Below are 136,981 nucleotides of genomic sequence, written 5' to 3'. Positions count from 1 at the left end.
GGCAGGCCTGGGGGATTAGCAGAGCCTGGGAGCATCCGAGCATCATCGTCTGGGCCTCCACTTCTACCCAGTGGCCGCCCACGGTGGCAGCCACGGCCGGGCACAGTGGGCAGACGGGGTGGCCTCCGCACCCTCCCTGGACTGGGCTGGACTCGGGCCCCAAGTGCTGTGCCGGGGGGGTGGGGTGTGGGGGGTGGGGAGGGGCGGGCGCTGTGGGGGGAGGCTCCGGCCTGAGCTGAGCAGACAGGGGAGGAGCATTTGATGAGGAGCAGCAAAGCCCCCCCCCACACACACACCCAGAGGCTGTCCCAGGCCACGCCGCCCCTGCTCAAACTTCCCACTGCAGTGATGGAGCAGTTTTAGCTTCTTTCACCAGTCCCGCAGATGCAGCCCTCCCCTTCCCCTTCCCCCACCTCCCACTCCCCCTCACCCCCAGCCCACCCTGGACTCTCCCTGTGGCCCACCCGTGCCCTCTGCCTGAGCCCTCCTCCCCCAGCTTCCTGGAGACCGTTCTTTCTCATCGTCGCTCAAGGCTCTGTTCAGTGCCACCTCCTCAGGGAAACCTTCCTTCCCAGCTGCACACAGGGCCCGCCCGCTCCCACCCCCTTTCCCTCTTGTCCAGCTGCATTTCCTCCCACTGCACGGCTTGCAGTGAGGTAGAGCCCCGGGTTGCCTCCCTGCACAGCTGGGCAGGTGGGAGAGACGCAGAGGCCAGTCATCTCAGGGGGAGGCTAGAGGGAACCCCAGCCTGGCTCGGGGTGGAAGATTTTATTTCATGGACTCGTGGGAGCCGTGGGAGGTTGTAGGAGCAAGGGAGTGACGTGTCCTCCCCTAGAAAAGGCCCCGAGCGTCCCTGCCCTAGCCCAGATGGTGACGGCGATGGTGGTGTGAGCAGCCACCCGCTCTCCTGAGCGCTCACGGCGTGGAGCGGGGCCTCGTGGAGCCTCTCCTGCAGGATCTGGGGTACCCTCACCACAGCACGGGGGGCGTACCATTAACGCTCCATTTTGCAGATGACGACACTGAGGCACCAGGTCCCTGGAGTGAACCGTGCTCCCCACCCCTAGCCCTATGCAGGCCCTCCCTGGGTAGGAGGGACAGGGGGACTCAGGCCCCCCAGATCCCTGGGGCCCGCACCCCACCCTCGGCAAGATGCCTCCAGGCCCCTTCCTGCAGCTGCCGTGGAGATTTTTAATAACGGGAGTGATTTTTGCATGATGAATGAGGGGCTGCCATTGTGTACATAATGAAGCCCTAATGTTTTCAAATCCCCATTTAAGGAGTTGATCTCACCCCATAATGAATTTCACGTCACATTGTGGAGCTGCTGTCCATCTATCTTCTCCCTGGGGTGCCCACCCACCTTGGCACCGCGAGGGTGGGGTCTGGCAAAAGTGGGCTCTGTCCCACCAATAGGCCAAGGCTCACAAGAGCTGGGGCTAGCACGGGCTTGCTGATCCAGCGAGTGAGGGTGTGGGCGGAGGCCGGAGATGGTTCTGGCAATGGGCATCCCATGGGGTTGTGGCTCCCGAGGCTCAGCCGAGGCCTGGGAGGAGGCCGGGGACCCGAGATGGAGAGCGTAGGGTGGGCAGAGGGAGGAGGGGACACTAGGCCCCCAGGGTGGGTCATTTCTCTAGGCTTTATGGCTGGGCTTGTCATCCTCAGGGTCTGGGGCTTGGAGGCATCCCAGCAGCTTAGGCATCTGCCCCTGACCCCGCTGGTACCCTCTCGGGGACTCAGTTTCCCCAGCCACCCAGGGGGGCCTGGCCCCTCTCAGCCCTGGCATTTGGGATCTCTGTGCAGGTGGCTGGGGCCCGGGCAGCAGTTGCAGGCTGCACCTAGGCGGCTGGAGTGGGGGGCCTCTCCTCAGGTTGGGCTCCCAGCCCTGGGACCTGCGGGGGCGGGGGGGATGTCTGGGTGGGGAGGGGTCCGTCCGTAGGGCCCAGACCCAGGTGCCTTCCTGTGCTCAAGAGGGGTGCCCCTCCCCCAGCCCCCTTGGGCCTCAAGCTCGCCCCCGCCACCCCAGCCCTCTCTGCCCAGGGCTTTCTCAGTGACCCCTGTCCCTCGGGCGAAGGAGGCCCCCAAGAGCCTGACGGGCACAGCAGCCTTCTGCCTACAGGGTCGGTGACTGGGCCTTGGTCTCATCATGGAAAACGGGTGACACGGGGGACTGTGTGATAAAGTGCAGGGCCCCTTGGTGCAGTCTCTGAATGCTCACGCTAAATGGGGCAGAGGTGCTGTTACCCTGTAGAGGGGGAAACAGAGGCACAGGGAGAGGAAGTGACTGCCCCAAAGCCACCAGCAGGCTTGTAGGCGGGATTTCTGGGAAAAGAAATCCCAGAAGGGGACACACAGCGGGCCAGACCCACAGGGCAGCGGAGAGGAATGGGGGGGGGGGGCCAGCCCAGGGCCCATCGGGGTCTCTTGCCCCCTGGCAGGGACACAGCTGCCCCCCTCTTCCCCAGGCCACAGACATCCTCATGTTCCTGTAAATAATTAATTAGCCCCTGCTTGCTTGTTTGTTTAGCATGAGGAATGCTCCCCCACTGAGACGCATTTATTGCTGAATAAATTTAAATATCTAATCTTCCCTTCATGAATATTACAGCACCCTAATAGCGGCCAACATCTCCTAAGCGCCTTGGCAAATGGCCCCCACAGGAGCCTGCCTGCCGTCGGCCTCTGCGGGCTCTGGGGGCTCTGGGAGGCCCTGGCTCCAGCCCCTGCTGCTCCCGAGGGCCTCCCGACCCCCCCAAACCTCCTAGGAAGGGGTGGGGTGTGAGCTGAGGCCCCCCCAGGCCCCTTGCAGGTGTGGAGGCCACACCAGGGCCGGGGCGGGGGGGACACAGGAGGGCTGCAGGGCTGCTGTGGCTGAGCTCATTTAGGGGAAGAGCCTGGGAGCAGGGGCGAAGCTGGTGGGGGACCCACAGGGCCCCCAGGCAGGAGCAGCATCTGACGAGCTCAGGCCGGGACAGAAGAGGGCCGGGAGGCAGGCGGACCGTCTCCGAGGCAGCCTTGCTGGACAGCGGTGCCTAGTGGTTCGCAGCATGGGGGCGGCTGAACAGTCACATGGGATGAGGGACCCCAGACCACGGGGCAACCAGAGTCCCCAAAGTCCCTCTGTCGGGAGGGCGATGTATTGACATGGAGAGGGGGCCAGGAACCCTGCTGCAGGGAAGAGGGGTGTGCAGACAGCAGGCCGAGTTTGCGCGAGGAGGAGGGGGGAGCCAGCCAGCCAGGATGGGAGGGAGGTTGGGGGGGCCCGAAGAGAAAGCCTTCTATGGTCCTAGAAGAAGTAGAACAGTCCAGCTGTGTGACCCTGGGCAAGTCTTTCATCTTCTCTGTGCCTCAGTGTCGTCTACTATAAAGCAGGGAAAATAGTAGCACCTCCTAGGGTGGCTGGGAGGACCGACAAGGAGATGCGACCTGCTCAGCGCCCGGCAGGTGACCCAGAAGTCTGTGCGGGCTGGGACTCAGGAGCCAGAGCCCGGAGCCTGAAGGGGGAGCAGGCCGGGACTGAGGGAGGAGGCAGAGCGGCCCTTAGGGCAGGCTAGTGGGGAAGGGTGCGTTCTGGACCCGGCAGAGAGTCATCTGAGGAAGGCGCCACCCCTGACACGTGGGTCAGGGTCCGTCTCCACGGGAGGGACCCCAGGTTTTCTGCTGACTTGGGATGGAACAAGGGTTGAGTTGGAGGCTTGAGGTTTGTTCGGATGTGGCTAAAGGTCCCGGGAAAGGGATCAAGGGTGAACTGGTATGAATTGGGGTCACCACCCTCCCACCCGGCAGCCCCCAGGTCAGGTGGAAAGGGGGGAGGAGGGACATCTCCCTTGGGTGAGACCCCAGGAAGCCGCGTCCTGCGGGCTCTAGGGTTCAGCTTCCCCCCACGGGAGAGGCAGGACAGGGCCGAGGAAGCAGAGCCCGGGAAGCTGCAGTTCACACGGGGAGACAGGCCAGGGGCGGCCCTCTGGGCGTGTGGCTAAGGACAGCAGGCTGTGGGTCCCCTCTGGCCCTCGGAGACGGTAGAGTGACCAGGCTGGTGTGGACAGGGAGGGGGCCAGGCAGGAGGGGCGAGTCTGTGCTCCGGCTTGTTGGGGAGAGGGTGGGGCAGGGGTGGGGCCCAGGGCCTGTCCCTCATCTCTGCCTGGGGCTGGGCACAGATCCCCTAGGCACTTGCAGGGCAGTCACCCTGGCCTGGATGATGCGGGGGGGGGGGGGGGGGGGGCACAAGGCTTCTGCAAGCTCGGATTCCCTCCTCCCCCTCATGCCCCCAGGTCAGTCCCAAGGGCCTGGCTGCCGGCCTGGACACCTCTGCAGGAAACATTAAGTCCCTGAAACACAGATCTCACTGAGCTCCACTTCCGCACAGCGTGCACAGCAGGCCAAGGTCGCCTGCGGGGTGCACGGCACCAGGAGATGGCAGGCAGCCGGGTGCCCAGAGGCTGACGCCATCGGGGCAGGGCCGGGAGGCCCCGGGGAGCGCCGGCTCAGACCCGTTCCTGTGCATACCCCCGTATGCCCCGGACGCTCCAGCACCCGCCCGGACACCCGCCTCCCCTCACACTCTCAGGTATACACACGTGGAGCACATTCTTCTGCTGTCACACTGTCCTAAGAGCCAACACGCACGTCACCTTCACCCATGCCGGGCACTGGCTTAAGCACCTTACAGAAATGAACTCACTTAATCCTTCCAAAAGCCCTGTGAGATGGAGGTCTGCTATTACCCCAGTTTACAGATGGGGCAGTTGAGGCCCAGGGAGGTTAAGTGATATGCTCTAGGCCACACATCTGTGACTGGCAGAGCCGGGACTAGAACCCAGGCTGCCCAGCTCCCCAGCCCCCGCTGTTGCAGGAGGCGCAGGGTGGTCACCCGGCACCTCACCCAGAACGGACCCACTGCTCGGGGACACTGTGTCATGCAGGCTGCACACCCACTGAGCGCCACCTGGACCCGTAGCTCGGGGGCCCTGCCTTGGGTGCCACTCTCCACCCCCTCCCGTGGCCCCCCCACCCTTACCCCTCCCTGCACAGGAGAGGAGGGGGCGGGACCCAACCCCAGAGGCCCTCCCAGGGTTCCCCCAACTCCTCCACCCCATCCATCCCACCCCCGGGATGCTCTGGGAAATCGCCTGGTGCCCGCTCCAAGTGAAGTCACGAAATTAGGTTTAATTGGGCCCCACAGGGCACAAAAGAAAAAAGAAGAAAGAGGGGGGTGGTCCAGCTGGTGTCCCTGGACCTGTGCCAAGACACTGGGGGTGGGGCTGTGATGGAGGAGGAAGGGCCTCTGTTTGCGCGTCTGCAGAATGGAGAAATGGGGGCTCTTTCCTGCCGCTGGTGCCCAAGGAGCTCCTGGCACGGGCCCCGGGGTGCCATCGGAGCTAGGGAGCGGCCAGCAGTGGGTCACGTTCTCCTGGCCACGGTGCCAACCCCTCCCCTGAGGAGGGGTCACTGTGGCTATTTTCCAGATGAGGCCGTGGACTCCTAGGGGAACGGGGTGTCCCCACTGGCACAGGGGACGAGAGCCGAGCCCCGCCTTTCCCGCCGGGCCCCTCGGGCTGTGGCGCCTGGGTGAGATGGGGCTGGAGGAGCGTCTCGGGCGCGTTTATCTGGGCCCGCGTCCCCAGGGTCGCTGCCGAGGCCCCGGAGCCGCCCTCAGAGAAACAAGCCCAGGCCCGCCCCAATTAAGCGGGATGCAGCGCGCTAACGAGCAGGGGCGCGCGCCCGGATCCACCTGCGCGGCCCGGATCCGCGGCCCCGTCCACCTCCCCGCGTGGCGCACGGAAGGGGCTGGAAGACCCAGGCTCCAGGCCCAGAGCGCACCTGCCACTTGTAATGGGGTGACCCCAGTTTCTTCATCTGTAAAGTGGGTCCTAGAGTTTGCCGCGGCCGCGAGCGGCCTCGCCTTGGGATGGGATGCGCGGTGCCTGTCGGCGCCCCCGGGCTCCTCGGGCGGAGGCGGCCACTGGTCGCGACCCCCGCGGTGCTTCCGGGCCAGAGCCGGGAGGGCGACCTTCCCCTGGGCCAGGCTAGGGTGGCGGTTCCTGCCGCCGCGGACCCCGCCTAACGGAGCCACCCCGGCAGCGGGAGGCCCCCGCCCGGCGGGGAACGAGCAGGGCGGGCCGGGCGCGCCCCCTGCCGGCCGCCCCGCGCCGCTTCCCGCCGGGGCCCGCTGCGGCCTGCCCGGGCGCCTGGGCCTGTCTAGATGTGGAACAAGTGGGGGCGGCGGGCATTGCGAGCGGCTGGAGGCCGCGGGAGGAGGCGCGGCGCCGGGTGAGCCCTGGCACAGCCGAGGGGGCTGCGAGTAGTCTGTGCTCGGGCCTCCGCCTTCTCCTCTGTAAAACGGGCTCAGGCGTGAGGCGGGGAGCCCCACGGCTCACCCCACGGCTCACTGCCTCCTGCCCTGCAGTGGACGGCTGCATCCACCGCGCTGCCGGACCCCTGCTCACCGACGAGTGCCGGACCCTGCAGAGCTGCGACACCGGCAAGGCCAAGATCACCGGCGGCTACCGGCTGCCGGCCAAGTGTGAGTCCCGACCCCCCGCCCCCACTCCTGTGGGGCGCAGACAGGGCACCTTGTGTAATTGCGGGGCTAGAGGAGCAGCCCCCACAGAATTGCTGGAGGCCTCCTCAGGGGTCCCTTCTTCACCTTTAGTGCCGGGAGCCGGCCCCTCCTCGCACGCGCCGGGACGCGGGTGGCGGGAGGGGAATGCGTGGAGCCGGGGAGGGGACGAGCTGAGGGGGCAGTGCCTTGGCTCACCCCCTCCGCCCCACGTCTCGGCCGGGTCCATACAGATGTGCGGAGGCGGCCCGGCGCGGACCTGCCTGTCTCTATGGAGGAGCGCATTTGAGCTCGAGGGCACACATGGGTGGGGCACTCTTAGAACTTGGGGAGAGGGCCTGTTTCCTGTCCCCTCCAGGGCCCAGGCCAGCAGGGGGAGAAAGCCTCTGACCTCTTGGGGACCCCGGCTGGTCTGACGCCGTCGCCTCCCGTAGATGTCATCCACACGGTGGGACCCATCGCCCACGGAGAGCCCAGCGCCAGCCAGGCGGCCGAGCTCCGCAGCTGCTACCTGAGCAGCCTCGACCTGCTGCTGGAGCATCGGCTCCGCTCCGCGGTGAGGGGGGGCCGGGCGCCAGGCGGGGGTGGGGGCGGCGGGCGGGAGGCGGGCGGAGAGTGACCCTGTCCCCAATTCCCTCTCACCTCCCGCGCCCGCCACAGGCATTCCCCTGCATCTCCACCGGCGTGTTTGGTGAGTTGGGGGCGGGGGGGGCGGGGCGCGGAGGAGGGGGCATCTAAAAGGGGGCGGGGCCGGGCTAGGAAGGGGGTGGGCCCAGACGCAGGGAGGGGCCTGGGCGGGCGGGGGGAAGGGGTGGGGCAGAGCCGGGTGGGTGGGGTTGGGCGGGTCCCAGGCGGCGAGGGGGCGGGCCAGAGCCCCGGACTCACTCCGGCCCCGCCGGGTCCCCAGGCTACCCCAGTGAGGCGGCGGCGGAGGTGGTGTTGGCCGCGCTGCGCGAGTGGCTGGAGCAACACAAGGACAAGGTGAGTCGTGGGCCCAGTCAAGGGGATCAGACGGGGGCGGGGCGGGGAGGGGGCGCCGCACCCCGGCTCCGCTGACCAGCCCTCGATGCATCCCCTGCCCTTCCCTCGGGACCGGTTTACTCTCCTGAGCCCAGGGCGGTGGGGTGCACACCGTGAAGCCCTTTTGTGAGGGTCTGTGGGCCCCTCCAGAGCAAGGCAGGTGAAAACCTGCAGCGGGGGGGGGGGGGGGGGGGGGGGGGAAAAAACCACACAGCCAGCGGGGGGGCGGCCCCCCGCCCAGGCTGAGCAGACCCTGGCGCAGGTGGACCGGCTCATCATCTGTGTGTTCCTGGAGAAGGATGAAAGCATCTACCTGCAGCGACTCCCCCACTACTTCCCAGTGGGTGAGCACCCCCCCACCACACCCCCCGCGCCCGCGCTGGGTCGGCCCCTGCCCCTCCCCCACCCGCCCCAGGGCAGGCTCTCACTGTCCTCTGCCTTCCAGCCTGACGGCACCCGCCGCCCACCCTGCCCAGGACTGGTAAGCAGGGCCTGGCCCGCCATGTGGCTGCCCACTAACCCGCCCACTAACACACGGGCTCACCTCCCCGCCCCCGCTCACCCCCACGCAGGAAACCCAAGAGGGCAGCCTGGGCGGCTGGGGGAAGCCCAGGGCCCACACTCCCTGACCGTTCTGCTCTGCCCACAGACTCGCCTGGGCCTACTGGACCTCGCTCCCAGCTCTAAGAGGTCCCCGAAGCCTGCAGCTGGGCCTGGGCCCCCAGTTCTTTCCCTCAGCCCCCCAGGAGCCTCCTAATAAAGACCACCCTTGCTGCAGCAGCTAGTCCGAGTGCTGGCTGGGGAAGGAGGCGCAGCCCTGAGGCGCGGACGAGTGCCTTTGGCTTCGAGGGGCCGGCGAGCGCACTTGGTGGCCGGGCGGGCGGAGGCATGGGCCAGACGGCAGAGGTGGGCAGCAGCACGTCACATTTATTGAGGGCCTGCCCCCAAGGAGCTCACAGCCTGGGGGCCAAGACCCCACATGTGCTGGGGGAGGGGGAAGAGGTAAAGGCAAAAAGGAAGGCAATGCAGAGACAGTGTGGCCCGAGCAAAGGGGGTGCAAAGCAGGCAGGGGGAGGGCTGGGGGAGGAACGGCAGCCTGGCAAAGCCCTGCCTAGACCTGGGGGACCATGGACCAAGCACCGGCTTGAAGGCTGCCCCTCCCCAGCCAGGTTGGTGCCACCCCAGCTCCTCCCCCTGCCCTGAGCCAGGTCCCCCAATGTCAGCCCTCTCCACCCAGGACTGGACCATGCAGAGCCCTGATGGGAGGGCAGGCAGCTCAGGTCTGGGGGCCCTGACCAGGACAGCAAGGTGGAGTCAGGGCCTAGGGGGGAGCGGCCTGCAGCCTGGGCAGTCCTAGGTCCCTGGGCAAGTCCCCCAAGGAACCGCCAAGATTCTCGTGGAAGCCCCTGGACCAGCTAAGGAGGGAAGGGAGATGGGTGCCTGAAGGGAAGGGAGCAGCTCACCAAGGGGGGTCCCCAAGAGGCCAAGCCCCCTCAAAACTGCTCCTGGTGGGGAGGCTTGGGTGTGGACAGGTGGAAGGCCAAGAGGAACCCACCTGGGGGAGGGCGGGAGGGGGGGGACAGCCGGACACACAGCAGCCGGGCAGGCGGCAGAGCAGGGACACGCACACACGCGGCTCACCACCAGCATCCCCTTTAATAAAACGTGGAAGGTTGCGTGACGGGGAGGGGGGTGAAATATGACCATTTACAACCACAAAAAACCTCTGTACATGTGTAGCGCCTGGCAGAGGGGAGGGCAGGCGGGGCAGCGGCGGGCGGGCCGGCCCTATTTGTAGAGGATGTCGTAGTGTCCGGGCCGGTAGAGCAGGTACACCTTGGGCTCGGAGCCCTCGGGGAAGATGTGCGGGTTGGTGGTGCCGCCCTCGCCGCGGTCCATGTACTCCACCTGGATGGACACGCTCAGGGCCTGCGCCAGCGCGATGATGTGGATGTGGTCGCTCTCCTTGCACATGGGCTCCACCTCCTGCGGCACAGGGGGGGGGGTGAGGGCCCAGGGGTCGGCGCTCCCCCCACCCCGAGGCGAGAGAGAAAGGGGGGCAGCACCTGCTGACAGAACTCCTTGACCGTCCGCCCCCCCTCGATGAAGTGCTCGAAGAACTTGCTCTCCCGCTGCAGGTAGCCCGACGTGAGCAGCCGCAGGTACACCACCAGGTAGTCCGAGGTGCTCTGGTCGTTGAAGGAGGCCAGCAGGTCGGCTACGGAGGTCTGCTTCTCCACCTGCTCGATCAGGTCCATGAACTGCCACCCACAGGGCACAGAGGGTACAGCGAAGGAGGAGACGGGTCAGCCCCGCCGCCACCAGGCCACCCCACCACCCCACCTCCACCCCGGCTGGGGGGGGGGGGGGAGCCAGGCTCACCGTGTTGTGGAAATCCTCGATTGTGAACTCGGTGAAGCCCTGGGACACCAGGTCCTCTTTGCTCTTGGCAGACACGGCCTTAAACCTGTGGGTGGGTGGGCAAGGGAGGTGGGCATGGGCTGGCCGGGCAGTGGGGAGGCGGGCCCAGAACTGGGGAACCGGCCAACACGGCGGCGGGAGGGGGGCATCCCCAGCTCAGAACGGAACACCAGAGCAGGAGCCCGGCCGGCGTCGGGCCTTAGTCGGGGGCTGCACCCCCTAGTCCCTGAGAGCGGGAGGGAGCCCTGAGCGAGGAAGCCCCGTGTGGCGCTCCTGGAAGCCCCGCTGCGCCCACCAGCCTCACCGCTGCAATTCCTTGCTGTCGTCCAGCAGCGCCTCCAAGTGCGAGAATCCGAAAGCTCGGTAGAAGCAGTTTCCGTCGGGCCTGGTCTTGCGGATGTATGAGTACTTTTTGTGGAGATCCTGCAAAGAGACGGCCCCCACCCGCACCACCCCCATGCCTGTCAACATCAGGCCAGAACCAGGGTGGGCCAGGGAAACCCCCCCGCCCCCCAACAGAGGTCATACCACAGCAGGGACAACGGAGCTCCCAGCAGCCACCTGCCATCTTTGGCCGCGGACTCCGGGGATGGGAGTCACTTCGTGACCCACTGGCCGGAGCCCCAGCAGCCTCAGGACCCTGGGACTTAGGCGCACACGGGCTGCTGGGGGCACCGGTGTCCTCACCAGCCCCGGGGCATGCCAGGCTGCTGGGCCCACGGGGCTATTTCTTCCTAAAAATGGGCAAACGGATCCGTGCTGGTCCGACACGGCTTTTCCAGAGAGCAGTCTTTCAAACCATGTGAGTCCAGGGAAACGAGTCAGGATGGGGCTGCAGGGCTGGGCTCCACAGGGCAGTCCCCGCCGGGGACACAGCCTCCCCGGTCCCCTACACCCGGCCCCGCCCGCTCACAGGCCCCTGCTCTGGCCCAGCTCTGCTTCCCTCCCCACACGCAGTGCCATTTCCTCCGTCTGGCCAACCTCCCCCACGCATGCACCGAGCAGACCTCCCGCATTCTCCTTAACCCCCTACCCACCTTCCCAGTGACCTCGCTTCCTTCCTGAGGACTTTCACGGAGAACCTGAGCCCCGGCCAGCACACCCGCTGCAGCCTTCTCTCCTGCTCCCCGGAGGGGCTGAGGCTCCACTGGGCCCCCCTCTGGTCCGCCTCAGAGCCGGTCCCCTCCCTTGGACTCAAGGACATTGTTCCAGGAAGCCTCCCCCTCCCTCCTGCATCATCAATTTTTCTCTCCCTACTGGTTTAGACTCATCAGCATACAAACACAAGGCTAGTTCTTGCTTAAAAAAAATCCTCTGCTTCACATGAATTCCTTTCCAGCTACCACCCCATTTCTCTCCTTTATAGCGAAACTGCTCTGGCCGTTGTCTGTGCTCACAGTCTCCGTTTCTCTTCCACTAACTCGACCCAAGCGGGCTTTCACTCTAGTCAAGGCCACGCCTGCCTTTCCTCAATCCAAGGGCCAAGCCCACTCCTCCCCAGACTGGCCGCTCCGCACAGCATTCACCATGAGGAGAGGGGATGCCTCCCACCACATGACCCCCCCACCCCCACACACCCTCCTCGTCCACACTGTCCTTCACACAGCTTGTAGGCCCCAGCCTCGCCGTGTCCTCCTCGTCCTTTCAACCTGTGAGGGTCAGGGCCGCCTCCAAACCACCCAGCACCCTTCCTCAAGACACCACGTGCCACCTGCACACCACACCCCCATCCACGGCACCTGCCATGGGAAGGGCACCACCCCGCTCAGGCCTGGGACAGCTTCCGCGGGTCAACCGCACTCACTCCCTTACCACCGCTGCTCTTGGGATTCCAACAGCCCCAAATGTACCTCTTCACCTGCCCCATCTCCACCCTCAACTCCCACTGACTCCCATCCAAGTGTCTCCACTGCTTGTCCTGTCTGAGCTGCCCAGCCCGACAGGGCGCGTCCTGACCCCCACAGGCCCCCTCTCCTCACAGCCCACCCCTGGGGCAACTGCAAGGCGCGGCCCCTCAGCTGTTCAAGCCAAAACCTGTCACCACCGCCCGCAACCCCTGCCCACCCTCCGCCCCCCGCCCCAGCCAATCCAAGGCAGATCCAAAGGCTTCAATCCACCAAGTCTCTTCTCCATGGCTTCTCACTACCCTCTGGCACTCCGGTCCCAGTCACCCCCTCCTCCAGGCCTCCTCCCAGGTCCCTGCTCCAGCAGCCAGAGGAACCAGAGAAACCTGCTAATACTCCTCTCGCTGGCCACGTGCCCGTCTCCCAGCCCTCCTGCTCCCCCGCTCCAGCCACAAACCCCCAGCGCACCTCACCCCACCTCACCCCGGCCTCAGCCTGCCCTGCTCCACCCACCCCCACAGACTGCTCCCCTGCTGCTTTCAGTCTGTCACTCCAACGCCACCCTCTCGGCGAGGCCTTCCACCCGCCCTCCCACTCCCTCTCCTTTCCCTGCTTTACTTCTCTCCAGAGCACTTACCGCCTTCTGACATCTACGCCCCAGCTACCTCTGCCTGAGTCTCCGTCTTCCCACTAGGACCCGGGCTTTGTGGGGGCAGGAGCGTGTCGGCTGCACTCCTCACTCGGCCTCCGGTACCTAGAACGGTGCCTGGCCCACACCATGTGCTCACAAATGGCCATCACATCACACGATGCACACGAAGAGCCCAAATCGTTGTAGCTACCGGAAAAGCTACTAGCATCATTCTGAGCACTTACCCTGTGCCAGGCCCTTTGCTGACAGCCAGTGCTCACTAACCTAAAGCCTTCCAGAGGAGCAGATCACCCAAGTCTGCTTGGGCTCTGCTGTCCAGGCTTAGGATCCAGGCAGAGGTGGGCTGAGGCCCAGCACAGAGTAGGGCTGTGGGGGCACTAAGGCAGACTTCCCGCACAGACACAACACAGTGGACACTCGGACATTTGCTCAATGACTCAGCAGGAAGAACAACAGAGGCTCCAAGAAATTCAGTGTGTTGCCGAACATCACAGCCAGAAGTGAAGCGAGAACTTGAACCCAGGTCTGTCAGGCCCCAAAGCCAGGGCCTTCAGCTCTCCACAGTGCTCGTGGGTCAGTCACACACACTCTGCGCAAGGGCTCAGCGTAGAGACCAGGCCACCGGATCTGGCCCGCGGGTGTGCCGTTGGATCACACAACATCTTACTTTTGAACTAGCTGCCTACTGTCAGAAGTCAGGAGACTCACGTCAAAATCATTATTTCCGGCTTACGGTGGAAAAACAGATCCAGAAACAATGGAGCGACAGGCACGGACACTCCTTTTTGCCCCCCGGGCTTCCGCTCCCTGGTGCCGGCTGACGCCGAACTGCGGTGCCCTGTTCAGCACCTAACCCGGCCACCTTCCATCACCTACCTCCCTGGCCCCCAATATGGATAACCCCAAAGGCACCTCCTTTCAGGTGGAAGGCTCTAAGCATCTCCGATCTTGGGGGGGGGGGGCGGGGAGATAACATTTACTAAGCCCTCAGGCTGTGCCCACTGGACACTATTTACACATACCCACTGTCCCCGCTCCCAAAGAGAGTGAGTGGTTAAGGGTCTCACCTCAGGCTGAGAGAGAGCCCGGCCTTGCACAGGTCCGCAGGTCCCTCTGCCCCAGGGCCGCCTACCCCTCACAAAGATCCCGGAGGCAGGCACAGGACCAGCCTCTCCCAGCCGCTCAGCCCCTACCCAGCCTGCACCAGCCCCACAGGCATCATGTCCCTCCCTCCCCCCGCAGGGCAGATACATTCTTTACTCTGATTTCACAGCAGAGGACCCCACAGCTTAGAGACCCTGAAGGACCTGCACAGGATACAGCTGCCGTATGGCAGAGTCAGGACGTGAATCAAGGTCTTTTCGATGCCCGAGTCTGCACACTTGAGAACCAGCGACCAGAGGGCTACCCCAACATGCTACCCTCTCTGAGGCCCCGCCAGCAAGGAGTGGGTCTGAAGCAGGCACACTCCTGCCCCTACCCCCAGGGCTCTTCCTGCCCCCTCAGCCAGGCTCCCACCTTGATCTTCTGTTGATAGATGTTGTCATCCTCAGCATACTCCTTGTACAGGACCGAAAGCTCCAGCCGCTCCGAGACCAGGGGGTTCTGCACAGCAATCTGCAGGGAGGGAGGAAACCCATCACGCTCTGGCACGCAGATGGAGTGACCCACACCTAACAGCCAGAACACCTAAAGGCGGAGAGCTGGAGCAATCACCCAGGGGCACAGTGACACCCCCCCACGCGCCGCCCCTCCCCAAGACATCCAGTACCTAGCACAGCTTGGAGAGGAGGAGGCTTCCAAAGTAGAGATAAACAATAGGCCTCAGGCCCAGGCTATGCTTCCCCACAACAGGGCCACTGGCCACAGCCCCTCACCTCTTGCTGAATTCGGTCCTGCTGAGCCATGATGGCTTCATCATAAGCAAGACAGTTAACACCTGGAAGAAGGAAGCAAGCCAAGGATTACAGTGGGCCCTAGCTATCTCCACGCCAGGCAGCTGGGCCAACGACAAGAGCAGCCAGGACCAGGAGAGCAGGCATGGAATCTGCAAGTTTGCATTTAACACTCTGCTCTACCCCAACGGTCTTGGCAAAGTCCTTTCCCTCCCAGGCCCTAGTTTTCTCATCTTTAAAATGAGGGGGCAAAGGTGTGTCCTGCCCCAAGGTGTACTCATTCAGCTCTAACACCCCCCCGCCCCCCACTTTCTAACATCAATTCCCAGCAGCCTGAGAATGCTCTGGGGCCAGGCAGGGTCTCTTGGGGAAAGTAAGATGAGGCAGAGTTCCCAGCTGAAGGAGAGCTTCCCATAAGCCTGCACTTTACTCGATCACACCCTTCCTCCTTCTGCTGTGCTGGGTTTTCTTAATGCCCATTTTACAGATAACAAAACAAACGCAGACTGGTGAAGTAACCTGCCCAAGGTCGTAACTAACAAAGACCTGTGCTCAAACCCAGGTGTGCCTAATTCTAAAGTCTGAGCTCTTTACCACAATCTCTCTCCTCCACCACCTCACTGCAGAGGCCTTTCCTCAGCTGTAAAACGGGGCTAAGACCACCACCTTTCTCCTCCCCTCGCTGCAACGTCAAGAGGAAGACGGGTACCTTGAAGGCATACTGTTAAGTGTTCATCAGTGAACCTGTGGACCCCACCCTCAACAGCCACTGGTGAGGAGCCAGGAGACCTGAAATTCTGGTCCTTGCTCGCTCTTATGTGATCCTGAGCAAGTCTCTTCTGGGGGCCTGCGACTCCCAGCATTCAGTCTCTCAAGAGTGCCGTTAGAAGGGGGTGTGTGCTAAATGACTTTTAAGGTCAATCCTTTTGAGCCTGAGCATCCCAGTCCTCAGCTGGGCTCTGACCCATCCCTTACACTGCCCTGCAACAGAGGTGTCCCTCCCACTCAAGTGACCTACTCGGTCCCCGCGGCCTAACCACGGGTGAAAAGGGAGAGGGCGGCACCGTTTTGAAAGGTCCACCTCCAGAGGTCTCAGAAAACAATGCCCAAGCAGGAGGAAAGGGGCTGCAAAGCCAGAAGAGGGGGCTCTACCGGAAACGAGGGCTGCAGTCCTCAGAGGCACACAACGCGGCCGCTCACAACCCCCGGCCGCCCGCTGCATCCCGAGCGGCCCGCCCAGTCCTTTGTGCTCGGCGGCCCGGCGTAAGTCGACGCCCTGCCGGGCGTGGGCTGCTCTGGAGAAGGCGGGCGGCCAGGCCCTGGTCTATAGGCCCCGGCCTGACTGCAAGGACTGGGGCGGGAGGGCTGGGAACCCGGGAGCCGGGCGGCCGGCGCGGAGGGGCTGGGCGGGGGGCGGGGCGGCCCAGGCCCCGCCCCGGGCGCGCGCGAAGGGAAAGAGCCGCGGGCCTGCGCCCGCCTCGCTCGCTCGCTCGCCCGCCGGCCCAGCCAGCCGGGAGTCGCGGCGGCGGCGGCGGCGGCGGCGGCTCCTTCCATTGTGAGGGGGAGGGGAGGCGGCGGCGGCGGAAGAAGGGGCCGTCGGTGCGTTTCGACCCCGGCCGCCGGCGGCCCCACCCCTAGCCTCCTCGGGAACCGGCGACCCGGCATCGCCCCTGGTAGCCCGGGCCGAATGGCCCTCCCCGGGTCAGTACCTTCGGAGTCGCTGCCGAGCGGCTCCTGCTTCTGCTGCTGAGGTTCCTCCGCCGCCATCTTTAAACAGCGCCGCACTGCCGACCGCTTCCGGGTTAGCAGTTGCCCTCCTCCCGGAAGGGAGCCCCTCCTCGTGGCCCCTCCTTGGCAACGCCCCTAGCGACGGGATCCCCTCGGGCGTCGACACCTGTGGGGCTCGCAGTCATGTGTGGCTGCCGCCCCGCCTACCCTCCGCCCGCACTCTTGCTGGGCTCCATCTTCCCAATTCCCAAGTTCCCGGTGATAAGAGCCTTCCGGAGCCAATTCAGATTTCTTTTCACTGGAGTTTGAAGCGCGGATTGAGTTACTGAGATGAGTGGGAAGGTGCGGTTAAAATCACCGGAGGCAGCATTGCTGCTGCGGACCCCGGAACTCCTGGCAGCGATTGCAGTGGGGAGAACCTGGCGGTGGAGACGGAATCGTGCTAACAAGGGAGCCCCAGGACATCACCGCCCGGTTCCACGGGGCCTCGCTTCTGAGCGGACTTCGGTGTCCTGTTCCGGCGGGGAGAACATGTCCCTTACGGTCAGGGACAAAGTCTTGGGACCTAACTTTGGACTCCGTGCCTTTCTGGTTATTAGAAAAGCAGCCCTCCCCCCCTTTTTTTTTTGAGTTGATAAAAATGGAAAACATTTGCCAGAGGTTAACTGAGGGGCCGAAGGGAAGTGGATGTGATTGTAAAAAGGATGCGGGAGGGATCCTCGTGAAAATGGAGATGTTCTCGATTTTTTTTTTTAAAGATTTTATTTTATTTGACAGAGACACAGCAAGAGAGGGAACACAAGCGGGGGGAGTGGGAGAGGGAGAAGCAGGAGGAGTGGGAGAGGGAGAAGCAGGCTTCCCGCTGAGCAGGGAGCCCGATGCGGGCCTCGATCCCAGGACCCCGGGATCCTGACTGAGCCGAAGGCAGAGGCTTAACGACTGAGCCACCAGGCGCCCCAAGATTTTTTTTTTTAAGATTTTATTTTTAAGTAATCCCTACACCCAATGTGGGGCTCAAACTCACAATCCTGAGATCCAGAGTCTCCCGCTCCACCCACTGGATTAGCCAGGCGCCACACTTTTTTTAAGTAAACTCAACCCCCAAGTGGGATGGAACTCTCCACCTGGAGATGAAGAGTTGCATGCTCTACCTACTGAGCCAGCCAAGTGCCCCTGAAATGTTCTATATCTTGACTGTGTACGAATACTCTGGTATATGCTGTACTGTAGTTTTGCAGGATTTACCTACCAATGGGGAAAACTGGGCAAAGGGTACACAGGATCTCTCTGTGTAACCTATTAAAATTGCCTGTGAATTATCCAGAAATAAGTTTAAAAAGCGGCAAGGCCGGGGTGCCTGGCTGCATCAGTCTGTAGAACATGCAACTCGTGATTTTGGGGTTGTGAGTTCAAGCCCCACATTGGGGACAGAGTTTACGTTAAAAAAAAAAAGAAAGAAAGAAAGCAGCAAGCCTTAAATGCTAAAGATGCTGTTGTTTAGAGAAGTTATAGTCTGTGGCTCAGTTTCCCAACTTCTTCAGGAGGGGACAGCAGTGTTTGAGCCCCTGTAGGAGGCTGTGCCTGAGTCGCAGTCAGACCCCTCAGTTTGTGACAGTACAGGAGTGGAGTATGACTGAGTATCCTCCTGAGCTACATGCAGTCCTGGGGCAGGTGTAGTTGGTGCCTGGGCTCACCACCCAGCCCACAGTGGCCTCCTCACAGCAGCTCTACAGATGCCTCAGCTGTATTCCAGCGACACTGCAAATTACTATTTATTGGATCATTGAGCCTTGGGGTTGCTTCTAAGCTCAAGAAAGCAAAGGGTCCGCCCTGGTTGGACCCATGCTTACCAAACTGTTCATTCCTTCTCCTAATTTTAACACCGAAATCTGTAACTGCCGGTATCTTCAGTCAGTAGAACTGGTATTCCCAAACGCAGAGCTAATAGAGTTGATGACAGCAATATGATTTCTACTTGGCTTTTCAAAATCTTGAAAACTGGGGCGCCTGGGTGGCTCAGTCGTTAAGCGTCTGCCTTCGGCTCAGGTCATGATCCCAGGGTCCTAGGATCGAGTCCCACATCAGGCTTCTTGCTCCATGGGAAGCCTGCTTCTCCCTCTCCCACTCCCCCTGCTTGTGTTCCCTCTCTGGCTGTGTCTCTCTCTGTCAAATAAATGGATATAATCTTTAAAAAAAAAAAAAATCTTGAAAACTGCTATAAGACCACTCCACCTCTACTCCCCCGCACTTGGACTAGGGAGTCCATGGGGCAGACAGGGACACAGGGAAGCTGGGGTTGGGACTAACAGTCAGGGCAGGAAAACAGCTGCTCTGACCAGTGAGGAATCCCAGTTGTGACCCAGTGCTGGACCACAGTCAGGCTGCCAACACCAAGTAAATACCTCCCTCCCGGGGCTCTTGGACTTAAGAAACAGACCTCAGTGGCTCAGTCAGTTGGGCATCTACCTTTGGCTCAAGTCGTGATCCCGGGGTCCTGGGATCTAGTCCCACATGGAGCTCCCTGCTCAGCGGGGAGCCTGCTTCTCTCTCTGGGGCTCCCCTTGCTTGTGCTTTTTCTCTGACAAATGAATGGATAATATCTTAAGGAAAAAAAAAAACAAAACAGACCTGTCCCTTCAATGTACAAAAGGACCTGTAAACAAGGGTCCTCTCTCCTACCTGTTCCCCAGCCCTACCCCTCTTAGGCAGAATGGGAAGGAGGGGCAACTGGCTGGCTCAGTTGGTGGAGGGTACGATTCTTCATCTCGGAGTAGAGGGTTTGAACCCCATGTTGGGTGTAGAGATTACTTAAAAATAAAATCTTGGGGCGCCTGGGTGGCTCAGTCGTTAAGCATCTGGCTTCGGCTCAGGTCATGATCCCAGGGTCCTGGGATCGAGCCCCGCGTTGGGCTCCCTACTCAGTGGGGAGTCTGCTTCTCCCTCTGCCTCTGCCCCTCCCCTCTGCTCATGCTCTCTCTTTCTCAAAAATAAAATCTTAAAAAAAAAGCCAAAACTTTAAAATTTTTTTAAAAAAAAGGGAAGGAAATGGCCAGAGGGAGGCTTTGGCTCTTAATCCAGCCCAGGATGGCCAACTTTTGCCCTGATCTTCTGTATGCTCATTTATTTGGCAGTTAATAACTGTTCTCTTATCCTCATTCTATCGCTTCTATTACTTTTACCATTTTAGGGTTTTGATTCTCTATCCTGAAGCATCTAAAACCCCACACATTCGCCAGGGGTCACTGGCGGAGCTCCAGGCATCTATCTCCCAACCTGCACCCCAAAAATGGTGCGGCGCCGCTGGCCCCGACTGCGAGTCTTGCGGTGAAACAGGCAGTGCTGGCGCTTGGGTTCCGACTGCTGTTGAATACAGTCAAAGGTGACAAGCAGCAGAGGACTTTATTTTCCACTGACAACGACAGATGCCGCCTCACAGCCCCGCGGGCGCACACCACTTCCAGGTCTGAAGGATTCTGCCACGTGGAGGGAGAAGAGGCTCCATACCAGGACTCAGACTAAAAGCTCAGCCCCAGAGAGAGTTTACGAACAGCACAGAGGCTATAGGAGAGAGCTTTCCAGAAGAAAGCCTTCAAGGTGGGCCAAAGATGAGGGCTTGGCAGTCCTTCCCGGGGCAGGCTTGGGAGTCAGGCCTCTGCCCAGGCAGGAAGAGCTGGGGCATGCCAGCCAGCCCCCGTGTGAACCTCCAAAGCTCTTGCCAAGGAACCCACGATGGTCCACAGGCAGCCTGCTCCAAAGTCATGATCTAGAGAGGCTTTGTTGGTGCAGAGGCCAGGCTGGTGAGGCTGAGCAGGGGCTGTAGTTTGAGGCGGCTGGCTGGGTTGATACTCGCCTGCAGGATCCAGCCCACCTAAGGCAGAAGGAGGGGTGCAAGCAGAGGAGGGGTGGAGACGGCGAAGGGAAAGCCCCCCACCGCCCTCCACCCAGACCCACAATACCCTAACTCCTCACTGGGGCGCTGTCCTGTAAATGCCTCACATTCCAGTTCACCTCGGTCTGCTGAGGATCCAGTCCACCGGAGCCGGCCCCTCCCCTGAGAGCCTCAGAGCCCTGGGAGAAGGATGCATTAGTTCCTTGTTGCTGCCGTAACAAATCACCACCAATCTCGTGGCTTAAAACAACATGAATGTAGGGCGCCTGGGTGGCTCAGTCATTAAGTGTCTGCCTTCGGCTCGGGTCATGATCCCAGGGTCCTGGGATCGAGCCCCACATTGGGCTCCCTGCTCAGCGGGAAGCCTGCTTCTCCCTCTCCCACTCTCCCTGCTTGTGTTCCCTCTCTCGCTGTCTCTCTCTCTGTTGAAAAATAAATAAAATCTTAAAAAAAAAAAAACAACCATGAATGTATAATCTTACAGTTCTTGAGGTCAGAGTCCTGGTATGGGTTTCACTGGACTAAAATCAAGGTATCTGCAGGCTGTGTTCCCTTCGGGAAGCTCTCAGAACCTGCTTCTACTCAGACAGGTTGTTGGTAGATCCAGTCCCCTGCAGCTGTAGGACTGAGGTCCCCATGTTCTTGCTGGCTGTAAACCGAGAGCTGTCCCCAGCTTCCAGAGGCCACTGCATCTCTTCACTCATGACCCACTTTCACTATCTTCAAAGCCAACAACCATGGGCAGAGTCCTTCTCAGGGGGCATCTGCAAGATATTATTCATCATCTGCTCTTCTTGTCCAACTTAAGGACTCCTGTGATTACATTGGGCCTACTGGATCACCTCCCATTTCAACATGCTTATCATGAATTATATCTGTCAAGTCCAAGGATGAGGACATGGACATCTTTGAGGGGGCATTATTCTGCCTGCCACATCTCTGTTACTTTACAATCATGAAAACTGAGGCTCAGAGAGGCTAGATGACTTGCTCAAGGTCCTATAAGAAATGGTCAAGCTAGGCCTCAAACCCAGGCCTCCTCTCAGTACACTTTTCTTGACATTCTAGCATCTACCATGACTGCAGCCTCCCCCAGCCCAGTGGGCACTCCTGGGCAGATACCTACGCCTTCAGACTCGGGATCTAGCAGACATCCACAACACCGACTGATTAAATACTATTTGGGAGTACAAGGAGCCTTGTTTTCTCTGCAGGGAATGGACCCAGGGCCCCAATTTGGTTAGGAATGAGAGAGGGACACTGAAAGATGACCAGATGTCAGACCTAATGGCCACACTGAGGACCAAGGGGAGGATGGGGCTCAAGCTTGACAGGTGATTTGCACCTGCTTCTGTCTCGTCCAGGCCCACATATGCTGCAGGACCCAGCAAGTTGAGGGAGAGCCAAGAGCCAGAGTTGCTGATGGGCTCACTGAGGACTTTCTCAGACCAGGCCCCTGAAGGACTTGCCCCTGACCACTGGCTTCCCACCAACCTGAGCAGTGGCTCAAGATGCACAGCTTTGGGCTGGAGTTGTCCCTCTGGGTTCCAGGGGCACAAAAATGGGGGACACCCAATAAGAAGCGTTGGCGGGGCAGTGGAGTTACCATAGGAACGTTCTACCGGTGTCACAATCTTGTTCCATGGCAGCTCCATGGCCGCCTCTGTGTCCACAGGAAACCTGAGCCAACCAAGAGCCAGGTAGCTCGGAGCCCTCTGCTCAGAAAGTGTGAACAGAGAAGCCGCCCAGAGTGAGGCGCAAGACAAAAGCCCACGTTGTTTGGGAGGATAGAGCCATGAGGTCCTTCCCCCGCAGAGAAGGGCTCTTGAGGTACCTGCAGGTGACTGGTGGATGCCCCTTGCTCAGCTAACCCAGCCTGGCCCTTTAGATCCTACATGGACTGTCCCCCTCCCCTGGCCAGTGGCCCAACCTGCACAACCTCTGGGCACTCTAGGCCCAGACACAAAGGCTGGTTTGTGTGGAAGGAAAGCCTTTTAGGAGGAAGACAACCAACTCCCTACCCCTCAGGGAGGCAGCCATGGGCAGGAGTTGGATACTGGGTCCCACGAGCAATACTCGGGCTCATAAGCATCAGTAGACACCACACGAAAAGGCCAGGAAAGACCAGACCGAGGGAGGGAGGGCAGGATCCACCTTCAGCTTCTGTTACCAAAAGCCAGGAAATACAAGCCCTGTAAAAGAGGGGTTGGGGGATGTGTGTTAACACCCCAGGCCTAAAGCCAGCCACACCCTACCTCAGCTCCACAGGGGACACTGAACCTCTACCTGTTCAGAAATCGCTCATACCACCCCAGCGGAGCTGCGTCCTCCTCCAAAGGTGGGGCCGACAGGTCTGAGCATTCTTCCCAGACACATGCAGTCATTATTCCAGCTCGGTGTGGAACGCTTCCCGTGCCTCCTCCCAGCCAGGGAGACAGCCACAGCCACCCCAGCAACGCTGAGGAAGGGCCTTGGGAATGGAGGAGCAGCAAACGCCCCAAGCCAAGAAAGGGAGGAGACAGGGAAGCAGGCAGGGAGAACAAGGAAGCCAGTCAGTCCTTAGGCATTTGCGGATACAGTACTAAAAGGGGCCCTGGGGCTGACATGACAAAGCAAGATATGATGAAGTGCCTCCATCTGGGAAGGACAAGAAGCTCCTGAGAAATGGCTGGAGCTCACAACCGAGGAGCAAAAGGGAGGCTGGCCCCACAGAGGGGGCTTCCAGCTGCAGAGCTGGCCCCAGTGAGAAAGATAGACACACAGACATACGCACAGCACAGCCCTGAGCTTGGCACAACCAAGGGAGCTAGATGGGATGAGCGAGAGGCTGCCCAGTGACAACAGGATTTGTTTTCCGCAGGAGCCAGAAAACATTCAAACACAGGAAAGCATGCAAAGGAAGCACCACACCCAGGCAGCAAGAACAGCTGAGCGTGCATGACCTACCACAGGACAGCCAGCCAGCAGGGACACGCGGCTGGCCAGGTCCTCTTCTCCCCACCCCCGCCCAACCCCATCCTCAGCTGAAGTATGGAGGCAGGAGCCCAGGCCAAAGACACGATGAGTTTCTGAAGCAAGGTTTAAATAGACTTTATTGTTACAAGAAGGGCCCTACCGAGTAGGGCCTTATAAACCAATATATGTGGTCCCAGGATGTCACCATGGAGAAATGGAGAGGTCATGACTGCAGAAGAGGTCAGTGTAATTGAAGGACATGATCCCGGGAAGACCGGCCAGGGATGCAGCAGACATGATCAGGAGAGGCCAGGGGTGGTCAGGTCACAGGGTGAGGGACAGGACAGCCCCCTTCACTCCCGCTTCTTGTAGCTCTCCAGATGCGACAGGACCCAGCCCGATGGCAGGAGGAAACACAGGAAGCAGGAGGTGAGCCCAACGGCAACATCCTACAGAGCACAAGAAAGAAGGAACCCGCAGAATAAGGATTCCCCCAGGCTCCCCGAAGCCTGAGCAGTCTTCCCAGGCAGCAGAAAACCCCTTTCAGGGAGTCAGGATTCAGGCTCCAGAGGAGGGACACAGCAGATCCAAGGCCCACTCTAGGCCTTGAGGTAAAGGGTCAGATCGGGGGGGGGGGGGGGGGTGGACCAGCCTGGGTCAGGATCCAGAGAAATCCAAAAGCGAAGGGACAGAAACAATGATTTAAACCTGTTTGGTCTCTTGGGATCCAGGAACCTTGCATAGGCTGATAAGGTAAAATGCACCTCCCCTTCTTTGCCTTAAAAACTCTCTTCGGGGCGCCTGGCTGGCTCAGTTGGTGGAGCATGCAGCTCTTGAGCTCAGGGTTGTGAGTTCAAGCCCCACACTGGGTGTAGAGATTACTTAAAAATAAAATTTTAAACAAACAAAAAAACCAAAAGAACCCCTCTCTTCCCATCTCCTTTCCAGGACTCCTGTTCAACCTCTGGGGCTAGGGATAAGAGACTTTTCACAGCCACCTCCATATTCCCGATAGCAGTGAAGAACACAGCACAACTTGGGAGTTAGACTTGAGTTCAAATTCTTTGCTCCTGAAGGTTTGACTTTTGACAAGTGAATACAGTGCTCCTAAATTTCGGATCCCTTAACCACGAACTAGAGATGATGGCCCTTTGTCCTCAGGGTCCCAGGGACCAGCGCAGCAGTCTTGGTAGTGCCCAGGACGCAGCAGGCACTCAACAGATGCCAGCTACAATTAGGATCACTACCATTTCCGCAATCACAGCGCTCTTCAGGCTCTGATCCTAACTGGGGCCCGCTGACCTGGATTCTCAAGACAGGCCGAGTTCTGCCGCGGAGGCAATTGCATACAAAGCGCCAAACAGGTGAAAGTCATTAAGGGTTAAACTCTCCCACATTTCTGGAAATTACCAAGACCCACCTTCCCTAATAATGAACAGCGGCAACAACCATTATCGTCGCTGACAGGCGTCAGGCACCCCCAGTGAACCAATGAGTAAACAGGCTTAGAGAGAGAGCTAAGGGCTCGAGGCTGCACAGCGTATAAGCGACAGGAATGTGACTGGCAGGATCTGACCTGAGAGCCTGGGGTTGACTGAGCCCCGACTGCTGCCCGGGCACTGTCCCTTTCGTTCGCGCCCTCCTGACACGCCCAAGCCAGCACTGCCGCCCCCCGCTAGGCTGCGGGCCGCGAGGTGCAGGGCACTCTCAGTGCCGCCGAGGTCCAGCGCGCCAGACCCGCCAGCCCCGAACTCGCCGCAGGACCCCAGACTGGCGCGTTGCATATCCCGTGCCCTTCCCGCCCCACTCCTCACCATGGTCCCGAGCTCCTCCCGCGGAGGCTTGGAATGGATCTGGACACGCTGCACCGGGAGCCTCCGGGTGAGACCTGACAGGCCCCTGAGCAGCTGCGCCGTCAACAAAGACATGACCACACGGAATGACGACAGCTACCAGCAATAGCCCAAGGTCGGAAAGTCAAAATGGCGGTGCCGGCCGGAAATTCCGGCGCCGGGAAGGCCCGGAAAGGGCGGCCCGGAAGTCTCCCGGAAATGACGCAAGGGCACACCTCCCGCCCGCCCCTGTCAATTTTTGGCGCGTTCCTCGAAAGAGCCAATCGACGCCATCTCAGCCCCCCCCCCATAGGTGGGGTATGGGGGCGGTTCTTTCGGTTATGCCCCGCCTCCAATGCAGCCAATCTTCTTGAGTGACATCCAATCACATAAGCCAGAAACGAGGCGGCATTCCTGACTCCTCCCTCCATTCATAGTCTTAAATCTCTCTATTCAGAAATCCTTCTCCGCCAGGTCTCCGTTATTTCTGGCCGGCACGCCTGACACTAACCTTGTAACTGAACTCTCCTTAATGTTACCCTTTCCAATTCCAGTCTCCATGCAGTGGCAGCCAGCCTCTCATCCCCTTCCTTTCTTCTTTCCTTCCTGGCTCCCTCCCTTCTTCCCTTTTTTTTTTTTTTTGATTTTATTTATTTATTTGACAGAGAGAGACACAATGAGAGCAGGATCACAAGCAGGGGGAGAGGGAGAGGGAGAAACAGGCTTCCCGCGGAGCAGGGAGCCCGATGCAGGGCTCGATCCCAGGACCCTGGGATCCTGACCTGACCTGAGCCGAAGGCAGACGCTTAACAACTGAGCCACCCAGGCGCCCCCTTCCCTTCTTTTTTAAACATAAACCAAGTCATACACCTACTTAAAAAACCTCCAGTGGCTCCCCACTGCTTACTAGACAAAATCCCAATTCCTGGATGTCAATCTCCAGCCTCATCTCTACTTACTGCACACCTTCCTCCTTGCTCTTTGATCCTCCCCACTCCCTTGCCTTTTGCTTCTTTGTATCTTATGTTCTACCTAGAACACTTTCACTTACCTAGCCTTCCTCTTTGACATCGACTCCTACTTCCAGGCCTCTGCTTACTGATACAGTCTACTTTATCCGACAAATATTTACTAGCCCCTACTGTATGCCAGGAACTGCTCCAGACAAGGTGGACAAGGACTCCTTTATCACAGAACTGACATTCCAGAGGGGAGAGACGGACAATAAACAAGCACTTAATGAGAAGCTATCCAGAGTGCTATGATGTGATAGGAAGTGGCAGGGTAACACTGCGTCAGGAAGCCTGTGCCATCTTTGCGCCCAGCAGCCCCTGTTTAGCACTACCCACAGGGTCAGTCTCCATCCCTAGACTGGGGGCCACAAGGGCAGAGCATGTGTCTGGTTCACCACTGTCCCCAAAGAGCCTGGCACACATCACTCTGAAAACGTTTAGGAATTGCAGGAGACTGAACAGTATTCAAATGGAAGGGGGTGAGGGGCCAGCCACTGAGCCAGGTCTTACCTGCAACAATCTCATTCCATCTTCACAACAATGTCATGAGGCAATTGCTATCATTTCAATTTTTTTTTTCTTTTTTTTTTTTACAAATGAGGAAATAAGCTTAGAGAGCTTGATGATCTGCTCAAGGTAATGCAGCTACAAGGCTGATTAGCCAGGATTCCAGGGCAGGTCTATCTGCTCTAAAACTCATGCTTTTAACTGTCCCATAAGCTACTGCATAGGGAGTTTCCAGAAGTTCCAGTTTGGATATCGTGGTCAATAGCATCAAAGACTGTGGCAGAGGGTGGGGGTGGGGTGGGGTGAGATGGCAAGATGAGGTAGGGAAACTGAAGGGCCTCCATTTTATTTTTTAATTAATTATTTAATTAATTAATTTAATTTTTTGCAAGGGACTTTTATTTTTTTATTTTTTTATTTATTATTTATTTTATTTTTTTTAAAGATTTTTTATTTATTTGACAGAGAGAGACACAGCGAGAGAGGAAACACAAGCAGGGGGTAGTGGGAGAGGGAGAAGCAGGCTTCCCGCAGAGCAGGGAGTCTGCTTCTCCCTCTGACCCTCCTCCCTCTCATGCTGTCTCTCATTCTCTCTCTCGCAAATAAATTAAAAAAAAAAAATAGAATGGCTCTGTCTCTGCTGTTTTTTTTTTCTTCTAGGCCCCATTTCTGAATAAGCCAAAGAAGCTATGTTCCCACTTCAAGGGGAAGCAAGAAAGTTAATCATCTTCTGAGTTTTGTCCTAGATCCAAAACACCTGGTAACCCCTAAGAGCCAGATCCCAAACATGTTCCAGGCCATTAGCTTCCAACAAACCTTGGCTGACACTGGCATCAATACCCCTATCTTTTTTTTTTTTTTTAAAGATTTTATTTATTTATTTGACAGAGAGAGAGGGAACACAAGCAGGGGGAGTGGGAGAGGGAGAAGCAGGCTTCCCACTGAGCAGGGAGCCCGATGTGGGGCTCAATCCCAGGACCCTGAGATCATGACCTGAGCCGAAGGCAGACGCTTAACGACTGAGCCACCCAGGCGCCCCAATACCCCTCTTTAGTAAGTTATTGGAATAACACCTATTGTTTGCTTGACACTAGTCTTTGATCGGACCGTACCCTGGATTCCTGAAGGAATACGTACCCTAGACCCCTTTCCAATATAAATCCCTAGACCCCTTTCCAATATAAATCCCTACCCCCAGCAATGCCAAGACTTATTCTCCTTTCCTTTCCAAGTCTCCCAGACACTCCATCTGCTAGTCTCTACCTGTCACTTACACTATTCAATAAACTGTTTCCAATTTCTCTGGCTCATGTTTGATTTCTCTCCTGTGTGAAGCCAAAGACCCTCTTGGCTGGTTATGTGGGACCCCCGCCCTGGGTCTTTGGACCCATCTGCCTGCATCGAAGAGGCTGGGAAAAAGGAGCTGTAGAGGAAAAACCTCAGCCCCATGGGGGGTGGGGGGCTCACAGAAAGGGAGCAATGGACCCAGAGTGCCCCAAAGGGCAGACTGTGCCTGAACTGGAGGGATGGGCTCCCAGGCCCTGAGCTACCCCAGACCCTTCTCCACTCCTCCCCACCTCCTCCACCCCTTCATGTGACAATTGTTAGTCCAGCAGTCTCAGCCCAGCCCCACCCCCCAGCTCCCAGGCCCCTTTCCCTCACCCTGCCCCAGGCCTTGGCAAACAGCCCAGGACAGATGCTTCTAAACTTCCCCCCACCACCTCCATCCCAAGAGGCACAGCCTAGGGGCATCAGACACTAGTGACTGTCTGCCACTGAGAGTAGGAGGGGCAGGGACCTCCCTCCTGCCCTACTGGCTTTGTCAAGCCTTTGTCCCACGGACAAAGTAATAATGCCTAGATTAGAGCACAGCCAGCCAAGAGGCCCAAAGATACTTTAGGACGGGCCTTTCTGTGGTTCCCTGGGTTACTCCCTGGGGAACCACACGTTCACCTTCTTGACCACTGGCTGGAGGCAAAGGAGCGGAGGTTTGTGGAGCCGGTCCCTCTGTGCTCTGTTCCAGAGTGATCCGGCTTCTCCCAGAGCAGGGAAGAGGCAGGTGGGGCTTAAGTACTACAACCGAGTCTACAAATCCCGGGGCAGGGTTTGCACCTAGGTCTGCCTTTCGGATTCATACCAACATGTCTGCTTTGGCCCCAGCCCCCCAGGGACCCCTCCCCCAAATCAGGCATTGCAAAACTCCGAGGAACCTGCAGCCACAGACAGAGGGTGGTTGGCTCCCACAGACACAATGTGGAGCAGAAGCAGCAGCTCTGGAGCCACGCAGACTGTGTGGTCCTGTTCAAAGCCGCTGGGGAGGGGAACAGATGTCAGGTAGTGGGAACCCTGCGGGGAGGAGGGAGGGCAGAGGACCCGAGAGGCCTGCTGGGGCTTCTGGGTGCTCGTGACAAAATCATCTTTACTCTGATAAGACCATCACGAGTGGCTGTCTATTCATGACTTAGGCAAATTTCTGTATGTCTGCTACACTTCAGTTTAAAAAGTTCAAAACAGGGGCGCCTGGGTGGCTCAGTCGTTAAGCATCTGCCTTCGGCTCAGATCATGATCCCAGGGTCCTGGGATCGAGCCCCGCATCGGGCTCCCTGCTCCGCAGGAAGGCTGCTTCTCCCTCTCCCACTCCCCCTGCTTGTGTTCCCTCTCTAGCTGTGTCTCTCTCTCTGTCAGATAAATAAATAAAATCTTTAAAAAATAATAATAATAAAATAAAAAGTTCAAAACAGATAAGAAGAAAGCAAGGAAAACAGATGTGTGATATAATCTCGTTTTTGTAAAACAGAGAAGAAATATCTAGAGAGGTAGATACACCTAGATAAAAGCCTGGGAGGATACACACACACACACACACACACACACACACACTCAGATTGTTGGAAGTCTCTCTCTCTCTCTCTCTTTGGGGGTGAGGCCCGGAGGTCCCAACCCGGGTCCTAGTTCTGATCCCAGGGCCCAGACTGTTGCCCCCACTCCCCTCTCCCTGAATGGGGCAGTAGGAATAAATCCCAAGCCTCGGCGGTGGATGGGGGCACTGGTCCCTACTCCCGAGACCAGCTTCACAATCCAGGCCCCCACGGTCCTGATGGTCATATATGGGCTGAGAAGATACCAGGTGCCCCTTCTCAGAGCTGGCCCCCGGCCCCACTGGCCATACATGGGCAAGAGAAACACTGGGGATTCCCCACGTCAAGCCTGGCACCCTATTAAAGGTGCCAGCCCAACAGCTGCTCTGTCCAAATATGGAGCTTGTGAGGCCTGGGGAGGAGGCTGCACCCTAGGCCGGGGTGCCGTAAGGTGTAACTCCCTCAGATCCCCCCTCCCCCAACACACACACCTTCTGGAGTTCACCACCTCCCTGAGCACCTAACCCTATCCTGGAGCTGATAAGAACCTGGCCTAGACTCTCCTCCTGGCATGTGGAGTGGGTGTTGCGCACTGAACCCAGAGGCTGGCAGAGGCGAGGGCTACGGGTGAAGGAGCCCACCCCAGGGTTCTCACTGAGGGCAGCTGCGGCCTCTCCAGAGGCCTGGATGTACTGTCTCCCTGGGGCAGGGGTGGCAGCCTAGTAGAGTCTTAGGAAGGGTCCAACCTCCAAAGGAGGAGGGTTCAAGAAGGGGGTGTAGATCCGAAACTAATTTGCTGGGTTACCTAGAGAAAGGCTCTTTCCCTACCTGGGCCTTAGGGGTTCCCCCTCTGCAAAATGGGGGCTTTCCTGCAAAGTCCAGCAGGAGAAAGAGGCAGGAGGGGCTAGCCTCACCGGAAGGCAAAGGCTGCCTTGGGAAACCTAAGCTGGCACTGGTCCAGGCAGAGCGGGGAGTCCCTGGGGCGGGTGTAGGCAGAGTCCCAGGCGGGCATCTGGCTCTTCCTGGGGCACAGCTGTCAGCAGGCGCCAGACGCTGGCGGGGGAGGGGGGGGCAGACACAGCTTGGGGGGGGCAGGGAGGGAGGTGTAGAGCAACAAGGGGGTGCGGAGGCAGGGGTGCTGCTCTCCCCAGTGGAATGCAGCTGTCCAGCCCAGCACCCCCGGGGGGTGGCAGCTGGTTGCAAGGTTTCAGCCACCACCACCCCTCCCCCGCTCCAGGAGCCAAGCGGCGGTTAACCCCTTCCGGCCCGCAGCCCGCAGCCCGCAGCCTGCAGCCATGTGTGACGAGGATAAGATCGCGGCGCTCGTGTGCTGTGTGCTACAGCCGCTCAGGCTTGGTGAAGCCCAGCGGGCGCTGGCGTGGCGGGGGCTGCCTGCACCCCACAGCCGACAGCCCACAAGACTCTCCACAGGGCCAGGCCGTCAGGTCCGCAAGCCTGCCCCCCGCTCCACGATACAGAGGGGTACGCTGAGACCACAGGAGGGGTGGAGCTGCTAGGCTGGACCAACCCCGAAGCACACCCAAGGCCTCCCCGTCCCGTCTCCCCAGGGTGTGCTGGTGGGTCTGGGCCAAAAGGAGCATCCCGTGCTGCTCGTGGAGGCCCCAGTCAACCCCAAGGCCAAGAGGGAAAAGATGACCCAGGTCGTGGCAGAGACCTTGAACGTTCCTGCCAGGTACGTGACCACCTAAGCCGGGGTGCAGCTGCCACCTGCCTCTGGTTGTACCAGTGAGGACCAGCGTACCAGAGCCCCCAGCCTCACCCCTAGCCTGCTGAGACCCCCAGCCTGGACCCCCAACTCCCAACCTGAGTTCCTCTCTCAGCCACGAGATCCCTGACCTCTTCTGCATCCTGTAGCCCAGGCGAGTCCCCCATTCTTTCTCATTGTTCTCAACACCCCATCTCTCAGCCAGGCCCCCAGAGGGCCCTAAGGCCATGCACCTGACAGCCCCATCCCTGGACCCCCACACCCCTCCAGCCACTTTCCCTGTCCCTTCCCACTCCCTGGACCCACCATTCAGACACAGGCTGCCCCAGGCGTGCGGGCCACCTCTTTCGTCCCCCTCTCAATCCACTCCCCAGGCATCAGACTGGACTCCAGGGACGGCGGCACTCACTATGAGCCCCTCTGTGGGGGCTATACTCTGCCCCTCACCATCCAGCGCCCACATCTGGCTGGCCACGGCCCCACCAGCTCATGAGGATCCTGCTGAAGAAGTGGCATGGCTACTTGTCACAACTGGGGGAAGGGGAGGGGTGGATGAGGCCACCCCCCAGGCCTACTCTGAGCAACTCTCTACTCCTGTACCTACCGGGGCAAGACCACGCAGCGACGCGGGGCCTCCTTCGGTTGTTCCAGGGCCCTGGAGCGAACAGGCCATCATGGAGGACAGCTGGACCCAATCCCCCAGGACAGCCACCACCAGCTCCGGCTTTGCTACCTCTCCTTGGCTCCTGGCTATGGCGCCCCAGCCCATTCTCCGAGGCAAACAGCCCCACCCCTTCGGAGGCTCCAGGCCCTTGTCAGCCTGGCTGCTTTGCTTCAGGGCCCCAACCCTCTCAGCTTGGGTTGCTCTACACTGAGCACGGGGCAGTGTGGTCTGACCTCAGCGCCAGCATGGGCAGCCCTCCCGCTGCCGGCCCATAGCAAATGTTCACCTTCCTACAGTGAAGAGCTCACAGCAGGGGCTCCCAGTGCCACAGTGTGGGTTTACAGGCTCCCCTCGTCCACTTCCACACGCGCACCTCCAGGAAACGCAAAGCCATGAGCGCGCATGTGCAGCGGGGCGGCTCGCTCAGGGGCTGCTCTCCGCCCTGGCCGGGCGGTCAGGATGCGCAGGGCCGCAGTGCGAGGGGACGAAGCGGGCTGCGGGCTCTGAAGCCAGGGCATCCAGCCGAGCTCTGGCACAAACCTGCCTCTCCCTCAACCCATCACCCCTTCTTCCCCGTCCAGTGACGGGGAGACCGCACGGGACATCCAGGAAAAGCCGAGGTAGGGAGCCCTACTGTGAGGACCAGTCCTCCTCTCTGGAGAAGAGCGACGAAGCTGCCTGATGGACAAGTCATCCCTACGGGCCACAGGCACTGCTGCCCTCCCAACGCCCTCCTCCAGGCCTCCTTTGTGGGCAAGTCTGTGTCCCCGCAAGACGGTCACGCCTCCATCTTGGCCTTCTCAACTCCAGTCCCCATTTCTCTCAACAGCCCCCCGCATGGGACAGAAGGAGCCCCTCAGGTTGGCGAGAGGACCGGCCAGCTTTGTTTCTCTCGGCCAAGCCCTAAGAGGGAAGACGGGGCCTTGCGACCGACAGGTGCCTGGATCCACGAGGCGACCTAGAACTCCATCACCAAGTGTGACGCTGACATCCACAGAGCCCCGTGTGCCGACAACATCCCGCCCGGGTGCCACCATGTACCTGGGCATTGCAGGTTGAATGCGGAAAATCACAGTCCCGGGCACCATGAAGATCAAGGTTGTTGAACCCACCACCTGACCACCTTCAAAACCTGGTAGCGGAAATCGCGGGGCGACCAGCTTGCTTCCACTGGCAAAACACAGTCCCTTTCAAACCAGCTCACGCTCTGACTGAAACGGAAGGCTTGTCATGCGGGAATGGTGCCTATTGCTCCTTCTGCTCACGGAGGCATGTCAGCAAGCGCCACTTGAGTGAAGAAGCTTCCGTTACAGCTGCAGGGAGGGCTGGAGGCAGCCACTGGAGGACCAAAGAGGGGTCCGGGCCCCTCAAGAAGGTGGGCCCAGACCCCAGGCAGCAGGGACCAAGGAAGGGCCCCATACCCTTCCAACTCGCCATTTGCCCTGGGACAAGGGGATGGTCATTCCTTTTTTTTTTTTTTTAAAGATATTTATTTGTTTATTTGAGAGAGACAGAGCACAAGCAGGGAGAGCAGCAGGCAGAGGGAGAGGAAGAAGCGGTCTCCCTGTGCAGGGAGATGTGGGGGCTCCATCTCAGGACCCCGGGACCATGACCCGAGCAAAAGGCAGATGCCCAACTGACTGCGCCACCCAGGCGTCCCAAGGGGACGGTCATTCCAAGGAATTCCTGCCTGGGATTAAAACAGCCTGCAAGGAACAAAGAACTTGGGGGGTGGGGCAGTATTTTGTCACATGGGAAATCTGTTGTATGATTAGCCCAGGGAAATGCTCTCTCCCTTCGCAAGGATTGTGATGCCTTTCTTCGTGTCCCCAAGATAAGGCAACAGCACAAACCATCCCCAGGTGTCATCCCATCACCTGGGGATTGTTTGTCTCATGCATCCTGACACCCACTGGACAGCTATTAACCCTGCTCCCCCTTCCCCAGATCATTGCCCTGCCGGAGCACAAATACTCCCTGTGGCTTGGGGCTCCTCCTAGCCTCCTCCCTCTCCACCTCCCAGCAGATAGGATCACCAAGCAGAAGCACAGCGAGGCTGCCCCCTCCAGTGTCCACAGGAAGTGCTTCTGAACCCCAGCTCCTAGCCTACTTCCTGCCTCTCCTCCCACCTCACCCTGGGCCAGGGACTGGCAGGAGTCATGCCTGGGAGAAGCTGCATAGCTCCATCTGTCACATGCCAGAGGCCGAGCCTCTCCCAGCCCGTAACTTTCCTGTCCTGTCAGGCCTGACATGAGTTACCCTTCCTTTGAGCCTTTGTCTTTTGTGAGTGGAGGGAAGAGGGCTTTGGAATCTTTTTAAGACAAAGAATATTCTGAGTAACCCGATAAAGTAAAAGGGGGGAAAGAAACACCGACACTCTCAATCTATTCAACTCCCACACAAGTGCACTGGAATTTACGTTTAGCCAACGATGTCAAATGTCACAATGCCTGGCTTGGGACTCTAAGATGCAAAGCAGGCATCCCTTGCAAGACCTTTTACCTCTACCCAGGGCCAGTGGCAAGTGGCACAAACACACGCACTCTGTCTCAGGTCTCCCCCCTCTGGCTGTTCGCCCTAGACACCCTGAAGTTTCCTCAGGCCAAGGCTTCTTTCATAGCAAGGGGGGTGGGGCCTCACAGCTTCCTGCCTCCCAGGGTTTCAGCCCAGGCCCAACGCTGGGAGAGTGTGAAGGTGTCCCGAGACCACACTGCCCATGGCACCCCAGCATTAGGACACGATCCCAGCAGCTGAACAAAGTGTCTTTTATTTGTGACATACAAATACAACCAATGCAAAAAGAGATCACTTTTCCCTTTGATTCCAGTGATAACAAGTTGCTAAAGAAAAAAAAAACATCAAGAAGTTTATCTTCAGTTTCCTCTAAAAAAACCAGAAAGGGTTAAAAAGAACCATACACATGTCATATACACATTTGACATCAACAAAAAATAACCTGAAATAGAGTGGATACAACTAAAAAAAAAAAAAAAAAATCTTAGAAAATATTTTAACATGGCCCAAACAAAACACACAAAAAAGCTGGGGAACAAAAGGCCTGCTCTGTTTCTCAAAACCAAGACCTGGGGAAGTGGAGAGAGACTGATGTTTGAGAAGTGAACGGGCTCAACACCACAACGGAGGGAGCTGCTGGTCTCCTGCCCCAGCGCTGGCCCCCTGAGCCACCCTGCAGGAAACGGCCACTGCCCCAGCGCTGGCCCCCTGAGCCACCCTGCAGGAAACGGCCACTGCCCCAGCGCAAGCCCCCTGAGCCACCCTGCGGGAAACGGCCAGCAGAGGCTGCAGGAGCAGGTACCAAGCACCCCATCTACAAATGGGCTCAGTGGCAGGTGTCCAATGAGTGGAGAGAGACAACATACACTGAACTCACCTTATGAGGAATTTACAGTGGGGTTCCTTTTGATCCCCTTGAGTAGGAGGTATCAGAAATCCATGATCTAAGACAATAAATATCTGTTCTGCATTGACAGACAGGAATCAGAGGAAAAAATTCCTAAACATGCTTCTGTCATTCCATGATTCTTGGAAGGAGCCCGCCAACGCGCTCTCCTCCCAGCAATTTAAAATTCTCCCCGCCCCTCCCCCCACATAGAATGCCCTGGGAGCCGGAAGGTAGGGACAGAGATGGGCTTATTCCAGTGTAAAGCAGCAAGGCCCTCCCCCAAGGGAGGGCCACATCCGCTGCCTGTGGCGGGGTCAAGAGCAACACAGAGCACTCTGAGGGCGGGGCTGGGTGGAGGAGGCCGTGTGCACAGCCCCCCCCCCCCCCCTTGCAGGAGCAGGAAAGTGGGGAAGCGAGATCAGCTCTGGGGAGACCCGCCAGCAGAGACCACCTGAGTCAGGGCAGAGGGTGGGGGCTGAGCAGACTCTGAGGTCAGAACAGACAGACCTCCAAGAGAGCAACTCTGCAAAGGCTAGAACCTCTAAGACACTCCCTAAAGCAGAGCTCAAGGATGTCCAAGGGGAGGCGGCAGGTGCTTTTTCCTGGAAAAGGATTTGGTCATTTTCTTCCCTGGAAGGGGTGCAAGGCCCAGAGATCAGGGCAAGTGTAAGCTCTGACCCACAGCCTCTCTATCCTGTGAGAGAAGAGGAAGGCCGCCGGCCCTGCTCCAGTCCGCTGCCACAGGGTGACGCCGGAGAGAGAGAGAAGAGCAGCGGTTCTGGCCACCGAGAGGCATTCCTGCTGCAGCCTGAGCTGCCAGCCAGGGCAGTGGCACCAGGCCTCACTGAGGCAGCAAGGGGCGAGGCTGGGGAGTGCAGGCAGTGGGGCCTGCTGCTGGCTGGGGGCTCTCTGCAAAGGGAGGGCAGCGCCACCTTCAGAGAGCGATCAGCACCAAGATATGAGAGGCAAGAGCACTGAAGAGGCCAGGAACGAGGGGTCCTTCTGGGGGAAGATGGGGGGGCTCCCTAATGTAATCTCCCCCCCTTGAGAGTAAGAATAGAGGTATCGGGTGAGGTGAACTGGGGGAGGACAAGTGGTGGGGAGGCGATGGAGAGGAACTGGCAGGACCTCTGGCTTGTTTCTATGAAGGGAGAGCTCGAGTCGCTGCCAGATCAAGAGGTTCATCTAGAATGCAGCAAAGTCCGAAAACCCAGAGAAGCAACTCTCTTCCCGGGGGATGCCCCCCCCACCCCCATCCACACCTTATTCCGGGTCCTCTCATCCTCTTATCAACAACGAGGCAGAGAGGGATGGAGCCTTCCTCCTATCGGGCCGGTCCCCTGGGATGCCTCCACACTAACTGTGGGTCCATAAAAGCACAGCTAGAAAGAGCTCCCTTGCTTCCCAGTGTTGTGGCACAAAAGACCTCCCCACAGTCTCCATCAGAGCATTCAGCTCCAAAACAGGACTCTCTGCGAAGCCTATAGCTACGTTCAGATCTTGCACTCAGTCCGTTCCTCGTTGGGGACCAGCCAGACCCTGACCCAGGGCTCCGGGACTTTTATAAAGGTGGGCATAAAACTCCCCATTTGTCCAAGTGTGTGTGTGTGGCAGGGGGAGGGGGGGCTTGTCAGGAATCCATCTGCAGAGAAGCTGGGGAACCTCATGCTCAAGGGCACAAGGGCCGAGCGAGAAGGCAGCCGCCGTGAGAGGGTCCACGTCATGCCCGGCCTCCGTCAGCTCTTCCCCCAGCACCCTCTCCTCTCTGCTCCTTCAGGGCACTCTGTTCTTCTAGGGGAGCGGAGGACGGGCAGTTCGGACCACTCCACCCCAGGGTTCTGTGCTCTCAGGCTGCAGCCTGGCATGTGCAGGGCTGAGGAGGCCACAGCTCTGAGGGCACTTGGCCAGCAGCATGAGCCCAGGGAGAGGACAGGCCTTGGAGAGAACATTCTAGCTTGGGAGCTCAGTGGCAGCAGCCGCCACAGTGCCCGCCCGTATGGGAGTGCTGGCTGTCCCCAAACTTGGTCCTCCGGCTCAGGATCTCGTAGGAGCAGTCCTCTCCACAGCAACCAGACATGCTGGGGGAAGAGTCATCGATTTCAAATCTGCAAGGAAAGCAAGAAGAAAGGCTTGGCTGCAGGTAGCTGACTGCCTTCCTTCCTAGCCCGGGAACTTTTCCACCCGCCACACTCATGAGAGCCCTAGGAGTGAGGGCGCAGCCAGAGGCCATGCCCACGCCATCTCACCAATCCCCAGGTTACTCCCACGGACCACCGGACCGGGAGCTCAGCCTTCAGGATGAAGGAGCGCCAGGACCAGGAAAAAGGCCCTGGGGCAAGCACCCCCTACCCCCAGAGGGCCCCACACCAGGGTCCAGCTCCTTACTGCAGCGCTTCTCTGAAGAACTGGTAGGCGCCATGATTGTGCTTAAATACAGTTAACATAACTTTCTTCATCTGTGTGCTGAAAAGAAAGCAGAGAGAACACCTTCCAGAAAGAGAAACAGACACTACCTCATGCCTCTTCTTTCGTGTCTCTGCCTGCTATCTCCCATTTGCTCCCGAGAAGTGCTCCTCTGAGCCCCAACTGTAGCCTCCATGCTGGGCAACCACAGCACGCCATGCTTCCGTTACGGGGCTGACCGGACTGCACGGGCATCGGGCCCCCACCCGACTGACCACTTCTCCACCTCCTCTCTGCACCCCACTATTCAGGCACAACAAGGGCTCAGAAGCACTTACTGCATTGAGCCACACGTACAAAATCTGGAGTCACAGCAAGGCGGGGAGTATCTTTATTGAGAGGGTTCTAGATGCCTTTTTTTTTTTTTTTTTTTAAAGATTTTATTTATTTATTTGACAGAGAGAGACACAGCAAGAGCAGGAACACAAGCAGGGGGAGTGAGAGAGGGAGAAGCAGGCTTCCTGCTGAGCGGGGAGCCCCATGCGGGAGTCGATCCCAGGACCCTGGCATCATGACCTGAGCTGAAGGCAGACGCTTAACGACTGAGCCACCCAGGTGCCCCTCTAGATGCCTTTCTTCCAAAACATTCCTATGAGCCTTGTCCACGGAGGCTCAAAGAACAGTGGATGGCTCAGATGGAACAACACACGCCCTTACCTATTGGCCATGAGCTGCAGGATCTGTATGAGGAACTTCCCCAGGCCTTTCCGCCGCACCTTGCTTTCCAACTGCACTTCATAGCTGGATGAAGAAAGCAGCGAAGTGAGCACGGGGAGGCAGGGCCCATCAGAGGAGCCTGGGGCCCTGGCAGCCCACAGACCCACAGCGGCACAGTGGACTCTGCCACCCGGCTGAGTGCCTAGAGCAGCGCCGGTGTGTCCTCCCCACGGCCTACCCCAAGCTGGGGCTCCTACCAGTACAGGACTTCATCCCCGCACTCCACGTCAAACCGGAAGTGAGAAAAGGCAACAGGAACCGAACTGCTTTCCCAAGCAATGAGGTACCAGGCTCGGTCATCCGTCATTTCCTCGCGTTTCTCTCGGTCCTTCCAGCCCCATTCGCTTTGCTCATACCTGGGAAACGTCGGGGGAGTCAGGGCGGGGCAGCCCAGAAGGGGAGGAGTGAGGCTCCCCTCCCGCCGGGGTGTGCTTACATGGTCTGCATGTTGGTTTTGGTCAGGTCGAAGGCCCAAGCCACAGTGGCTGGCTCCAGTCCAGACACTCGCTTACACTCGATGGAGACGTTTAACCTGAAGAAGAGGGAAAGGCGGCGTCTGGAGGCGGCACAGGCCCGAGGGCGGCCTGCTGCCCTGATGGCCTCGTGGTGCAGCGGGCCTGGTCTCAGGTCGCCCACAGGGAAAAGCCGAGCCCGCACCCCACCCTCCAGGACGTGACTACAGAACGTGCTGCTGAACAAACAAAGCCTTTTGGGCCGAGATTAACAACTGTCATTGCTGGGCCACCACCCTGACCACAGTCCCATTTCCTGCCTGCCCTGCAAGGCCCTTATCAGCCTCGGCACTTTGTACACGTCCATCCCCCTCCGCTACCTCTTTGCTTTCTCCAGCCTCTCTCCTGCACTTTGCTATAAACACTAGGCTCTTCTCGGTTCCTCTAGCTCCTGCCCTTAGGCAGTTAGTCTCTGAACGGACTCCTCACCAGCAGCTCAGAAGTGGCTGGGTCACCTCAGGCTCTTTGAGAAGACCATGGTTCATAACCCCCCTGAGGGGTCCTGCCTGCAACTTCCTTTGAGGACACAGTGGGTCCTCTTGGCCGACCAAACAGGGTGGGGCAGGGTCCAACCCCACACTGTCTTCCTACACTAACACATGCTGTAGACATTAAGGTATCGTCATCTATTTACTTCCGAGGGAAACATTAGTAAATCACAGTTCAGCTCCTTGGCCAATCTCCGGGCAGTGCTGCATTCTGACAGGACCGAAGTCAGTGACACGAAGTCCTTAGAGAGGTCCCAGGTCAGGACCTTCCAATGGCCCTTGACATGACCCCTCAGAGGGCGTCCCCCTTGGAAATGACTGTCACCTCTGCTGTCTGCTCTGCCACAGGAGCTGCACGTGCCTTATACATTCGGAACTTCTTGGCTCTGAAGAGTCTTCCTTTCTTTGTAAGCACTGACCGTGTCATAGTCAGAAACGCCCCAATACGGCCTTCCGTCTGGCTCAGCCGTCTGTTTTCCAAAGGTCGGTCTGGAGGTATGGATCCTCCACTAATCTGAGTTCTCTCTCTCTCTCTTTTTATTTGAGTTCTTTAAGTACATGAAGGCAGGATCACAGCCACACAAATCACACAAAATTCCAGGCACCAAAGGAGCCTAGAGTCAGCTGGCAATGCCAGCTTTAGGACTGTCCCAGTATTTCTGAGAGTCAACAGGAGCGAGGAATATGGAACATTAGAAGACATCACAGGAAGGGATCCCTAAACTGTGTCGGAGGACTTCCCAGACACTGAATGGCAAGGCTACTGGAGGAACGGGACTACGTCTGAAGGATAAGTTAACGTGATACTATGCAATTCAGACAAAGCTACGAAAAGCAGATACAGTGTCACCTACTAAAGTGTTCGTTTCATAATTCATATATTTACATCTATCCATCTTGTTCACTAAAACACTCATACCAGCTGCTACTTACAGAACTGGATATAATGCTCTTTCCTCCTTAAAATGACCTTCCAAGTTTGGCATCATCACTCCATTTAACAAACCAAAAAATGAGGCTTAAGGAGTGTGGCTTGTTTGAATACAGTTAATCAGAGGTACAGTTTTGATCGAAACCCATAGCTGTGATTCTCTAAAACCATAACCCGTTTTTCCCTAAGCCAAAGTAGCTCTGGTAAGACTGATTATGCTTCCTATTCTATAAACCAAAAGGACAGAAAGGGGAAGGGGGCTTTAACCCAGATCCTACAGCAGTAAACTGGATTAGTAACAATAACAGTAGTAATAACAGCTAACACTGACCTAGGTTTTGGTAAGCTCCAGGCACAAGCACTTTATACCTAATCCTCCTGATGAAACCATTTATTATTAGACCCATTGCTGATTAGAAAATGGAGGCACAGAGAGGTTAAGTCCAGGGTCCAGGGTCATACAGCCAGTAAGTGGCTTTTAACAATTACACCATACACCACGGGAAAGAGCCCTAGATTGGGAATTAAAAGCCCCCTCAGCAGCCAGGGAGAAACTCCATGGCTCAGAAATCTTATTCAGCTTCTCTGAGTCTTGGGTCCCCCCTGCATATAAGGAGGAAGTCAGCCTAGATGATTTTTCAAGTTCATTTCAGCTCTACGATTCTTCACCCAGAGAGAATATCAAATCCTAAAGAAACATCAGTCTAAGATTAGGCAATCTTTGTTCATTTATGGATTCCTCTGTCACCCTAACCAGGGGCTTTTATATCAACAAGACACTCGCCATAGCCTCTCCTTTTTCCTAACAAAGAATGAGAAAATTTGGGTTGGAGGAAGCATACTCTGGGAAGGTGAATTCCTTCAGACACTCAACAGTTAGGAGTGCTAAACACTTACCCATTTCGATCATATTTCTTGAACACTGGGAAAGCCTCTAGAGGGTCTCCAAGCTGTGGAAGGAAAGAGAAGAGTAGCACAAACACACGCGTGGCGGTCACAGGCTCTTCCCTGAAGTGAGACAGTGTGCAGACCCACACTGGGAGGCTTAGCTCCCAGCCCAGGAGCAGCCCCCAGACAGCCTCTCCATCTGCCTCAGCTCTGAAATCACATGTAGGGAGGTTCTAGTAAGGAGGCCCAAGAGAGTTAAGTCAGCGTCATTTCACAAGGTTGGAAGAGACTCTACTAGCCTAATACTAATACTGGCCTATAGGTCACCTGACCCAAAAGACGGAGGCCACTTGATCCACCTGCATACTTTTTTTTTTTTTTAATTTTAAGTAGGCTCCATGCCCAATGTGGGGCTTGAACTCATGACCCTGAGATCAAAAGTCACCTGCTCTACCAACTAAACCAGCCAGGTGCCCCATCCACCTGCATACTTATTTTTTTTCTTAAACGTTTTTAAAAATTTTTATTTATTTTAGAAAGAGAGAGCACGCACGCGTGCACGTGCAAGGGGAGGGGCAGAGGTAGAGAGACTCTCAAGCTGACTCCACACTGAGGGCAGAGCCCAACACAGGGCTAGATCTCACGACCCCAAGATCACGACCTGAGCCGAAATCAAGAGTCGGACGCTTAAATGACTGAGCCATCCAGGCGCCCCTCAACTGCATACTTCTAAGAAGCCCCCGACTAACCTCACCGGGTCAATGGCACAATCATGTCTCTGAACCATCTCCTTATAAATGTGGACTGTTTACTGGGTGGGCTAAAAAAGTAACAGAAGGGGCGCCTGAGTGGCTCAGTTGGTTAGGTGTCTGCCTTCGGCTCAGGTCATGATCCCGGAGTCCTGGGATCGAGCCCTGCATGGGGCAGCCTGCTCAGCGGGGAGTCTGCTTCTCCCTCTCCCCCTGCTCATGCTCGCTCTCACTCTCTCTCAAATAAATAAAATCTTAAAAAAAAAAAAAGAGTAACAAAAAATTGGGGTGCCTCGGTGGATCAGTCAGTTAAGTGTCTGCCTTTGGCTCAGGTCATGATCCCAGGATCCTGGGATCGAGCCCCGAGTCAGGCTCCCAGGGAGCCTGCTTCTCCCTCTGCCTGCAGCTCCGCCCAACCCCCCCCCCCCCCCCCCTATGCCCCCTGTCAAAAAAAAAAAAACTTAAAAAAAAAAAAAAAAAAAGAGAGTAACAAAAAATGGGATATGAAATGGGAGCAGGAAGGATGACCAGAATCTCTTCAGGTCTGTTTGAAAGCCAAGCCTGTGGCCCCCTGAACCAGGCTGCTGCCCTCCCCCCACACCCCCTGGTGCCAGCACAGCCTTTGGTACTTCACAGTCAGTCAATAAATGTTTGAAGGAATGAATGAGAAAACTATACCACATTTTACCAGGGACGTTTCCTCTCCAAAATGCAAAATCCTAACAAAAATTTCTCCAGACCCTAGTCTTCTACTGATATGGAAGGAGACCCACAGAGGGGACCAGCCACTTCCATTTGTTTTTTTCTTTTTTAAAGTAGGCTGCGCGCCCAGTGTGGGCCTGAACTCACGATCCCGAGATGGAGGGTCACACGCTCCACCGACTGAGCCAGCCAGGCGCCCCCAGCCACTTCCATTTGAATCCACATTTCCCTGCACACCTAGGCCAATCTCTGGCCCTCCTGGCAACTCTCCTGCCGGGCTCATTTTCCTCAGCTGGCCAATAACAAAATGCTGCCACAGGGTGGCGCCAAAAGAAGTCGAATGCAAAACTGAGCTGAAGCTCCAGGAGAAGGGGACGTGGGAACGAGGGGAGTCACCCTGTTGGCAGCGTCCACTTTGGCACAGACTGCATCCATGGCTGCTCGTTCCTCCAACCGCTTCTGCTTCTTCTCCTTCGCTTTGCTTGACTTCCTCTGCAACAGGGAAAAGCAAAGTTGGCTGGAAGGGCTGTGGCTGACCAAAGACTTGGCTTTCCCTTTGAGGAACCTTAGAGTCAGTTCCTGAGCCCACAGGCCTGGCCCCAGCGGCAGCAACTTCCAATCCTGACTGCTGCACACTTGGCGGGGTGGGAAAGATGCAAGCGTTTTCTAGTCGCGAGAGCTCGGGAACATCACCAGACTCCTCAGCTTCCTTGTCGGGAAGAGTACTGACCCTGAGGACTGCTGGGTCACTGTGAGGACCCAGTGAGAGCACACGACAATGCATGCAGGACAGCCTGGCCCCCAGCAGGTGCCTAGTAAATATGCACTCATCCATTTCCTCCTAAGGAAGGAACAACTAATTTTAGACACATTCAGGGCAGGTTTCAAGGAGGAGACGGCATCTGAGGTAGCCGCTGAGAGCTGTTCTAAGGATAAGTTTATTCAAAGCCTTCTCAGTGTCTGGCAGCTTCCAGAGACAAAGATCTGGTCTGGGGGAGCCCCTCTGGGAGCTGGGTCCCCTTTCTAAGCTGAGACCAGGGCACTCTGGCTTAAGAAGACAGAACTGTGCCCCAGAAGCGCTACTCGGCCAAGGGCAGTGAGCGGCAGGCACACTGCACACCTAGTACCTACAAGGGCGGAGTGAAGGGCCTCAAGGGGTTCACCTGGGGACAGAGGCCATGCTGGCACACGGTGCGCAAGGCCACGGTGCAGGGCACACAGCGGCGGGGGGGAGCAAAGGGCCAGCGTCTGTGCACAGAGGCACGCACGGCAAAGCACCCACAACTGCATACGGAGCAAATCCTATTTTATGGCTCCCGTGGGGTTCTCTCAGGCCTACACGGGCCCTCTTGCCCTCCTGTAAAAAGCTAGGAGCACAGGAAAAAGAGCCACATGCTGGAATCTGACAGACCTTACCCAGAACCTCTTCCTGCTCTTCAGAGTGGTGTTCGGGCAACACCCAGTCCTCTGTGTGTCTCCTTCCCTCGTCTGATGAGTGAGGTGAGTGAGGCTCTCATCAAACCTCCTCTGAGGTGGGAGGCCGGGGACACTGACTCGGGCATGTGCTCACTCATTCTCACTCCCAAGGAGCACGGGAGCAGCACATGCATCCCGAGTTGCTCGCCGCCCCCCCACAAGCCAGCCCAAATCCCGAAGGCACCCAAGGGCACTGGCGGGATGGCTCTTTCTTACCCACCTCACTGCCTCTTCTGACTCCACCTCTGGGTTTCCTGAGCTCACCAGAGAGGGTGGCCTCCCCACAACTGCACCTTAGCCCCGACGCTGGCACCAGCAAAGGGGGAGTCGAAAAACCAGATGCTGGAAAAGTTTCTCGGGATAATTCTACCCTCAGCTCTCCAAGGAATAACACTGCCTAACTGTCATTGCAAGCGACCAGGAGGCGAGAGGGATTGCTCTTCTAGGTGTAAACTTGCCCAACACCAGCTATTTTATCCTGCTGAGCGCTGTGCTGGAAGTCCGGCTAGATCCCATTCCTTACCTCCCTCAAGGAAGGAGCAAACAGAAGAGAACAGACTGTTTTCGTAACGCTAGGACTGGAGGGGACAGAACCAGCCCCTCTCGACCACACACAGGTTTTAGAGCACCCATCTTTTTCTCTGGGGATTTGAGTTTCAAAATAACACTGAGAGATACACTCAGCTCGCAAAGTACTTTGCAAACATCTGCTTCAATCCTCGGGGCAAAAACCAGCACCTCTGTTCCCATGTGAGGAAACTGAGGGTCAAAGGGATGGTGTGACTTGTTTAGTGTTCCCCCACGAGTAAATGGCAGAAGGGGACTTAATCCCGGGGGTTGGGCCAGTTGTTCCACCAGCCCTGCTGTCGTCCCCCCATGGGAAGGCCGACATCAGTGTCAGAAGACCTTCCTTCTCAGTCCTGCCAAGATAAAGTCCAGAGCTCAGGAACCGTTAAGGTAGCAATTCATTTCTCACCACGCTTCTGGCTCGGTGACTGCCGACGCGCCAGCACAGTGCTGCCCCAGGCCCCACCTCTCCACTGAGGGAGGGCTAAGGAAACCCGAGACAGCCGGCCTCCAGGAAAGAACATGAGCCCTGGCATCACTCAGGCCAGGCCAGTGCTCCTCCCGCCGCCCCTGCATGACCTGTGAAAGCAAGGCCATCTCCGGGAAAATGGGGACACGAGTGAAAGGACAGGTCAGAGGTCACCTTTACAGTAGAGGCAAGCTCCCCTCCTCCACCCTGCACACTAGTTCTCTCTTCACACAATACAGAACTGAAAAGATCAAAAGTGCTGGAAGGAAAGTGTGACTCCCGGGACCCAGAAAGCACTGAAACGTGGGTTCCCGCCACAGCATCTCATTTCTAAGCCCACGAAGAAAGTAATTCCTAAGCACAGGCAGTAGGAGGGCCAACCCCAGGCCTCCAGGAGATTTATGGGCTCATTCATGCAAGGGAACAGGCCAGCCAGACAATCCTCAGAGTGAGGCGTGGGGCTGCCATGGCCCGAGACGGCAGATAATGAAAGAGACCCCTAAGTGCTTCGCTGCCTGCACATGGGGTATGTGGCAGGCTGCAGCAGGCCAGGGCAGACAGGCAGGGGCTCTCCCTCAAACCCAGCACACACTAGGAAAAGTGGTCTCCTACTGTTCCAATTAGCTTTGCCCTGCCTGGTGGAGGTAAGGCTATCCTGCAGGGACACAGGAAAATTCTCCTAATTAAAATGGGAAATAAGCACAGTGAACAGTAAAGCTCATTGTGGTTAAGTGTCTGTCCCAAGGGAGCTTTATATAATAAAAAGAGTGTAGGATTTTGAGTCAAGAGACTTGGATTTGATTCTCAGCTCTTCCACTTAGTAGCTGTGTGACTTTGGGCAAGTTACTTAATCTCTTTTCAGCGAGTTACTTAGTTTCTCTGGATCTCAATCTCCTCATCAGTAAAAGGGGGCTAACAGTGCTTATACCTCAAAGGACTGCTGTGAGGACAAAATGATACAATGTACTAGATATAAAAAATAAGGACTTCTGTTTACAAGGATCCACTAGCGTCACACACTCTGCTAATGCTTTAATAAAGAGGCTTTATTTTAGTGTTTATAATAACAAGTTATGTGTGCCCCCTTCTTTGATGAGAAAACTGAGGAACAGAGAGGTTAGAGAACTTTCAGGGTCATAGAGCCAGTGAACCGAATTCTCAAAGAGGTCTCTCCCTACCACCCTCTCCTTCCACTCTACACCAGACTGTGACACTCCATGAGGGAGAGGTCACATTGGCTTCATTTGTCAATGTACACCCAGTGCTCAGCAAACAGCAGGTACTAAGTCCATAACTGCTGAATGAATCATCCAAGATTCAAATCCAGGTCTGAACCCTAAAATCCACGCTTCTTCCACAACATCAACTACATGTATACAGCACTTTTTATAAAGTGTGACATAAGTGTTTTCACACGCAGCCGTGAAAGCCCTCCCCCTCCTATGCCTCTTGAAGTAGTATCTCCACATGCAGTTAGGACTGCCAGGTCACACAGAGAAATTCAAAAACAAAAAGCACACAGAGGGGGCAGGAGGTACCTTTCAGAAAAGAGATTTGGCATCTCTTAAATTTTCAGTGTCAATACCTTCACCCCACAAAGTATCCAGGATCCAGAAAAAAACCTCCATTTTTGGTGAAGGGAGCCAGAGATCTACACTCTAATTCCTAAAAGACAACACGTCTGTGGCAGCAAGGGTGAAAGAACTTTGGAGAGAAGGGTGTTCCATCTGATGCTACTCTCTCTTAGCCTGAGGTTATCTGTCAAATGGAGCAGGGCCCTCCCACAGATGGTGCTCACCACAAACACTGACCTTCCTGACACTGAGGTGGGGAGTCCACAGCCCCCATCCAGGAGGAATGAGGATAATGAGAGGGTTCCAGCATTGTTTCAGGGAGGAAGATTCAAGTTTCTCTTTTTTGCAGTGAGTTTTAGGCCAGAAGAGACTAGGCAGGGGCCGTTCTGAGAAACACATCTGTAGAGTATGAGTAATAACGTGGAGGCCCTAAAGGAAGCAAGGGTCGCAGTATCTCTGAGTCTTGCTCTTTCAACTCAACCAATGAGGAAGTGTTGAACAAGAATGGCATGTTATGCTTCTTGTTTGCTGCCCAGTCTCTAGTGGCTGATGCTGGGTAGACACTCACCGACTGATACCAGGGACACAGATTTTTACCTCATTTCAACAAGAGTTGAGGTTTGGGACCTTTCACCAAAACCTGGGTTAAATGTGCCTAAGGTCTCCAGGCTTGATTTTCTACATACGAAGTACATAATACCCCAAATTCTCTGCTGAAACAAGATGAAAGTGTTTTGCCGCAGATTACATAAAGTGCTTCGACATGGATTAGACGACTAGTTTTGTCCAACAAGTTGATTCGTTCAGTCAATAACCACTTGAGAGAAAATCTAGGTTAACAACAGGAGGGACAAACCAATGGGTTAAAAAATAGCACAAATCTATTTTAGATAACTACAATAAAAGTGAGAATACAAGCAAAAACAACAGCCACGATCTGCATCCACTACCTCATTTAATTCTCACATCTTTGGGGGGGGGGGGCAGGTATCATCACCCACATTACATAGAGGAAGAAATTCAAATTCAGAAAGGCCACCTCACTGGCACAATATCATGCTGCTAACCAGGAAGATGGGGCTGGAACTGAGGTATCTCTGGCTCCCAAATCAGGGCTTCGTAAAGGTGCTGAAAATTCCAGGTAAAAACTAATCTACACAGTACCAGGGAGGGCCAGTTCCATTTTCAGGAGAGTGACTGATACTACTCTAACTGGAACTTAGGAAGGTGAACTCACAGAAATATTTGAGTAACTTCTGCCCAGCCCTCACATGCCAGGGAAGGGCGCACCTCCGGTCTGCCTCACACAGAACAGGTGGTCACTATCCATCTGCGGCTGAAGCCATCAGACAGCCCCCCCCCAAATCAATCCCCTCCCTGCTCACCTTCTGCACCGCTCCCCCATGCACAGCCACCTGTAGCACTTAGACCACTAACGACCCAAGTAATAATCAAAACCACTCTGTTGCATCTGGGAGGCCTAGAGGGCAGGCCTCCGTTGGAAGGGAAGAGGGCGTTTTAGGAGAAGGAGGAACCTGGTGGAGAGGTTTGGAAAGAGTGTAGGGGAACCGGCTTCACTGAGAATCCGGGTAGCGGGAAAAGCAGCCAGTGGCCGAGGGCTGGGGAGGCCCGAGGCAGGGTCTGGCCCCTGCTCACTGCCTGTGTGACCTTGGCTGGGAGCCTCTTCTCTGGGCCTCAGTTCCCTGCAAGCCAGGGGAGGCCTAGGATATGGGAAGCCGTGAAGCAGGTGACAGCCAGGTGATGGGTGCCCCTGGGGGTGGGGGGTACCCCAGGGGCCGCGCGGGGCTTAAAGGGTGGCCAAGAGGATAACAGGTCAGCCAGGAAGGCGGGGGGGGCGCGACGCGAGGGGCGGGGGACACCCAAAGGGGTGGGGCCCGGAGAAGGGGGCTCCCCAAGGGATCCCCGGGCTGCGCCGGGTGTGGGGACGCTTAGAATGTGGGAGTCGGGTCATGTGGGGGTTGGGGGTCACGTGAGGCCGGAGGGGGTCGGGGGTCACGTGAGAGGGGGGTTCAAGGAACAATGGGGGCGCGGGGGGCGAGGGGAGTGGGGAGCGCTCCCGGCCCTCGCGTCTCCTCTCCCTGCCTCACTCACCCCCATGGCGGCAACGGCGGCGGCGGCCCTCAGCTCCTCCTTCCCACACTTGCCGGCAGGGAGGCGGCAACGGCAGCGGCGGCGCCGGCAGCGGCACCAGCGCGGCGGCGGGCCCCGCACCGCGCATGCGCCTCGCGGGCTCTCCTGCGCGCCCTGGCGGGCACCGCGCCGGCGCAGAGCGGGGGAGGGCGCGAGCGGGGGAAGCGCGCAGGTGGAGAGCCGGGGAGGCGGGCCGAGGGTCTCGCACCCGAAAGAGGCGGGAGGCGCGGAGCAGCGTCGCGCTAGGAATGACGTGCGCCCGGGCCCGCCCCCTCGTCTCCTGGCTGTGTCTGTAGCTATGGCAACGGCCGCGCCTGGCCGGGAGAAGCGCGCTGCCAGGCAGCAGGGTGTGTGGCGGCGGTAACCCCTGCGCACCTCCCCTCCGCGGCCGGCCCGGCCTGGGGCCGCCAGCAGAGCAGCCACCCTCGCTCAGGTCCAAACGCGTCGTGACCTCGGAAGCCCCAGCCCCTCCTGCAACCCTCGGGCACAGGGGGAACTCTGGAAACGTTCCCACCTTCGAGATCTTGAACTCTTGAAATTCCTTCTCTAACCGGAGTCCCGTTATTTATTCATCCGTCTTCTAACTATTCATTCACCCTCCATTCATTCGCTCTGAGTCTCAGTAAACATTTACCAGCGTCTACGCTGTGCTGAGCCCGGGGGCCACAGAGAGGAGCAGTCCAAAACTTCACTGTTCAGAGGGGAGACAGGCATGGAACAATTGTTTGATGGAGAGTGGGTGGTGCTGTGGAAATGAGGTCTCAGGCGTCCAGTCCGTCCGAGCAGACCAGTCCCCTGGGGAGCTGTGTGCCCCGTACACACCCCTGCGCCCTACCTCAGGGTCGATCTCCGGGGGTGGAGCCAGTCTCCTGAGAGCGCCCCAAGGAGAGCCATACTTGCGAAAATGAGACAACCACTGCCCAAGACTTAAGCTTCATAGACCTCGTCAGGTTTTGCTCATGATCCCATCTTCAGTGCTCAGTGCAGTAGTGGCCCCAAAACGGGTGCTCAAGCAAATAGCCACCATAGGCTAGGCAATGCCCCCCGCAGCGAAGAAAACAACCATAACAAACAGAAAAGGTTCTGCCCTCCCAGAACTTGTCTGCTAAAAGGAGGAGGTAGATAATAAACTAAATAAACAGGTAAAATCTATAATAAGGTAGATGATATCGGTTTTATGGAAGAAAATAAAGCAGGGAAGGAGGATAGGAAAGGTCAGGACTTAGTGCTTTAACTAGGATACTCAGGGAAGGCAAACATGAGGTAACATTTGTATCAAGATCTGAAGGAGGGACGGGAGCAAGTCATGGATACCTGAGGGCCTTCCAGGCTGGGGGTACAGCCAGTGCAAAACCCCCAAGCAGGAACATGATTGGGATGTTTGAGGAACTGCAAGAAGTGCAGTGCGGGCAGCGCAGAGTGAGCCAGTGGGAGATACTAGTAGGAGGTAAAATCAGACAGGTAGGGAGAGGATCATTTATCGGGCTTGTACATTTTGTTTTGTTTTTTAAGTAAGCTCTGCCTCTCCCCCCCCCCGCCCCCCACAACGTGGGGCTTGAACTCACAACCCTGAGATCAAGAGTCACATGCTCTACCAACTGAGCCAGCCAGGTGCCCTAGGGCTTAGAGGTTTTGAAAGACTTTGGGACTAGAGGGAGCTGGGACACCACTGGAGGGTCTGAGTGGAGGAGCCATGGAGTGGCTTTTGTGCTGATAGGACCACCTGACTGCTGGGTTGGGAAGAGAGTGTAGGGGCAAGGTCACAGGAGGGCCTTTGCAGAGGCCACTGCTCCAGTCAAGGCGAGAGCAATTAAGCTTGTAGCAGGTGGACAGCGCTGGAAGTGGGAGAAGCAGTCAGGGCCTGGTGTGTATCGAAGGTAGAACCAATAGGCCTTGCTGGTGGACTGGGTGTAGGATGTGAGGGAAAGAGAAGAGTAAGATACCTTTCAAGGTTTTTTGTTTGTTTTTTTAAGATTTTATTTATAGGGGCACCTGGGTGGCTCAGATGGTTGGGCGTCTGCCTTTGGCTCAGGTCGTGATCCCAGGGTCCTGGGATTGAGCCCCATATCGGGCTCCTGGCTCGGCGGGGAGCCTGCTTCTCCCTTTCCCTCTGCCTCTCCCCCTGCTCGTGCTCTCTCTCTCTCTCTCTCGGTGTCTCAAGTGAATAAATAAAATCTTAAAAAAAAAAGATTTTATTTATTTATTTGAGAGCAAGAGAGAGAGCATGAGGTGGGGGGGTAGGGTGGGCAGAGGAAGAGGGAGAAGCAGGCTTCCCACTGAGTAAGGAGCCCAACCTGGGGCTGGATCCCAGGACCCTGGGATCATGACCTGAGCCAAAGGCAGATGCTTAACCAACTGAGCCACCCAGGTGCCCCCCTTTCAAGGTTTTTAGCTTGTGCTACGGGAAGAGTGGAGAGTCTTCAACGGAGATGCAGGCAACTTTGGAAGGAGCAAGATGAGGGCGGGGCTGGGGAAGATCAGGAATTCGGTTTTGACTATGTCAGGTTTAAGATGTCTTTTGTACGTTCACATAGAGATGTGGAGTGATCAGAGTCTGGAACTCAGCAGGGAGAAGTCCAGGCAGGAGACACAAATTTCAGCGCAGCCAGCGTGTGATGGTATTTCAAGGTGGACGATACTGCAGAGGAATGTAGGTAGACTGGCATGAATGAATCTTTCAGCCGGCACCCTATTCCTCGATCAGAAAATCTGCTTGCTAGGGGCGCCTGGCTGAAAAGTCACATGAAAAGCATGTGACTCTTGATATCAAGGTCATGAGTTCCAGCCCCACATTGGGTGTAGAGATTACTAAAAACTAGAAAGAAAGAGAAAGGAAGAAAAAAAGAAAGAAAGAGAAAGGGAGAGAGGGAAGGAAGGAAAGGAAAGGAAAAGGAAAAGGAAAAGGAAAAGGAAAAACCTGCTTGCTAGTACTCTGGGGACCAGAAGAGGGAGCTAAGGGTGGGAGGAGGGTGGAAAAGGTGGGAAGAGGGGGACGTGTGAACTTGCCCTTGAAGGGGGAGGAGGCAAGGAGATTCCAGGGGGAGGGAACAGTATTTGCAGAGCCAGGGAAGCATGAAGGAGTGGGCCAGGGTGTTTACAGAGGGAGGAGGGGCAAGGTGGGAATCGGGCTCAGCCCCCACTCCAGAGCAGTCCCCACCCTGTTTCAGCTTCCCTTGTCTCCTTACCCACCTTGAACTTCAAGGTCAGCTGCTTTGGGGAACAGATACCTGCCATCACGATTGCCTTGTGCCCTATCTCTTCTACCACTCCTCACTCTTGGGTCTGCCCTCCCCCTGCCTGCTGGAATTTGCTGGACACCTGACAAAGCCTGGGAGGTGAGCCCAGCAGTCCCTTGGGCAGGTGACATCATCTGGGCCCCTGAGAGGCCTGAGAAGGTCCAATGCCCTATCCCTGCCCTACATCAGTATCCTTCTCCCTGATTATGGGCTCTTCTTTGCTAGGGGCTTCCTTGGTTCCCTTTGGGGGTGGACTGAGCCTGCTTTGGAGTCAGACCAGCCTGGGTTTAAACTCTCTCTCGGCTACATAGGAGGTTTGTGACTTTAGGTCAAGTGCCTCAAGAATAAGAGACTCAGGTTCCTTATTTCTACAGTGAGACAACCCACAGCAATCATTTTCCTCACAGTCTCATGTTCTCCCAGGCAGGTTGGGAGAATTATAGGAGATCAAATGAGATGGGCTGCAGGAAGGCACCTGGCATGGCCTGGGGCAGGAGAAAGGAATTCCCTCGCGAGGTATAAAAGTTCATCTCCCCACCCCGTTTCTACCCCTTCCTGCCTCCCCTCCCTGACAAACCTCTGCCCCTTTAGACCAGGATGTCTACACTGTCTCATAAGCCACTCCCGGGCAACTTTCCCGCTCTCCTCTCACACGCCTCTGCACAGGGCCACTGTCTGCCCCCCTCTCCCAGGCCCTGCACCCCTCCTGCCTGCGTCCAGGACCCTTCTTCCTCCAGGTCCTCCCAAGACAGCCATTCCCCGAAACACTGTGCTTTGCCCTCCCCCTGCTCTATGGCCCTCAACTGCTCCCAACTAATTAATCATTCGTTTGCCCAATGGAGGCAAGGAGATTGCATGTGCTCTGTGTTGCCTTCTGTCCTAGGGAACAGTCTCTCGGGAGACAACACCAGGGGCCGCTGGGTCACAGCACAGCTGGGCGAGGCCAACTTTATAGAGTGTCATCACCCGGTAGGGGAGAGTCCCTGGATTTCCCAAAAAGAATCTGAATGTGCCTCCACCCTCCCCTTCCTGCCACCTGGGGAGCTGAGCCTCCGGCAGGGCCAGACCTCCCTGGGCCTCATCCCCTCAGGGTCCCCCCCTTCCTTCCCCCAGCCTTCCTCAATCCAGCTCTCTCCTGCCTTCAGGATGCTCTCCCTACTCAAAAACCTTTGGAAAAAATGTCCTCCCTTATCTCTACCTTCTTGCTTCTCACACTGCTCCCTCCTCAAGGCTCTTCCTTAGCAGGTAGCCTTCTATTCCTACTGCCCCACAGAAGCCTCTCCCCGATGCTTCCAGCAGTTTGCTGATGGACAGGCCTCGGTCCCTATCTTTCTGGACCTCCCTGCAACATCTGTTATTCCCTTCTTCTTCCTTGAAATACCGTTCTTTCCTTGGCCTTTGTGATACCACGCAGCCCCCTGTTTCTAAAATGGACATCTGGGGGCGCCTGGGTGGCTCAGTGGTTAGGCGTCTGCCTTCGGCTCAGGTCATGGTCCCAGGGTCCTGGGATCGAGCCCCACATCGGGCTCCCTGCTCCGCGGGAGGCCTGCTTCTCCCTCTCCCACTCCCCCTGCTTGTGTTCCTTCTCTCGCTGTGTCTCTCTCTCTGTCAAATAAATAAATAAAATCTTTAATAAAATAAAATAAAATGCACATCTGGTCAGGCCAGTGAAGCATTCTGAGGTCCCAGCCTCCATTAGGGGTTTCAGGGGGCTGCATGTTTGGCCCCTGCCCACCTGGCCGGGGTCCCCTCTCCTTGCCAAGACTCTGGCCCTGCTGTTCCCTTCACCAGAAACCATCTTTGGTCCTCACCCCTAGGGTCCTAGCTTAGCTATTAGAAGCCTTCTCTCACTCTTACTGGCATAGCCTGGGCACCCTTCCTTGGGGGTCTCCCCATGCCTGTTCTCCTTCTCACAGCATTGGGGCCCCTCGCGGTCACCAGCTCCCCCCAAGACCGTGGGTTTCCTGTAGCTAGGGGCTGCGCTTCTCTCTTCCACTGCCATTACGGTTGCCAAACACAATACAGGGGATAAACTTCAACTCACTATCTGAGATTCAGATTTCCCTGGGTGGCCTGTATTTTTTGTTTTCATCTCTCCCCCTGGGTGTCCCGTATTTTTGTATACTAAATTTGGCAACCCTAACTGCTGTACCCCTAGGGCCCAGCTTGGTGCCTGACGTGGAGTATGTGCTCAGGGGTAATGGCGGCAGTGAAGGTAGTGGGCTCAGGTGATGGGGGGCACAAAGGAAAGGCAGCAGGCTCCCTAGAGGTGACACCCGAGCCAAAGCAGATGGCAACAGTAGGTCACGGCCTCAACCAGCCCCTCCACAGAGATGCCTCCTGTAATGGGTTGAATAGTGTCCCCCAAAATACATGTTTTTTTTAAGATTTTATTTATTTGAGAGAGAGAGAGAGCACGAGGGGGGGAGGGTCAGAGGGAGAAGCAGACTCCCCAATGAGCAGGGAGCCCGACTCGGGACTCGTTCCCGGAACTCTGGGATCATGACCTGAGCCGAAGGCAGACGCTTAACAGACTGAGCTACACAGGTGCCCCCAAAAGATATGTTTAAGCCCAACGCCTGGTACCTGTGCATGTGACCTTATTTGGAAATAGGGTCGTTGCAGATGTAATTAGGTTAGGGGCCTCAGAATGAGGTCATCCTGGATTTAGGGTTGGCTCTAAATCCAATGACTGGTATCCTTTTTTTTTTTAAGATTGTATTTATTTATTTGAGAGAGAGGGAACACTAGAGAGAGTAAGCACAAGTAGGGGACAGAGGGAGAGGGAGAAGTAGGCTCCCCGCTGAGCAGGGAGCCCGATGCGGGGCTCAATCCCAGGACCCTGGGATCATGACCTGAGTCGAAGGTAGATGCTCAACTGACTGAGCCACCCAGGTGCCCAAATGACTGGATCCTTATATGAGAAAGGAGAGAGAGGTTTGAGACACACACCGGGTAGGTGGTCATATGAAGACAGGCAGGCAGAGATTGTAATGATGTGGCTACAAGCCAAGGAATGCCCAGGATTTCCAGGAGCCATCATGGAAAGGATGCAACCTCATAGCCTCTAAAAGGAATCATCCCTCCCAACACCTTGTCTTTGGACTTCCGGCCTCCAGAGCTGTGAGAAAATTAATTTGCTATTATTTTAAGCCATCCAGTTTGGGGTACTTTGTTCGAACAATCCTGGGAAACGAATATGCTCCTTGGACTCCATCTTTCCCGAGCTCCCTCTGTCAGACTTTTCATGACTCTTGCCCCCAGAACCCTCTACGATACCAGAGCTCTTGTCCAGCCCGTGGCAGCCCGCTAGCAAAATGGCCCCAGTGATCCTTACCTCCTGGCCTTATGCCCTTATCCAGTCCCTTCCCACAGTAACGAGGGCTGACTTATGTGACAATAAAATACTGTAGAAGTGACGGCGTGGAATTCCCAAGACTAGGTGATGAAACTTGAGACCAAACTTCTGCGGGAGTCTCTAGGATTGCTCCCTCAGGGCAGGGGCTGGGCACAGGGTGGGGGAGGATGGGGTGGGAAGCCAGCTGCCATGCTTTCATGAGGCACAGGCAGCACCATGGAGAAGTCCCTATGGGGGAGAACTGGGGTTTTTCACCAACAGCTGGCCCCAACTTGCTAACCAAGTGAGTGAGCCATTTTGGAAGATGGTTGTCCCACACTAGTCAAGACTTCAGATGACTGAAGCCCCCACCAACATCTTGATGGCAAACCCATGAGAGACGCCAAGGCAGAATCACCCAATGAAATCACTCCTGAGATTCTGACTCACAGAAGCTTTGGCATTCCTCATGTTCACATGGCATTCTCCTTATATGGCTTTCTGTGTCCAGATGTCCCCTTCTTACAAGGATATCAGTCATATTGAACTAAGACCCACCCTAAGGACCACACTTTAATTTGATTGCTTCTGTAAAGACCCTATCTCCAAATAAGGTCGCATTCTGAGGTACTAGGGATTAGGACTTCAACACATGAATTTTTGGGAAGGCACAATTCAGTCTATAACACACCAGGACCCTGTATTTAGGGCCAAGGTCTTTCTGCCCGTAATGCACTCTGTTTCCTAGCCTCTTTCCTTCTCTCTGCCTCCCCCCACCCCCCACCCATTTTGTGCTCAAGGCAGACATTACTAATCCCTCTTGGCATCCTTTCTGCTGAAACACAGGATGCCGAGTCTCCTCATCAGCCATCTCCAGGCAGCCTGCCCACCAATACAGACTTCGAGGAGGAGGAGACAATGGCCAATAAACACTTGTTGAATGAATGACTGGATACATCTAACTACAACAGTTCATAAACCACCACTTGTCTGCCTGTTCCAGGCTATCTGTCCCCGCAGACTCACCATTGGGCCCCATGAGCCTGCTTTCCCTCAGGAGCCACAGCCCTCTTTGATGGTTCTCATCTTAGGAAAGGTGGGTACTTGGGGGCCATGACTTCAGGTCCAGAGGCCATGTTTGCCAGGAAAGAAAATCTGCCCCCCTTCCTTTTGCTTGGAGTTCAGCCAACATATTTGAACACTGTAATAGAGAGGGTGCTGTGTCAGGGGGACGGGGTAGGCAGCAGGCGTAGGATGGGGTAGAGATTGCCTCTCTACTCAACAGCCACGCCTCCTCCTCCCTTGCTAACAGAGCCCCAACTCTGCTCAGGTAATGGGTGGAGACCCCTGGATGTCATGGCATTTTTGCTGGAGCACAAACATGATCGGTCTAATCCAAGCATTGGAATCCTTTGCCAGGGATTGGTTTAAGAAGCATGGGCCTGCTCAGGGATCCCTGGAAAAGGGTTTTCTCCCTGATAAAGATGCCAAGGAGAAAACGCTGGCCCTGTGACCGTCCTACTCTGGAAATTGTCCTCCAAGGGTGGGATGCTCAGAGCAACTGCAGCTGCCCAGTGATCATGAGGGGAAACCTGACGCATGGACGAGGCAGAGGCGAGAGATGAGAAGCACCTGGGGCTTGATGACCATGAAGCTGTTAGTGGTGACCACCGACCTCCACACCACCATTAAAAGGCTATTCCTCCTTTACAGGAGAAATAGGCACACTCATCTTAACTGAAAGGATGGGGACACAGGGTATTGAAAACAGGGCCCTGGCACCCGCTGGCTTGAGGTCAGTCCCAGCTCTGGGACTTGCAAGTTTCGTGATCTTAGGAAGGGTGTCTTCGGAAGCCTCAGTTCCTCACCTGTAAAATGAAGATTTCTAGGGGCGCCTGGGTGGCTCAGTCGGTTGGGCGTCTGCCTTTGGCTCGGGTCATGATCCCAGGGTCCTGGGATTAAGCCCCCAGTCGGGGTCTTTGCTTAGTGGGGAGCCTGCTTCTCCTTCTCCCTCTGCCTGCCGCTCCCCCTGCTTGTGCTCTCTCTCTCTGTGTCAAATAAATAAATAAAGTCTTTAAAAAAAAATGAAGATTACTAGAATACCTACCTCATGGGGCCACTGTGGGGGAACGTGAGAAAAACTAGGTAAGGCATTTCGCACACAGGGGCTGGTACCTATAAGCATCCATTTGTTTATTCATTTGCTAATTTATTCAACCAATAGTTGTCGAGCATCTACTACGCACTTTTCTTTTTTTTTTTTTTTAAGATTCTATCCATTTATTTGACAGAGAGACACAGCGAGAGAGGGAACACAAGCAGGGGGAGTGGGAGAGGGAGAAGCAGGCTTCCTGCTGAGCAGGGAGCCCGATGCGGGGCTCCATCCCAGGACCCTGGGACCATGACCTGAGCCGAAGGCAGACGCCCAACGACTGAGCCACCCAGGCGTCCTACGCACTTGTATTAATCTAGGATCTGGGCACGTAGCTGTGAACAAATAACGGGTAATCAAAGAAGTTGGCTGTTGTATTATTATAAGAAGTTGGCTCTTGCTCCTATTGTTTTGTAAGTCTTTGCCTACGAGGAGCTCCCAACACAGCAGCAAAATCAGGGGAGATTTGGCAGAAGTGATTTCCCAGGACCTGTGGAGTGAGAGGGGCTGCGGCAGTCAGGAGGGCTCCCCTGAGGAAGCGGTGCTTGGGAGACCTGAGCTGGTTCCCTGAGCAGCTGTTGGCAGTGTGCTGGCTGGCGTGGAGCTGTGTGAGGAGCTGGGGATGCGCGGGTGAGTAAGACAGATGCCCCGTCCTCTCTGAGCTCACAGCCTTGGGGAGAGAACAGACAGGTAAGCTGGTAGGTGGTGACATTAGCGAGCTATCAGTATTGAGATGGGGAGGAGGCAGATGTCCTTGACAAGGTGATATCTGAGCTTCACTTTGCTCAAACTGAGAGAATTGGTCAACAAGGAAAAGGAGAGCAGCATGTCAGGTATGAGGAACCACATGTATGAAGACTCCAAAAGAATTGCAGGTCGTTGAACACGACTAAAGCATAAATTCCAGTGGGCTAGTGTTGACAGATGTGCTGTTTCAGAGGCTCTGGATGCAAGTGACAGAAAACTGAAACCAGCCAGGCTCGATCAAGAGAATGTATTGACTCGTATGACTAAAACTTCAGAGGTTCGGTGGCTTCAGGTGAGTTGATCCAGCAGCTCAATGATGTCACTGAGAAATCAGGTTTTTTCCCCCTCTCTTCGTGGTGGCTTCCCTCCACAGTGTTGGCTTCCCTTGGTGATCAAAGATGGCAGCCAACACTCCTGGCTCAGCTTCCTGGCCTTTGTCCCATATTTGCAATGTGCTAATTGGGCTGCTAGTCCCCTTTCTCAATCAATCATGGTGTCCAGGGCCTTGGGAAAGGCTGACATTGGGGATCAACAGCACCGTATGGATCCTCAAAAGAGAAAGGCAAAGTGGGAATGGATGTCAGCAGGTCAGATTTTTCTTTTTTTAATATTTTATCTTTAAGTAATCTCTACACCCAACGTGGGACTTGAACTTACAACCCCGAGATTAAGAGTTGCACGCTCCACCGACTGAGCCAGCCAGGGGCCCCAGGAGGTCAGATTTTGAAGGAGATACATCATGCTCCGGAGCTGGAACTTAAGCCAAGGGTAACGAGAGGCAGAGGACTGACTTGATAAGATTGGATTTGAGAAAGATCACCTTGGCTGTTGAATAAAGAGTAGATTAGAGGGGAGCAGGAGAGGAGGCAAGGAGGCCAGCTGGGAGGCTGGTTCAGTGCTGGGGTGGGGGGCGTGGCCGCGGGGGAGGGGAATGAGGGAAATGGGAGCCGGTTGGCCTTGGAAGTGAAGCAGAGAGAGGCTTGCAGGGCAACTTCTCTGTTTCTACTTTGGGTAAGGGTGGGAAAGGGAAGTGGGAGGGGGCCGACAATGCAAATGGCTGGTCAAGAGGGTGAGATCTGTTTTGGACAGGATGAGCACGAGGTGCGTGAGATAACTGACGGCAGATGTCCAGAAGGCAGTTGGTTGGATACGGCAGTCCAGAGCCTGGGAAGGGGGTCTGGGCTAGAGATGGAGGCTGGAGAGTCCATAGCCCGGAAGTTAAGGATGTGGACTGCGCCTGAAGCATCAACAGTGAGGGTTAGGAGGCAGGCAGGAGGGGAGCCCGTGGGGAGCTCATGTCCAGAGTGGGATGGCCCTCTCTGTCCAGTCCTGCTTAGACAGGGAGGGAGACCGTGCCTGCCAAAGGTCCTTTGCGTTTAGAGATAACAGCCCTGGTGACCTTGGCAAGAACAGTCTCTGCGGAGTGGCGGGGGGTGAATTGGCACTGCAGTGGGTTGGGGAGTGAGTGGGAGGTGAAGACAAGGATAAAGGCTGTGAACAACTCTTTTAAGATGCCCAGCTTTGAGAGAGAGAGAGAGAGAAGGCAGCGGTGGCTTAGCTGAAAGGGGCAGCCGAAGGTAAACGTGAGATGGAGGGGTGCATGTTGTTGGTGTGCTGGTGTATGTGGGGGGTGGGAGGTCTTAGGAATGAAGGACTTAAGTAGGTTGACATTCGGAGGGACAAGACAGTAGTGAGGGAGGAGAGGTACCTGAGGATCAAGGACTCAGGAGGGCCTGTGAGCACATTAGTGGAGGGGGAGAGGCCGGAGCCTGGGAGTGAGTTGGCCTTGAAGAGAGAAGGTGCAGGTACATCTGGGAGAGGGAAAGAACTGAAGCTCTGGGTGTGGGGGCAGGCCTTGGAGGGGGCTCCTCCCAGGTGGCCTCAATTCTTTCTGGAAGTGGGAGGCGAGGTCGTGTGCTGAGAGCCATGCAGCAGATGGGGTGGTGGAGGAGGAGCATGGTGGAGGGGCAGGAAGGGTGCTGGCTGCCAGGTCAGGGGCCCTACATGTGCCGGGTCAGAACCAACTTGCTTGCAGGAGCCAGCGGTCTCAAGGGAGGGGCCGGGCTTAGGGCATGCAAATAGGTGGGCTGGGCCAGCATTTGCAAGGTGGATGGGGCACCTGGGGCACCAGATAGGGCTCAGCAGATGGTGAGCAGACCTGCTTGGCTGGATAAGAAACAAGCTAGAAGGCTCTTGAGTCCTGGGCTGGGAGAGAAGTTCCAACTTTGCCTGGAAGGCAACTGGGAACCATGGAAGGTTATTGAGCAGGAGTGGGCCATGATACGAGCAGAAGTTAAGAATCTGTATCCAGAGGGGTGCCTGGCCAGCTCAGCTGGAAGAGCATGGGACTCTTCCAACTTGGGGTTGTGGGTTCGAGCCCCACTTTGGGTGTAGAGATTACTTAAAAATAAAAAAAATCTTGGGGCGCCTGGGTGGCTCAGTCGGTTAAGCATCCCACTCTTGATTTTGGCTTGGGTCACTATCTTGGGGTTTTGAGATTGAGCCCCATGTCGGGCTCCACTCTGGGTATGGCGCCTGCTTAGGATTCTCTCTCCCTCTGCCCCCCACCCCACTCTTTCTAAAAAAAATAAAATAAAATAAAAATAATTTAAAATCTTAAAAATAAAATCTGTATCCAGCTGTGTGTGCATGAATTAGAGAGATCAGACTGAAGGTAGGAATCTGGAGTGGTTGGTGGAGGAGTCTGAAGGGAGGATGTCAGGTGTCAGAGGTCACAGAGGAAGAGTTTTTAGCTCTAGAGGTCAGATCCAGGAGCCCTGGGGGGCAATGGCCTTCAGGCAGTCCACAGAGCAGGGGCCCCTTCAGAGAGCAGAGTGGGGATTTCCAGTCCTGCTGGAGGGGTGCTCGAGAGGACCCTTACTTCCGAGGGAAACCAGCATTGATGGAGGCTCTAATTACAGTCCGTCTGTAATCATCTGAGATGACGTTGGATCCTCCCAATAATCAGATACCAGAATTATTGTTCTCTTTGAGAGATGGACAGACTGAGGCTCAGAGGGGCCAATCATCTCCCCTCAGGCCACACAGCAAGTGAGAAGCAGAGCCAGGGCTCACCCCAGATCTGCACTGAGTAGCCTGCACTGCTCCTGCACTTTTCCTGTCCTTTTTTTTTTTTGAAGATTTTACTTATTCATTTGAAACAGAGATTCAAAGAGAAAGAGAGCATGAGCAGGGGAGAGGCAGAGGGAGAGGGAGAAGCAGACCGATGTGGGCCTCGGTCCCAGGACCCCAGGATCATGACCTGAGCCGAGGGCAGACGAGCCACCCAGGCGCCCCACTTTCCCTGTTCTTGTCTCCTCTGCCATTTCTCTAAGGGTTTCTGCTCCACCTGACTTTGTTCTGGGAGATTCTGGTGGCTCTGGGCCAAGGAGCCTTGGTGGGGATTGGAGCTAAAGCTCAGTAACTCCAAATGGCCCGCGGCGGGGGTGGGGGGGCTTGACCCCATACACTTAGCCCAGGAGAATGGGCTTCTCGGGGTGCCTTCCTGGGGGGACATTTGTGGCCAGGCTGAGGTGGGACCCCTTGGTCCATGCTGTCACCGCCAGAGGGCGCCGGCTGTTGCCCAGGTGAGGGCAAGGGGAGGCCCCCTTCCTGGCTTCCGGAGAAACAGAGCTGGCTCCCGGGTCTGGAAGCCGCCCCCTTGAGGGTCCAGGGAGCTCCTGTCGCCTTCTTGTGTCTCTCTGAATGAAGGTCTTGCTGACCCTTCCTCCCCAGTTCCTGCTTTGCTCAGGGCGTCAGATTTCCTCGGCGTGGGTGTCAGGAAGCCTGGGGTCTCCTTGCTGACCTCCTGCCTCGTTGCACTCTGCCCTCCCCCAGCGCCACTCCAGATGCGTCGGCCTCACCTCCTTTACCTGCCTCCTCTCGCGGCCACGGTGCAGAGACAGGGCCAAGCACCAGATTGTCACCTCTGTCACCTTCTCTCAGCTCTTCACAACCCTGGGTGGGAGTGTGTGGGCCAGACTCCCAGAGTGAACTGGGCCCAGACAGGGGGAGGCCAGCACCCTGGGCCCCAGGGGGCTTAGGGAGCCAGAGGAATGGGATTCCTGTCTGGGCAGGATTGAGGGGAAGGAGCCCCCCAAGCTCCTTCCATGCTGTAGGCCATCTTTTCCATTTCCCCAACTCCATCTCCCCCTCTCCGCCCCCCCCCACCCCCCAGGCCTCCAGTCCAGGGAAGCCCCTCCCCCTCAGCTCCCCCAACAGCTCAGCCAGGTTTCAGCTTAGATTCTGCCAACCTCCCTCCCCCACCCCAGGGCCCGCCCGCCTGCCTTCCTCCTTCCCCGAGCTTAGCCCCTTGGCTGTGGCCACCGAGGGCCTGGCCAGGGTCCCAGGCACCACACCACAGCGGCCAGCCTTGCTGGGCCAGGGCTCGGGACAGTCCCAGTCTGTCTGGCAGGGCGGCGGGTTCAGGATTGGCTGGAGCTGCCCCCGCCTTTGGGAGGAGGGAGACGCGAGAGGAGGCCTGGTGGCTCTCTCAAGGTCACCCTCCTTTCTCTCCCAGCATCCCTGTTCAACCTTTGTCCCTTCTGCCTCACCTTGAGGAGGGAGGGGGCAAGATGCCCAACAGGCAGAGAACCGAGGAGCCCAGGGAAGAGGACGCTTTTGGGGGGCTCCTGGCACTTATTCATTCAGCAAATATTGAGTGCCTCCTGTATGCGAGGCGCTGAGGACACAGTGAGCACAGTGGACACAATCCCTGCCCACAGCCCAGCAGGGAGACAGACAGGAAATAAACAATCACACAAATAATGTAAACTTGTGTCCCTCAGCAGTGTGGCAGAAGCACCAAGCTGGGATTCAGTCTGGCTTCCCTGCGGATCTCAGGGGTGAGGAGTCTTATCTGGCCTAGGAGTGGAAGGCAGGCTTCAGACAGGGCGGATGGCTTTTCGGAGGCCCGTGGGGTGGGGGTGGGGGGGCCGGGGCTGAGCGAGGCCTCAGTTTCTCCAACTGGGAAATGCAGGAAATAAAGGTGCCCCGATCATGGGGTCGCTGCGCGATCATGGGGTCGCTGCGCGGCAATGGGCTGCGTCCCGGCCTTCAGCCCTCAAAAAGAGGCGCTGTCCTCCTTCCCGAGGAAGGGTGAGTGGGAGCTCATCAGTGAAGATGGCGGGGAGGTGATTCCCACGGACCAGCGGCTCTCACGAAGCTCAGAGGTGGCCTCAGGGAGGTGAGGGACCCCAGTTCTAGGGCCGCGCTACCGAGCTTTGCCTGCCCCTCCGCCGCCTAAGGGCTGGAGGAGAGGAGGGGCTGGTCCCCCGGCTGCCTCTCCGTCCCTCCCCTCCCACACCCCCAGGTTCCGGGCCACGTGGCACCTCTGCGGCCTGGGCCTGGGGTGGGGGGAGGATGATTCCTGACCTGGAGGCTGGGGGAGCGGGGGGGAAAGCGGGTGGGATTTGGGGTTCCACGGAGATCAGGTCCTGTGGAGCAGCGGCTCCAGCCCGCCCCGCAGCCCCCAGGCGGCAGGGAGGGGGTGCTGTCTCTTTAAGAGCCCTCAGGCAGCTGGGAGCAGATGGCCAGGCCGGCCGGGGCCCCTTGTCCTTTGTGTGGCTTTGCACAAAAGAGGGGGCCAGCTGGGGAGGGGGCAGAGGCAGCAGGTGGGAGGGTGGGGCCTTGTCCCTCCCCCTCTTAACCCTGCGCCATTGCCCCTTGGGGAGGGAGTTGCTCACTAGGACCACGCCTCCTCTCTGGACGCTGTGGCCCCCACAGTTGCCCCCAAACTCCTCGGATACCTCTCCCTTGTCATGTCCCACCTCCTAGGCGGAGGCTTCATCACACCAGGGCCTAGAGATCCCCCCCCCCCCCCCCCCCCACACTCCACGGAATAAACCTCCCCTCCTTGCCCCTAACCTCCAGAGCAGAATCTTTCTCTGGTCCTGAGCTCCAGGCTCTAGGGAGAAGTGGGAGCAGAAAGAGATTCTTACAGGGGTGGGGGCGGGGAGGGGGGCTTGAGAGGAGGGACGCCAGTGGCTGGGGGTACCTGGGGCAACCCTAGAGGAAGGAGGCCAAAATAAGCATGATGCTGAGGCCTGGGGGTGAGGGTCTGGGCCCTGTACCCTAGCTAGGTATTAGCCCGGAAGGAAGGCAAAGGTGGGGGGGGCGGATAGGGGGCCCAACTGAGGCCCTGCCTAACTGGGGGTTCGGTGTGGGCAAGATGGAAGACTCCATCATATGAGAGGGCTGTGCACAGGGCTGGCTGCCTGCCAGCCAGGAGGAGAGTGGAGGTGCTAGGCACTGCGAGGTGGCACCTTGCCACTCAGGAGGGGTCAGGCTGGGAGCCTCTTTTCATCTTGTAGCAGACCCCCTTAGGTCAGACCTGCCCTTGGCCCATTCATTCTCCTCCTTTGTCCAGAGCTCCCCACCCTGGGGCTTGGTGCCCAATCCATGATTTAAGAGGAGGAAAAAGGCTCCGTAGGTCTGGCCCGAGGTGTGGCGGGCAACGTGGCCGCGGGCTGGGTGGCCCCATGTGGCCCGGCAGCACCGCAGTCGGGTGGGGTCGTGCCTGACTTGCCCGGCCGCCCACAGGAGCCCCCAGGACCAGGCGGCCCCCAGCCGGGTCGTGGCCCGACCGCAGGACCCCGGCCGGCTGGCCGCAGGCAGCGGGTGGGGGCGGGGATCCCTGGCTGGGCCCCGGGTTGCTTCTAAATTTAGGAATCTGATTACAGAGTGGCCGAGGAAGGGAAGGGAGAGGAGGGTGCTAGCGCAGGCTCGGCTCGGTCTGGGCACAGCGGGGTGTGCCCGGGTGGAGGTGTGTCTAGGAATCTGGGGCTCCGGGTGGGAGGGGCGGCAGGCGGGGGCTCCGGCCTGTGTGCGCCGCAGCACGTGCCCCGGGCGGCGGGGACGGGCACGGGCGCAGCTCGCAGGCTCAGAGCCGCCGCCGGTGTGTGCGCTGGCTCTTTGTGTGCCTGGCAGGGTGGCTGGGTCTGGCTTTGAAAGTCTCTGCCCACCCCCTCCCCCATCTCCGTCTGTGCCGCTCTACCCGCTTCCCGGTCTGTCACTCTGCCCGCGCTTGTCCTGGGGGAGGGGGATGCTGCTCCCAGCTGGGGTGACAGTGAACCCAGTGGGGAGGAGACCCGGCTCCTCCCACTCCCTGCAGTCCAGACCTTCCCCTACACCTCCCACTCCCCAACCCTCAGCCCCTTATGCCACTGTTTTGGGGTGCATTCTGCAGCAGTTAAAGGGAACTGAGGTGACCCCTGGGAACCCACAGATGCACCAGAAGCTAGGCTTGGGCCCAGTAGCTAGCTCTTGGAGGAATTCATTCCTCGCCTGTCCGGCCTCCCATCCGCTCTGGCCCCCAAGGGCGCAAGAGGGAGGGGGTCCCCCTTGCGGAAGGGGGGCGGGGAGTTCCTTGGCAGGAAGGGAAATGGAAGGAAAAGCTGGGCTCCACCCGGGCGGGCGGGCAGGCGGCCTCAGGGCCCCCGGGGCAGGCGGCAGTAACCCGAGCCCACTGGTGTGCGGGGCTGGTGTGCGCGTGGGTGGAGCTGACCCCCGACTACTCCTTGGGGGCAGCGGGGGTCTCCCCCCGGGGGCAAGTCACGGAGCCCCGGGGGCCCGCAGAGGGAAGCGCTCTCCACCCTGGTCCTGACCCCACCCCCTGGAGGTCTAGCCCCGGCCCCCAGGCCCCGCCCCCCGGGCCCTCCCTCCCACCCCAGGGCCAGATGTTCAGCTGGCGGAGGCATCGGCTGGGGGAGGGGTGCTGAGGCCGCAGCCGGCACTACTTCCCTGCCAGCAGCTTCATTGTGTGCGCGAGGAGCGAGCGGCGGCGGAGAGCGGGCGAGCGAGCAGCAGCCCGAGCGCGGCGGGGAGAGCGAGCGCGCCGGGGAGGGTGCGAGGCGGCGCCCGCGGCTGCGCTCCGCCCGCCTCCCGGCAACTCTGCCCTGCGCGACGCGCCGTGCGCGCCGTCCCGCCGCCGCCGCCGCCGCCGCCGCCGCCGCCGCCACCGCCACCGCCGGGGCCCCGCCGCCTGCCGTCGCAGGCAGGGGTCTGGTCGGGACAGGGGTCCCCGCCCGGGGACTGGGGCATCCCGGTGCAGCCGAGAGGCGTGCAGCCCGCGGGGGGCGCCATTTGCGCCGCAGCGCCCGCCCGCTCAACTGCGTGGGCGGGAGGGCGTTGGGGCTCCGGGGCGCCCCGAAGGCAGGGTGCCCCGACTTCTCCGGGGGAGCCCCAATCCCGTGGAGCGTCCAGAGCGAGCGCGCCCCAGCCGCACCGGACCTTGCGCTCATCCCCCGCGTACCCCACTTCTGCACAAACTTTTCTGACGCCCTCGCCCGTGGGGGTCGCGGAGAGCGCTGAGCTGCCCGCAGGGCTCCCGCCCCGCCGGACCCTGGCCACGCTGACCTCCTGCCTCTCGTAGCCTCAGTGGCGACCTCTCCAGGCCGGGCCGGGCACGGCACCCGAGGCGAGCGCGGCAATCACCGCGGCTCTCCGAAGGCTCCCGCGCCCCCCGGGGCAGCTGGGCGGGGTAATGCCCTCGGTGATGGAGAAGCCGAGCGCGGGCTCCGGGATCCTGTCCCGCAGCCGGGCCAAGACGGCGCCCAACGGCGGACAGCCCCACTCGGAGGATGACAGCAGCGAGGAGGAGCACTCGCACGGTGAGCCCGGCGGCCTAGGGTTAAAGGTGCACCGGCAGCGGGGACGCGAGTGGGGCGGGGGGGAGAGTAGCCGACCACGGGCGTTTTAGACTCGTGCTTCCTGCCCCCTAGGACTGGAGCCTCTGGCTTGTTTCTTCCCCAAGCTTGGGGGCTGCCGGCACGGGGAATCTGGAACCTGGGCCCCTAGCTGCCGAGGAGGCGGTCCTGCCCACCCCCGCCCTGCCCTGCCCTGCCCTGCCCTGCCCTGCCCTCAGTCTCTGAAGGACTCAGGCGGCCCTCCTTGCCACAGTTTGGGCTCCATACCTTGCCACCTTGCAGGGGACTGAGGTCTGGCTGGGGCAGGGGCTGGAAAGACACTTCCACACCGAGCTGTAAGGCTCATGTGGTGGGGAGGAGCCTTGGATTCCCTGCAGGGCTATGGTCCAGGTCTAGGGGCAGCACCCCCCTCCCCCCAGCCAGAACAAAGGGCTCTGCTTGGCCTGGGCTCTAAACTGGCCCCTTGTCCTTGCCATCACCCCGCCCCCCCCCACCCCCTCCACTATGGGCTATGACTAGGCAGGGTCTCATCTTCCAGTTTCTTCTGTGGCTGAGGGTAACTGAGGGGAAGATCAGGGAAAAGTGAGCCTTCTGGAAGGTGAGGGCGCTGGGTGGTCAGGAAGGAGAACCCCAGGCCAGCCACCTCCCCCGCCACATCCTCCTATCCCCCCCCCCCCCCCCCGGAGTCCTGACTGCCTCCCCTGGTTCCACAGACAGCATGATCCGCGTTGGAACCAATTACCAGGCCGTCATTCCGGAGTGCAAGCCTGGTGAGTGGCAGGACAGGCTGCGAAGGGAGGGGAGCGGAGGGCCCATGGCTTGGCCCTGAGCCCCACCTGGGGGAGCCCTGGGCGGGCGGGGGTGGGTGGCCCGTGGCATTGGTTAGCTTTCCTGCTCTGCCTTCCTGTCTGGGTCTCTGCCCCTCCTTCCCTTCTGGGCCTCACCTCACAAGCCCCACTTCTCTGCCACCCTCTGGCCATGAGTCCAGGCCAGCGCCACCAGGCTGATCTGAATGTCTTCCCTTTTCTGCTCTTGTGTTTCAGAGAGCCCTGCCCGCTACAGTAACAAGGAGCTGAAGGGCATGCTGGTGTGGTCGCCCAACCACTGTGTGTCAGACGCCAAGCGTGAGTGGGGCAGGATCCCGGTTTGGTCACATCCCTGGGAGCTGGGGGTTTGGGTTCATGCCAGTTGGTGACCAGCTCTTCTCAGAAGTGGGCTGGAGGCTGAGGTGTGTGGGTTTAGCCCCTGCGCGGGGGCTCAGGCTTGGGGCGGGGGGTGGGGTGGGCGCTAGCCCCTGGGGGCCTACCTCTGTCTGGGCAGGCTTGGGTCAGGAGTCGTAACCCCTTCTCCGATACCGGCCCCCTCCCATTCCCGCAGTTGACAAGTACATTGCGATGGCCAAGGAGAAGCATGGCTACAACATTGAGCAGGTGAGCCTTGGCCCTGTAGGGATTTGGGATGGGGACAGGACAGTGCTGGGGGCAGCTGAGCCCGACTTGTTCCCTCTCTCGGGCCAGGCGCTGGGCATGCTCTTGTGGCATAAGCATGATGTGGAGAAGTCCTTGGCCGACTTGGCCAACTTCACCCCGTTCCCTGACGAGTGGACTGTGGAGGACAAGGTGCTGTTTGAACAGGCTTTTGGCTTCCATGGCAAATGCTTCCAGCGGATCCAGCAGATGGTAAAGCCCCTTCACCTCTGCCAGCGCTCCTTAGCCCCTCCCATTCTGATGAGCCTGCCCGGGGGCGGAGGGTCTTGGGTGGGCCCCAGCCTCTGGCATTGCCCTTCCAGCTGCCTGACAAGCTGATCCCCAGCCTGGTAAAGTATTACTACTCGTGGAAGAAGACCCGCAGCCGAACCAGCGTGATGGACAGACAGGCTCGGCGGCTGGGGGGCCGAAAGGACAAAGAAGACAGGTAGGGGCCTTGGGGGCCCAGGGGCAGGGCACGCTGAGCTCTGGGGGGCCCTGGCCTCTGCCTCACTGCCTTCCTGGCCCCTGTGTCAACAGCGATGAGCTTGAAGAGGGCCGGGGAGCCGTGAGTGAGGGAGAGCCGGATGCTGGTGACCCCAAGAGAGAGGTGAGGTCTGGCCCTGCCTACCCGCCTGCCCTGGCCCTGGGCTCCGCACCACCCACCCCTCTCCTTTCCCTGGCAGCCTCTGCCCTCTCGGCCCCTGAATACCCGGCCAGGCCCCGGGAAGAAGGAGGCCCAGGGGTCTCAGTACCGCCACCACCCGCTGCGGACCCGGCGTCGCCCACCCAAGGGCATGTACCTGAGCCCCGAGGGCCTCACGGCTGTGTCAGGAAGCCCGGACCTTGCCAACCTCACGCTTCGAGGCCTTGACTCGCAGCTCATCTCCCTCAAGCGCCAGGTGGGGGCCTGAGAAAAGGGGCCGTGTGGGAGGGGGCAGCGGGCAGCCCAGGAACTACATTTTGGGGACAGCCGAGGTGTAAGCGGAGTGGTGCAGGTGCCCAGACTGCTTCTGCCCCATCCTTTAGGCTTCTGGGTAACTTGGTCTTCTTTTCTGGGCCTTTTGAAGAAATCCGTCTGGCCTGCAAGATGGGGAGAAGCCCGGTTGGGAGGGAGGAGTGAGCTGGGTGGTGGGTGGCCACAAGCCGTGTTGGTGGCGAGAGTTGGTCTTGGTGGCCTCTCTGGCAGGAGAGTTTGATGGGTCGTTTCTCGGCCTTTTCAGGTGCAAAGCATGAAGCAGACCAATAGCAGCCTCCGCCAGGCGCTGGAGGGGGGCATCGATCCACTGCGTCCCCCTGAGGTAAGGTGGCTTCAGGTGTGGGTGCAGGAGGGGCTCCCCCCCCCACCCCGCTCCGCCAGGGGAGCCGAAAGGGGAGTTCTGCTTGGGGGGAGGGGCAAGGCCCTCCGTTTCCGAGTTTTTGAGTCTAAAAGGATAAATCCTCTGCTCTCCAGGCCAACACCAAGTTCAACTCCCGCTGGACCACGGATGAGCAGCTTTTGGCCGTACAAGGTGGGTTAGACTGGGGGGGGAGCATGGAGAGCCCCAGGAATCTTTCCCCGCCCTCCAAGGAGCTGGGGCAGAAGGGAAGGGCCAGGGAAGGAACTAGTCCTGAGGGGTATTCACACTTTGCTGCCCTTTTGATCCTTGCAGCCATCCGTAGGTATGGCAAAGACTTTGGGGCTATTGCAGAGGTGATTGGGAACAAGACTCTGACCCAGGTGAAGACCTTCTTTGTGAGCTACCGGCGCCGCTTCAATCTGGAGGAGGTGCTGCAGGAATGGGAGGCCGAGCAGGATGGGGCCCCCGGAGCCCCGGTCCCCATGGAGGAGGCCAGGAGGGGGGCCGCCTTGCCAGCCCCGGCCCTAGAGGAAGACGATGAGGTGAGAAGGGGTGAGACAAGCCCTTCCGAGAAGCGAGGAGCTGAGCCGCCTCCGTTCTCCGGTGGGGGCGCGGATGGGCCTGAGCCTGGTTTCCCTCCTCTCTCCTGTCAGGTACAGATCACCTCCGTCTCGACATCTGTGCCCCGATCGCTACCCCCTGTGCCGCCGCCGCCTCCGCCTCCCACCTCGCTGTCCCAGCCACCGCCGCTGCTGAGGCCACCTCTGCCCACGGCGCCCACCCTGCTCCGCCAGCCGCCCCCGCTCCAGCAGGGCCGCTTCCTCCAGCCCCGGCTGGCCCCCAACCAGCCCCCACCGCCTCTCATCCGCCCCGCCCTGGCTGCCTCCCGCCACAGTGCCCGCCCTGGCCCGCAGCCCCCACCCACCCTGATTGGAGCCCCTCTGGAGCCTCCAGCACCCTCACTCTGAGCCCGGAGGCCCTCCACCAACCGGAGGCTGCAGAACCACGTTGCTGGCCGTCCGTGGACCCCTCTGGCTTCACCGGGGACAGAAGGGACTAGAGCTCTTGGCCAGGTCTTTCGAAAACCCGGAGCTGCCAGTGGGCACAGTCTGGACCTATGGGCTCTGCACATTTCTGGCAGCTGAGTCTCTCGGCCCCCACCCCAGCCAGGGGCTGGGGCTCAGGGGCCTTCTGAGCTGACCTGAGGGTACTTTCTCTTCCTGGCTGGGGCTGGAATGGCTGCCTCCTAGTCTGCTGGGGCTTGGCCTTTGGGTCTGGCCCTTTGTGTAGAGGGGGTAGTGACCTTAGCTTGGGGGATGGGGGAGAGGACAGCCTTGGCTGTTCTCTTTCCTTTCTTTTAGCAATAAGTTGGGGTGAGGTGGGGAGGGGGCTGGAGGGGGGAGGTGGGCAGAGAGGTTCCTTCGGGGCCTGAGTGTGGCAGAACTGGATGGGCAGCTCTCCTGTCTTCTGGAGCCTGCTGTGAAGTGCTGAGGAGCTCTGGGGGTGCCCACTGTACCCACGGCCCGAAAGCTTAGAGAAAGGAGGGCTGGGAACATATGCAGACATGGGTTTATTTTTCAATGTTTTTAAAAAATAAAATCTTCCACGTTCGCTGAGTGTTCTCTCTTTTGGTGTGGAGGGCCCTGGGCTTGGCTTCCTGTCTGTGCCCTGAGGATGGGAGGGAGCAGCCACCCAGTACTGGCCTCCCCCAGGCCCCAGACAGGAATCCATTCTCTCCTGCAAGGCTGGCGGGCTGAGCCACATCTTGCCCACGGGGGACTGGGTCCCTGCCCGGCTGGGAGAAGAAACAGGAGGAGGCAGCTCAGATTCCAAACATTCTCTTTATTACGTGTTTGATCCAGAGGAGAAACTAAGTGCGGGTGTGGGGGGGGAATTGGGGTGGGTGGGGAGGGGCCACCTTGCCTGGGAGCCCCCCCAAGAGCCACCACCCCCTCTGGGAGCCAAGCCATGCCCTCCCGGCCCCTCAGAGCACCCGGGCTGTTCCACTGGGCAGGAGGGGTGGGGAGGGAGGAGGAGAGAAAGGGAGGGAGGGAGGAAGAGCCCTTGGTCGGAGCCCGAGCCCAGAGCCTGGAGCCCCGCAGTTGGGGCTTGGGGCAGGAGGGCTGAGGTTGGCTAGGCCCCTTCCTGGGACCCAAGGGATCGACTTGCCACGGAGCCTGGGCTGGGAGTGGGGGGTGATGAGTAGGGGTGGAGTCATCATAAATCAAAAAAAATAAAATAAAATAATAAAATAAAAAATAAAACCCATCACAAAAAAATGTACAACTCGGGTGAGGGCAGGGGCACCCTCTGTGCAGGACCCCCCTCCCCCAATTTCTCAGGAACAGAAACAGCAGAGAAATAAATTAAGGGATGCAGCGGCCGCCACCAGCCAAGCGCCCGTAACCAGCCACTCCCACACTGGCCGAGGAGGTTAGCAAGCTGGGAGTCACTAGGCCTATCTGTCCCCCCACCCCCGGGGAGGGCAGACGCTCCCGGCCCCCTGCTGCCCTATCCAGCCTCCCGCCAGGCGGCCCGTGGAGGCCCTGGGCAGTGTCTCCTGAGAGGAGGGGCGACAGTGTCAGGAAGAAAAGGCAAGGCCGGGAGATGAGTGGTGAGGGGAGTCACTGCTATGGAACTAGCTGGTGCCCAGATTAATGCCAATGAAGGGGGGCAGGGGAGAGGAATGGCGAGGGGCTGTGCTTTCAGACAAAGGCTCTCCCATAACGGAGAGTGCCCAGCATCCCTGTTCCGGAGACTAGCAGCCCAGGCGGCCCCCTGGGGGCCGAGGAGCCTATCTGCCCTGCAGTCCCCTCCCCTCTCCCAGCCCGGGGGTCAGCCCCGCCTTCTCCCCAGGAGGGGTGGGAGAAGATGGCACAGACTTTTGAGGAGGGGAACAAAAGTTCCCACAGCAGCTTGTGGAAGGAAATGCCCAGCTCTGGGGAAGGAGGGGCAGAGGATACAGTGTGGAGGGGGCCGGAGCCCCGAGCCTCGCCTGCCAGCCCGGGGCAGCCGCCAGCGCCCCCCCTTCCCCCCCACCCCCCACCCAGGGCTGCGCAGCGCCCCGCCCCCAGCCCCTGGCCCGGCCATCCAGGCCTCCAGCCCCGGGGCCTGAGGTCAGGGCAAGGCCACCTCTGGTGGTTTGCTTGGAGGGGAAGGAGGGAAGGAGAGGGGAGAAGCCCAAAGTGGGCCTGGCGGAGGGCCTGACAGGGAACTCCACCACTCTTGCCTGAGAGTGTTCCAGCCCTGAGCCACCCTCCCGGGAAACCCCACAGATCCAGTCTTGACTGTCCCAATGGGGCAGGGAGGAAAGGTGGCCGCTGGGATTTTTTTTTTTCTTTTTTCTTTTTGGTAATAAAAAATTTCTTGGTTTAGGCGAAATACTCTGTGCAACCGCAGTACCGAGGGGGAGCCCGGCCCCCCCACCCCTCCCTCCCCTTCCTTTGCCTCCTGTAGGGGAGAGGGGGGAAGGGGGACTTTCTGGGCAGGGGTAAATGTCGGGGGAGGGGGAAGAACCATCTCCCATCCCCCCCAAACTTGGAAGAAAAAACCGAGAAGGGCGGGAGGGGAGAAGTGCCAGCAGGGGGAGACACACCAATCCATCTCCGCAGTCTCGCCCAGGTGGCTTGGAGCCCGGCCCCAGCAGCTAAGTCCAGCTGGCCCGCCTCCGTCGCCCCCCCCGCTCCTGGCAGCCTGTTAAAGCTTGAGCTCGTTGGCTATTTTGGAGGCAATGTTTTTGAAGGCCATGGAGGTGCCCGATATCCGCTTAAATCGGACACCGTTGAGGGACAGCCGCGGCAGCTTGCACACCTCCATCTCCCACTGCACGAAGTTCTCGTGGCCCGGCGTGCCGTGCATGCACAGCAGCATGTACTTCTCGTGCAGCTCGCTCTGGCAGCTGTTCGCGTCCAGCACCTTGCGGATCTCCCGCATCATCTCGTTGGGCTCCATGGAGCTGGTGGTCTTCATACTCCACGTGAAGCGCAGGGAGCGCGGCTTGGCCTCCCGAAACTCCTCCTTGTCCTTGTCGTTGCCTCCACCGCCCACCACGTGAGGTCTGCGGAGAAGGCAGAGTCCGGGGGGGGGGGGGGGGTGTCAGGGCGGGGCCCGGGGCACCCCACCCCCGGGAGAGCCACCCTGGCAGAGGGCCCCCCGGAGACCAGAGAGGAGAGCGGGAGGGTGCCCCGGAGGCGACAGTGCTGGAGGAGGGAGCAGAGGGAGGGTGAGAGGGGCGGGCAGTTTTGTGACCTCCGGCTCAGGGAGGGCAGAGAAGGGGAGGGGAAGCCAGGCCCTGGCAGGGGGCGGGAGGGTGACAGTTCCATGCTTTTCTTTGACGACGGGAGGGTCAGGGAGAAAAGGGGAGCACGTGCTCAACAGCCCTGAGCAGTTCACAGACTGGACGGAAAGCGGCGGCTGAGGTATAGAAAGGCGGGCTGGGCGGTGGGTAGGAATCTGGAGCCCCAACCGCCCAGCCTAGGGCTCCTGCTGCCAGAAGGCACTCGAGCTGAGAAGGGCCCACACCTACTGCAGCTGGGGCGTGGGGTTTCTCTGAGGAAAGGGAGGCCCCGAGTGGGTGGGGACAGGGCAGAACCACCAGCGGAGGAGCCAGGTGGCAGAAGGAAGAGAGCAGGAGGCTCGTGGCGAGCCCGGTGGCCTGGGCAGGGCCGGTGCTGGCTCCAGCCCTCTCACCTGAGCGTCTCCACTCGGTCTTTGCTTTCGGGTTCATTCAGGTTCCTCAAAAAACAGAGCGAGGGAGAGTTTAGTGCTGGGACCTCTCGCTCCGTCCACCGCCGCAGACCCAGGTGAGGGTGGGTCTGGTGAGGCGCCCCTGGCGGGTGAGCAGGACCCAAGCTCTAAGGCCCCATGCCCGGCACCTGGCAGGCCAACACGGCTCTGCGGCACCTCACACTGGCCCCTTGCAGCGGGGAGCCCAGCACATGGGGCCGTCCCTCGCCCCGCTCCCCGAGATGTGTGCGGGGGAGAAGGAGCCTCTGCTTGGACGCGGGGCGGGGGGTGTGTGGATGTGCAGGCACGTGCATGGAGCACACAGCCACAGCATGAGGCAGCTCCCCCCCCCAGCCCCCAGCCAGGGCCTCACGCTGTGAGTGGGTCTTCCACACCAGCATCCCGGGCCCCAGAGCCGCAGTCCTCTTGAAGGGAAGGGGCTGGGCTGGGCTGGGGGGCGCGGTGTGTGTGTGTGCGGGGGGCAGACAGCAGCCTCTCTCAGGAGGCTCAAAGGGCCAAGAGCTGGAACCGTGAGCACCTGGGGATGGGTGCCTGGAGATGGGGAGGGGACCTGCGAAGGGACCTGAGGCCGTCCGTGGACAAGCCCGCCTCCCCCATTCCTTTAGAACTCCCCTGCCTGCCAGGCTGCTAGGCCATCTGCTCCTACAGAAGGGAGGACAGAGGGCAGGGCAGGGCCAGCACCTTGGGAGGGTGGGTGGGGAAGAGGTCTGGCCCCGCTGAGCGGCTTCTCCAGCTCCTGGCTGGAAGATGGGTGCCTGGAGCCGGGGAACTGGGGACTGCAGAGGAGGGCAGGGACGTGAGGAGGACAGAGAGCGGCAGCAGCACATGGAAAAGGAACACGAAGACACAACAGACACACGAAAGCACACAAGCGCACTGCGAGCCGGGAGCCCGGGCTGCGCCGGGGAAGGAGCCTGCTGCTCTCCCCAGCCCCACCTGGTCCCTGCCCTGTGGGTGGACGCGCCCTGTCGGGCAGGCCCCCACCAGGGCCTGTGAGTCAACAGCCAGCCATGCAGTGAAGAGCTGGGTGGGGAGCAGTGGGTGGAAAGGGGAAAGCCTAAGGACCCTGGCTCGGCCATTAGTCAGCTGGGTCACCGTGTCCGCCAGGTGTCCTAGCCCCAGCACAAGGCCTGGGCTGACCGCCCTGGGGAACCAGTGCTCCCAACCCGGCCCTTGGTCTTCAGCTTGGTATATGGCCCACCCAGGCTTCCAGAGAGGATGAGGATAGGGCCAGGGGGTGGATCTGGCCTAGGAAGGGAGATGCCTGTGTGTGTGTGGGGGGGATCTTCCACTGTTCTGCCAGAGCAAAGAGGTAGATGGCCCCAGCCTTAGAACATCCCGGCCCCTTGCCCTTTGGAAGCCACAGTCCCTATCCAGAGAACACGGGCCCAGAGAAGAGGCGTGGCTTAATTCGTCCAGATCCCGCTGGAGGCAGGAGGTGTGCTGGGTGGGGGTGCAGTGGGCCTAGTTCTGCAGGAGCTGCCAGAAGGGGGTGCTGTGCCCACTTGTGAGGCAAAGGCTCCTTGGGCCTGGAAGCGTCAGGCTGAAGCCTTGGGACCCCATCGTCCCTGTGGTACCTCCGAAGTCCTGCTATCCACAGGACAGGGGCAAGAGGTCACACGGCCCTGAAGTTCAGGGGACCAGAGAAGGGAAAGACCCAGAGACCCAGAATGAGATCCCATCCCAGATGCACTTGCAACCCTCATGGAGCTTCTTCACAGCGCATGCACAGACAGGGGAAAGGGCCAGGGAAGGAACCCAGTGCTTGCAACCAAAACCCAAACCTGGGGTGCGGGTGAGGAGACAATCTTAAAGGGAGAATTCCCTGAGAAGATCCCCCGTGCCTGGGGACAAGCCGTCTGCCCTGAGTGGCCGCCCAGTCAAAGGCAGTCTTCATCCCTTTAAGATGGCAGAGGGGCCACACAGACGTGGTCAGCAGACGGAGGCACAGCAAGAGCCAGAACAGGGGAGTTAATGGCGGAGGCAGGACACAGGACACAGACACAGACACAGACACAGACACAGACACACACACACACACACACACACACACACACACACACACACAGCGGGCTGAACGCCTACCTTCTGGCAAACCTGAAAGACAGATTTCTAAAAAAACAAACAAAAAAAGACAAAATAAAAAAAGAAATAAAAAAAACCCAACAAGACAGTATGTGGATAAGCAGGTGGGGAGTGGGCTTTACAGGTTCACGGGTCACCCCATGCGTGGAAGAGCCGCTCAGCGAGACTAGAGTCCCAGACATCCCGACCTGCCCCCGCCCCGCCCCACAGCCCCGCACTCCGGGCCTGGAAAGGGGCATGGCTCTCGGCCCCCCCAGCTGAGTGAAGTGCAGCAGGAAGGGCGGCAAGCCTGCTGCTGCTTCCCGAGCTACGCCGAGGCGGGAGAGGAAACGGTGGGATGGAGACACGGAGCATCCCACCAGGCACGAGGGCTTAGGTGCACCGTCAGAATCAAAGCTGTCTCTCTGGGGTGGCCGGGGGCCAGGTGTGAGAAACCTCATGAAGAGAATCCCCACCCTGCTTGCCACCTCGGAAAGCATCAACCCACTGGGCTGCGAGGGAGGAGGCCAGCTCGGCCCCCACCAGCTACTTCATTTATGGCCTTCATCAAAGCAAGCCCCGGGTAGGAGGACGCGGCTGAGGCCGAGGGAGCGACTGCAGCCGGACCTAACCAACTGGCTGGGGGGAAAGGAGGTCAGAGGGGGCGAGACAGAGGACCAGGAAAAACTCTCCTTGCCGGCCCAGCCTGGCTCAGGCCTCATGACTTTGCAGCTGCGTCACCAAATATAAGTTTCCATGGGAACCCAGGAGAGAAGAGGGGGGCTTTTATTTTAGCATCTGAGTTCACACTCTCCTAGAGAGGAGGCGGCATTGGCCATCTGCTCTCGGGGCCAGAGAACGAGGGCTGTGTACAGGAGCTGGGGAGAGCCTGGGAGGGACGGACGGGTCTGGGATCGTGAGGTGCTGACAAAGACCCAATTCCTTAGGCTTCCCAAGGCCTCTTCTAACCCCAAGACCCAAGCCTAGTGCCGGCAGTGCTCATCCCCCGCCACCCAGGCAGGTAGGAAGGCCGGGCCTCATTCTCTCTGCCACCCTAAGCCCCCTACTCACCTGCGTACAAACTTGGAAGTGAATTTGCTGAAGATGCTCCCCGAGGCTCCCCGCCGGCCCTGGCTGTTGCCAGAGGGAGAGGCTGGGGTCACACCGTAGGGCAAATTCTGCTGGTCCCGCACCTGCCGGAGCTGTCCAGCGTGGAAGGTGCTTCGACTGGACACACCCCGGGGGAAATTAGTTCGGTCTGGGGCTCCACCACTGCTGCTGATGTTGTGGGCGGAGGGGGAGGCGACAGGGACACGCTGGGGGGCTGTGCTGTGGGAAGAGAGGTGGGGCGGAGGAAACGCATCAGGGCATAAGCACGCCGTCAGCACCGAGCACCTGCAGCACCCCGGGGTGGGAAGAGGGAAGGGGATGCTAGGGCAGAGGCAGCCATCACAGAGGACACAGAAGGAAGGGGTGTGACCACTGAGGACACGGGAAAGGAGAACATCTAGGTGGAGGTGGAAGGAGATGGTCTGGGGGAGGGACGGAGGCGAGGGAGGATACGTGTGTGGACAGCAGTACAGGCCGGAGAGAAGTGGCTCCTTGGAGCTAGGCACACTGGAACCTCAAGGGGACAATGTTGACCAACCCTCAAGGATTGAGTCCCTTTGGTGCTGACTGTCCCTGGGGTCCTAAGGAAGTCCAGGAAGGCTCAGAACAAAAAGGCTTCCTTCTGGAGCCTCGGGATGGCTTCTGAGAGGGAGAACTGGAGGAAAAGAGGGGCATTAAGCTATTTTTTTGTTCTACTTCCTGACTGTAGGGGACAGAGCCATTTCTTGTGGCTAAGATGCCAAGAACAGAGCAGGACCCCCGGGTCGGAGGGGGGAACGTGGGGGGCAGGGGGTGGGGCAGGCTGAGGGCACCCGGTGCGCCAGCTGCCCCAGCACACTTGCCTGGGCCGCGGCACCTCACAGTTACTGTCCGTGGGGGGCAGCCCAGTGGCCTTGTTGGGGTGCACGGAGGCCGACATGGATTTCTGGTGCTGGCGGGGCCGGGCCGCAGAGACCGCGGCGGAAGCAGAAGCCGTGGAGGCCCGGGACCCTGGCATGGTTAGGCTAGGAGACAAAAGCAGCGAAGAGGCCTGGGTTAGGGGTGGGTGGGGGCAGGAGGCTCAGGTTAGGAAGCAAGGGCAGGGCAGAAGGGCCAGAGCCGGGGGGGGGGGGGGGGGGGGGGGGGGGCGGGGGAAGCCTTGGCAGGATGCAGGTCAGGTCGGGGGAGCAGTGATGGGACTCCAGTCAGAGCCGAGGAAGGCGGGGCTGGGAAGTGGAGGGCGGGTGAGGAAAGTGAGGCAGGCCAAAACCTGGGGGAGGAAACCAAAAGTGCAGGAAAGCCGACAGGAGGTAACTGCCTCCGGGTAGCGCTGGTCTCCTAGGAATTCTAAGAACAAGGATGTTTTGTCGACAGAAAGAGCAGGGTGTTGCTAAGGGGAATTTTCATTAAGCTCAGAAGAGGAGGAGCCAGGAAGGCAACACACCAAGAGATGCTGGCGGTCAAGGCTAAGGGGGGATCTGTTCTCCCAGGCACAGCTGGGGTCACCCTCAACATGTACACCCCGCTGGTGGGCAGCTCTGGGTTCTGCTCTGAGCTGGGGTCCCCCAAATAAAGCCTTAGGCGCTGATGCCGAGAGGAGCATGGTTGCCATGCCCTGGCTGCGGTCAAGAAGCAAGAAGGCAGGGGCGCCGGGCTGGCTGTCAGAAGAGGTGTGACTCTTGATCTTGGGGTCGTGAGTTTGAGCCCCACATTGGGTGTGGACATTGTTTAAATAAATAAATAACTAAAAAAAAAAAAAAGAAGAAGAAGAAGCAGCCAGAAGGCAGCCGAGATGACCCTGGAGTCTCCCTCGGTCCGCCCACTGCAAGGAGCAGTCCCAGGAGCACAGGGGAGAGGAGACTGGGGGTGGGGGGTGAGCAGGGGGAGGTGCCGGTGTGTGGACAAGCTGGGCCGGACAGAGCCAGGACGGAACTCCAGGGAGCAGGGAGGGGAGGTGGGGCTGCCGACAGACGTCACTGCTGTGAGAGATGGTTCTGGGGCAGCGTGGTGGGCAGGGCCTGGGTCGGCTCACCTGTCTTTGCCGTTTTGGATGGAGGGCTGGCCAAGGCTGGCCCTCTCCAAAAGTGGGGAATTCCTGCTTCGATTTGTGCTGGTGGAGAGGACGCTGTTCTGTGGGGAATAAAGGGCAGAGCTGTATCACAGAAAACCAAAGAGTTCTTCTGTTCATAGAACTGGCTTTCCCTCTGCCTTCCAGCAGGAGCAGACAGGGGTAGAGAAAAGAAAGGATTCTGCTTTTCCTCTTGGGGGGAGGCTTTCTACAGTAAGCCAAAGTGGCCCGGGAGGTAAGAGACAGTGGGCGGTGGGTGGCCAGAGGGAGCTGCCTGGAGGGGGCTGGCCCCACTGCAGGAGGGGAGCTGGGTGGTGGGGAAGCAGGAGTGGGGCTGGCTGGTGGGGGACCCGGAGGGATGCTCACCGTGGAGGGGGTGGGGGTGGTCTTCTTCCTCTCCAGGCCGGGCAGGGGGCTGGCAGGCACTTTGGCTGTGCTGCTGGCCTTCCGCCCTGACTCCCGGTCTTCCTCAGGCCGCTTATTCTCTGCGTTGTTACTCTGCGTCTTCTTAGAGTAGGAATTAGACGTGGGAATGGCAGGACCAGCTGCTGGGCCAGAGGGACAGTGGGAATGGGTAAGGGTGAGGGGCACACCGAGTGCCCGACACACACACACACACACACACACACACTCACTCACTCACTCTGCTCTCCTACAGTCTTGCCAGCAACTTGGCAAACCCCATGTCACAGAGGGTGAAGGAAGTTAAGTGGCTTGGCCTAAGGCTAGTAAGTGGCTGAACTGGGACTGAAACTCGGCAGTGTCATCCCAAGCCCCCAGAACCTGTGTCCTTTCAGGAGAGGAGTGAGTCCCCACCTGCAACCCCCACCCCCCAAGCACTCACCCTGGTCACTGAAGCGCCGCTGCTTGGGGTTGGCCGAGACACTGCGCTGTACCTTGTGGGAGGGGGAAGGGGCACTGCTATTGGTCAGATCAGCTGAAGGCCGGGGCTTCAAGGTGATGGTGTCGCCCTCCAACTGCAAGCAGAGAAAAACCGGGGCAGAAGTCATTGGAGATGTGTACTGATGGACCCACATAATTACACACAGTCCCGCCTGACAGGAAGCCACCCCAGACTCACGTGAGACATACTCCTGCAGGATCCAGGTGTACCTCAACACTCCTTGAGACACATATGCCCCAGCAAAGATCCTGACAGAGCCAAAGACACCCCCCGCCCCGGCCCCCAGCACACCAAAGACTCCCTGTCCCCAGAGAGGGATATACATGCCCCGAAGAACACACATTCAGACTCAGAGACCACACCCTCCTGCCCCCAACTAGATACTTCCTGAGCAGGCTAAGGTGAGAACCGAGAGAGGGAGCCCAACACTACCAGGGGGAGAGCAGGGAGGCCAGGAGTGCATGTAGGGACATGCAGATGGTGAGCAAGACCCCACTCCCACACAAACCCACGGACTCACACATAGACATGGTTACCCAGACGGGGAGAAGAACAAACACGAGAACTCCAGATGAATAGACAGGAGGATGGACATAACACGCACACAGATACCCACAGCCAGACATAAGCACTAGGCAGAAACAACACAAAGACTCAAGACTCCTACTAGGAAGGCACAGAGACCCACACACCCAAACACCCAGAGATGGACACTTCCAGACGCAGAGGGACACAAACACATGGAAACAGACACAAAGATTTCTAGATCAACAAAGAACTGATCCTGGGGCGCCTGGGTGGCTTAGTCAGTTAGGTGTCTGCCTTCAGCTCAGGTCATGATCCCAGGGTCCTGGGATTGAGCCCCATGTCTGGCTCCCCGCTCAGCGGGGAGTCTGCTTCTCCCTCTCCCTCTGCCCCTCTCTCCCCACACTCGTGCTCTCTCTCTCAAATAAAATCTTTAAAAACAAAACAAAACCAAAAAAAGACAAAGAACTGATCCAGCCTTATCAGCACAGAAGGGACCAGATCTACTCACCCACATGGAAACCCAGGCCCAGGCCTAGACCCCACTAGCTTTCCTATCCATTCCATGAAGGAGACCAGTGAAAGCAAAGGCCAGAGAGCCTTACCCACCAGTGCTGAGGCTTAAAATTTGTCAGCAGAGAGCACACCTACTCAGAGAGGAGCTTCTGCCCTCAACGGGTACCAGAACAGGGGTGCTAGGGACAGCAAAGCTGGCTGGCAGGGGAAAGAGCAGGGGGCACACACCTCAGAGCTCTTGTAGCCCAGGAGCAGATAGGTGGCCATCACCTCGTTGTACCTCTGGCCCACCAGTGAGTCCTGGATCTCTTCCCGTGTGTAACCCATGGACACCATCAATTCTGCACAGGGGGGACATACAGTTAAGGCTGGTCCTGAGTCCTAGGGAGTTCAAGCTCATAACTCAGCAGAGCCTCACCTGTCCGCCGGGGGTCCTTGTAGTCAGGGAGTGGCTCCACATAAGGCTTTAATTCATCATCTTCGTGACCCACATTCATCCATCGATCTTTCATGATTTGCTGGGGAGCAAAAGGAAGGATATGGGCAGGGAGGAAGGAGACTCAGCTTGGAGGTGTCCCTGGGAACCCTGGACTTTCCAGCCAGCTGGGCTCCAGGCTGCTCACCTCTAAAGTGCCTCTCTTGCTGGGGTTGAGAATGAGAAATTTCTTAAGCAGGTTTTCACAGTCCGTGGACATGTAGAACGGAATGCGGTATTTTCCCCTCAGTACCCGTTCCCGTAGCTCCTGAGGTAGGAGGCAAATTTATTTTATTATTATTATTTTTTAAGTAAGCTCTACGCCCAACGTGGGGCCTGAACTCACGATCCTGAGACCAATGGTCGCCTGCTCTACCAACTGAGCCAGCCAGGTGCCCCAGTAGGAGGGAAATTTAAATCACCCCAAGGCCCAGGGAAGAAACCTAATACAAAACCTTCAGCTCCTGAGAGTTAAAGACTGACCAGGCAGACATACATGAAACGTGGCAGGAGGCAGAGAGCCCGAGACAAGACACCCCACCAGAGAGGCACTGAGGTCAATACCCTATGCCCATTAGCTTGACCAGCCTGAGGCCTGCCATCCCAAGCACCTTGGAGGGGTGAACGGATATACAATCTAACCTATCCCTTGAGGAAAGAATGGAGGTCATTACACTGGGCACAGAAGACCCCGTGTCCACTGCCACCCTGAGCAAGCCCGTCTCCGAATCTCTAGCTTGGGGAAAATGTAGAGGTGGCAAGTGTGAGAGAGGTCAGGGGTAAGACCAGAAGCCAGGAGTGGAAAGGAGAGGCAATACAAATGATCTAAGCCTCGGGCGCCTGGCTGCCTCGGTCGGCGGTGTGCGATTCTTGATCTTGGGGTTGTGAGTTTGAGCCCCATGTTCGATGTAGAGATTACTTCGAAATAAAATTTGAAAAAAACAAACAACTAAGTCTTTGATTCACTCCACCTTGAGGTTCTGTCCGTCAAAAGGCAGGGATCCGCTGACCAGTGTGTACAGGATAACTCCCAGGCTCCAGACGTCCACCTCGGGCCCATCGTACTTTTTGCCCTGGAAGAGCTCTGGGGCAGCGTAGGGGGGACTGCCACAGAAGGTATCCAGCTTGTTCCCAAAGGTGAATTCGTTGCTGAAGCCAAAGTCTGCAATCTTAATGTTCATATCAGCATCCAAGAGCAGGTTTTCTGCCTGGGAGGTAAGATGGAAAATGTCAGGACCAAGCGGACCAGAGTAAGCCACTGAACAGGAAGGAGCTGGGGGGGATGGGAGCACAGACAGGAAGCCATCCTCAGTCTCAGGATTTTCTCCACCAATGCCAGGGCAGGCCTTCAGTCAGTGTGAAGAGGCTGGGCTGGAGGAGGGCAGCGCAGGTCCCCTCACACAGGCAGCCGCAGGCGGGGGGCGGGGAGGGGGGTTCTGGGGGCTCTGCCATGTCAGGCTCGGGTTAATCGCAGTCATGTCTGCCAGGACTCGGGGGCCAGGAACCTCCGAGGTAGTCCACTCTCTAACATCTCAGGGAAAGAGCTGAGCGAGTGCGCACCCGCGAAGAGCTGTGGGTCAGTCAACAGTCTGCCCTCGGTCAGCGGCCAGGCTGCCTGAAGGTGCAGAACCTGCAGTGCTCCTGCCACGCCTGGCAGCCCTGGAAGACGATGTGCCCAGCGACGAGACCCTCTGTTCGCTGGCTGGAATGAGATCTAAGTCCAGTCGTGAGGCCTGTGTCAGAAGCAGCCCTAGGGGCTTCCTCATCATCTCCAAAAAATTAAAAGCTGGAGTTTCCTTGAACACTCAGGGCCTGATGGTTATGTCATTGGTGACAGAGGGTGAACGACCCAGCCCCAACTCAGACACAGGGCACAAGAGCGTGCCTTACCTTTAAGTCTCTATGAACAATAAACTTCTGGTGGCAGTACTGCACAGCAGACACTATCTGAAAGGAAGGAAGAAGGGTTAGCCCAGTGGCATCTGAGGGTGGGCCATGGGGCTCGCGGACCTGTGATCCCGTGACCTAGTTCTAAGCTGCCACAGCGACAGGCAAAGCCCAAAGGACCCTCCACAGGCCACTTAGAGAGAGGCAGCTCCTTCTTATATGCCAAATCCCAAGAGGCAGAGGTCGGGCCCATACTCTGCAAAGGGAGCCACACCCACCTGGCGGAATTTGGCTCGAGCCTCTTTTTCTTTCATCCTGCCATGAGCCACCAGGTAGTCAAACACCTCTCCTGCAAGACACAGGGGTGGGGTCTAGGTCGGAGCTTACTGGGGCTGGGGGACAGGGGGGCACACAGGAAGAGGCAGTCCCACACCTACCTCCACTGGCGTACTCCATGACAAGGTACAGAGTTTTCTCAGTCTCGATCACTTCAAATAACTTAACTACAAAAGAAAAGGCCAAGTCACCAGTCAGAGAAGTAGTAGGGGCCACACTCTGAGGCCCAACCTGAGCAGAGGCATCCTGGGGACAAAAGCCCCCTCCCCTCCTCCACGAGGGCAAGTTCCTCTCATGACAGCCACACTACTCAGGACAGCCCAGTGTGCCAGAGGCAGAGGTGGATTTTGAGCTGGGCTTCCCCAGAGGCATCCTCAAGGACTCCAGACTCTAGCAAACAGCATGCCTCGGGGAGGAATACAGGCTGGGAAGTGGAGCCGTGCTGTGGGGGAAGAAGGAAGGAACGACATCTGGTTCTCACCTATGTTGGGATGATTCAAAACCTTCATTATTCTTACTTCGCGGAATAGCTAGAAAAGAAAATACCAAGGGTCATGCTTGCTTAACTTGCTCCCCTCAGGTCCCCTCCAAACAGAGCCACTGCTAGGATTCTTCTCCCCAGAGAGAAAACAGGCAAAGAAATCGGGCAGCTGTCCAGGTCACCCAGACCTGTCACTGATGGCTTAGAAGTGGGTGAGGGGGAATGAGAGCAGAAGCATCAGCGGGAGGAAAGCTGGGTTCCAGCGACTTGTACCCTTGGGTTCAGCATCTGGATAGACCAGCCACGTGCCCTCTGTTGCAGTGTCCCCAAATCCAACCCCCAAACAGCAGACGGGTTTGGCTGGGTGCCTCTGAAGGAGGGAGTGTGAGCCCATGTACATGAATATTCAGAACCAGGGCTGCTGCTAAAGTTCAGTGACAAAACAGACTCCAGCTTGGTGTGTGTGTGTGTGTGTGTGCTGCGGGGGGGACCTGAAGGGGGCCCCCATCATCTTCTGGTTTACTGTGTGTGTGTGTGTGTGCTGGGGGGGATCTGAAGGGGGCCCCCATCATCTTCTGGCTTACTGTGTGTGTGTGTGTGTGTGTGTGTGCTGGGGGGGATCTGAAGGGGGCCCCCATCATCTTCTGGTTTACAGAAGTCAGAGGGCTCTGCACTAGTGGGCAGGCCCTTCTCTCCTGGGCCTCTGGGGCGGTGACAGAAGAAGCCGCTCCTATATATAGCTGATGCCAATTTTAATCAAACCCACCTCCACACACTCACGCTCTCTTTGTGAAACAAAATCAGGGACTCCAAACCATGTATTTCCATAAAGAAAGATGACAGAAACGAACTCCATCCCCTCTGCGGGGGCCAGAGAACTGGAGGTGGGGTTTTGGTAACTTCCAGGCCTCGCCATTTGCACAAAGAGCAGAACTAGTTGTTTATATTATGTTTTGGTTTTTTTTTTGGGGGGGGAGGAGAGGTCTTAAGACCTAATTCAGGATATAGTTTATGGAATCAAGTGAGCACGGTTTTTCCCCTTAATGAGATCCGAGAGCTTCTGTGAGCTGGAAAGGAAAAGAAGAGACAGGCTTTCCAATCTTCGGGAATCTGATTCTGAACTTGGCTCCCTTTTCTTGTTAGAGCCCAGGTTTCTCTTGCCTTCTTCCCTGGTCCAGCAGTTGTCTTGGATGAAGAGGCAAAAAATCCTGGACACCACCTCAGGGGTGGTAAGCAACTGGGAAGTAACACTGAAATGGGGCCGGAGGCAGTGGCCAGGGTCCCCCCCCACCACACACACACATCCCCCCGGGGCACCCGCTGGCCTGGAAGAGGCATTCTCCTGGGAGAACAGTGGAGTTTTCTGGGCTCAGCTGAGAACCCTGAGGGCGATAGATTCTTCGCTATTGTCCTTTTTTACGGATCACTGCTGGGATCAAATTTAACCAGAGCGATTTGGCCAGAATCAGATTGGCCTTGGTAACAGTGTGTGTTAAAAGGCTTTTAAAATGGCTACATTTGTCTGGCACTGGTGCCTTCCAGCCGGCTGGTCAGGAAGAGGCAAAGAGAAAAAAGAGGTGGGAAATAAGACGGCCTGGCTGACTGTGGCAATCACCATATGGTAGGCTGGACTGCACCAAAGACCAAACGGCCCCCACCAAGCTGGCCTCCACCCTGCAGGGTCTGAGCCAACATATCAAGAGTAGCCCTCTTTCCCTTCCTTCCGGAAAGCTCTAAGCAGGAAAGCCCTAGTGATGACAGTAGTGTTTCCTTTGAACCAAAGAACCTTGAGGGGATCCCAGGGCTAACAAAAAATAGGAAACACCTTGGTTTTGGCTCCCAGTGTGTCAAGGCACCTCAACCTCCACACTGCTAGTCCGTGAGTGCCTCTCTCAATACCAGCCCCCAACCCTAGTCCCAAGCTTCCCAATCCCACTGTAGCTGACTATCAGCATGAGGTCATGCCCGCTCCTGACTCAACTAACACAATGTGCTCATGGAAGAAAAAAAAATTCAGTCTACCTCATGATAGAAAGAACTAGGTGCATCAAGATCAGGAAATCTGAACCAGGGTCAGGGGAGTATGAGGGCACAAGGAAATCTGACTGACCTAAACAGGGGCAGCTTTTTGGGAGCCAGATGGGAGACTTCCTCCTTCCCCTAACTGCCAGAGCCCAGGATGAGGAGAGAGGGCAGAGAGTTTCCAGTTCAACATCAACCCGTCCCTGGCAAGCTGTCCCATTATGCAAATCGAAGCCTCCTTTTCATGTCCCCACCAGCTCTTCATAGTTTTCCAACCAGGGGGCATGTGTTCCCACCCGACCAGCTAGCTAAGACAGACCTCAGTTTCCCACTGTAAGTCAAGGAGGGAAGGAAAAGTTCAACTTCACCTAGCGAACAGTACATGCAAATGACTGACTTTTAGCCAAGAGGAGCCTAGAAGTGAGAAGGCAAATTGGGAGTACCTGTCCTTAATCTGCACAAACTGGCAGGGCCTCGAGACTGTGGAGTTTAGCTTCTAAAAACCACAGTCTTCCATACCCACATCCCCCAAAAATGTAGCTGGCACAAATGTGGTGGCAGGCCTCCCTGCCTCCTCTTATCCCTGTATGTCTGGAGCCACTCCTTTGGATCATTCCAGATCTTGGAGTCACCAAACGCATGTTTCTAGTAATGGCTACAAACGTGTGTTTTTGCATAGGGCTGGCCATGGGCCAGAAGATAACAAGATGCAGGAAGTAGGTCAGATAGATAGGCCAAATGGTGGGGAAGGGCAGAAAGACTTCGAAAGAGCCAGTGCCTGTGGCCAGGAAGCCCACCCAGGAGGGGTCAACATGGTGGATCCGATCAGAGCCCCAGAGGTAGCAGAGCCATGGAGCAGCGGGGACAGTGAAATGACCGGAGATTTTTAAGTTAAGGATTCAAGGGGAGGCCCACCTGGGGTCAAGTAGATCACTGACCCCTGAAGAGAGGTTTAGAAAGGAACAGAAGGTGCTGTGTGCTTACCTTCTGGAGGCTGGAGGAGTTCAGTTGAGTCTTGTCAATGATCTTCACAGCTACCTGCACAGGAGACAAAAAGCCCCCGATTCCCTCTCTGAGCAGGCTGAACCCAGGACTCAACTCTCCCTCCTCCTCTATATTTCCACCTCCTTTTGCCTCCTCCCTCTCAACACTTCCATTCGACTCGATGGCATTTCCACCGGACAACAAGAGGGTGGCTGCGGCAGTTGTCCCACCGCGCCCAGCCCCCGGAGCTCACCTCTTTCCCGGTCAGGATGTGCCGGGCCAGCTTCACTTTGGCGAAGTTACCCTTGCCGATGGTCTTAAGGAGTCGGTAGTTACCAATGTGGGGCTGCTCGTCAGCAGAGGCGGCTGAGTTGCGGCCCCGCAGCATGTTGGACTTACTGCTGGGCTTGGGGTCGAGGTGTCCCAGCGGGGGCTGCAGGGTGGAGACAGGCACACCTTTCCGGACGCCGCCCTCTCAGTTCCCCGTTCCCTTGCCCTTAGCTCTCCACAAAAAACCCAAGAGGCTGGGGGAGTAGGGGCGGACTGCAGGGGGCTAGCAGGCAGGCAGAGGATCGGAAGGCGTGGGGGAGGAGAGGAGAAACGAGCCAGTCTTCACCCCAAGAGAGCAGAGCATACAATCCAGTCCAGCGTGCTGTGGGTGTGGGAGCTCGGGACCTGTGCTGTCCCACCCACCGCTCGCGGCAATAACCCAGCAGCCCCTCCGCCTCCTGTGGGCGAGCGCCTCCTGCTGGCCTCCCTGCCGCCTGTTCACGCCGGGACAAGGAGGCGCGGCAAAATCCCAGGAGCCCAACAGTCAGGATTACTTTAAAGCACTCATCACCACCCAACACTTCACCTTTACTTTTATTATCTATTACTTTACATTCATTTGTCGTCGATCCCGATGAGAATGGAAGCTCATGAAGGCAGGCATAAGTAATTTATTCACTGACACATCCCAGCACCTACACGATCGGAGTTAGGACAGATGCTCAATGAAACTTGTGCCGAGAACAAACTGAACGACAGGGTCTGAGCAAGGTGACCGTCTGCCCTCAGATATCCCGTCGCTTGAACAAGGGTGTGACAAAGCAGCAATCGTGGCAACAGCACTGAACAGCTACAGAAACAGAACACAAAAACCGTACGACCCAGACGAAAACACACGTTTACATGAAGACATGTGTGTTCCTCAGAGGACTACACAGAGTTGCTAGTGAGCCAGTGGTTCTGCTCCTCGGTGCACACCTAAGAGGAATGGAACGGACATCCCACCGATGTTCGTTCGTAACATCCACGCTCGCAAAAGCCCCAGAGTAGAAACCACTCACATGTCCATTAATTGACAAATGGAGAAACACACTGTGGAAAAGGCACATAGCGGACTCTTTGTCGGCAATAAAAAGCAGCGACACCTGCTACGACATGGAAGAATCTTGAAAACAGGATGCTAAATGAACAAAGATGGTCACAAAGGACCACATATTGTATGATTCCATTTATCTGAAATGTTCAGAATAGGCAAATCCACAGAGACAGATTAGTCTAGGACTGAGGAGGGTGGGGATTTAGGGGTGACAACTAAGGGGTGTGGGGTTTCTTTCTGTGCTAGTGAATGTGTCCTAATGAACTGCTGATTGTGGTGATGGCTACATCACTCTGTGAATTTACTCAAAGCCACTTAATCGTACACTTTAAACGGGTGAATTGTGTGGCATATGAATTACATTTGAATAAAAGTGTTAAGAGTCTGACCTAAGTCTCGTTTGGAGCCCTGATTTACCTCTCAAAGGGAAATGATGCCTGATGCCATCGCTCTCACATACTGGGACAAAGGGCTGCCAGAGCCTCATCCCAGAACCATCCAGAGCTACCTCGGAAACTTCAAGGACACAGTGTGGAGGAGAGCAGGGTGACCAGAAGTGTGAGTCCAAGTTCTTCCTGTCACGGCCCCTTTGGGCTGGGCTGTCGTGAAGCCCTCCACAACCACAGGGAAAAGAAAAGACTTGCCACGCCACCCAAGGAACTGTCCAGGGTTCCTTGCAAGAAGCTTGCTTCCCTCATCAGATGCTTTCCAGGCAGAAAAACAAGAACACAAAGCAAATAGCCTGCTACTGACGTTTCCCCCTTCTTACTTGTGTCAACGGAGGGCCTTTCTTTCTCTCTGCATAGTAGCTGCTGGCTGGTTTGGGGTAAGCGGTCTGATTCAGATCCCAAAAGCTCACGGATTTAGGCGTTTGAGGGAAAAAAAAAAAAAAAAAAGATCCCAATCCCATGCATATGGTCGATTTTGAAGGGAGAGCTTCCTGACATCTCAGTAGAGTCCCTTTTGACCTCTTTTGCTCTTTAGGGCATGTTCTCTCTCTCCTGTGAGTCCTCACCACCCCTCCCATGTCCACCAAGTCCCAGGGCCTTTGCTGTCTGCCCACCGGAGCCCACAAACCCCTCTTGCCCTCTGTGCTTCAGACACCCTGTTGCTCACTTACCTCTGGTTGGTCCTCAGTGTTTGCTAGACCAGTAGATTTTCAAACACCTGCTTTTTACCCTTCCAAAGCAACCCTAGGATTCACACCCTTTGGAGAGAAGGGCATTCCTAGGCCCTGCGGGTACCTGCCTTGGGCTCAGTCTACCAAAGGGTACCCTGAGCCCCCTCCATCAGGGTCCTGAAGGCCGGGCCTCCATGGCCTACCTCTTCTCAGCCCCATCCTCCCAGCAAGTGCTGCTAGACTGCCTACCACTCTACCTGGTCTGCCTCAGGGGCCATGAACAGGGAAAATCTTCCCTCTGCCCCAGCTCTCACGAGAGGAAGATGGGTGGCAAAGTGTCCTTGGCAACCTCCAATTCACCCCCTAAGTTTCTTGTCACTCCCCTCTTTTCTGAGGATACGAACCAAAGGCAGCAAGAGCTTGGCAGTCTCCAAGCCCTCAAAATTGTTAATAGGAATTTAGAGTTGACTTGAAGATTTGGGCCCTCTGCCCCTCTGAAGCCAAATCTGGGAATCCTACTGTCCTTCCCGACCTCTGCTCTGTGCCTCCCTCTTGGTGCTTCTGGCCCTCAGGGCGGGTCTGTGTGGCCCAGCAGGACAGCATCGCCCGCCAGGATCAGCGGACCTCAAGCACATCAATAACCACAAGAGCGGCTCTGCCATCCACCTCCCTCCTTACAGGGGTACAGAGGTGTGGTTAAGAGTGCAAATGCCAGAGACAAACTGCTAGTGTCCAAAACCTAAATCTGTCAATGACTCAACACATGCTAACTCTATTATTATCAACACCATCCTTAAGAGGGAGATGAGATTATTACAAAGGGGGAAGGAAACCATCCAAGAGAGGACCAGTGCAGCGTGACCCCACGCACCTGTGTCAGGAGATGGTCTAGTGGGTGCCAGGGAGCTCTGTCTAGCAGAACCAGGTTCGAGTCCTGGCTCCCCCACTTATTAATTAGTTTCCTCATCTGTAAAGGGGTGATAAAATATTGCCTACTTCACGTTAGGTGAGAGAACACATGTAAAATGCTTTATCCAGTGCTAAATGAAGAGCAACCACTATTATTTTTAGTTCCCAAATACTACTGTCTGCAAAGTCAAAGGTCCCTTTGTCAACAAGACTCCCACCTGAGTGGAGCCCTCCTAAGCCAGCAGTCGCCCAGTGGGGGCCAAGGCCCTCCCCACTGGCGAGGGGTCCAGGCTGAGCTGTGGATGCCCTCCCCTCTGGCCCACATTGCTATCCTGCACCAGCACTTCTAGCCTCCAGAGGAGGCGACCAGACAGGGCAGCTGTGAAGGGCTGGTCCCAAGCCAGGCATCCAGAACAGAAAGAGAGAAGGTTCGGCTTGTCCAGGACCCAGAGAAGCAGGGAACACTGGCCTGTGATCCTTGATCCTCCGGCTCCCCTTTCAGGACTGAAATCACCCAACTGTCAGGACTCAAAGACCAAAGACCGTAGCCCTCCTCTCCCTCCTTTTCACCTCTCCTCTGAGACATTTCCCATAGCAGGCATGTGGGCCAAGGTGAGGAGAGCCCAGGGAAGCAAGCAGAGAAAGGGAGTGAAGAAAGGAAAAAGTCTCCAGCAGAGAATGTTTCTTGGACCATGGCCCCACAGGAGGTGGCTGCCCTGAAGGCTGAAGTGGAGGTAAGGGTGCGGAGACCATCTCTTCTGTGGTTCTGACTAGGCCCACTCAACCTGGATCCAGATCTCACCACCAGGCTGGGGGCTGAGGACTGGCTGCCCTTCTGGGCCAACGAAACAGGCTCTGGCTAAAGCCACACTCTTCCCTCTACCTCTGTCCGCCCTGCTCACAGGAAGATAGGAACACCAGACATTCCCAAAGCCCTGGCCCACAGCACACCATAGTCAGACCCTACAAATCTGAGGAAGTCTGCTGCAAGCTGCCAGCACGAGTCTCAGGTAGCCTTCAGAAGAACAGGGGGTCACCCTGCGAGGCCATATTGGGAACTGATGGCAGACCACAAGGTGACTTAGCAGGCCTGACTCAGAAGCGGGACGTGCACAGCTCTGGAGGCTCAACAGAGAGGTGGAATATAGGACCCGGGGAGAAAAGAGAGAGGCTTCTATCTAGCAGGCCCTTCAACCTGGGATCTCCAAACTCAGCCTTAGGCGTGTTGCCAGGTTCGCCCGGAAGACAGCCTCCACCCCTGAGGCCCAGCGCTGACTCAGGTAGGCAGGGCCCCTTCCCTAACGCTGGGGGCACCTACCAACAGTTCTCCCCTAGAAAAGCCCGTGCTGCGGGGCTCTGCATTCAGGCCTGGCCTCAAGTGTCCTGAGACTTCCCCAGGGCTGGGAGGGGTGATAGGCAGGTACTCCCCGGCCAGAGGCAAAGTAAGCCTGGGCACCATGGGAAGAAAAGGGTCCCTTGGGCGCCGGCCCAGTGCACCCGCCCCAGATCCCAGTCTCCCCTCGCTGGAACACCTGAGCACCTCCCCCCTCCGGGCCTCCACCTGTCACCTGCCCCCTCCTCTCACTCTGGGTGCGACTGCTGACTCAACCTATGGAGACTCTCCTTCCGGTATTTGCCCCCTCTTCCTTTCCCAGCCAGTGCCTCTTTCCATGAATTTTACTACCTGTGCTAGCGCCTGGCTCCATTTAGCAATTCTTTAAAGATCCTGTGTTTGGGGTAGGAGGGAGGAGAGAGGAAGGGGGCAATCCCACAGCAGAAAAGGGGAAAACATACCCGGCTGGAGAAAGGGACAAGGACTACCAGCAACTTCCATTCAGCAGAGCCCACAGCAGAACCTGTCAGGCAGCGAGGGCAAAGTACAGAGGCCGGGGAGAGCCAGGCCCAGGGCGGGGGCTGCCGGCTCTGCCAGCCACCCTTACTCAGCCGGAGCAGGCGACACCTTCCACCACCTCCTCAGTGAAAAACAGTGAGGCAGCCAGGCCTGAGCGGCTCCTGCCTGGGAACCTGGACTGTGTCGCAACCGAAACCACCACTAGCAGAGAGAGACCGGGCTTGGCAAGGAGAGCAACAGGGACAAAAAGCCCCACAGCTTCCCGCAGGCCGGGGTCTGGTGGCCAGAAAACGCATGCAGTCCCAGGACACGACACCGACACCACCGACACCGGGAGCAAGGTGGGAAGAAAGGGGCAGGCAGGCAACGGGAAGGAAGGGAGACAGAGAGAGAGAGAGGCGGGTTTAGATCAACTTCCTTCTCCCTCCCCCTCCCCCTCCCCGGAAATGGGCTGCCCCACCCTCCCCAAGGTGCTCTGCTGGGTAACAGCTGGGAGAGGGTGAAGAGGCTCTGCTCCAGCCAGGGCTGTCATCAAGTCCTTATCTCACCTTCTCCCGCAGCAGGTGGGACCTGGGGAGGGGCTCCAACTGGCGGGGAGGAATATGTGTGAATCAGGCCGGCTGACCTGGAGGAACAGCCTTGCCAAAGACCAGCAAGCCACCCATGGGAGAACAAGAAGGGGGTTAAGCAGAAACCAGCAATCTAACAGTGGCAGATGGACCTCCTGCTTCACAAAATGCAGTGTTTAACTCAGAAAAATGCATATTCCACTTATACACAAAATATTTTGGATGTAATTTCAGGGAGTTCAGGGACCCTGTGAAGCCCCTTTAGAGGTCGATGGGTTCCAGATTAAAAACCTTTGTCACTGATTGAGTAAGACATTTAATTCTAAAACTTGCCCCAAAGATGGGGAACCAACCAAATGTCCCTCTAAGTCCCTTCCAGCCCTGATTCTGGGAGTCCATCCCTAGGTTCCTGCCCAACCTCCGACGAGTCTCCATCACCCCCCCTCCCACCCCAACAACACTGCTTTACGAACTTCGAGGGCCAGGGACAGCAGGGACGTTGGTCTTCACACCTTCCTCCTGCAAAGCTCTCCTGTCTGGGCATCTGCTAACTCAGGGCGATGGAGCTCTCCCTTGTCTGAGTTCTGCGTTCCGGTCACGCCTTTCTTCTGGCTCCCAGATCTACTTCGAATTCATTCCATATCTCTAGGCTAGGCTCTTTCCCATTAAGCAACTCTTGAAAGATCTCATGCTGGTAGGCCATAAACCCCTCTAGGGAAGGGCAAAGCCTCCTCTGTGCCCTCCCAGCACCTGAGCAGATACCAGGGAGACCACGCCACTCAGTGTTCGCCTTACACAGGAGCCCTGATCAACACACTCGACATTCCTGACGCTGTCTTCTGCTGCCACATATTCCCTACGTTCTCCACACCTATAGGTAGCATCCTCACGTTACAGATGAGAAATTAAAGCACAGAGGTTACGAGACTGGCCCAAGATCCCACAGCCTCCCAGCACAGAGCTGGGACTGGGGCCCAGGGCTTTCATGCCCAGGTCAGCACTCTGCTGTTCCTCACGGTCCCCTTTGCTGGCTTGCCCCAAAAGAAGATAAGGAAGCAGGGCGGGAGGTGGGGGGTGGGGAAGATGCCTAGGCCAACAGGAATGCCAGTGTCTGGCTCAGGCCGGTGTGTAGGGCTGCTGTGAGGACGTACCCAGGGGGTCCCACAGTCACCCCTCTCCAAAGTTGGCCCTGATCTCAGGGCAAGAGCTTCGGGTTTACTCTGGACCCTGGGCTCAGGCTTGCCTGCAACCACCTGCCCCTTCACTCAGAGGCCAGAACAGGATCAAACGGCTTCATTTTTCCAGTCCCTAGGGTTCTGCAATGTGACAGAAAGATTGTTTCCTCAATCCTGTTTGTGGGAAGCAGTAAGGGGTTTTGTAAACTGAGGAAGTACCGAGCACTGACCTCAGACAGAGAGGCTGGGGAGAAATGGGTATGACTGAGCTGACAAGTCACGTGGCCGTGGCGAATGGCTAGTTCTTTAACCCTTCCTCCTTCACTGCATCCAGGAACCCTCTTTGCATCCTTTAATCCTGAGCAACTGTCACTCTCAACTGCCAAGAGTCAAGAAACCCAAGGAGCATTGTGGGTAGGAGAGATCTCATAAGGCTGGGGGAAGAACTGACCAGTGGAAATGTAACCCCCAAAATTAACTGTGATGGCTCCCCCCGGGGGACCCTCACCTTCCCGTAATACCCTGGTGCAGAAGGGAGGTGGGGCTGTGTCAGAGCGTCAGAGGGCTGCTCCCTCTTTCTGGCTGGGGCAGGTGCCCCCTGACAGAGGAGACCTGCAGAGCCGGCAACTGAAGCCTGAAGTCCAAAGCAGGTGGGTCACTTCATGCTAGCTTTTTGAGCTGCAAGCCTTACCCCAAGGCAGGGGGACCAGCACTGCAGCCTGGGCCAGGAGGGGAGCAGCCTGCAGGCCTCAAAGCAGCCATGGCAGGAGCCAGCACATGCCTGGGAGGACCAGCAGGCAAGAACTGACCTGGAGTGTGACCAGAACGGATCCCGCACCTCCAGCTCACTCCGCTGCATGCATGGACGCCACAGTACAATGCTCACCCCTCATCTCCTGCCTTCGAAGCCACTTGAAATGCTGGGCTCTCCCTCAAACAGGGTAGATTCTACTGAGCAACCAGAGCTTTACCAGGTTCCAGTACCGAACTTCATCCCTGAGAATCTGCTCACTGGGGTCTGGTCTCTATCTCAATCCCCAATTACTGTTGCTAATTCAGCAAACCTTTGCTGAGTGCCTACCTCTGGAGCCAGGGCTAGTTGCAAAGTTCAGAAAGATCTGGTTCCTGCCTTCTAGAAACTTAGAGGAGGGAACTGTATATTATATTAGACTCACCACAGTATCTCTGCTTACTTAGTAAGGGAGGCAGGATAGCATGACAGAGCTCCGGAGGCTAATGGGCCTGGGGTGGGAGCCTTGCCTTTGCTCCTTACTAGTTCACTGAGCACGACTAGGATTCCTTGACTTCTCTAGATCTCAGTTTCCTCATCTGGGACACGTGGAGACCACCTGCACCAACTTCACAAGATCGGCACGAAGACAAAACGAAAAACGCACGCCAGCGTGGACCGCATTGCCCAGGGCGCAGTAAGGTCTTGACAGTGTTTCCTACGATCTCCCTTCTCTTTCGGATAGGAACCTGCTTCCCATCTCAAGGGGTCCTCTGAGCCCAGAGAAGAGCTATCATCTCTAAGAACTTGACGACAAGCACCAGTGGAGTAAAGCTGGTATTGCTTCTGGAACAGGGAAAAGTCAAATTTCTAGCATGGCTGGGCTGTCAGGCAAAAAGGACCCTCTTTCCTAACTTAAAACCGCTCTTGCCAAGAGGAGCGGGGGAATAAGAAGGCAGCCACGCCTCTGGCTTCTAAGTAGCCCAGAGGAGGAGGAAGGTGTGCCTGCTTTTCCTCTCCTCATGGGCCCCTTAACTCCTTCCTCCCAGAAGAGGTCCAAGAAACAGCCGACATACCAGTACCACATGGTGCCAAGGGCTGGGGGAAGCTCACACTGCCAGCCTCGCACTCTATTCGGCGCCGCCCGTACCAGTGGGTTACTGTAACCATGGAGACCAACAAGTTCCTCCATATCACAGGAGAGAGTCAGCCTGCCAGCAGCCCAGGGCTCTGGGGGAGGCAGAAGGCAGCCTGCAGCAGAAAGGTCTGGCTCACTTTACAGAGGACTGTGGGGAGCTGATGGGAGCCTAACCAGTACAGCTGAGGTGCCTGGGCCTCCCTCTTCCTTCCTTTGTAGTGTATGTTTTTATTCAGCACATTGGCTGGCTGTATACCGTGCAGGAGCAAAGGGCTGGAGTCACAGATCTGCAGTGGGACCCCAGCTGCGCCACTCTGGCTGCTGGGTGGGGAACAGCTCAGAAGTGTGGTATGAAGAGTCACACAGATGCACACGCACTAAAAGCAAGGCTCCAGCTATCATGTAACATCTTCTTTTAAGGGATCCAGGTCAGTAAACACTCTTATCCCTAGTTTATCCCAAATCCTTTTGTTCGAGGCATTACCCAGACACCTTCTTAGCAGAGAGTGATCTCTCCCTTCTCTGGATCTCACAGCACCCTGTCTGTACTCGTTCATGTCTTCCAACTCTGCGTCGCCACGCCTTAGCCTCCTCAAGCCCTGAGAGGTCAGAGACGGTGTCTTGCTCACCCTCGTATGCCCTCAGTGCCCAACATTTAGTACCTGCACCCAGCTGGCCCATGGTAAAACACTTGAGGAATAAAAATGGTACAAGTTTTTGATCCTCACAGGCACCCTCCTGGGAGGAGAGACAAGGGCAGAAGGAAGATCAAAACCTCTTGCCACAAGACCCTTTTCTCCTCTTTCAAGACAGTTGTTGGTTCCCTGTCTGGCCTTCCCCCTAGACAGTGCTTTAGGGAGGGACCTGGGTCTGTGATTCATGGCCCACAACAATCCTCTAGCGCAGAGCAGGAGTCTGCAATCAGTACTGAACGAATAAATGTGTACGAAGGAATAAGTAAGAAAACGTGCAGGGGCATCTTCATGACAGTCTCTGGGCCCCACACCAATAACCCGCATCTGTGCCCTCTGCAGGCAACATCCAAGCGGGCAGGAAGCCACAAGATCCCCTCGCCCAAGGATAGAGGGCTCCTATGGAGCGTCAGCTCCACAAACTTCCTCAGGTGGTGAAGAGGCCCTTGGTGCTCTCTCCCAACACAATGCTGGAGGCAAAGGTAAGTCACCAAGGTGGACTGGAGACAGACTCAGAACACAGGCACAGCCAGGGATGGGAGGGCCTATGCCCCCACACTCCCGTCCCTGACCCCCTCAAACAAGCCCAAGCCCCCTCCTTTCATCACGGGGTGGGGGATCCTCTTCTCTGAACTTCCTGATGCCCAACAACCACTGGGCCCTCCCACTTGAGACCGCTCTCTGCCTCTCCACATTCAATCTCACAACTGCTTTGCTATCGAAACCACTGTGTCTTGCTGTGACAACGCAAGGCAGCTCGGGCCATTCTAAGAGCTACTGATTTGGGGAAGTGACAGTGACTTGTAGGAGACATTTATGCTTTGCCACACTGAGAGCTCGGCTTTCATATTTCCTCCTTGAACCGATGTAATGACTGTAAGACCCTGTCACCCCTAGAACACCAACAAAATTCACCCATACACACCTGCCTCCTGTCCTGCTGCACAAACTGGCATTCCCACCCTGCCCCCCACCCCTCCCCAAGCTGCCTCCTGTTACAGAAAAGCAAAGGAACTAAAAACAGCAGCTGGGGAGCTCAGTTGACTCACCCAGCATAATCATCTCCTCCCAGAATCTCCCATCTTCTCCTGGGGTTTTTGCCAACACAAAGTAAAAAAGAAGCACGAGATCTTTAAAAACAACAACAACAAAAAAACCCCACAAAAAGCCTCTCTCAGCATTTATGCAACAGCCTTTCTACCTGAGTGCAGATTTAGCCCTTTGTATTTGCCCTTTCCAACGTGGTTTCCTTAGAACGTCTTCATGCCGAGGAGCAGATCCAGCTCCAGGCTGGGAAACAGGCCTTCTGGGTCCTCTCCAGTTCCAGCTCCACACTGGAAGGTGCTGAATAAGACATGTGCCTCCTTCCACTGCATCCTCCTCTGGAAGTGGAAAAAAAGACTGCCTCCCTAGTCCTCCAGCCTCAAAGCGGGTATTGGAGGAGGAGGAGGAAATATCAGAAACACACTGGGACAGCGCTTGCTGCCCCAGGAGTCACTGTGGCCAGAGCTCAAGCAGGGGAATGAGTGAGGGAAACCGCCTAAGGTCATCACTGTCCTCTCACCTCAGAACGGTCCCCACCTGGCCGGGCTGCAATGTGGCTGCCCCACTTATGTGACCATTACAAATCCAACTGGCCACTCTCTGCCTGAGCAAACCGCCCGTGGGGCTGCTCCTGCTCACAGGCGGAGGTGTCATCTTCTTCCGAGCGGGTGAGCGCACCTGAGTGGTGGCACTGGCGGGGGAGGGAGGGGCTGTTTCCACGGCCTCCTGACAGTGAGTCCAATCAGCTAAAATTGAGAATCTGGTCTCACCCATCCCTTCGAGGGATCGCAGGAGTGAGTGTAGCTCTCAGACAACCTTTCCGGGTGGGAAGTGGTACCTCTGTGTGTTTCTTTTTGTCTTTGTCATTTGGTACCCAGAAGGACAACTTACTTTTTGTAAGAGATGCTACTGACTACAAACTAATGAGAACACTTCCACAAAGCACACGCAAATGTGCCGCGGCACATTGGTCAAGAAATCCCCAACTTACCAGAAGTTCCACTCGGAGAAGGACAAATGGTGGCTGTGTCTTAGACCCGCTCACGACGGCCCACCATTGTATCTGAACTAGTATGTTAACCACACTTAAGATTTAAATCACAGCCCAGAACGGAAAAACTAACTCAAGAGTTCTGCCTTGGGACATGTCTTTGCTCCCTAAGCAGCACGGGCAGCAGTAACTGAGGCTCTGTAACCTTCAAACCCTGGGTGAGGGCCTGAAACAAGAGGACTGGAGCTGGGGGAGGGGGCTTCAAAGCATTTCGGGTGGTCGGGCAGGAGGCAGGGTCTGAGGAGAAATGAACCCAGGCAGAGGTGAGAAATGAGGCTGGAGTTTCAAAGGAATTCTGAATGGGTACCGCCTTGCAGGAAAGAAGGGCTAATTCTGGAAGACCGCTCTAGCTCTCTCTCTTCCAGCGAGAGAGAGAAAAGGGAGCCTGGGACAGTTCCCTGACTTACCAGGGGCAAATGCTCCTTAGAATGGTCTCCCTGCTTGGCACCTGAAGCCGGGGATGGGTAGTGCTTCCCATCTACCTCACTGGGCCCACTGGGCCTCAACCCTGGGCCGAGGACGGAGACTGCAGGACCCTGTTATTAAGTGGCCACAGTCTGGGCAGGTGCCTTGGCTAGCTGGTCAGACATGTGGAAGAGGACTCATTCGTCAGAAGTTAGGTGGAGAAGACTGGAAAGCTTCTCAGTGAGACTATGTATATGTCAGCTTCTGCTTGTAGGCCTCGGTGTCCCCTAAAGCCAAACACTGCTCATTTTCTGGTGGTAATGGCAGCTCTACTCAGGACGCCCTAGTTGTTCGAGCAGCTGACCTAGGGAGCAGAGAGGATGGTAAATGAGAAGACATTATCCATTACAAGTGCCTTCTTAACAAGCACTTTTTTTTTTTTAAACAATTTTTTTTTTAAAGATTTTATTTATTTATTTGACAGAGAGAGACACAGCAAGAGAGGGAACACAAGCAGAGGGAGTGGAAGAGGGAGAAGCAGGCTCGCCGCCGAGCAGGGAGCCCGACGCGGGGCTCGATCCCAGGACGCCGGGACCATGACCTGAGCCGAAGGCAGGCGCTTAACGACTGAGCCACCCAGGCGCCCCTTAACAAGCACTTTTTCATAGTTAATCTTTTCAGAGAAAGTCCTAGGAAGAGTCTGAGCTTTTTTTTTTTTTTAAAGATTTCTTTCTTTATTTGAGAGAGAGACAGCACGAGCAGGAGGGGCACAGGGAAAGAGAATCTCAAGCAGGCTCCACACTGAGCGCAGAGCCCAAGTCGGGGCTTGATCTCAGGACCCTAAAATCTCAACGTGAGCCGAAACCAAAAGTTGGACGCTCAACCAACTTAGCCACCCAGGTGCCCCTGAGAGTCTGAGCTTTCTGACCTCTGACATGAACCTGGGGACAGCGGTCTCTTTTTTTTTTTTTTTAAAGATTTTATTTATTTATTTGAGAGAGAGGATGAGAGGAGAGAGAGAGCACATGAGAGGGGGGAGGGTCAGAGGGAGAAGCAGACTCCCTGCTGAGCAGGGAGCCTGATGCGGGACTCGATCCCGGGACTCCAGGATCATGACCTGAGCTGAAGGCAGTTGCTCAACCAACTGAACCACCCAGGCGCCCGGGGACAGAGGTCTTTGGTACGGATTAGCTCAGTGCTGGTGGAAGCCCTCCAGAACTAGAACCACCAATTAACAGGCGGTGCTGGGGAAGAAGGGGGCCATTGCTGGGCATGGTTAAATGTACTATTACACAGATTGCAGACAAGAGAATGCTGGTTACTTTGACAGAGACAAGCAGCCAAGTCTCTAGCTCATCACCTCCGAATTCACCTAGAGAGGGCAGGGAAGAAAGGGTGCCTACAGGGGCAAACAGATCCTCCCCAACACATCCCAAAGGGCAGCTCTGATTACCAATAGGCATGGTGGCTTAAATAAAGATCTGAAGACTGAGAGAAAAAAACCCACCCAGGATACCTCTGATCAGAGGAATCTAGCTGGGTAGCAGGAGGCCACTGCTATCCATTCTGCTGTTCTATCTAGTCCAAGCAACCACCACAAAGACCCCACAGGCAAAGAAGGGTTCCTACTGAGAGAAAACCAAAGGTATCAAGTCAGAATTTACCAAGTATCAAACCCCGCCCAAAATACTTAGAACAATGCCTGGAACATACTAAATGCTCATGACATGCTGGCTATTATTACTCTAATTCCATATGCTTTCCCAGCTTATTCTGTAGGTTACCAGAAAAAGATAAGATTTTTGGCTTTAACTTCTTTACCTAATGCTCACCACACATGCTCCACAAATGTTCTCTATCTCCAAAAAGAGATGGATCTTTTCGAACCGGCCCGGGAGAGCTCTCGAGATGAAGAGCAAGTTCTGCTCATCTGTTGGCAAGGCCTGGACTTGGACTTGGGTTTCTGGCAGAGCCAGCAAAGGCTCCAGCGGCTCAACTGTTTTATCCCTTCCATAAAAGGCCACTCTACTCTGCTCCGATAAAAAGCACATTAAACCTACACATCCCACCCTAGGAAAATCCAGAGTACACTGCACAGCTCCCGTGATATACAATGTCAGCAATATTGCTGATACTTTCTAGACATATGGACCTGGGAGCTTACAAATCAGCAGTCGCAATGGGACATGTGACTAGCACTTAGGAAACAGACATACACAACTCACACACAGTGTGGCTAGAGTCCCTGGCGTGTCCTGAAGAGGGCTGCCTCTTCAGTTGTGAGACAGGGAAGCCTGCGTGAGGGGAAGGGGGGAGGGTGGTGGTGGAAACTTAGCTGCACTCCCAGCTCCGGGGCGGCTCTGGCTCAGAGACTCAGCAGCCTTCCACGGCAGCCAGGCTCCCAGCACCAGCTGTCCTTCACACAACACAACAAGATCACTGTTTGGGAAGACGGGATTTTCGGTGTTGGGTTTTGTATCCATGAACTAGCATGCATCTGTCTCAGGGGCAGTTTCCCGAAACAGCTGCATGTCCTGGGCCCCGCAGCCAGGATTTGAGATACAGGAGAAAGAGAAATGAGACACCAGAAGTAGGAATTCAGGAAGAGTAAAAGCAAGAAGGAATGAAACTGCCTTCTCCTCACCCCTGTCCCATGGGAGCTGACTTTCCCTACCTGGTCCCCACTAAGGAGTCACATACACCCCGACTTACAGCAGTCCCTGCTTATCCATGGGGGATATTCTCCAGCAACCCGCCCCCCCCCCGCCCCCGTGGATGCCTGAAACCACAGACGGTACCAAACCCTAAATACAGCTGACCCTCGAGCAACACGGGTTTGAACCGTGCGAGTCCACTTATACACAGATTTGTTTCCACACAGAACAGTACAGTAAATGTATTTTCTCTTCCTTGTGACTTTCTTAGCAACAATTCTTTTCTCCAGCTTATTTTAAGAATATAGTATGTAACGCATATAACATACAAAACATGGGTTAATCAACTGTTCAAACGATTGGCAAGGTGAACAGTAGGCTACAGGTAGTTAAATTTGGGGGAGTCAAAAGTTATACGTGGATTTTCAACTGTGTGGGGGTTGGCACCTTGAACCCGTACGTTGTTGAAGGGTCAACTATATACTATGTATTTTCCTATAGATACATACCAATGATAAAGTTTAATTTACAAATTAGGCGCAGTAAGAGACTGACAACAAAACTAATAATAAAATGGAACAATTTTAATAGTACACTGTAATAAAAGTTATGTTAATGTGCTCTCTCAAAATATCTTCCCGTACTGTACTCCCCCCTTCTTGTCAGCACGTGAGTGACGTAGTGTTAGGCTACTCCTGACCTTCTGACAGTATGTCAGAAAGAGGACCATCTGCTTCTGGCCTGCGGGTGCCCATGGGTAACTGAAGCTGCAGAAAGCGAAAGTGGGTAAGGGGGGACCACGGTACCTTCCTTGGCAGACCCAGGCTTCCTCCTGGCGTCTCCACCTCTTTACCCTGACAACTCTGCCACGTCAAGTGACCGTGGTATCTAAAGCTGATGCTGGTTACCCCATGAAGAGATAACCAAGGTCATGTGAGCTGGCCTGACACGTTTCTGCTGCACTTGTTTATAGGCAAGAGGATTAAAACAACCTGTCAGGGGAGGGAAGGGGGCAAACCCTGTACACAGGGCAAGCACTGGCAACACGGCCCAGAGGCCTCCTGCCAAGAAATCTTTCGCTCAAATATAAAGCAGAGATCTCTCACCAAACGCCAAACCAGCTAACTATGCCAAATACACTTATGATCCAGTGACCTTGAGGCACTGCTCAATTCTTCCAACGTTCTTTGTATGAAAGGTTAATATTAGGGTTTTTTTGGGGGGGGCAGGATAGACTTGAGGGACGGGCAACATAGTACCCCATGAAGAGCCCCAAACTTAATTCATACCCAAGCAAAGCCTTTCTGGCCCACCAAGAAATGTCTGAGGTGTAGGGTTTACACAAAAAGGGAGGTTCCGAGGGGGTCTTTGGATAAAGCAAGCACTCAGTTCTCAGATGCCTACAGGCCCAACCAGAAGTCAAACTATCCAAACAGAACTTCCTACAACCATTTCTTGCCTACTAAAAGTCAGAACTGGGAGGCAAATTAGGAACTCCAGGGCAGAGGGGCTCAGGCAGCAGAGAGTCTAGGGACCTGATGAGGATCAACCTCTCTAACCAGGGCGTCAACTTGACAATGTTAGCACTAGCCACAAGACACAGAAAGGAGAGGGGAGAGGTCAGCACCTGAGCCTGTGGCTCCAGGCAGCCTAAACTCTGGATAGCAATGTGGCAGAGAAGCTGGCCCCTGGCTCTGCAAAATGAGATTCTCTCTCCCATGCTCCTCTGCAAAGCCATTTGTCACAGCCCCTAATTAACCAATCCTCCCCTCTCAGCAAGCTTGGGCTACTCTGGTCTGGTCTCTGCCTCAGGCACTTGAGCCTTAGCAGCAAGGTGTTTCCATTTGGGTTTTCCTTTGGCTGGCTGGAGAGGTGGGCAGAAGAGGGCTAAGGTGGGGCCCCTTGTCTGGCCATCCAGAGGGGAAAAGTGAAACACCTGCTGGCAACCTGCGCTCCCTCCCCCAATTTCCCCTTCTAGCAAAGGGGAGCAGCTACCACTTTCCTAACCCTTTACTCACAGTTTAGGCTGAGGCCAGGGAAGATATACCCCTACTATGAAAACGGAAGGTAGCAGTCTGGCTTAGGAACTAAGGAACCTGGCTTAGGGAAAAGAGGGGTATTGTGCTACAAGGGATTCCAAGAATAACCTCCCCAAACCATCCACCAAGCTCTTCTGAAGAGCAGGGGTGTTTAGAAGCGCGTTCCATTTCTCCATGCATCAGAGAAGAGGGTGGCCTTGGGCAGACACACACCTGGCTGGGTCACCATCTCCTCTAAGGAGCCATGGTCTCCCTAACACCAAGTGAGTCCACACCTGCCACAGAGAACCAGCCCGATACGGTTAATGTGCTCCGGAGTTCACATACTCACGCGTGCATTAATCTTCCTCCAGACAGCTGCTGTCATGCAGGGCACTGAGGCGGGCTGAGTCCCCGCTTGGAGCCTCTGAGCCGGTCACTCCAGTTTGCTTGGTAGTTTTGGGGGTGGGACGGGGGAGGAGGGGGAGGAGGGAGGGGGAGGAGGAGGAGGAGGAAGGGAGATTATGATTCTCTATTTTCAAGCCCCGCCCCTAAAACCAGGGAGGGAAGCAGCTGAGTTCCCTTGGTGGAGGGCGCACTCCATTCTCTGGGCACTACAGAGCCAACCAGCTGCGTAAGGAACTCTGGGGAACGTGCACATCAAACACACTGGGAAAAGGAGGGGAAACCAACACGGGTAGAAGTGAGCTGGTCTCCTGCCAAGAACTCTGAATGGTACTCCTATCAGAACTAGAACATAACAGGAGGTGGGCAGGTTTATGGTCCCTGGGGAAAGGCAGGAGGGGAAACAGTAAAAGCCAGGCCAGCATGGGAACAAAACTCACTCCCTTGCAGGAGAGGGGAGAGCCCAGCCATCTGCAGGGCAGTATCTATATGCGGTCAGAAGCGAAACACTGTCCCATGACGCCCTTCTGGGGCAGACAGTCCACGCTCTAACCTTAGGTCAATTCACACGCTTTGCCAGCTGTGCCCTGAACCCTGCAGTTTGGAGCGCGGTCATTTCTCCAACCTTGTAAGTTAAGGTCTGCCACTCGCGGCTGATGACAGGCCGGAAGGGGGACTCTCACTGGCTGGCTAGTGCAAGCTACTCTGTGACCAAGGGCAGAGCAGAAGCCACAGATGACGGCCCCTCCCAGGGGGAGGAGAGAGCTCCTCCTTTGCCAGAGCAGAGCCCAAGGCTGCCACAGAGAGGTGCTGTTTAGCGACAGAAATGTCTGTCCTGAGTGTCAGGAGGGACAGCCACCAGGTACTTCCTCCTATTTCTCACCAAATGCTACCGCCGGCCTCCACAGGCTGCCTTTGAAAAGCCAGCAAGAACCTCGGGCGGCAGCCAAGACCTCTGAGTCCCCCCGCATGAGAAGAGGGAAATCGGGCCTGCCGCCTGGGCCTGAAGCAGCTCCCCGGCGTCCTCAGCGTCCTCAGCCAGGCTGCTCCAAAGCTAAAGCCGGAGTCGCCCCACCACGACTGTGGCCTCAGCTTCCTCTCCACCCAAACCAGCACGTAAAAAACCCGTCCAGTCCCTCACTCTACAACATGGGGTGGGGGGCACCAACAGTCATGTCAGCGGGGCCCTCGGCACTGGCAACAGGAAGTGACGGCTTCATAGTCAAAGTGCGCCTCCAACACGCACACCTCATTCATATCTATCTGTGCGCACAGGTACTGGTGTGTACACGTGTGTGTGTAAATGTCTACGTGTATATACATACGTACACACGTAAAATGGATTTTCAGTCCAGACCCACATGGCTTCTGGATTTTTCCTTCAGCTGCATAATGAGCTGGCTGGCTCCCTTTCCCTGCCTGCAGCTCAGCCTGGCCCTTGTCCCTTCCTAGAGTCTCACTCTGGGCTCCAGCCAACTGTCTTCAAATGTAGAAGGTTCTCTCAGACCTCCAGGCCTTTGCTACAGCCTCCCACTGCCTGGAACACTTCCCCTCCATTATCCACTCCCATTCTTCTTCCTGATTAGCCTCTGCTCAGACATCACTTCCAGGAAGCTTTCCCTGCTCCATCCCTCTGACCTCACAAGGTCCCTGACACACGTCACTTCGAGCCTCTTATACAAGGACTTCATGGCTTGCGGAAGGGCCTACTCTACAGCTCCTGGTGGCTGCCTTGTTCACCGTTACACAAGACTGAGAGCAGCCTGAGGGAAATTTCCAGGACTTAGGTCATCTCTGTGTCCTCAGTGTCTAGTACAGTACCCGGCACCCGGCACAGTAACAGGCTCTCCATAAATGCCTTCCTAATTCATGAGGGAAAGTCAGGGTCAGGGTCTTCCCGCTTTTCCCGGAGTCTCCTCACCTGATAGCTCTCAGCACAACTCTGCCCCATGTGAGCCCTCCAACCTGGGTCAGGGCTAGAATGCTTTCAATCCATTCCCCAAGGCCTCCTGACACCTCTATGGACGGAGTGTCTGGCAGGATTTCAGAACTCATCTCCGGTGTGTGGAGCTGGGGCCTGCTGCCCTTCCACTTGTCCTTTCCCAGCCTCCCTTCTGCCATAAGGTCTGCAGGCCAGCCCTTACGAAGTCCCTCCAAGCAGCAGGACTGCCTCTGAAGTGGAAGCGATGGGGGTATAGTGCCAAGGTCCCCGGGAGAGAGTGATTCTACACCCGGTCCCATTCAAATAAGTTATATGACCTTGAGCAAGTCATTCACCCTCTTGGGCCCTGTGTTTCCCCACTTGTTAAATGAAGGTCTGTCCTGTGTGGGTGTGAGGGTTTTCAGTGCCTCTGTGCTTATAAGCCTTCCAGCCCTGTTCCTGAGACGGTAGCAGGAAGTGGGCATGGTCTGCACATCCTAAAGACCACATCCTGACCTTGGTTTACTTTGGGTCAACCTGCCTAAAAGTCTGGTTCCATACGTAATATGCCTTGGACACCAGGCTCACACACTAGAAAATCTCCTCTGCCTATGGCTGAAAAAATTAAAGTTAACTCAGGGGACTACCCCAGACTTAGAAACATTACAACCCTGAACTCAGGGTGCCCTAGGGAAGGATCTTCTCCTTCCCTAGACTTCATTTACCCACAATTTATAAGCTCCTCAACCCTCCCAGCCTCTCTGCCTACCATGAGTGTGGCTCCAAGGCACAAGGGAAAGGCACCGGGACACAGAGTCTATTTCCAACGGGCCCCGGGGCTCTGCACACTGAGTGTGAGCCATGCTGAGGAGGTGCAGCCCCGGCAGAGTATGTGGCACACCTAGCACCTAGCCCCACCCGCAGCAGGATTCCCCAGCAGCCTGGCTCCTCCGAGAGCTCCTGGGTGGGGAGCTGCCCACCTGACTGCCCTGGGCAGGTGACCCACGAGGAGAGACTGGCTTGGCAGAGCCCCAAGCAGCAGTTTCAGTCTCCCTGCCCCGTGTAAGGGGGGTGGGCGGTGGGTCCCAGCAGACCAGTCCAACAGGTCCTGTTGCCACCACCCTACACAGCTAGTGCCTTCTGCACCAGTTCAAAAGCAAGAGAATCAAAAGTCAGGTGGAGCTTTCATACCCTGAGTCAAAAAGACCAGGGAATTGAGAAGAAAGGAGAAAATGGTCATCCTCTCATTCTTGCCCCACCCACAATGGTCCTGGAAGACATGGTCTCTGATCTCATAGTTCTTGGGTCAATTCAGAAAAGCAACTGATCTCCCCCTGAGATGCTCAAAGAAAAATCTGGGTTCTCATCATCACCAGGCACTGAGGTGGTGTGAAATTAGTTCTTCCTGTGCCATGCTCCTGAGCTTTTCTCCCACTATAAATAACTCCAGCTTTCTGATACAGACCACATGATCTCTCTAACTCTGGACAAGATCCCCAACACTCAGTGTACCTCTGTTCACCCATCCAAAAGAGAGAAGGCTGAGGCCAACTAAACCAGGAGCAACAACGTAGCCAGAGATGCTGTGTGTCAGAGGCAAGAAAAGAACTCAGCAAAACCAGGAGGGCTTGCTTTCTGGCTCTGGTCCCTACTTCAGGAAGCCAGATAGGGCTTCCTCAGCTGTGTGTTCTCCCTGTATGGTTTCCTCTCTGGGTTCTTAACACAACCCAGTAACAGCGTTAACCTTTCTCCTTGTCCTCTCATCCTGAAAAAGCTGTCTCTTTAGTCATTATTACACTTATTAAGACATAAATTAAGACCTGTATGTCTAAAAACTGGATAGAGAGGTGTCTGATTTACAAATCAATATGGACACACTCCCTTAAGGGTGGCTATAAGAATGCCTATTTTAGAATTTTTCTGACTTTTAATTTCACAAATAATTGAGAGAGGACCATGCACAAAGCACTCCAAAAGACTCTCAGGGAGGAAGGGATACAGAAAAAGATAAAAACAGCCCAGACTTCAAAAGAGCTGATTATCTAGTAAGAGAGATAAATAAGCACAAATCACACAGTCCAATGCAGGACCAAATCCAGGAACCAAAGTTAACAGTCCACCTATTCCCCCCAATTTACTAGAAGTCTATGGCTTTTGTTCTTTTTCAGAAGAACCATGGGCAAAGAGATCTGAAGATCGCAGGTCTCGCTTCTAGCTAGGACCACGAGTTCTGCCAGGATCTATCTAAACCCTGGGGCTTCAGTGAATGGGGATGCCCACCCACTGAGTCAACCGTGGTGAGTCGTAGATGCTGGCATAAGAGGAAGCCAACCCAGGGAGACTCACTGAAGAGTCAATCATTTAGCCTTCCTGGTCTCCTCCCCATCTGGAGACTAGGGACAGGCCTAACAGACAAGCAAAGATGGTAAGGGAAGAGCTTAAACACAAAGTCAAAAAAGTTGCTCAGGACTCAGGTCATGGAAATGAAGTCAGAATAAACCCCTAGCAAGAGAACAAAAGAGGGTGCTCCTGGGGAAGTCTGCAAGGGATTCCTAAAGCTCTGCATCTAGAACCCCCATCACAGTGCTGTGAAGAGGGAGGCACATTTATATATTTTTCCTTTTATTTCTCAGTTGTTGGCTGTCAAGCCCAATCTCCCCCCTTAACTCCCACTCAATCAGTGCCAGAGCTCAGTCCACACTGATCCCGGTTTTTAAACAAGACCCTCACCTATCGGGCTACCAGCAGCGGCACAGCTCTTCTGGAAGGTAGTGGGGAGGAACAGATACTCACTCCTGAAAGTACCTGGAAAGAAATAAAATTCCCTAGACAAACAGAGAGGATTCTATGCCATTTAAAAAAAAAAAAAAGTCAGTCATTTCAGGGCCTGGGGATAAAGATCAAGGCCCAAGTCCTCCTCCACTGTGGAGGAAAACAATTCTGAAGCCAGTTCTAACTCAAAAATGGGAAAAGCTGGTAAGAGGCTTGGTCCAAATCACCTCAAAAGAAAATCACTTCCTGAAATTAAAAAAAAAAAGAAAGAAAAAAAACAGGCGAGGGGGAATGGGAATTGGGTCTGTTTAAAACCTTTCCTGTACGGTAGATAGCAGATTAGCTACACAAGACCCTTCCGGAATGGTTTGCCATGAAGAATGTTCTAATGTGGGCACTCTGGAGGTGCAGCCAGGAGCTCAGAACCTGCACACGTATTCCTGAGAAAATCCTCACACCACAGTCATGACTACGCTGTGCCCTCAGTGCCTGACATTTGTCACCGGGGTGGGTTAACAGTGCAGGTTTGGCAGCCTGCCCTGGCGGCTGTTTCACAAGCAGTTTCTGTGGTTTCAAGAAAGGCAGGGTGTTTGCTCTTAAACACTATCTTAAAAATATATTTTAGAATAGAGTTCAACCATTCCAAGATAGGAGGGAATGAAGAGCAAACCAAATAAAGGAATCTGGTTCTACCAGAGAGGGAGCACACATTGGGGCAGGGGACGGAAAGACATATTCACCACGTGCACCAGAATGGCAAGGAAAGCTGACGCCACCAAGCTAGAAAATAAGGACACAGAAATGGCACTAAAGACAGGAGATTAATCCCTACTCAGCTCTTCAGCTCTCCAAAATAAACTTACCTGGCTCAAATCTATTTGTTTATTTAAAAACGAAATGAAATAAAACCACCCCAACAGTTCCGCATCAATGCAAAGGACTGTCATCTAATCAATTAGCAGCCACACCTCTCTGCCAGTGTGATGTGGTAATTAAGGTAGAGATTTTTCTCCCTGGGAATACAAGTACAGAAGGGCCGAGCCCCTATGGGCCTAACCCATTATGATAGCCTTTTTATTAGCAAGAAAACACTGCCATGCACTCTCCAAGGAAGCGGTGGCCTGCAAAACTAAAGAACACCTGTGTGTGAACAGCGGCTACCTCCGCTAAGCGATAAAAATGTGCTGGAGGTGGGTGTGGGGAGGGGAGACCACTCATAAGGAGGCCCACAGGCTGTGCTTCTCCAGGTAATTTATGTGGACCTTGGTTTCACCCCTGGAACAAAAAGATGGGTTCTACAGTAATTCAGAAATAGCATATAACCGTGATCTTGGAGAAGCGAAATCAGGTTTGAACACAAGTACAATTCTTCTAGCTGGACTCCCTCTTTCTCTGCAAGGGAAACAAGAGGGGCACAGGTGGGTAAATGAGGCTTGAATTAAGGGCAGCAGTTCACCACTTTACTCTAACTTCATGCTGGCATCTTAAAATAGCCTTACAATTTCAGAACTTTGCTAATAAAACTCAAAACGCCTAACAGGATAAAAGAAAAGGCACTATTGCCCAGGTGAGACCAGCAAGTAAATCAAACCATAAACTCCTAAACTCAGGTTAATTAAGATCCCATAGAGGGGCACAGAACAATGACTCTAAGACACAACCGCAGAGGTCTGGGAGAACCATAAGCAGAGCTATGGGGACTAACTTCAGGAGAGAGCCGGGAGCCAAAAGAAAGACCGAACAAAAGCAAACAGGAAGTAGCGGCACATAAAACAAGCAACGGGATAAAGAGGCGCAGCAGGACGGCCAGAGCTCAGCTCCCAGGACTGAACTGGCAAGTGCCAAATGCACACAGCGGCCTGGCACTACCAGCTACAGTGCTCCGCGCCCTTGGCAGTCAAGGCTAAAAGCAAGTAGCTCTGGGTCTTGGTGTAAGTGGCACGTAGAGCGTTGTAAAGGGAGAACATTATTTTTGTGATAAAATGTACACAGTTAAGATCCACACACAAAAGCTTTTTTTTTTCTTTTTGGGGGGGAATGGGGGTACGGGGGAGTGCCTACAAAAAGAGTTCTAGAATCCCAGCAATTCGTGGGTGCTACAGAGCAGGACAGTCAAATCTAGGAATCTAAGCTGTCCCATGCTATGAGGTATTTACTTGTTGGTTACCAATTTTAGGTCTCAGGACTCTAGCTTTTCTGAAACAGTCCTTGAAATTCCAGAAGATGAGAAGACACAGAGAGGACAATCAGAAGCCAGGACTAAATAATAAAGTTTAAAAAGAAGTTTCCCATGGCTCTTACATGGAGCAGTCAAGACCAGGGAGGTAAGCCCAGAGAGCTGCATCTCACCCTGGGGCCACAAAGGGAGAAGCAATCTGGGGCAGAGGAGGCCATGCACCACTCTGAAGGCAACCCGGTAGGCAGATTTTACCCCACATTGACTAGGAGTGAATCCTAAGGTATCTCTCTACCTCCTACTGCGCGGACACAACTGAAGCAGAACCACAGTCGAGAAAGTTCTGTTCTTTTTTTTTTTTAAAAGATTTTATTTATTTGACAGAGAGATAGCAAGAGCAGGAACACAAGCAGGGGGAGTGGGAGAGGGAGAAGCAGGCTTCCTGCTGAGCAGGGAGCCTGACTCGGGGCTCCATGGCAGGACCCTGGGATCATGACCTGAGCTGAAGGCAGACGCGTAACGACCGAGCCACCCAGGCGCCCAAGAAAGTCCTGTTCTGACACCGACACACACCGGACCGCTCGGGTTTGTAACCTTGAACAAGTTACTCAACATTTCTGGACCTCTTGTTTCCTCATCTGTAAAATAATAAGACCTCCCATCTCACAAAGATTAAATGGGTTAATCAACGTAAGACAGCTAAACAAGTGTCTGGCACAAACTAAGTGTTCAATACATATTGGCTATTATGATGTCTACAGCTAAAGCCAGTAGCCTCAGCGCGAACTATGCCCTGTGAGTGAGAATGGGCAGGGGTGGTTGACCCTTCAGGTACTCAGTCCGTTCCCTTTTAGAGTTCCCCAACCACTTGGAAAAATAATGTACTAGAGGGCCATCCAGGAGGCACCGTTACTGAGTCATCGCGTTAGCTAATAGAATGAACAAATCTCCTTTGAAAGCAAAAGTCTATCTTCCATACAGACCAGCGGCCGAAGAGAGAGAGAAAAGCACATCAAGTTCAATTCTGGAATTGAAATGAAAGCCACATGTGAATCTGAAAAGAAATAAGCTTTGTGTAAAAAGCAGAGGATTATGGGACTGCTGAGTGATGGGAAATGGAGCTATAATCCTGCAAGTCTATATGTAGACTCAAATTGATATAAGTTAAGCACTTGATTAAACACTGTTTTTTAATGACCCGATGAGAAGTGATTCTGAGCAAATGAGACGAATTTAAAAAGCTTTGCTTCAAGCTGGTGCAAGTGACTATTAGAGGAGGCCCCAAGGTCTACCACTAGCTGCCCCAAGGGAAGCCTTCCAAAGTCAGAGAGGCCATGGAAACTGGAGGATAAGTACAAGCAAAAGAACAAGGCCCAGAATGCTAAGATACTATGTTACTATTTTACCTGTCCCTTAAAGACTCATCAAGCACAGATAAAGTTTACACCCTGTCACACACCAAATCTGCTTACCTCTTACAGGAGAAAATAAAGTGTATCTCCATTAAGTGTGGGATTTGGCAGGCATGTTTCATTAAGAAACAGGGCCAACAAAGAGTTAAGCACAGAAGAAATAGGAACAAAGTGTGTGGGCTCTGCAGCCACCCAGGGAACAGACTATTGGGGTGTTCTGGCCGTAGTGAGCGACTGGAGCCTACCGGCCTTCAACTATTACAGGCACCAAGGTTCTTCAAGGATAGAAGCTAAGCAAGCTTTGCAGTTTTCAAATTTGGAATTGACCAATAGCCAATGCATAAGCTTAAAAAAAAAAATCTGTGAAAATGAAATCCAAGTAAGCCAAATGATCTTTTTAATGGGAAAAGGAAAAAAAAGGCCAATGCTCCGTATGAGGAGGAGGAAAAGAGCCAACTTTGGTCAAAGTCCCTTGGGTCACTGAGAACCAGCTTCCTCAGCTAGAATGACTGCAAACCCAGGCAGCAAGTACCTTCCTGCAGCCCAGCCAGCACTCAGGGAATTGCACAACAAAGGCTCAGTATGAGGTCATATCAAGTAACCAACCGATTGAGGACAGGGATGATCAACCCCATGCTTGTCTATAAAAGATAGGCTCACACTTCTGTCTAGAAACCCTTTACGCTCTCTTTACACTCTGAATTACTAAGGACCTCAAATAGCTTTTGTTTATGTGGGTTATAACGACCATTATAATTAAAACTGAGAAGATACTAAACTATTAATTCATTTAAAATATTACTAAGCCCATTACAACTACACGTCTTAATAATTACACTAACATCAACTAAGTACTTATCATCGGAGTAAAACCCGCGTGAACATTTTTTTAAAAATTTATGTATTTATTTGAGAGCACGCATGCACACAAGTGTGGGGGGGGCGGAGGGAGGAGGAGAGAATCTCAAGGAGACTCCCTGCTGAGTACGTGGGGCTCAATCTCATGAGATCATGAACGGAGCCAAAACCAAGACTCTGAACTGACTGAGCCACCCAGGCAACTCCTGAGTTAACTTTTAAAATGGAATTAAAGCTACAACACGGATGAACCTTAAAAACATTATGCTAAGTGTACGGAGTCAGACACAAAAAGAAATACTGTATGATTCCACTTACATGAGGTCCCTAGAGTAGTCAAATTCATAGAAGGTAAAATAGAGGTTGCAAGAAGCTGGGGGAGGGGGAGATGAGAGTTCTTTTTTAATTGATACAGAATTTGTTTGAGATGACAAAAAATTTCTAGAAATAGTAGACGGTTATATAACATTGTGGATGTACTTAATGCCACTCTACTTAAAAATGATTAAAATGGTAAATTTTATGTGTATTTTACCACAATGAAAAAACGGAATTAGAGCATAAGGCCATGGGAAAATTTCAGGTTACCATATTTGGGGAACATTCTGTAAACTAACCAGTATTCTTCAAAATTGTCAATGTCATAAAAGACTTGGCAAGACTAAGAAATGGTCACAGATCTGAGGAGACTATGGAGATGTGACAATTAAATGCAATGTGGGAGTCTGGAGTGGGTCCTGGAACAGAAAAAGCACATCAGTGGAAAAACTGATGAAATCTGAACAAGTTCTGTACTGTGGTTAATAGTATTATACCAAGGTTAATTCTTAGTTTTGATACACGGTCTGTGGTTATATAAGATGTTAACACAAGGGGAAGCTGAGTGAAGAATGTACAAAACTCTTAGTTTTGCAACTTTTCTGAATTTAAGATTATCTCAAAAATTTTTTAAAAAACTAACTGTTTAAAAAAACCTCACAAGGCCAATGCTCTGTATTTAAAGGAGAAAATGAGCCAACTTTGGTCAAAGTCCTTCAGGTCACTGAGAACCAGCTTCCTCAGCTAGAATGACAGCAAAGGCGGCAAGTGCCTTTTTGAGGCACAGCCAGGACTAAACAGGGGCTGGGAATTGCAAAATGGTTTTTTATGAAATTACCAAGAAATCGACCAACCAAAGCCAGGGAGAATTAATCCAAGTTTTGTCTACATCTGTGATTCTTACACTTTTTGGTTTCAGAAATTCTCTGCAACTATTAAAAATAATGGAGTCCTCCCAAAAGCTTTTGTTTATATGGACGGTATCTATTAACATTTACTGTATTAGAAATGAGAAAAGACTTGAATATGTATCCATCCATTTAAAAGAACACAATAAACCCATTACATGTAAACATGAGTTACTTATTATTTTTTAAGATTTATTTATTTATTTGAGAGAGATGCACATGCAGAAGGGAAGAGGGAGAGACAGAATCTCAAGCAGACTCCACACTGAGCGCGGACCCCCATGTGGGGCTTGATCTCATGACCTGAGCTGAAACCAAAAGTCAGATGCTTAACTGACTGAGCCACCCAGGTGCCCCATGAGTTACTTATTTTTAATGAAAACAAACAAAAAACCCCAAAAAACTGTATTTGCCAAACCACAATTTCACAAGTACCAAAGGAAGTCCACCCCATGAACTAATCTCATAATCCAATCAAAACACAAAATACCAAAAACTAAAAAAACCCCACACTAAAAAACTAAAGAAAAAAATGAGGAAAACTTGAAAGAATAAAGAGAAAGGGAAAACGGGAAAAATAAAAAAATTTAAGGACAAAGAGGGAGGGTGAATAAACAAACAAGCCACAGATAAAACAACAATGAAAAACCTCAAGGGGCCAGTGCTGTATGTATTAGAAGGAAATAAGTTAGCTTGGGTCAAAGTCTCTGGGGCCCAGACAGGACTATATAGCAGCTGGAATTGTAAACAAGGGCTCCTTATGAAGTCATCACAAGTAACCAACCCAAGACAGACGATCAACTCAAGTTTTGTCTACAAACAAAGGTTCTTCTCATTTTTTGGTCTCCAGGACTCTCTACACTCTTAAATAAATTACCGAGGACTGCAGAAATCTTTTGTTTACGGGGGTTATAGCTATTGACAGCTACCTTATTAGAAACTGAAACGGTAATTTAAAAATATTTTTATTAATTCATTCAAAATAATAAGCCCACTACATGTTTATATGGAAAACCTATATCTTTGTGTGAAAAAACTATTTTCTAAAACAAAATTAAATTCATGGCAAAAATTGCATTGTTTTACATTGTTGTACATCTCTTTAGTGTCTGGCTTAATGGACGAAAGCTGACTTCTGCTTCTGCATTCGATGTGCTTCAATCTGTTGTTCTGGTTGTAAGATATAAAGAAAATCTCATTTCATACAGACCTGTAGTTGGAAAATGGAGTTTAATAGCCTTTCAGATACTGAGAATTTTTCTTCTTCACCACCAGACCAAAACTCAAAAGTAGTAGTTTTCAAAAGTTAGTTGCAATGTGCAATCTGAGATTTTATCAATGAATTTTGTGTACTTTAACGTTAAAATCCATTGGTCATCTTGCACTTTTTGAGTGGCTCTTTTACCTACTAACAATCTGGGAAATGTTCCTTCGTTGAATTATACAGTATTTCCAAATACTGACATTTCATACAATATCAAAAAATCACATTCCATTAATTTTACAACTGGTCTCATCAAAAAAGTCTTTGACAGGGCGCCTGGGTGGCTCAGTCGTTAAGCGTCTGCCTTCAGCTCAGGTCATGATCCCAAGGTCCTGGGATCGAGCCCCACATCGGGCTCCCTGCTCCGCGGGAAGCCTGCTTCTCCCTCTCCCACTCCCCCTGCTTGTGTTCCCTCTCTCTCGCTGTGTCTTTCTCTGTCAAATAAATAAATAAAATCTTAAAAAAAAAAAAAAAAAAAAAAAAGTCTTTGACAAATACAAGTTTTCGAAAATTCTCATTTTCACCTGAAAGCTTGAATTTTATCACTGGCAATGGTGACAGACTCAATTTGTTCAATTTCGAGGAAATGTCCACTAAACACTCAAGTATGAATAACTAGTTTATCCGTCAGTTGTTCTTTCAAGTAAAAACGATGATCCAATGCAGCTGGTTCAGCTCCCACACACTAGTGCATTTTCTCAAGACAGTCATTGTACTATGGTATCCAGCAGCAAGGCTCCATGGATCCTTGGCATTTCATCACTCAAAATATTAAAGAGACTTTTATTAGAGGGTTGAGATTTAATAAAAATTAATAATTTTTAGTGCTTCATCCAAGACATTCTTAAGTGAAAATGGCTTCTTCTTTTTTTTAACTGCACACGCAGAGCGGGAAAGAAGTCCATGACTACCACCACTGGTAGAGTCTGGTGCCACTCACTGCCTTGATTCATGTTATGATGCCGGCAATATTCTCTGCCATTGCTTCTGCACCAGTCGTGCAAATGATGAACCGTGAGAGTCAAAGGAGTTATTCAACCCCTTGCATACTTATCACTACTTGTGTTCACTGCTGAGCATTCACATAAAAGAAAATTCTCTGAGGCGTAGTTGGTGCGGACACAGGTTGAGCCATGTCTGTAAATCTGCTCATTTGTAAGGCAAAAGCACGATTCTGCAAACAAGATAGGAACTCAGTCTTTGTATTTGTAGCTAGATCTTTAATTCGACGAGTCATGGTAACACATGAAGTGTGCCCCTGCCCTGGATTTTACTGACTTTTCATCCTGTGGGCATTCAGCAATGTCTGCTGCTCAAGACTTTATTAGTCTCTCGGCTATTGGGTGGGCTTTTCCAGCCAAAGCAATGTCAAGACTTATCTGGTAAGATTCAGTGACTTTTTCATTTCTAGGTTGGAAAGCTGGAGCAAATTCTGGCTCTTATTTAAGGAGCTCATGGTGTATACACTTAAAATACTCAATTCCTTTTTCTTTAAGCTCTGAATGATTGGTCTTGACATGATGTTGCAACTTAACTGGCACTATAATACTACACAGACGTGTCCTGTTGCATAAGGTACGATAAAACAGCTTTCCTTATAATATTGACTCTTTCAATAACTTTTCACTTCTTATTAACAGTTTTGCCTAGATTCTTCAGATTCCTCCCATTCACTTGTTGATGTGTCCGTTTCAGTAAACAGAGATTGCCAAGTCTTCTAATCTCCCTTTTTAAAGCCAACAATCCATCCTTAAATATAAGAGAAATATGATAAATTTTCCTCTGTTTTAGAATAAAGTGCTAAAATAAGTTGTAAGTGAAATTTTTAAAATTAGAAGCTTTCCCCAAAGCTTTTACAAGTAAGTTTTACAAGTTGTACTTACTTCTTGTTGTGTTTCCTCGAAGGTGCCAGGAAAATGCTGGGATTTCAAAATAATGATTTATAGGACAACAGTGAGGTTTACAGGGATTCCAGCAGGCACCACTGAAGACAGCTAATAAGAGTACAGTAGAAGTACTGAGAACAAACCGGGTCCATCATTGCAAACTTCCATATTTATACCTTAAAGGACTACCTTAAACATTCCAGAAAACACAAGAATACAGAAGCACACGTTTCATTAGTCAAGAGTGATGATGTCAGCACACATCATTCAGCCTCTGGAAAACTCCACTGTACATCGAGAGAACGAGAGTGAAAAAAGGCAAATAATGCATTAATGTTGTGATGAAACTCATTTTGATTTCATGTACCGTCGAACGGGTCTTAGGGAGCCCCAGGGTCCTCAAACCACACTTCGGGAGCTACATTCAATATCGCATTACCAGAATTAACAAGCGCCTCCTCAGATCTCTCTCAAGACACGGTCCAGCGTTGGAGCATTCCGGACAGGCCACAGGAAAACAGCCCAGAACTAGCTTAGACCCTGTCACCAGGGAAACTGGGATGCCGACCCTAGTAAGTTGTCAGATTGCCAAGCCTGGCTTTACTAAGGAAGGTGGCTCCAGAGACATAAAAAGAAAATGTTTTCTAAAGCAGCAAATCCTTAACTTTATAGAAATCAGAGGAATAGGAGAAAGGACTGGGTGGTTCTGGGATTCTATACATGAAGGAGATCTCAGACTATCAGAATTCCTCTCCTGAGCCCTGCCACAAAAGAGGCATAAAACAGGTCAGGCAGAGTGGGATATGGAGATGAAAGCCCGAGATGGACAGTGATAATGAAGGAACAGAGTTCAAAGAAATCAAACAGAAAAAAAGGAAGTGAGAGAAGTCAGCAGAGGGGTCAAAAGGAAGAGGAAAATACGGTGAAAGAAATATTCCCTGACCAGCTCTGAGGCGACACTGTTACCTTTCTCCTTGGCAGCAGTTGCAATGTGAAAAAAACGAAGCAACTTACTTGCTGTTCTGACCAGGCATTCAGGCTCTAGAAGCCCCAAGAGATGAAGATAAACAAGGAACCAACTGAGACCAAAATCTCAGCCCAAGATTCAAAGTCCGCAAACTCCTAGGAGCAGCTGAGAAATGGCTGCGACCCTTCCAGGCCTCACAAAGGGGCGGAGGGGGGAGCCTTTCTTCTCACTTCAGGGAAGCCAACAGAGATAACAAGGACCTGCCCCTGAAGGCCCCTTTGCTAGTGAAAAAGGAACCTAAAATTATTAGCTGCTAAGTTCCCATGTGGTCTTTAAGAGAAACAGGGAACTTTCTCCTGTTGCCAAAGGGTAAATACTGCACTTGAAGAAAGGAACGTGAAAGAAATCCCATGGGCTTGCTCAGCGGGCCTCTTGTAATACCCGGATCCCAACACTCAGAAAAACCCATGCTCTGGTGACTTTGGACTTGGCCTTCCAGGCACCGATGAGGCTGCACATATACCACCACCACCACCACCACCACCACTCACAATACAGAAATATGGGTGAGCAGAAGGCAATGTTTTGGGGTGTTTATTTTTTTTTTTAATCGCTAAAATCACCTCATATTGATATCCTGTAAATAAATGCATCCCCATTTTTTAAAGTAATCTCAATAGTACCTAAACCTCTCCAACAGCATTCTATTCAGATAGCTGGTTGGCTCAAAAACAAAAACAAACAAAAAAACACACACAAAAAAACCCAAAAAAACAATGAACTAAAACAATTTTTTTAAAAAAGATTTTATTCATTTCTTTGAGAGAGTGAGAGAGCACACGCAGGGGGAGAGGCAGAGGGAAAGGGAAAAGCAAGCAGGCTCCCCACTGAGCAAGGAGCCTGATGCGGGGTGGCGGGGGGAACAGACGACACCCCAGGACCCTGGGATCATGACCTGAACCGAAGGCAGATCCTTAACCAACTGAGCCACCCAGGCGCCCAAAATAAACAATTTTTTTTTTTTAAATTGCTGGAAAAAGCACCTAAGGGACCCTAATGACTAAAAGAAACCAAGATTCTTTCAATCAATGCAGAGAAATTCCAACATATCTTGACCTGGAGTTGTGTGGTGCTCAGAGAAAACCCACTGAGTCGCTCAACTAGAATGGTGACAACAATGATTATTATGTCCTGCCAGGCATTATTCTAAGTGCTTTATATTCATTACCCCTTTTAATGCTCACAATAACTATACCTACTAGATAGGTACTATCATTACTCCTTTTTTACAGATGGGCAAACAGGCCTGGAGCAATTAAGTAAGCCCAAGGTCATAGTAGGGACTGACCAAGATTCCAGTACAGGGAATCGAACTGTAGAGCCTGCTGTAACCACAACACACCCCTTATTGGATGTTCCCAAGTGCTGGGATCTCTTTTCAACTCTGCCATAGGCTCAACTCAATTAGAATGCTATTGCTAGACCAAGCAGGCCTAAGGTGCCCCACTTCCTGTGACTAGAGAACCAGTAATTCAAACTCTTGTGGGCAAAAACAAAGCAACAAGCCACAAGTGCATCCAACACCACATGCAAAGACACTCAGATGATGGCCATCCGTGGAGGGGAGGTGGGGAAGTGATGCGGGGTAGGGGAAGGCCAGCAGACCCTCGGGTCTAAAGAAGGTGCAGGAAAAGGGGGCCACCCTCCATACAGGGTATCAGTAACCAAAACAAAACCCTCAGTGAAATGGTGCTCAGGAGAAGCAATGAATAGATCACTGTAGTAGCGACAGGAGCAGCCCATCGCCAAGGGCAGGGGCAAGGGCTGGAACTATGTTTGCAGGTGGTTTCACTCATTAATCACCAAACTTTCGGACGTGGGAGTTTTCCGTTTAGTGGGGGACTGGGAAAACAATCCTGCTGTATTAGTAGCGCTGATGGTCATAGGAGCCTCAGAATCCTATGTCCTTTCCCGGAGAAAGATTTCCTGCCACTGTTCAGGAAGTGCCAGCACATGGTGACTGATGACTCCCACCTTTCCTACAGGTACGGATCAGGAACAAACTCACACTGTTCGCCGTGGCTGAAGTACCTGCTGAGCTGCCAAAGACCAAAAACTATCCTCTCCTTTTTTCTTACCCAGGAGGCCTGGACAGACAGTCCCACTGCATCAAGCCAAAAGGTGTGGGGTCTTACTGGATTTAGCTGCCAGATCACAACAGCCAGGAGTCTGTTCCCCATCCACAAACCACAGACCCAGTCCCTTCTCCCTGGCCAGGCTGGAGGGCCTTCTGCCAAGCCGTGACCTGCGAAGGGGGCTCAAGAACAAGAGCTGTATCTTACAGAGTCCGGTGAAAAGTGTGTAAGACAAAGTTGCCCTGAATAGCCCTAGGTGTAGAGAGAGCCCGCTCATGTAGAGAGGCCCGGCTCAGAGACCATTCAGTATTGGGAGGGGCTGGGGGAGTTTACAGACCTCATCTAAACTCATACCTCAATGAGCAGAGCCCCAGAGGAGGCAGACCTTGGTATGGCCAACTTCCCAAAGAGCACACAGGAAAATAGGCCGAGGCTGCTCAAAACCAGCTTGACTGGTTCTACCGAGAAGCCTCTGGTCTGCTCCGCCTTCCTTATGTTAAAAAGAAAAAGGTGGCTTGGAGCCAATCATTGAACACACCCCTCCTTTTCTCCTCTCTCCCTGCCCCCCTCCTCCCCACTTCTATCTGCTGTCCTTCAGGACTCACCTAGCCATCAATATCAGTGTCCATCCTGCCCTCGCCTACCAAACCTGTGCTTACCCCGCTTCATAAGCCTAACATTAACCATCTGATGAGCAAAAGGAAATGCATTTGTTTTTGCCCCTTCTGCCCTCATTTTCTAATGAGAAATGTAGGGATAAATGGAAGTAGGGTGAAAGAGTGCCTAGGGACCAAGAAACTTAAAACCCTCTAGCAAAAGCAGACAGACAGGTGAAGGGATCTGGCCTATTTCTACTTCCTAAAGGATGAGCAGGCCTAGTGGGCAAGAGAAGGAACTGGGATCCCTCCTTCACTGAAGGATCACTGGAAACCAAGAGGTCAGATTCTCTCGTGGTGTTGTTTCAGAATCAGATGCACCATGGCAGCCCAAAGGACAGCAAAGGCACTCAGCGGCCAACACCAAAAGGGCTGTGGTGGGTGGTGACATTCTGCTCCGAGAGCTAGAGCTTTCAGAGTTAACGTCGAGAGAGATGGCCTCTTCCCATGCCAGAAGTGGAAATGGGTGGTTTCCTCCCCCACAAAGTTTGTAAAGGCTTACTCTTCCCTCTGCTGAGACAGAAGGGGAAAATGCACAGATAACACTGCAGTGACTCACTCGTGTTTGATGAAGGCTGCGAGAAAGCCTGGAGAATCCAAACTAGAAGTGCAAAAAGGTACAAATGCTGGCATCTCCCATCAAGAGAAGGAAACTCAGCCACCTATCTGGTTTGTCACTTTGCTGAACTTCCGCTGGAGGAGGAAGGCCTAGGTTTAAACTCCACCCACCCTTTCCCCATCCCTCTCAGTTTTTGCTTTGCTAGGCAAGCGGCAAAACTGGCAGCACCACCGGCTCCGAGAGAATCGAACCCTTTCTCCATCTCCTCTCACCGCAGCGGCCTCTAGGAGCCCCAGTCTACAGCTTAACCAGGCAGCAGGGGCTGGAGGGGGGGACCTGGTGACTGCAGGAAAGCCTCATCAGGCAGTCTTGGGGAAGGAAGGACAACCACCCTCCTCGCCCTTTCCATCTGCTGAGGTTACTTCATCCCGATCCATTAATGGGCTTCAAAGTGCTGCTGGGGGGCGGGGAGGGGGGTGGCGGAGAGTCCATTTAGCAGAGCTATCATGGGGCCAAAGGTGGCGCCCAGCCCCCACCCCGCTTGTCGATAATGGGCCACAAAGTCTGAGGCTTGGCTGCACTCTAAGCATAAAATATTCATTCCAGTTGATATAATACATATGTAGGAAAGTCATGGAAGCTCCTGGGAGAAGAGAAAGGCCAGCCAGGTGGCTAAGTGCACAATGGGAAAGAGTTCACGGAGGCACGGGTTAGTCCTGGTGAAATGCCCAGAGAATTGGGTTGTTCTGTCCAAAGGGGAAAGTGTCTAGTCGGAGAAGTTTTTGACTTCCAAGAGATCTAACCATGCAAACCTCTCAGGCAAATTCTCAATTTTTTCCTATCTCATTGGCATCAGTTAAGACACTGACAGTGAAAAGAATCTCAGGCCCAATCTTTGGTCACCATCTGAAAGATGCAGTCATTCCCTGGGCAAACTTGATTTTAATCTAAAGCAGTCCAAGTTTCAAGGACTGTCCTGTATCCATCTGTTTAGCTACTTCCCAAAGCCACAGATTAGAGAAATTATTACAAGTTACTAGTTAGTTACCTTTACTGGGTTCAAAGACTATGGTATGGTGAGCAACTCTGTGAACTCCTGACTCCTAAAGCCCTTGCTCTAACAAGGCCTCATTCTAATTTCTAGGGCCATGCAGGAAGTGAGAATGTCATCCACCCACACCTCCGACCAGAAGGCAGCACCACTAAGGAGCCCTTGGCCAGAGTCAAAGGGCAGAAGCCGGGAGTCTGTACCCAGAGCACAGTGCCGCATAGCTCCGGGGACATGGAGGGAAATGAGAGCTCTCTACTAGAGTCGACACTAAAACCAAATTATTCAATGCAACATTCAGCCAGAATCAACACTGGCATCCAAGGGATGTGTGTTTGGAGCGGCTCAGTTGTTCTTTACAGGATTCTATAAGTTAGATTTGCTCACTTCAGCCAGACTTCCACACTCTTCTTCCCAGAACCACCCAAAAGAATAAACAATGCCACTCACTCCCCAGAATGACAGCAACCCCCTCCCTTGCCCACTGCAGCTGAAGTGGGGCTGGTAGTGAAAGGCTCCTGCTTTCCGTCAGAAGCCCTCCGTCGTGGTTCCTGAGGCCCAAGGGTGGGGCAGGTCTGAAGCCACACAGGCCCTCTACCAGGTGCTACAGGAAGCTCTGGCCAAGCAGCAGAACTCTGGAAGTTGGACCCCTCTCCGCACTTGCCTATTACTGCTGCCCCTGGCTGGAAGACAAACAGTCATCTTGCTGATTGCTTTCACCACAGCCAAGACTCCAGGCCAGCAGAGCCATTTGGAAAAGAAGTGGACAGAAAGCTCAGCTTGCAGACTGAGAATCCCCAAAACTACCAGCCGAGGTCACAACCCTCCTGCAAATGAAAGAGTCTAGGGCTGTGAGAAAGCACATCTGCAACCAGGTGTCACAAAAACCATCTTAGAGACAGGGCTTGGCTTTCTTTTATCTCCCACTTTCACTGTGAGGAGCAGAGTCGACAGCAAACAGGCACTCTTCCTGCAACACAAGGTTTATTTTTATGCTTCCATATTTTCTGTTTGTGTATTTGTTATGTGTGTTTAATTCAGATGTGATCAAAGAGCTCCTGGAAACAGCTTCTCATCAGCCACATTTTTTAATAAAGAAAAGGGGAGAGGAAGAGCAAAAAAGAAGTCGGAGCTTGAAGACAACTAGGAGAGTTTGCTTACGTATTTCCCGGTGAAACCAGTTTAAATAATTTAAACCTAAATACAGTGATAGAGCATCTTTGGGGGGAAGGAATCAAGCCAACCAAATCCCTTGCTTTTTATTTCATAACATTACGGCTTACTGCAATGACTGAACTTCCGGGACTACTTCGACTAGAATCACAACAGAACCAAGAGCTTTCTTGCTCTTACCTGGTGGCATCATCTACTCTTTAAAGGAGGCCGATGCTTCTGGCATCCCTGGCCTTGTGACCAGAAGGGCTCCGACTTGTCTTTTCCCTTGTTTTGAAAAATACAGGTATCTGCCTGTGGTAGGTGTATCCAAGCTTTTCCAATGGCTGTGCTTTTACTGGGACCAGACTTAGCATCAAGTAAATAGCATGACTGGCTACCTTGAAAACACCAGCAGAAGCGATGAAGTGGCTCAGGGGAACCTAAGTCCATAAAGAGTGCAAACGGGATGAGTAATTCATAATTTGGAACAGGATGACAAAGTATGCAGCCACTGCTCCAGACAAAGTTATCAAAGCGCAGCTTGCATTCCCAAATGGTTCACCCGATTACTGCGCTCATAAAATCAATGGGTGTGCACCGACTTCCTACTACGCGCTCAGCAGTCTGCGAGGCATGGAGGGAAGAGAAATCAATGCACACATCACAAGAAAAAGACCATGGCGAGAATACATTTACATTTAGTAACCAGCACAAAGAAACCACATTGAGGCAGTCTCTTACCCTACTCGGCAGAACACAATGCCCGCCCCCCCCCCCCCCCCCCCCCCCCCCCCCCCGGCCACGCCAACCCCCCCCCCCCCCCCCCGCCCCCCAGCCTCGGGGAAGAGAGTAGGCACTCCACCGCCACGCCCCACATGCCTGAGGGTGTCAGTCAGTCACTTGGCCTCCTCCTACCAGCTCATAATCAACAGTCTGGGAAAGTTCTCCGGTTAAGCAGGGTTTACCTGCTAAGACAAAGGCCGTGATGGGAAAAGGAATGGAACAGGCCACCTCAGGAGGGCCTAGGAAAAGCGGTTCCCAGCAAGGAGAGAAACAGCTGGCAAGTGAGGGCAAGACTGGGACATGCAGACCACGCTCCGGTTTCCAAAGACCTCAGGCCCATGCAGAGCCAGCTGCAAAACCCAGTGATGAAACAGACATCCACCGGCCCTCCCTCCCAACTCGTTTCACCCCCAGAAGCAATCAATCCATCAGCAACAAAAGGGTCAACCGGTGCAGAGAAAAACTCGGGCCAGAACTCCTCCTGAGTTCCTGACTGCCCAGGTGACAGAGAGTGAGGGCGGGTGACACAAGAGAAAAACGCAGGAAAACTCAACGAGGGCAGATTTTCCAGGGAAGGATGTGAACATGCAAGAGAATAGAACAACGGTTCTACTGAGCTACGAAGAAAGAGTGGAATGAGAGGAAAACATAGAGGATGTCATAAGGGAGAGGATGCAGAAAGGCGCTGCAGCCCCAGGGGTGAAGAGCTCCTTTTTCAAGTCAAGTTTTTCTGGCCTAGGAAAGTTCTCCACCGACAAGGGTGTGCCAGGCAGGGGACTCTCCCCAGAGCAGTAGGCAGTCAGCAACGGACTCGGGACGCGGTGAAAGATAGGGGAGGGGTGGAAAGTGGACGCCTCTCAGCTCACAGGTGAGGTGACAGAAAACGCTAAAGCCTGGGTGACAGATGATAGCAGTGATTGCCAGGACGGGGCGGGGGGGTGGGGGGTGGGGGCTGTGTAGCTCAAGAAACTAGTACGCCGAGTGTCTGGACGGGGAGTTACAACACAAGCCAATTGGGGAGGGAACGGACAGGGGCATGTGTGGAGCAAAGAAATATGATGTGAAGAAGGCAAGAAGACACTAATCCGGAGATGAAAGACAACCCTGGTTAAGAGGTAGAGCAAGGAAGACTGGGTGAGGGTAGAGAAACCGGAAGGCACCAAGCAAGGAGGAAGAAACTATGAAAAGTGACAGAGCCAGGAGTGAAGACACAGGAAGGCATCATGGTTTGTGTTGCAGTGTGAGAAGACAGAAAGGCAAGGATGGCGAGGGAGCGTGATGGGGGGGAAAGGACTCAGCAACAGGTGGTACCGACAGAATGGGGCTGGGAGAATGTTCTCCCTCGGTAGGGAGAGTCCAGGGAGCAGGCTGGTAAAGCACTCAGTGAGAAAACAGAAAGCCCGGAGACTTAAACCAAACCTGAGGGGAACAGAACGCGAGGGATCCGGACTCTGAAGGGAATCCTTCAGACTGGAACCCCAAAGACAACCTGTGGGAAACTCTGCGCATGACAGCAGGATGGGAAACACGGAAGCAACAAATGCCAGCGCGAGGCACCAGGGAGCTCCTGGAGAAAAGCAGGGAAAGTGATGAGCAAAGAGTAGGCGAACCATTTGGAAAGGTGATGAGGGTGGAGCTGGTGGGTTGCAAGCATGAGGGAGAGCACAATTTGGAGAAGAGGGTTAAAAAAAAAAAAAAAACAAAAAGCTGGGTTACTGGAAGGGGATAGGGATGGAGAACACACTCCGGGGCAAGGACCCTGAGGGTGATAACCAGGGACTGGGAGAACCGGTGCGGGAGGAGGAGAAGCAAGGCTAGAGAGATGGAGGAAGAGGTGGACAACGATCTGGGGCAAATCGCGGGGTGCTATTCGAGGAGCAGGAGGGTGGCGGCTTTAAGCGTGGGTGGAGGAAGAACAGAAAGGCCCCTGAGAGAAAAAGGGAAGAGAAGGGGAAGCTAGGGAGGTAACACGGAAGAGCGCAGGAGGGCGGTGAGGGGAGGGGGGGGTGTCAGCAGAAAAGACAAGTGTGCAGCTTGGAGTCAGGACGAGGTGGGTCCCAGGACAGGACTCAGAGGGAGATGTGCGAGGCCGAGAGCCAGATGACAGGGCAGCCGAGGCTTGCAGGGTGGCAGCAGGGACACGAGGAGAGCAGAGGAGGGAGGAGGCTCTGCAAGGTGCAGGGGCCCAGCCAGAGAATTCGGGGAGCCCTCGGGGCTCCTTACCTGCTCCGTGTCCCTCTCGTTCAGCGTGGGTAGGGGGGTCCGGGCACTGGACATGGCGCCGGTATCTCAGGGGAGGGAACCGAGAAGCTTGGAGGAAGGGAGGGAAGGGAAGGCGCGGAGCCCGGCCGGGCGGGGCTTCTCACAGCAGGGGCACCCGCCGCATGGGCCCCGGCCGGGGGTGCGGGGAGGCCGGGCAGCCGCTCACGCCAGCCCGGGGATGCGCCGCTCGGGCTAGGCCGCGCCGGCTCCGAGCGGCTCCGGACCGCACCCCCCCGACCCCCGGCTGGGCTGTGCCGCCTTTCGGCCGGGCCGCGCCGCTCCGCCTACTCTCTGCCGCCGCAGCCGGCCGCCTGCCTCGCTCCTCCCCTGCCCTCAGCGGCACTGCTCCGCGCCCGGCACACAGGCAGCCGCCGCCGGACCTGCTGCTCCCAACATGGCCGCCACCACCGCCGGCCCTCGGTTCTTTCCGCCGGCACCAGCCGGAAACCTCCGAAGCGGCGAGGAACGGGAGGGGGGCGCGCCTCCTCCTCTCGGCCGCGGATTACGGGTGAATTCCGGAAACACCCGAAGAAGGTAAACCCCGCGGACGCGCGCGCCGCCTCGATTCCGAAGCCCAAGCTTCGGCTCTGCTTACGGAAATCCACGAAGCTACTCGGGAGACTCCAGCCACGCCCATAGGCCTTTCCCCGCCCACTTCAGGCTGGCTCGCCGCGGTTTCCGGAAACACCCGAAGTGGCACCGCGTGCAGTGAGCCGGCCACGCCCCCGTCCCGCCCCGCAGCCCACGGCGGTCGTCGGCCATTTCCGGCAACACCCGAGGCCCGGCGATCCCCGAGTTGTTCCGTCGGGTAGTACCCAGAGTCTGACTCCTCGTGTCTTTCCGTCAGTTTCCGGGCATTTTCAAACCTTGAACAGGGAGCGCGGATCATCTGCGCACGTTATTATTTGACTAAATAGAAAATAAGGCTGTGAGCCGTCCCAACGATTGGCATCCTTTGGTTCTAAGGCAACTTCCCCGTCTGCGTGTCTGCTCATCAGTCTGTCAGCTCATAAAATCCATCTCGTTTATCAGCCAGCCTATCAACATGTGTGTCACCTGTCAAATGCAGCCTTAGTCTATGACCTGTCTCCTTAGCATTCTTCACTTGCCATCGTCTGTCTGGGCTTCTATTTATCCATACACCCCACGTCTAGTCTGCAGTGTTCCCTAAGGTCCGGGGCAAGCACCAGGTCAGCGTCCTAGGCTCCCGGCTGCAGGAGGCTGCGGGGGTCCCCCCCAGCCCTGCATTCCAGCCCCAGCTCGGTGGAATGAAAATGCGATGTGATCTTGGAAAGATTACATAACATCTCTGAGTTTAGGCTCCTTGATGTCCTTATATTAAGAGAATTCATGCCTTTGTTCCAGTGATGACATTCTAAATAACGTCTTTGAATTCCACTTACCTCTTTTTTTAAATTGTTCAAAATAGCACAAAACGACATTACACTGTGGTAATATTGAGTCATGCTGGTTTACCTTTTAAAAATACCCCTGTAAGGTAAGGCAGGGAAGACATTCTCATCTTAATTCATTTTTCATTTGTCCCTTCTAAGACAAGAAAGCTCACAGAAAAGAGAAACCGGTTGAAAATGAGGATTCCTCAGGATGGAGAAGTTCCCTTCCTTTCCTGGACTTCAGTGTCATCAATAAAGTGAGGTCCCTCTCATCTTTTGAGAGCCCCCAACTCCAACAGGAAGTTCACTTTCACTTCCCCCTAGACTTGTCTCACCAGGGAGAGGCAGTAGGCTGGTTTCAGTCCTCCGGCTCTAAGCTGCCCCCACCCACTGTACCCTGGACGTGTTGGAACTCGCCCACCCCCACCCCAGGGCTCAACAGCAGCTTAAGGTGGGCAGAAGCCAGAGTCCCCACAGGAGCCAGAGACCAGGCTCAAGCAGCAAGTCCCCGAAGGTACAGGAGCAGAGAGGCCCCAGGAATTGTGGGGGAAAGTGCTGGATGGACCTCTGACACTTGACTTTCAACTCCCATCTTGAGCAGAGCCCTTGGCCAAGTCGCCCAGAGAAACAGGCAGCTGGACAGATGCAACGAGGGACGGTATGGAGTACTTCCTGAGGCAACAGGTGCCACCTACAGTCCTCCAGGACACCTCCCCATGGCCCGTTCTGGCTCCAGTCAGGCGCCCGGTCATTGAGGAAGAAGCTGATGAAGGAGCACAGAAGGAGGTGAGAGGAAAAGAGAGGAAGAGGTGAGAACCAAGGATAGTCTACTCCCCCACCCCAAATTCATCTGGGAAAATCCATGAGAATGATCTGCCCTCTGGTGGCCAAAGGGAGACACACCACAGATTCCTGTGCCCCATACCACTCCCAGGCTTGGGTCTGGAAAGAAGGGAAAGAAGGGAAAAGGGTTGGAGGAGCAAAGGAAGGTGCCCTGGGGGTCTTTCCTGGCCATGTTCTTGTCTGAGCAAACTCTACCTCCTCCATGCTTCTAACTCACTCCAGTTCTCACCCCTGCCTTGTGTCCCTTAGCACCCACCCCCACCTCACCTGTCCCCTCCTCTTCCTCACAAGGCTGCCTAACTGGTCTCCCTGCCTAGACTCCCTCCAACCTAATCCCACCAGACATACCAGAATAATCTGCCTAAAGTCCGGCTCCAATTACATCTCTGCCCTGCTAGAAGGTTCTCACCAGCTCCCATGTGGGATAGGCAGAGCTGGCTTCCTGGGCCTGGGCCCCATGCAGTCACACAGAGCCCCACTCTTAAAAGGGCCTTGAGCTTGATTCAATACTCTGCTGTTATCCTCTTGAAATTTTTACCAAGGGGGCCCTGCATTTTCATTTTGCATCAGGCCCCACAAATCTGGGAGCCGGTCCTGGTGGTAAGAAAAGTGGTAGCCTGCATTCAAAGCTTTGCACAGTCTAGCCTCAACTTACCTTGCTAATACCTTCTCCAGCGTGGTATCACTGGTTCACACCTCCCCCTAATTCCTTCCCTGCCACCAAGCTCTCTCACCTCCGTGTTCTGCACCAACCTCGGCTTCCAGATGGACTTCAAGATTCAGTTCAAACATCACTTTCTCAAATCCCCTAACCTACCTACTTCTCCTCAAAGATTAGTTATTGCCACACAGTTACCCCTCTTCAATCTGCAGACTCATCCATTCACAAATCTCCATGGAGCCCCTACTATGTGCAAGACATTATTCTAGGTTCCTCAAGTAGGTCAGTGAACAAAATCGACAAAGATCTCTGCCCTTAGGGAACTTAGGTCTCAATTAGAGGATGACAGACACCAAACATAACAGTAAGGATTAAGGGCCACGGGAAATAAAAGCAGTCAGCTAAGGACAATCAGGATTGCAGGGGTGAGTGGGAGGAATATGAGTTGTGGTCGTCAGTGTAGGCCTCACCCAGAAGGTGACACTTAAAGACTTACAGGAGGTGAGGGAGTGAGCTCTGTGGATATCTGGGGGACGAGCTTTCTAGGTAGAGGGGACAGCCAGTGCAAAGGCCCTGGGGCAGGAGAACAAGAAGGCCACTGGGACTGGAGCAGAGAGGGGGTAGGCAGTAGGAGAAAAGGGCAGAAAGGCGTCATAAAAAGCCAGGCCTGGTGGGCCACTGCTCTGGCTTTTCCTCGGAATGGATGAGGAGCCACTGCAGGGACAGGATCAGACCCGTTGCTGAGTTGAGGAGAGGGTAACAAGGCAGGGCAGAAGTGGCAGCCTGGAGACCAAGAAGGAGACTTTTAGGAAAATTCGAGGGTGAGATGATGACTGACTCCTCTCCACTCCATCCCCGTGGACAGAGCAGCAGCAGTGGACATGGGGAGAAGTGGTTGGCTTTGGGATATATTTGGAAGACAGGGCTGACAGGATCTTTCTTTCTTTTCTTTCTTTCTTTCTTTCTTTCTTTCTTTCTTTCTTTCTTTCTTTCTTTCTTTCTTTCTTTTCTTTTCTTTCTTTCTTTCTTCTTTCTTTTTTTTTAAGATTTTATTTATTTATTTGACAGAGAGAGTGAGAGAACATAAGTAGGGGGAACAGTAGAGGGAGAGGGAGAAGCAGGCTCCCCACCAAGCAAGGAGCCTGATGCGGGGCTCGATCCCAGGACTCTGGGATCATGACCTGTGCTGAAGGCAGATGCTTAAACATCTGAGCCACCCAGGTCCCCCCACTGACAGGATTTCTTGATGGATTGGCTTAGGGGGCGTGTGAGAGAGGAATTAAGGGTACTTCCAAGATTTCTCACCTGAACAAAACAAAACAAACCCAAAAAAGACATCGACCACAGGCCTCAGACCAGGTAGAAACCAACCAACAGGACCAGGGTTCCAGAGCAGTCATGATGTCCCCTGGAATCAGGGAAGGCAGGGGTTATGGGGTTCCCAGCCCCAGCAGGCACAGAGGGGTTAGGGTAGCTCTCCCATCGTGGGCAGGCAGTGAGGACAGAAGTCAAGGGGAGGTAAGGGTGCTCAAATGGAAGACATCCTTATTCTCACCCCTCCGAAACAACGCAACTCTTCAACTTTCTCCTCCCAAGCAGGGGAGCCAGAGAGCACGCTCATTCCCGGCAGGCCACTCTCCGGGGTGGGAGACAGGGTCCAGAATTACTCTCTGATCAAGAGTCAGATGTCTGGCCCTCTGACTCACCACAGACCCTCCCATCTCACAGAGCTTTATCCTATTTTTCTTGATGTCTCTAAATTTCCATCATGCGCTTTATCACCACTCCCAGACACCATACTGAAGTCAGGGCATTTCAGAGATGCTGGAGTGTGAAAAAAATGTGCATCTTAGCACACTCATGGACTCGAATGTTCATGCCCTGCCCAACCACCTCCTGGGCCGGCACTACCATTCGCATTCCCCTTTCTTGGTTTTGTTAACACGCATCGAGAGCTGTGTACCGTGTGGACGCTATCACAGTTATGAGGAGCCGGAGGCACCGTTATTTCCCCCGGCTTACAATATTAGGAAGTCCAAGTGTAGAGAAGCTCAGTTCCTTGCTGCGGGAGTGGGACTGGCGAGTCAAGCCCAGGCTTCCGTGAGAGGCGAATAGGGTAGTGAGTGAACATACACGTCCTGCCGCCAAGGTGCTCCTTAGTAGCTCTGTGATCTTAGGCAAGCCTCTTAACCTCTCTCTACCTTAATTTTCCCATCTTTTAAATGGGGAGAATAAACGTACCTAGTTCATAAGGTTGATTGGTGAGGATATGAGTTAATATACGGAACAGGCTTAGACAGAGCCCGGGGGACGGCCAGCGCTTTGTGTGAGCTGCTGTTATTATAAGGCATATTCTCGCCAGCCTCCCTGAATCTCCTTTTAATTCTCTCTGCTATAACCTCCCCGCTTCCCTGGAGAACAACACTGGACCAGAAGTAAGAGAGCCCATTCTGGTCGCAGCTCTGTCACTAATGAATCACGTGAGCCATTAGGTAACTCCCTTCCCCCTTCGGGGTCTCAGGCTCCTTGTCTGAATGATGAGGGGGAGCTGGATTCGCTGCTCTCTACGGGGTCGTCTATAATGGTATCGTCTGAATGTTTGTGTCCCCCCCCCCCCAGGTTTCCTATGTTGCAGTCCTAACCCTCAAGGTGATGGTGATGGCCTTGGGAGGTGATGAGGTCTGGAGGGCCCTGCATGGCCTACTGGGCAGAATGAGATTGGTGCCTTCATAAAAGGGGCCACAGGTCTCCCCAGTCCCTTCCTCCACGTGAGGACACAGCAAGAACACTGCGTCTGTGAGCCGGGAAGCAGGCTCTGAACCTGCCAGCGCCTTGATCTTGGACTTCCAGCTTCCAGAATTGTGAGTAATAGGTTTGCGGTTTATAAGCCACGAGCCTATGGTATTCTGTTACAGCAGCTTGAGGTCTGAGACCGTCTCCAAAACCCAAACCCAGCAACCATATCCCTCTCACCCTTTCTCAGCCATGGCCTGGGACCACCTTGCCTGGGATGGAGGGGATGGTGTCCCTACCAGCCTTGCTCATGTGTGCTCACAGTGCGGCAGGATGACCAGTGCACACCACCCTGGGGGAGGCGGGGGAAGGGGCATCAGGCAGAGAAGCCACCTTCAGTCTTTTCTCCTGGGAGGAGGTGCCCTTTGGACCAACCCATGCTCCCACACTGGGTCACTGTCCCCGGGCAGGGTTCTGCTGCCACTATCACTGAATAAGGCTGGGCATCCTGGATGGGGAGCTGGGCTGCCACATTGGTAGAGGTCCTGGGAGAAGCCAAGGGGAAAGCGGAAGTGGGTGGTTTTTCATGGGGCTCAGAGGGATCAGGGGACCTGGAGGGAGTGGCACGGAAGGCTTCTGAGAGGACGTGACGCTGAGTCTGACCCCAAGGATAAGCAAGCGCTGCAAGGAAGGACTGGCAGAGATCGGAGCAACCTGTGGGGGCATGAAGAAGGCGGGCCCTCAAGGAGTTCCCATCTCAGGAGGATGTCGGATGGGCCTTGGACTTGCCGACCTGGAGCTGGCAGAGACAGCTGGTACCAGCTGGTGTCCAGGGCTCTAACTGGCTTTCTAGCGGGGGCGGGGCAGGCTAGGCCGGACTCACCAGTGTGCCAAGATGATGTCCCCATGTACCCACCGCTGTACAGTCACAGCTGGAGCCGTCAGGCAGGGTGTCTGGAGATGAAATTACCACTTTCCTCCCCTGCCGCCCTCCCTGGGAAGAAGAGCCCGAGCCCCAAGGAGAGTAGGGGTATTTTGTGGTTCCTGGGAGTGTCCTTGGTGGCCCCTATGGGGCCTGGGATGGAGCAGGCTGTCTGTGAAGCCCCCGGGAATGAAAGCCACAGAGCTTTGGCTCACCTCGTCCCCTCTGCCCGGAATTCCCTTTCCCCATTTAACTGCATGACTCCCTACTTAAATGTCCCCTCCCGAGGAAGCCCTCTGCAGCCCCCACCTCAAAACCACATCCCTTCATGGATGAACATGCCAAATGGTGTCACACGGGTGCAATCAGCCAAATCCTGAATGGAGGAAATTCTGTTCACGGAACAAGCCACCATGTTCTTAAACAAGAGAAAAGAAAAGGAAAGAAAGGCTGTCACAAGTTGAAATACAATGTGTGGACCTCGCTTAGCTCCTGATTCAAAGATCAGCTGGGAAAAGAGACTCATGGAAGACTCCTGGAGATAGGTTGCACCCCAGTGCGAGCGTACTCACTACTGCTACACTTGCAGATGGTTCAGATGGCAAATTTTATGGCATATGCGTATTTTCACTGCAGTTAGAAAATTAAAAACAAAAAGACATACGTGGACCGATTGGGAAATATGAATACTGACTGGATATTAGATGACATTAAGGGATTATTAATTTTTTTCAGAGATTTTATTTATTCATTTGAGAGAGAGAGAGAGAGGGCATGAGTGAGGGGAGGGGCAGAGGGAGAGGGAGAAGCAGGCTTCCTGCTGACTAGGGAGCCTGATTCGGGGCTCGATCCCAGGTCCCTGAGATCATGACCTGAGCCGAAGGCAGATGGTTAACCATCTGAGCCACCCAGGCGCTCCGGGATTATGATTTTTGAAAGGATTTATTTATTTTAGAGAGAGAAAGAGAGAGAGTCGGGGGGGGGGGCAGAGAGAGAGAGAGAGAGAGAGAAATCTCCAGCAGACTCCCTGCTGAGCGCAGAGGCTGACTCGGGACTCAATCCCAGGACCCTGAAATCATGACCTGAGCTGAAATCAAAAGTCGATGCTCAACCAACTGAGCCACTCATGAGCCCCATTTGTTTTTGTTTTTGTTTTTTTTTAAGTAGGCTCCATGCCCAACTGGAGCATGAACTCACGACCATATTCTACCAACTGAGCCAGTCAGGTGCCTTAAGGGATTATTAATTTTTATTTTTTATCTTATTTTTTTAAAAAGATTTTATTTATTTGCCAGAGAGAGAGAGAGACAGAGCGAAGAGCATGAGAGTACAAGCAAGAGTGGCAGGCAGAGAGAGAATCAGACTCCCCGCCGAGCAGGGAGCCCAGCTCGGGACTTGATCCCAGGACCCTGGGATCATGACTTGAGCCAAAGGCAGATGCTTAACCAATGAGCCACCCAGGTGTCCAGGGATTATAAATTTTTAAAGTGTGATATTGATGTGTTTCACTGAAGACTGTCTCTTAGAGATACAAACAAACCTATTAACAGATGAAATGACACCCTGTCTGGGATTTTCTTTAAGGTAATTCAGAAGGGGGGCATCTGGGTGGCTCGGTTGATTGAGTGTCTGACTCTTGAGCTCAGCTCAGGTCTTGATCTCAGGGTTATGAGTTCAAGCCCTGATTGGGCTCTATGCTGGGTGTGGAGCCTACTTAAAAAATTTTTTTAAAAATTACAAAATTAAAAAAAAAAATAGAATCTTAAAAAAAAGAAAAGAAAATCCAGAAGAGAGGAGGATGTGGGGAGATAAACCCAAATTGACCATATTTGTTGACACTGGGTCAAAGACACATCAGGGTTCATTATGCCATTTTCTCTCTCTTTTTTTTTAAGATTTTATTTGTTTATTTGAGAGAGAGAGAGAGAGAGAGCACAAGCAGGGGGAGCGGCAGGCAGAGGGAGAAGCAGTCTCCCCACTGAGCAGGAAGCCCGATGCGGGACTTGATCCCAGGACCCTGGGATCATGACCTGAGCTGAAGGTAGACGCTTAACCTACTGAGCCACCCAGTACCCCTTCTCTACTTTTGGGTGTGTTTGAAAATGTCTATGATCAGAAAATAAATTAAGAAGAAAAAAAAAGAAAAAATAGTGTCCCTCTATCATGCCCTGTTTTTCTTCCACGCACTCATCCTGGCCGGACATACTGAGAACCTCCCCGTTTACTGTCCATCTCACCCAGAATGGCCCTTGTTTCTCTTGTCCGCATCGGCGTCCCGAGTGCCTGGAACTCACAGCGCATGCCTCTCACCCAGCTCACAGCCTGGGCTGGGGCTCCAGGACCTCCTGAGCCTTAGCATTGAACCCCTGTACCGGTGTGGTTATCTCGACCCCAGCTGTGACTTCGGAGGGCTGTGGGTGAGTGTCTCAGAGGCAAACTGCTCATCCAGGAAGATGTGGGTGCCACAGGCAAGAAGACTTGCTCTAGGTCAGGGAGCGGTGGAGGGGAAAGGGCAGGTTCTGGGATAGGAGAAGCTCCCCCTGCCCT

At 55.1% G+C, this 136,981-nt stretch overlaps 6 protein-coding genes and 1 long non-coding RNA gene across 15 annotated transcripts in view; 3 read left to right on the top strand and 4 right to left on the bottom strand.

Moving 5' to 3' along the window:
• MACROD1 (mono-ADP ribosylhydrolase 1) overlaps positions 1 to 8,484 on the top strand; it is a 146,267-nt gene extending 137,783 nt beyond the window's left edge. The window contains exons 4-10 of one of the 2 annotated variants that reach the window (XM_032414343.1): positions 6,407 to 6,523; positions 6,994 to 7,115; positions 7,220 to 7,250; positions 7,467 to 7,540; positions 7,842 to 7,923; positions 8,025 to 8,060; positions 8,229 to 8,358. In XM_032414343.1, coding sequence (XP_032270234.1) covers positions 6,407 to 6,523; positions 6,994 to 7,115; positions 7,220 to 7,250; positions 7,467 to 7,540; positions 7,842 to 7,923; positions 8,025 to 8,029 — 431 coding nt within the window. In that variant the 3' untranslated portion in view covers positions 8,030 to 8,060; positions 8,229 to 8,358. Of the gene's footprint in view, positions 1 to 6,406; positions 6,524 to 6,993; positions 7,116 to 7,219; positions 7,251 to 7,466; positions 7,541 to 7,841; positions 7,924 to 8,024; positions 8,061 to 8,228 lie in introns of both variants that reach the window. The other variant, XM_032414342.1, reaches the window with a different exon arrangement.
• Positions 8,485 to 8,486: 2 nt separating this feature from the next.
• OTUB1 (OTU deubiquitinase, ubiquitin aldehyde binding 1) lies at positions 8,487 to 16,207 on the bottom strand. The gene is made up of 7 exons (XM_032414344.1): positions 16,101 to 16,207; positions 14,374 to 14,435; positions 14,015 to 14,113; positions 10,305 to 10,423; positions 9,962 to 10,046; positions 9,646 to 9,840; positions 8,487 to 9,565 (listed from the first exon to the last, which is right to left on the bottom strand). Exons 1-7 carry the CDS (start codon positions 16,156 to 16,158, stop codon positions 9,368 to 9,370), a joined length of 816 nt encoding a protein of 271 aa, XP_032270235.1. The 5' UTR covers positions 16,159 to 16,207; the 3' UTR covers positions 8,487 to 9,367.
• Positions 16,208 to 23,077: 6,870 nt separating this feature from the next.
• On the bottom strand, positions 23,078 to 24,971 carry LOC116638394 (cytochrome c oxidase subunit 8A, mitochondrial). Its single transcript, XM_032414323.1, has 2 exons — positions 24,778 to 24,971; positions 23,078 to 23,412 (listed from the first exon to the last, which is right to left on the bottom strand). The coding sequence occupies exons 1-2, from the start codon at positions 24,889 to 24,891 to the stop codon at positions 23,317 to 23,319; spliced, it is 210 nt and encodes a 69-aa protein (XP_032270214.1). The 5' UTR covers positions 24,892 to 24,971; the 3' UTR covers positions 23,078 to 23,316.
• Positions 24,972 to 34,316: 9,345 nt separating this feature from the next.
• Positions 34,317 to 48,720, bottom strand: NAA40 (N-alpha-acetyltransferase 40, NatD catalytic subunit). Of its 2 annotated transcripts, none has more exons than XM_032414747.1 (8): positions 48,615 to 48,720; positions 42,813 to 42,908; positions 40,975 to 41,027; positions 38,583 to 38,678; positions 38,344 to 38,502; positions 38,087 to 38,170; positions 37,352 to 37,429; positions 34,317 to 37,071 (listed from the first exon to the last, which is right to left on the bottom strand). In XM_032414747.1, exons 1-8 carry the CDS (start codon positions 48,618 to 48,620, stop codon positions 36,930 to 36,932), a joined length of 714 nt encoding a protein of 237 aa, XP_032270638.1. In that variant the 5' UTR covers positions 48,621 to 48,720; the 3' UTR covers positions 34,317 to 36,929. The 2 variants fall into 2 exon arrangements, with proteins under 2 accessions (XP_032270638.1, XP_032270639.1); XM_032414748.1 differs by having other exon boundaries at positions 38,434 to 38,502.
• Positions 48,721 to 66,107: 17,387 nt separating this feature from the next.
• On the top strand, positions 66,108 to 71,175 carry RCOR2 (REST corepressor 2). Of its 3 annotated transcripts, none has more exons than XM_032414126.1 (12): positions 66,108 to 66,734; positions 67,484 to 67,540; positions 67,814 to 67,894; positions 68,148 to 68,200; positions 68,288 to 68,449; positions 68,560 to 68,684; positions 68,777 to 68,846; positions 68,923 to 69,138; positions 69,460 to 69,537; positions 69,690 to 69,747; positions 69,889 to 70,118; positions 70,230 to 70,625. In XM_032414126.1, exons 1-12 carry the CDS (start codon positions 66,608 to 66,610, stop codon positions 70,542 to 70,544), a joined length of 1,572 nt encoding a protein of 523 aa, XP_032270017.1. In that variant the 5' UTR covers positions 66,108 to 66,607; the 3' UTR covers positions 70,545 to 70,625. The 3 variants fall into 3 exon arrangements, with proteins under 3 accessions (XP_032270017.1, XP_032270019.1, XP_032270018.1); XM_032414127.1 differs by having other exon boundaries at positions 66,675 to 66,734; positions 67,488 to 67,540; XM_032414128.1 differs by lacking the exon at positions 69,889 to 70,118 and having other exon boundaries at positions 70,230 to 71,175.
• Positions 71,176 to 72,645: 1,470 nt separating this feature from the next.
• On the bottom strand, positions 72,646 to 128,453 carry MARK2 (microtubule affinity regulating kinase 2). 5 transcript variants are annotated; one of them, XM_032414338.1, is made up of 19 exons: positions 98,426 to 100,164; positions 87,927 to 88,106; positions 87,674 to 87,727; positions 84,668 to 84,716; positions 84,288 to 84,353; positions 84,129 to 84,199; positions 83,854 to 83,910; positions 82,935 to 83,171; positions 82,112 to 82,231; positions 81,907 to 82,006; positions 81,717 to 81,829; positions 80,388 to 80,520; positions 79,910 to 80,088; positions 79,508 to 79,605; positions 78,339 to 78,500; positions 77,458 to 77,715; positions 76,408 to 76,434; positions 74,266 to 74,310; positions 72,646 to 73,633 (listed from the first exon to the last, which is right to left on the bottom strand). In XM_032414338.1, exons 2-19 carry the CDS (start codon positions 88,059 to 88,061, stop codon positions 73,273 to 73,275), a joined length of 2,265 nt encoding a protein of 754 aa, XP_032270229.1. In that variant the 5' UTR covers positions 88,062 to 88,106; positions 98,426 to 100,164; the 3' UTR covers positions 72,646 to 73,272. The 5 variants fall into 5 exon arrangements, with proteins under 5 accessions (XP_032270229.1, XP_032270227.1, XP_032270228.1 ...); XM_032414336.1 differs by lacking the exon at positions 98,426 to 100,164 and adding an exon at positions 127,843 to 128,453 and having other exon boundaries at positions 72,647 to 73,633; XM_032414337.1 differs by lacking the exons at positions 76,408 to 76,434; positions 98,426 to 100,164 and adding an exon at positions 127,843 to 128,452 and having other exon boundaries at positions 72,648 to 73,633.
• A 683-nt stretch (positions 128,454 to 129,136) lies between these two features.
• On the top strand, positions 129,137 to 134,799 carry LOC116638529. Its single transcript, XR_004300703.1, has 3 exons — positions 129,137 to 129,532; positions 129,877 to 130,061; positions 133,399 to 134,799. It is a non-coding gene; the product is annotated as an uncharacterized LOC116638529 (long non-coding RNA).
• Positions 134,800 to 136,981: the final 2,182 nt, after the last annotated feature.

The sequence above is a fragment of the Phoca vitulina genome, unplaced genomic scaffold, assembly GCF_004348235.1.
Source record: "Phoca vitulina isolate PV1807 unplaced genomic scaffold, GSC_HSeal_1.0 scaffold16, whole genome shotgun sequence".
Classification (NCBI taxonomy): Eukaryota; Metazoa; Chordata; class Mammalia; order Carnivora; family Phocidae; genus Phoca; species Phoca vitulina.
This window is presented reverse-complemented; position numbering and strand designations above follow the sequence as displayed.

What these genes read in the sequence shown, in the direction of transcription:
- OTUB1 (XM_032414344.1), bottom strand. Translation starts at nt 16,158, where the DNA reads ATGGCGGCGGAGGAACCTCAGCAGCAGAAGCAGGAGCCGCTCGGCAGC. An exon ending in GCTCGGCAGCGACTCCGAAG is followed by an intron (nt 14,436 to 16,100) that starts GTACTGACCCGG and finishes TCCTTCTTCCAG; the next exon opens with GTGTTAACTGTCTTGCTTAT. An exon ending in TCAAGGAGTTCTGTCAGCAG is followed by an intron (nt 9,566 to 9,645) that starts GTGCTGCCCCCC and finishes CCTGTGCCGCAG; the next exon opens with GAGGTGGAGCCCATGTGCAA.
- LOC116638394 (XM_032414323.1), bottom strand. Translation starts at nt 24,891, where the DNA reads ATGTCTTTGTTGACGGCGCAGCTGCTCAGGGGCCTGTCAGGTCTCACC. An exon ending in GGGAGGAGCTCGGGACCATG is followed by an intron (nt 23,413 to 24,777) that starts GTGAGGAGTGGG and finishes TGTGCTCTGTAG; the next exon opens with GATGTTGCCGTTGGGCTCAC.
- NAA40 (XM_032414747.1), bottom strand. An exon ending in AAGAAATATGATCGAAATGG is followed by an intron (nt 38,679 to 40,974) that starts GTAAGTGTTTAG and finishes CCTCTTCTTCAG; the next exon opens with GTTAAACGTCTCCATCGAGT. An exon ending in TTCTTCAGAGAAGCGCTGCA is followed by an intron (nt 37,072 to 37,351) that starts GTAAGGAGCTGG and finishes CTTTCCTTGCAG; the next exon opens with ATTTGAAATCGATGACTCTT.
- RCOR2 (XM_032414126.1), top strand. Translation starts at nt 66,608, where the DNA reads ATGCCCTCGGTGATGGAGAAGCCGAGCGCGGGCTCCGGGATCCTGTCC. An exon ending in ATGGCTACAACATTGAGCAG is followed by an intron (nt 68,201 to 68,287) that starts GTGAGCCTTGGC and finishes CTCTCGGGCCAG; the next exon opens with GCGCTGGGCATGCTCTTGTG. An exon ending in ATCCACTGCGTCCCCCTGAG is followed by an intron (nt 69,538 to 69,689) that starts GTAAGGTGGCTT and finishes TCTGCTCTCCAG; the next exon opens with GCCAACACCAAGTTCAACTC.
- MARK2 (XM_032414336.1), bottom strand. Translation starts at nt 127,896, where the DNA reads ATGTCCAGTGCCCGGACCCCCCTACCCACGCTGAACGAGAGGGACACG. An exon ending in CATGGAGTACGCCAGTGGAG is followed by an intron (nt 84,200 to 84,287) that starts GTAGGTGTGGGA and finishes TGTGTCTTGCAG; the next exon opens with GAGAGGTGTTTGACTACCTG. An exon ending in GACCGAGTGGAGACGCTCAG is followed by an intron (nt 73,634 to 74,265) that starts GTGAGAGGGCTG and finishes CCTTCTCCGCAG; the next exon opens with ACCTCACGTGGTGGGCGGTG.